This window comes from Dromiciops gliroides, chromosome 4, assembly GCF_019393635.1.
Source record: "Dromiciops gliroides isolate mDroGli1 chromosome 4, mDroGli1.pri, whole genome shotgun sequence".
Taxonomy (NCBI): domain Eukaryota; kingdom Metazoa; phylum Chordata; class Mammalia; order Microbiotheria; family Microbiotheriidae; genus Dromiciops; species Dromiciops gliroides.
This window is the reverse complement of record NC_057864.1, coordinates 193,195,295-193,335,325: the sequence shown is the minus strand read 5'-3', so window position 1 is coordinate 193,335,325 and position 140,031 is coordinate 193,195,295. Positions and strand designations below refer to the sequence as shown.

At 38.0% G+C, this 140,031-nt stretch overlaps 1 protein-coding gene across 8 annotated transcripts; it reads left to right on the top strand.

Annotated features, from left to right (window-relative positions):
* Positions 1-30,053: 30,053 nt before the first annotated feature.
* On the top strand, positions 30,054-138,749 carry CDC27 (cell division cycle 27). 8 transcript variants are annotated; one of them, XR_006356354.1, is made up of 19 exons: positions 30,054-30,292; positions 71,505-71,580; positions 76,686-76,833; positions 80,424-80,549; positions 95,173-95,270; positions 96,328-96,482; positions 96,865-97,076; positions 97,978-98,092; positions 103,796-103,911; positions 107,506-107,605; positions 108,589-108,796; positions 109,277-109,449; positions 111,370-111,522; positions 112,251-112,459; positions 113,876-113,993; positions 116,960-117,088; positions 122,048-122,122; positions 132,220-132,395; positions 135,779-138,749. XR_006356354.1 is itself a non-coding variant. In XM_044002671.1 (19 exons), the coding sequence occupies exons 1-19, from the start codon at positions 30,266-30,268 to the stop codon at positions 135,859-135,861; spliced, it is 2,475 nt and encodes an 824-aa protein (XP_043858606.1). In that variant the 5' UTR covers positions 30,055-30,265; the 3' UTR covers positions 135,862-138,749. The 8 variants fall into 8 exon arrangements, 6 of the variants coding, with proteins under 6 accessions (XP_043858606.1, XP_043858605.1, XP_043858608.1 ...); XR_006356353.1 differs by having other exon boundaries at positions 132,220-132,419; XM_044002671.1 differs by having other exon boundaries at positions 30,055-30,292; positions 109,280-109,449; positions 132,239-132,395.
* The last annotated feature ends 1,282 nt before the right edge of the window (positions 138,750-140,031 follow it).

The following is a 140,031-nucleotide window of genomic DNA, read 5'->3' as shown; positions in this document are numbered from 1 at the left end:
ACAGCAAGTTGCTTTGATAAAGGTTACATTTCTCAAATATATAGAGAACTGAGCTAACTTTATAAAAATGGGACCCATTCCCCAACTGATTGAATGGTCAAAGGATATTAACAGGCAGTTTTTAGAGGGAGAAATAAAAGGTACACTAGTCATATAAAAATGTTCTAAATCTCTAATAATTAGAGAAATGCAAATTAAACCAACTCTGAAGTACAACCCACATCTACCAAATAGGCTAAGATGACAGAAAAGGAAAATGACAATTGCTGGAGGGGATGTGGGAAAATAGGTACATTACTGAACTATTGGTGGAGTTGTGAACTAGTCCAACCATTCTGGAGAACAACTTGGAACTATGCCCAAAGGGCTATTAAATTGTGCATACCCTTTGACCAAGAAATACTGCTACTAGCTCTATACCCCAAGGAGATTAAAGGAAAAGGAAAAGGACAAATATGTACAAAATGATTATAGCAGCTCTTTTTGTGGTGACAAAGGTTTGGAAGCTGAAGTGATGCCCATCAATTAGGGAATGGATGAACACATTATGTTATATGAATGTGTTAGAATATTATTGTACTGTAAGAAATCATGAAGAGGGTGGTTTCAGAAAAACAAAGTAAATACTAAGTGAAATGAGTAGAAAATCTACAGAGTAACAACAATATTGTAAAGATAATAAACTGAAAGATTTAGTGATCTGATCAATACAGTTCCAAAGGATTCGCGATGTAAAATGATATCCACCTCCAGACTGAAAATTGATCATCTCAGAGTACAGACTGAAGCAATTTACTCCCTTTTAAAATGCTTTGATTTGGGGGGGGGGGGTAATGGCTAATTCAGAAATATGTTTTGCATAATTTTATATGCATAATGGGTAGCATATTTCTTGCCTTCTCAATGATTGCAGGAGGAAGTGGAGGGGAGGAAAAGAAGTTGGAACTGAAAATTTTAAAAATATGTTGTAAAAATCACTGCTATAGCTATTGTGTGTATTATCTTCTTGGCTCTGATTACTTCACCTTTCATCAGATCATTTAAGTCTTTCCATGCTTCTCTGTATTCACCATATTTATCATTTTTTATGACACAGTAATACTCTATTGCATTTCATGTACCATAATTTGGTTAACCATTCCCCAGTCAAAGGGCATTTACTCTTTTTTCCAGTTTTTTGCTACCACAAAAAATGATGCTATTTTGGTGTACATGGGAATTTTCTTCTTATCAATGATCTCCTCAGGATATATGCCTAGGTATATGCCTGGTAAGGGTTAAAGGTTTTATACATTTTTGTCACCTTTTTTGCATAATTCCAAATTGTTTTCCAAAATAGCTGTACTAATTCACAGCACCACCAAGAATGCACAGATGTGCTAATCTCCCACAACTTCTCCAACATTTCCTATTCCAATCTTTTGCCATCTTTGCTAATTTGAAGGATGTGGTGTGAGGTGACACCTCGGGGATGTTTTAATATTATTTTCTCTTATTATTAGTTATTTGGAACATTCTTTCATATACTTGTTAAAAGTTGGCAATACTGGGACAGCTAGGGGGTGCAGTGGATAAAGCACTAGCCCTGGATTCAGGAGGACCTGAGTTCAAATCCAGCTTCAGACACTTGATTCTTACTAGCTGTGTGATCCTGGGCAAGCCACTTAATCCTCATTACCTCACAAGAAGGAAGGAAGGAAATAGATAGATAGATAGATAGATAGATAGATAGATAGATAGATAGATAGATAGATAGATAGATAGATAGATAGATAAATTTGGGGGCAGCTAGGTGGCGCAGTGGATAAAGCACCAGCTCTGGATTCAGGAGGACCTGAGTTCAAATTCAGTCTCAGACATTTGACACTTACTAGCTGTGTGACCCTAGGCAAGTCACTTAACCCTCATTGCCCTGCAAAAAAAAAAAAACAAAACAAAACAAAAGAGTTGGCAATACTTCATTTGAGTCATCCTTTGAGCACTTTTCTATTGGGGAAGGGCTAATATATGTATGATACATTACATATATCTAGATATTGGGTACCCAAAACTTATCTGAGAAATTTGATATAAAATTACCTCATATTTATTATATTATAACTTTTAACAGCATTCCCTTCTTTTTTATTTTATTTATTTTTTGTGGGGGACAATGGGGGTTAAGTGACTTGCCCAAGATCACACAGCTAGTAAGTGTGAAGTATCTGAGGCCAGATTTGAACTCAGGTACTCCTGAATCCAGGGCCAGTGCTTTATCCACTGCACCACCTAGCTGCCCCCTGTGCCACCTAGTTGCCCCCTATAATTTTAAAAATAAATTTTATTAATGTTTTGTTTTTTCTTTATCTAATTTTCTCCCTACATTACTTCTTCCCCTCTTTTTTGCACATTTAACCACTTCCCTTCATAACCTGAATGCATTAATTTTTGTTTGTGCAGAAGCACAAACAAAATTTTGTGATCAAAATTGTTTGTGATCAAAATTTCCCCTTTTATTTTTTGTACTTGCCTCTATCCTTCAATATACCTCTCATATATTTCCTACTTATAACTATGAGAGATATATGATGTTTCTCTTCTAGTATTTTTTATGTTTTGATCTATAATATAAAGGTCATGTATATATTTTGTATTTATGGTGGAATATGGTATAAGACCTAGCTTCTTAAACTGTGAATTGTGACCCCATATGGGATTGAGTAAATGTGGAAGTCACAAAAAATTTGGCAAAAGTAAAGTTATGTATACCTATTTTATGTAGGTGCTCCTGACTCCAAGGCTGTTGCACTATCCACTGTGCCACCTAACTGCCCCTATCTACTCTATTTTTAAAAAATTAGAACCAGGTGGTTTTGGTTACTACTGATTTATAATATAGTTTGAAGTCTGGAAATGCTATTTCTTCTTCGCTATTCCTTCTTGATTCACCATTTTTATTATTTTCCTTGATAGTCTAAATTTTTTGCTTTTCCAAATGAATTTTATCATTTTATTGAGTGACAGAAAGCATTTCTTTGATAGCTTAATTGGTATAGCATTAAAACTGTAAATTTACTTTGTTAACATTGTCATTTTTGTTATATTAGCAGGGGCCAGCCATGAGTACTGAACATACATTCAGCTATTTAGGTTGTCATTCTTAAAAAGGAACATTTTTTCATTGAATCTATAAAAAGTCCTTTGTGCTTTGATAAAATAATCTCTACATGTTTTGTGCACTTTAGTTCTTTTGAATATTATTTCTTATTATCAACTCTTGGATTTCATCAATATTAATAATAAATACATTGAGTTTGTTTTATATAGAAATGCTGATTATTTGGGAGGTGGGTGTTCCTGAAATTTTTCTAAGTTATTTCTTTTTTAATTAATCTCTTTACTGATTTTCTAAGTAAACTATTGCCATCAGCAATAGGGACAGTTTTCTTTCATCTATATCTATATTAATGCTTTTAATTTCTTTCTCTTGAATTATTGCTACTACTAGCCTTTCTAGAATTATATCTAATAATAGCTCTAATTTCTTCAGCAATTTGTGTAATTCTACCTTTTGTTTATCTCTCTGACTTGTCCAAATCCGAAAGAAGGATATTAAAGTATCCAAATTGTATTGTGTTATTGTCCCTATCATCTACTAATTCAACTTTTTCCTTTATGAATTTAGATACTATGACATTTATAGCATAAAAGTATAATATTGATATTGGTTTATTGTCTATAGATCTTTTTGACATAATGCAATTTCCCTGTTTATCTCTATATTGTGAATTGTTATTTGTACTTTGTCAGATATGATTGCAGATCCCGATCGTGTAACTGAAATGTGGATTTTGTTTTATTGCTGGGGCGGGGGTGGAGGATGAGAAGAGAAGGTACCTAAGTGGCACAATGGATAGAACACTAGACCTGCAGTGAGGAAAACCTAAGCTCAAATCTGACCCCGGGCCAGATTACTATTAGCAGTATTAGCTGTGTAACCATGGGAAAGTCACTTAATTTATCTTTCCTTCAGTTTCCCCAGCTATAAAATGGGCAAAAATAACAGCACCCACCAGTCATTGAATTGTTCAAATGAAATATTTGTACAGCACTAAGCAGAGTGCCTGGTATGTATTGGGCATTTAATAAATGCTGTTTCCCTTCCTTACCCAATCTGTCATTCTTTTTGGTTTTATTGGATCTTTTCCATTCACATATAAAGTTATGAGTAAGGCTTAAATTTTTCTCCATTTGTCTCTAATATAGTTTTTTTCTGAATTATGATTTTGGGGGAGTATTCTGCCTTTTTAAAGACAGTACTAAAAAAGACAGTACTTTAAGAGAGTATATGTGTAATGAGTTACTGTTTCACCTTTTTAAGAATGTATATTAATAGATTCTTTATGAGTCTATGTGTTATGTTTTAAGCATTTGTTTTGTGATAGAATAAATAAATAGCTCTCTCATATCTGCTTTAACTACTTATATTTTTCCTAGAAAGAACTCCCTTTTAGAAGGAAACCATAGAAATGATCCATGTTTAAGAGACCTTTTCTCACCTCCCCCGGAACTCTGGGATTGGAGAAAGGAGCCAAAGTATGTAAAAAAAAAAAAAGTCTGATACCCTTTCTAAAGGATTAAGCTCTTCCAGAGCTGAAGTTTAAAGAGTGAGGGGATAAGAAGTCCCTTGTAAAAGGCAGACATCATGGACTGGAGATAGAAATTGAATTGAACTGGACTTTTGCTGAAAAGAAAAGATATATTTAAAAAATAAAATTAAAAAGAAAGAAAGAAAAGATAGGTTTATTTGATTAAATCTAAATGAACAGGAAAGCCCATCTTGGGAGGAAAACTGTTAAAAATAAAACAACTATTCTAAAGATGCTTGGAGATTCATTCATCCTGGTGAAGGAAAAATACTAGTGAATCATTTTATTAAAGCAAAATAATTTTTCATCATAAACTTTTTGAACTCAGGATTTTCATCTGGTTTTCTTTTATAAAGCTTCAAATTCTGAAATACTAAAAAAATTGATTATTGGAATTATTCAAATATGAATAATGCTATAACTTTGTTCCATTATTTAGAGAGAGGAATTTTTTTAAAGGCTCATGCAATTCTAACAGTCTTGTGAAAAAGGAATACAAAAGTTTCCAACGACTAGGGTTTGCTTCATTCTTTGTATTTGTATCCCCTGTGCCTAGCACAATACCTAGAATGTAGAGGGCTCTAAATCAGTGTTTCTGAGGATCCTACTAAATAAGAGGCAGGGTAACCTGTTCCCTCCGACACCTACTCCAGCAAACCCCTAAAGTTCACATTAGACAGAATAATGATCAAGATATCCACAACAACAAAATTACTCATTGCAGGTGACTTCTTCCAACACAGAACTGAACTGCACAAAAAAATTGACAAAAAAATCATGGTCAATAAGAAAGGTCAATAATAACAAACAATTTTGCAAACAAAGCAAGAGACAGCACAACCACAGATAGGATACATGGAGCCTACAAGGCTCTGTGTCCAGAGGCAACAAGAGTAGAAGGATCCCTGAGAAATCTCCAGAGTAGTCAGAAAACTCTAGGGTAGGGGCCTTAGAATACTTGGGGAGGAACAGAATGAGGTGACTGGTGTTTCTGCATTGTAGTGCCACAGCTCTCAGGCCATGACAGTTCAGGTGCTTGAAGAAAGAATTGAAAGAATAAGTAGCTTAGAAGAAAAGGGGTAAACTTTACCCAAGAAATGAAATCCATCCTAAAAATATGACCAAAGGGCTATGAGATTGTACATACCCTTTGACTCAGTAATACCACTACTAGGTCTGTATCCCAAAGAGATCAAAGAAGAGGGGAAAGGACCCACATGTACAAAAATATTTATAGCAGCTCTCTTTGTGGTGGCAAAGAATTGGAAATCAAGGGAATACACATCAACTGGGGAATAGCTAAACAAGTTGTGGTATATGAATGGAATGGAATACTATTGTGCTGAAAGAAATGATGAGCAGGAGGATTTCAGAGAAACCTGGAAAGACTTACATGAACTAATGCTGAGCAAGATGAGCAGAACCAGGAGAACATTGTACACAGAAAAAGCAACATTGTGTGATGATCAACTGTGATAGACTTGACTCTTCTCAGCAGGGCAATGATCCAAAACAATTTCAAAGAACTCATGATAGAAAATGTTCTCTACATCCAGAAAAAAAGAACTGTGGATTCTGAATGCAGATTGAACCATACTTTTTCTACTTCTTGGCTGGTTTTTTCTCTTTTATGAGGTCTTTCCTTTGTGTTCTGCTTCTTCTTTTGCAATATAACTAATGAAAAAATATGTTTAATGTGATTGTGTGTATATAACCTATATTAGATTGTTTTCCTTCTTGGGGGAGGGTGGAGGAAAGGGAGGTTGGGAGAAAAATATGGAACCAAAAGTCCTATGAAAAAAAAAATTGAAAACAATCTTTACATGTAACTGGAAAATAATAAAATATTTTTACGATTAAAAAAAAGAATCAGGGGCAGCTAGGTGGTGCAGTGGATAAAGCATCAGCCCTGGATTCAGGAGGACCTGAGTTCAAATCCAGCCTCAGATGCTTGACACTTACTTGCTGTGTGACCCTGGGCAAGGCACTTAACCCTCATTGCCCAGCAAAAAAAAAGAAAAAAAAGAAAAAAGAAAAGAAAAAAAAAGAATCCTCCTGAGAGGAACCCCAAAAGGAAAAGTTCCAGGAATGTCATCACCAAAATCCAAAGTTCCCCCATTAAAAACAAATAAGCAAACAAATGTTGCAAGCATCCAGAAAGAAACAGTTCAATTATCAAGGAGTCACAATTAGAATATCACACATGACCTGGCAACTTCTCCTAAAAATGAGAGGTCTCAAAATACAATATATCAAAAGGCCAAAGATAAGTTTGCAACTAAGGATGATTTACCCTGCACAGAATATAATTCTATGAGGAGTAGGGGTGGAAGGGAGAACTTTCAAGCATTTGTGATGAAAAGACCAGAGCTGAGTAAGAACTTTGAAATAAAAACCATAAGAATCCAAAGAAATGTAGAAAAGAAAATATATTAGAAAGAGCTGTATGATAATGTAGGACTCCCACTTTAATGGGAAAAAAGAATCAAATATCCCTTTAGAACCCTGACATCTTCCAAAGATACTGAAGGAGTTAAATAAGAAAAACAAGCCCTATCCAGTAGATTGGTATTGTTCTGAGAGCTTTAAGAGGAGGGGGAAAAAATGGGCAGGTAAAAATAATAGTACGAGGGGCATCTAGGTGGAGCAGTGGATAAAGCACCAGCCCTAGATTCAGGAGAACCTGAGTTCAAATCCAGCATCAGACACTTGACACTTACTAGCTATGTGACCCTGGGCAAGTCATTTAAATTCCATTGCTCCGCACAAAAATAAAATAAAATAAAATAATAGTACACTAGTGTTCTTGTTTGTCCTTTTTTTTTTTTTTTGAAGAGGACCAGTGACATCATGGGACAATGTCTTAACTCAAACATGAATTGGATTTAAATGAGGCAGAGTTGCACAAGACTGTCAGCCTCATTCTTCCTGAGTCTTCAAAAGTCCAATGGCAAGACAAAAGTCAAAACTATTGATGATGTCCCAGGATGCAGTGGATGACCTTGGCATCTTTGGCGTCTAAACAAACTCCACAAGCCCCTGCTTCAGCCACCTTCATGGCTATTGGAACAAACTGTTCTCAAACTTTCATTCTGCTAGGAGAAGTATTTACTTGTTTGGGGGGTAGACACCCCCCTAACTCACAGTGGGTTTCAGGCCCATCAGTTACCCTCAACCTGGTTTAGACTGTCTATGGAGTTAGTATATGGGGGTATGGCCACTGGGCATGCTACAGCTTCTTGGAGCCACTGGTGAGAGTTGAGTGAAAAGTGGACACTGTAGGTGGATGAGCAGCCCTGAAAAAAGCTCAGCAAGCCTTCACATCATAGGTGCTAATCCTCCCTGAACATTCCATAGTCATATTGTGGTTAGTACTGTGTGCTGTGTCCACAGTAGACTTAGATACATGAAAACAAAGGAGGAAGAATTTGCTGTTTCTCATAATTGGAATATGTGAGAAAAATATACAAACACAGAGAAAGGCTGAAAGGAGTGGGCTTACTCTTAACTTAAATGGACATAGAGTGGTTGAACATGTACATGCAATTTGGTATTTTTGTTATTGCTCAGTCATTTCAGTCACATCTGACTTCATGATCCTGCAATTTGGTATAAAAATGCATTAAACTTAACAGGGAAAAAAAGTGAGTATGGGGAGCAGAAAGAAGTGTGGTGAGTAAAATGACACTGAGACAAATTGAGGCATGATGTTGTTCAGGACAAGATTACAGTTGTAAAAAATTAATTGTTATTTGAGGTTTTTATGCCTTGGCGCACATTGGCCTAGGGCTCCGCAAACCGCACAGTGTTCCACCCACTGGTTGTAGCCATTGCCATGGCGCTGGCACCTCACATCATCACCACTTGCCGCCGCCTACATAGGCCTAGCATAATTATTAGATGTCTATGCACCACGAGATGTGGTATGGTAACCTTTCCATAACATTTTCAGGTGTCATCATGGACACATAATTAAATTTGGCCTTGATCCAGACATATAGTGGTAAAAAGTGTTAGTAATGTCATAACTGTCTCAATTTTGTATTGCATATGGATGAGTATCCTCCAAAGGGGGGACTCCAATATGCTGTATATATATATATATATAAAGTTTAAACTTGTTTTGTATATTTTGAAGAACTTTCATTGTTTAATTTGACCATTTTTGGACAATGCTATGCTAAAGATTAATAAAAATCCAGCAGTTCCAGAGACAACCAGAATCCAGACCAGAGTCCAGTTCCCCTGATGACATCTCAACACTCCTTTGAAGACAAGATTTTAAGGACTTTAAATAGACATTTTTGTTTTTCCTTCTATTACTATATACATAATCTGTAATATGTATTTTCCCTTTCCTATATTGTTATTAGTATATTGTTTGTTAGCATTTGTTATGATATTCTATTATTTTTAAAAATTTATTCATTGTTTATTGTTTATTGTTCCATCAAGGAAACACCCCATGTTTCTTGATGAAACAAAGGGGGGAATGTAAAGAATCAATTGTTATTTGAGGTTTTTATGCCTCGGCGTGCACTGGCCTGGGGCTCTGCAAACCGCATGGTGCTCCACGCGCTGGTTGTAGCCATTGCCATGGCACTGGAACCTCACGTCATCACTACTCGCTGACGCCTACATGGGCCTGGCAAAATTATAATGATTGGAAGCCTGGTGAGGACAGTCATGTGACTGTCAGAGCGGCCATCCAATTGGGTGGGGGCTGGGGGGTTTCTGGGATTGGGGGAGGAGAATTTGCCATTCTAGCTGGATGCTGGAAGGCGACAGGAGCTCTGCTATGTATTCTCTTTTCTTTTTTTTTTTTTTTGTGGGGCAATGGGGGTTAAGTGACTTGCCCAGGGTCACACAACTAGTAAGTGTCAAGTGTCTGAGGCCGGATTTTAACTCAGGTACTCCTGAATCCAGGGCCGGTGCTTTATCCATTGCGCCACCTAGCCGCCCCCTCTGCTATGCATTCTCAGCTGATTCCTGGGTGGTGGTATTTCTTCAGGTTGTATATTTTCCCTTTCCCCATTTTATTTCCTTTCCCTTGATCCTACTGATACTGTTTGTGTTGGTTTTTTTTAAGTTCGTTCTTGTTAAAATAAATCCTATTCTGTTTTGAGGGAGGCTGCCAGTCTCCTTCCTTGCCCCTATATTGCGGCGAGCCGCTTAGCTAACTCTCCCCAATTAAAAATTGGTCCCCACACAGTTTATGAACAGTGCTATATATAGCTGTTAATAAAGTGGGTCAGACTATCTCCCCCTTCAGTTGGGTCGCTGAACCAAGCACAATCAATCTATTAGGCTAGCTTTGGGGTTTTTGTTGTTCAGTAGTTCTCTGGTTGTGTCTGACTCTTCGTGACCCCCATTTGGGGTTTTCTTGGCAAAGATATTAGAGTAGTTTTTCCAGCTCATTTTACAGGTGAGGAACTGAGACAAACAGGGTTAAGTAACTTGCCCAGAGTCACACAGCCAGTGTCTGAGATCAGATTTTGAAGTAAGGAAGATGAGTCTTCCTGACTCTAGGCCCTGCACTCAATATTCATCATGCCACCTGGCTTCCCTGTTAGGGTAGTAATAACTGATAAATTGGGTCAATAGCTTCTCTCAATGACCAAAGAGCCTGAATAAGGACCAACAGGGCATTTTAAACCTAGATGTATCTTCCTTCTGATTGGCCTGACTGTGTATCATTTGGACCTCCCCTAGCAAAGGTACAGGAATGCTAAATGGTAGACATTTTAATGAGGGAGGGAGTTAAGAGTTATCTCAGCTCCTCCCCATTACTTCCTCATTGTAAAACAAGAGGGGCAGCTAGGTGGCACAGTGGATAGAGCAGCGGCCCTGGAATCAGGAGAACCTGAGTTCAAATTTGGCCTCAGACACTTGACACTAGCTGTGTGACCTTGGGCAAGTCACTTAACCCTCATTGCCCAACCAAAAAAAAAAGAAAGAAAGAAAGAAAAGAAAAATAAGAGTAATCTTTAGGTGATAGAACTACTCTGCAGAATATGGGTATAGTCTGAAGTGGCTTTGAATAAACTTGAATTTGGGTTGAATGGGTGGTAGGTGAGGTTACAGAGGTTACCAGGGTGGAGATACAAACTAAAATAATAGAACTGAGACTCAAGTGACAGGACTAGCATCTCTGGTGTGAAGGCTCACCAAGCCCTTTTTAGGGATGCTCATCCACCTTTGGTGTCTACCTCTCATCCAACTCTCAGCAGATAGGCTGAACCAGGATGAGTGTAACTGAAGGGCCTCAAACCTGTCAATGAGTTAGGGGGATGTCTACCCCAAGTATGTGAAGATAAAGACTTCCCCGGGCAGAATGAGTGAATGAGAACAATTTGTTCCAATAGCCATGAAGATGACTAAAGCAGGCATTGTGGAGTACTTAGAGCTTGGTCAGACACCAAAGATGCCCAAGTCATCCCCTGTATCCCAGGCGAATCCTGCCCCTTGACTTCAATGACTCCGAAAGAAAGAGTATGGCTGACTTTGTGAAACTCTGCCTCACTTAAATCTAATTCAAGTGCAAGTCCACACATCACTCCATGATATCATTGGCCCTCTTTGAAAACAAAGGACAAACAACAACAAAGTGTGGAGGTAGTTAGACACAAAGCTTGACCTTTAGGCAGGCTCCACCAGAATGTAAGTGAAGGATGAAGTTGCTAGGGTAAGGAGTTTAGATTCACACTGTGTGGGTTATATTAACCTATGCCAACTTGACTAAGTCTTAAAAATAGAATTAAAATAAATTTTCAATTTTACAGAAGGATAATGCCGGGGATGGAATAATCTCAAGAAAAAACAATCTTCCTAATTCTGAAGGGCAGATGAAAATGGAGGGGGAAAAAGAAAACTATAATCTAAAGTAATCCGAGATTACCTCTTAGACAATAGGAAAATGGCTAAAGAGATTGTGGTATATATGAATGTAATGGAATATTACTTTGTTCTAAGAATTGATAAAAAGATGATTTAAGAGAATCTTGGCAGAGCGAATGGAGCAGAACCAGGAGAGCATTTATACAAGGACAGTTAAATTGTAAAGAAAAACAACATCTGGAAGATTTAAGAAGTCTCATCAAAGTCAGCCACATCTCTATAAGACTGATGATGAAGTATACTACCTCCTGACAGAGAGATGATAAAGATAAGATGCAAAGACACACATTTTTAGATGCAGCCACTGTTTAAATTCATTTTGCTTTACTATACTTATTTGTAACAAGGGTTTTATTTCCTTTCTTTCTCTTGGTTAATGAAGAGGGGGCAGGTAAGAGAGGAGGGTGATTTAAAAAAAAAGAAGGCGATTTAAACACTTTTCTTAAAAATCACAGAAAAGAACATAAGGAAGTTCAGAAGGAAGTGTATGAAATCAGAACAGTTTTGAGATTGATGTTTTTATAGGAAGAAAAAAAAGGGCTTTTAAGAAATAAAGTATTTTTTAAGCAAAGGCAGCAAGGTGGCACAGTGGATAAAGCATTGGCCCTGGAGTCAAGAGGACTGAGTTCAAATATCACCTCAGACACTAGCTTATGACCCAGGGCAAGTCACCTAACCCCAGTTGCCTTAAACATCCCAGGCTATATCCAATCATCCTGATAAATATTCTTTCTTTCTTCCTTTCTTTCTTCCTTCCTTCCTTCCTTCCTTTCTTCCTTTCTTTCTTTCTTTCTTTCTTTCTTTCTTTTTTTGCAGGGCAATGAGGGTTAAGTGACTTGCCCAGGGTCACACAGCTAGTAAGTGTCAAGTATCTGAGGCTGGATTTGAACTCAGGTCCTCCTGAATCCAGGGCCAGTTCTCTATCCATTGTGCCACCTAGCTGCCCCCCATCATGATAAATATCTTGCCATTGGACCCAGATGGCTATGCAGGAGTAAGGTTGGTGACCTTAAACAGCCCTCCCTCACCTCACACACACACACATGTAAAGATCACCAAATACAAATACATTAAACTCAGAAGGGAAATAGGAGACAGTGAGAGATGGAGAGAGATGGGTTTAAGAGGGAGATAAAGGAATAGGCATAAGCAAAACAAACTACAATGATGGGAGACATATTTTGACTACAATGTTGGAAGGTGTAATGGGAGGAGATGCATAAAAGCAAAGGAAGAAAGAGCAAAAGTCTAGGAATAGCAATGGGGAAAGAGAAAGAGAAGAGGGGCAACTGGCTATTTTATGTTGTTCATCCTTAGTACTGGAAGAAGACCAATGACATTGTGATATCAGGGTCAATGTACAATGTGTTTCACTGTGGCTGTAGAGATCACTTTTTGGCAAAACTTCCTCTGGTTTACCACCTTCCTCTTAAAAAAAAAAAAAGGGAAATGAGAGGAAAGAAAGAAAAAAATATGAGAACAGAATGGAGGGAAATACACAATTAACAATCATAACTAGAATGTGAATTGGATTAACTGAAAAATGGGATAAAAAACACTTGGAAAATTAAAGATTCACATGGACTTAAAGTGAAGGGCTGAAGCAAAATCAATGCTTTGTTGACATTTTTTAAAAATAAAAATAAAAATGATTTCAAAGAAGGCTAAAGTAAAAATAGACTGATAAGATTAAACAGGGAAACAATTTGTGCTTAAATGTACCATTGGAATAAATCAATATTAATAATGAATACATATGATCAAATAGCACAGATTCTAAATAATTAAAGGAAAAGTTAATCTAATTGAATGGAAAAATTAGGTGGTAAAATTATAATAGTGGAAATATTTAATGTATCTCTTTTAGACCTAGACAGAACTAACCAAGAGAGAAAAAAAAAGCTAAGGATCTGAATAGAACTTTTAAAAATTAAAGATGATAGATCTCTGGTGATTTTTTAAATGTAATTTAATTTCATTTTAAAAGTAAAAAACATTTTTATTTATAGTTTTGGGTTCCAATTTCTATCCCTTCTTCCATCCCATTCCTCATCCCTCCCTGAGGTAGTAAGCAATCAGATATAGGTTATACATGTACAATTATGTAAAACATTACCATATTAGTTATTTTGTATATGAAAACTTGAATAAAAGGAAAAAAAGAAAGTGAAAAATAGCTCTTTTCACTATACATCAGTTCATACAAGTCTTTCCAGGACTTTCCGAAGTCATCCTGCTTGTCATTTCTTATAGTACAATAATATTCCATCACCATCACATACCACAGCTTGTTTAGACATTCCCCAATTGATGGGCATTCCTTTGATTTCCAATTCTTAGCTACCACAAAAAGAGCTGCTATAAATATTTTTGTGCGGGCAGCTAGGTGGCACAGTGGATAAAGCACCAGCCCTGGATTCAAGAGGACCTGAGTTCAAATCTGACCTCAGAAACTTGATACTTACTAGCTTGCTAAGGAGTTCCTGATTAAAACAGGCTCATTGGAGAGTTCCTGATTAAAGCAGGCTTGTGGAGGAGGACTTCAGGAAGAACCCAACCAAGCTGGAACTCTAGGCTAGGTAGGACTTCTTTTTCATAACCTTCTGAACTCTTTGTAAATATCTGTATGCTCTAATAAATGTTTAATGCCCAAAGATTGGTACTGAAGCTTTTTAATTTTTGGCGACCACAATTAAGACTTTAAACATCACAGTTTGGCAACCACGAAGGGATCTTAAGGACCCTCCCACCCTCCCTAGTTTGGCCATGAGCCACCTAATTTAGTGGACTTTCTCTTAAATACCCCCACTGACTTTCCCTCATTTGCCTAATCTCCCTTGCTTTAAGCCTCTAAAAGCCTTCCTTTAAACAGAAAAGCAGTCCAGTTTAAAGGGAAAGATGCTTGAATATTCTACTATCCCTTTAATTTTTCTCATTGGGATGTATTAGGACAGCATAACGTCCCGACTTAGAGGAATAGTTTACTCAATGGTCCTTCATAACATTATTAGTTTTTTCTTCATTCAGGCAGCAAAAAGTTTTTGGTATAATAGTCTAAGTGTGAATCTTTGGGAAAATGCGTTTAATATAAGTAGAAATTTTATGCCTGCAATTGAAATACCTTTTAATACCACATCCATAGTTCATACGACTAAGGATTTTATTTTTGTTATTATCATTGTTATAATATGGGGGAAATTGTCACATATGGAAAGAGACACCAAGATGGCTCCTTCTACTAGAGATGATCCAAGTTTAGAATCAGATCAGCAGAAACTGCTCCCCCTGCAGGAAGCTATAGAACATAGTAAAAAGGGAGTGCCAATTCAAGTCAGAAAACATAGCCCCTTTAGACCAAGTGACTTGAGCACATGGAAATCAATCATCCTTAGTTTTGAGAAAAATCCAAACACTGTAATTTCACAGTTAAGGACTATATTTAATGCATATCAACCCACTTGGGCTGATGTTACTTGCCTTATGGAAACTTTACTGTCCCCAACTGAGATTACAGATATTATCTCAGCAGGAAATGCCCTTGTTGCAAAGGGTCAGGCCGATATGGAATGGCCTCTAAGGGATCCAGAGTGGAATTATAATAACGACAGGGAATTCCAAAAATTAAAAGACGCTAGGGAAACACTTCTGAAAGGAATGGAATTATGTTCTAAAAAACCTGAAAACTGGACAAAATTTATGAGCACATTTCAGGAGGCTAATGAAAGACCAAGCAGATTTTACGATAGGCTTTGTGAGACTGCCAGGCAATATACCAGATTGAATCCAATTGATTTAAAAGATTCTTATATTATCCTCAACATGTTTATTTGTAATTCACTGCCAGAAGTACGCAAATATTTTCTGACTCAATGTCCAGACTGGAGGAGCTTCACAGCTGATAGAATTAAGGACCTTGCAAATTATGTCTTTGACTCACGTGAGGAAAGTCCAGATCGCCCTAAACAGAGCATTCTGGCACCAGCAATTCCTAGTCAGTCATGTGAACACTGGAATAAGGGTACTAAGCTGTGTTGTTACTGTCGTAAGGAAGGGCATACATTGAGGGAATGTAGGACTTGGAGAAGAAATTCTAATTACAGGCGAAATCAAAATAGAAATAGATCTTTTCAGAGGAATACAGAGGGAGAATATCAGAACACCAGTAATAGACCCTATCAGAGGAATACAGAAAGGCAGTACCAGAATAATGGTAACCAAGGTCCCCCTCAGAGGAGGACACAGGAATGACGGTGTGTTGGGGAGGAATGGAACATAGATAATGAAAGCAACATATTCCCAGATCCGGATTTTTTGAATGCACTTGTGCCAGTCCATTCACCTCCCCAGAGTAAAGAACCACACGTCACCCTAAAAGTGGGGGAGACTTCTTATGATTGTCTGCTAGACACAGGAGCTTCTAAATCAGTATTAGTAAGCAAACCAGACCCTGGGTGTAGACCTGTAGGATTTTTGAATGTAGTAGGAGTATCAGGAAAAACCCAGAGAGTGGCAAAATTGAACCCTCGCATGGTATCTATGGGGCCCTTAACAGTGGAACATTCATTCTTACTCATGCCTGATGCCCCTGTAAATTTATTAGGTCGTGATCTCCTTTGCAAGCTTAGAGCAACCATATCTTGTGCTCCATATGGGGCTGTCTCCCTACAGTTGCCGGAGGATACTGTTCATTTATTACCAATTTTACTTACAGAAGCTCAAGGAACAGTAGGGGAAGTATCCAAAATTCCCTCGGACATTCCTGAGTCTTTATGGGCCTCATCCCCTAATGAGGTGGGGCTCCTTAAGTCTGCCATGCCTGTTACCTTTAAAGTTAAGGGGGGACCACCCCCCTCCATTCCACAGTATCCATTTTCTAGGGAAGCAATAGAAGGGATCACCCCTATAATTGAGACTTTAAAAAGCCAGGGTATTATTATTCCGTGTCATCACTCTCCATGCAATACTCCCATTTTGCCAGTTAAAAAACCCAAGCCTGGGCCAGATGGTAAACCTGTTTATCGTTTTGTGCAAGATCTTAGAGCGATTAATAATTATGTTATTCCTAGACACTCTATAGTCCCGAATCCAGCTACGATAATTTCTTTCATTCCCTGTGAATCTACATGCTTCACAGTGGTAGACTTCTGCTCTGCCTTTTTCTCCATACCAGTACATGAGGACTTTCAATATTTATTTGCTTTTACCTGGAAAAATAGACAGTGGACCTGGACTACAGGTCCCACAGGGATTTGTAGACAGTCCCACATTATTTTCCCAAATTTTACAGCAGGATCTGGCCTCCATTACCTTTAAAGGCTCCACACTAGTACAATATGTTGATGACTTACTTTTGGCCTCTCCTAATGCTGAAATTTGTCAGGAAGATAGCCGTCACTTACTGCTGGAGCTGCACAAGAGAGGACATAAGGTTTCCAAGTCAAAGGTACAATGGTGCTTGCCCCAGGTAGAATACTTAGGATTTATTTTGGCTGCTGGAACTCGCTCTGTCTCTTCTAAGTGAGTCCAGGCCATTCAACAACTCTCTGCCCCCACTACTAAGAGGTAGTTAAGAGCCATTCTGGGAGCAACTGGGTACTGTAGACAATGGATACCCTCTTTTGGTGAAATTACTAAACCTCTCATAGCTCTAACAAAAAATTCTGTCCCAGACATTTTACAATTGGATCCCCAGCATCTCTCAGCCATAAAAGAATTTAAATGGGCCTTGTTATCAGCACCTGCCCTAGGACTACCAGATTATAGTAAGCCTTTCACTCTCTTTGTGCATGAACAAAGGGGTGTGGCTTCTGGAGTTCTGACTCAATCACTGGGACCTAACCAACGTCCCATAGCCTACTATTCAACCCAGCTGGACCCTGTAGTGGCTGGAGTACCACTTTGCCTTAGAGCAGTGGTGGCCACAGCCCTTTTAGTAGAAAAAGCCTCTGATTTGGTCCTAGGTAACCCTCTAACTGTGCAATGCCCTCACGAAGTGGAGGCTCTCTTACTACGTCACAGGACACAAGCCTTTTCAGATCAAAGGCTGGCTAAGTATGAAATAACCCTGCTGGGTAATGAGAATATCACTCTAAAATGATGCACAGTCCTTAACCCAGCTACACTGCTCCCTAACTTACCATTATCGGGGGAGCCATTGCATGACTGTGCTTCTTTAGTTGATATGGCTGAAAAACCCCGTGATGATCTTTTTGATACACCTTTAGAAAACCCTGATCTTGTCCTCTATACAGATGGTTACTCATTTATGAGAGAGGGGGCCCGTTTCATTGGAGCTGCTGTAGTTTCTGATTATGACACCCTCTGGGCAGCTTCTCTGCCTTCCCATTTTAGTGTGCAGGCTGCTGAACTTGTGGCTTTTACACAAGCCTGTAATATAGCCAAAGGGAAGAGTGCCACCATTTTTACTGACTCAAAATATGGCTTTGGTATATGCCACTTGATTGGCATGCTTTGGTTACAAAGAGGTTTTTTAACATCCTCGGGCAAGGTTATTGCCAGTGGGGACCTTATCAAGGACCTCTTGGATGCCCTGAAACTGCCCTCTGCTCTAGCCATTGTACATTGCCCTGCCCACACAAGGAATAATGACCCTGTTTCAAAGGGGAATGCACGAGCTGATTCTGTAGCCAAGCTTGCTGCATTAGAAGCTCCTGAACATGTATTTAACCTTTCACTTTCTGAGGATATTCCTTCCAACCTAACCTATGATGATTCTGAAGTAGAAAAGTGGAAAAAGAAATTTAAGGCAAAACAGATCAACAGCATCTGGGTATCTCCAGAAGGTAAGCCACTTCTTCCCCAGAAATTCTACCACCAGGTATGCCTCTCTGTTCACAGAAAAGGCCATTTTGATACACAAGGCACCGTAGACTCTATTAAGAAAACCTGGATAGCACCTGGTGTGACTAACATAGCATCTCGAATCTGCTCGAGCTGCTCCACATGTCAATCTTATAATCAGTATGCTTTTAAAGCCAAAACTTATGGAGGGCGTCCTCTAGCATATACACCCTTTGAGCACTTACAAATTGACTATATTACAATGCCAAAAGCAGGACATTATAAATTTTGCCTTGTTATAGTTGATCAGCTCACTCGGTGGGTGGAGGCATTTCCCAGCCCCCGAGCCACAGCTGCCTTTGTTGCCAAAACTCTTCTTAAAGAGATAGTGCCTTGTTTTGGTCCACTAGCCCGAATTGATTCTGACAAAGGCACACATTTTACTGATTTGATTTTATCCCAAATCTACTCTTTCTTGGGAGTAACTCCAAAATTCCACACGCCCTACCACCCACAAAGTTCAGGCCAAGTTGAACGCATGAATAGAGAGCTTAAGAGTATGATTGGCAAATTATGTACTGAAACCCATTTGAAATGGCCTGATGTTCTACCATTGGCATTATTCTATCTACGCAGTAGACCAAGAGGAGAACTTCATATATCTCCTTATGAAATGCTTTTTGGTCACCCTCCTATCCAAGCTAAAACTTTTCCCCCAGTTTATACATCACTGGTGGGAGGTGATACTTCTGTTGCCTCCTATATACAGGAATTACAGACTAGACTACGTGAACTCCATGAGGCAGGAGCTGTGGTCCAGGCTGGCCCTTTAGATTTTTCCTTGCATGATTTAAATCCAGGAGACAAAATATATGTAAAGAATTTTCAGAGAACCAGTGGAACACAGCCTACTTGGGAGGGACCTTTTCAGGTATTATTGACAACTCCTACTTCCACTAAAATTGGTGAAAAAGACTCTTGGATTCATTGTTCTCATGTAAAGCCTGCACCATTCATAGGTAAAGAGATTTCAGATAAAACTCAAGTAGACACTAAAGAGCAAAAGAAGATTATGTAATAATGCCTAATATTATCAATCATTTACATTCCTTTATCATTTACATGTCATTGTGACTATGTATACTGCGGTTTTGAATTATTATATATATATTACAAGTACATCATCAGTTATGCAGCATAACATGCATTTTTACCATCATACTGTATTTGGTGAAATTAATATGAGATTTATGAATTATGGAAACTTATCATCTCAGAGACTAACTACTCTTACAATGAGTTTGATATAGGTCCTGTAGAGAATATATGTACAACAGGAGGAGAGACAGGTACATGTAAGTCTATGGTTTGCTTATGATGGCAACTATATAGACCACAATTGCTGGACACAGTCCAGTTTCTTCTTCTCTCCCTTCTAAAAGTTTTGTTTTTCTTTCACTAAGTCTGATAGCATGGTCAGAATCCATCCACCTGTGGCCTAGCACAATTACCGGATGTATCAAAACCATGAGATGTGGTATGATAACCTTTCCATAACATTTTCAGGTATCATGAATACATTACTAAATTTGACTTTGATCCAGACACATGGTGGTAAGAAGTGTTATAGATTGCATAACTACCTCAACCCTCTATTATATAAAGGAGGGAATGTAATGGAATGTATTAAATTTGATCAGTGATAATGCTATGCTAAGGTTTAGTAAAAAAAATCCAGCAATTCAAACAGTTCAAGAAGAAGAATCCAGCTTTCCAGACCAGAATCCAGCTTCCTCCTGTTGACATCTTACCACTCCAAGAAGACAAGATAACTGAGAAAAGACTTCCAAAGACTTAATTATTTTTTACTGTTTCATCAAGGAACACCTGTTCCTAGAAGAAACAAAGGGGGGAATGTGATGAAATAATGGGATTTAGCAGATACTCAAAGACCCCCCTGGAGATTAATCAAGACTGATTGAATCAAGTGAGAGTAATTGACTGCTGATTAAGCCTACTTCAAGTTAATTGGATTGTAATCACACCTGGCTATCCCTCAAGAAGGTATTGTTCTCAGAAACTAGACTGTGAACTCAACTTGAGAACACCTTCAAAGACAATGGATTTGGATGACGCCAACCAATCACCTTGAAGCAATGTGTAAGGACTGCCTCTGTTCCATATCTATAAAAATGCTTCCACAAACAGCTTGCTAAGGAGTTCCTGATTAAAACAGGCTTGTGGAGGAGGACTTCAGGAAGAACCCAACCAAGCTGGAACTCTAGGCTAGGTAGGACTTCTTTTTCATAACCTTCTGAACTCTTTGTAAATATCTGTATGCTCTAATAAATGTTTAATGCCCAAAGACTGGTACTGAAGCCTTTTAATTTTTGGCAACCACAATTAAGACTTTAAACATCACAATGGGTAGCAGTCTATAAAGTTACTACTTGCTTTCCTTCTAATTTTGACTATATTGTTCTTGTTTGAATAAAACCTTTTTCATTTTGTATAATCAAAACTATCCATTATGCTTCCCATGATCCTTTCTATCTCTTCATGGTCATAATCTCTTTCCTAAACTAAGAAATGTTTCTTACTTCATTACAAGGAACAGTTGAAGAAATTGAAGCTCTTTAGCTTAGAAAAGAGAAAATTAAGGAGAGACATCATAGCTATTTTAAAATATTTAAAGAGTTTGTAATATGGAAAAGAAATTATTATTAAGTGGTAGTAGTGGCAATGGTGGTAGCAGTGGTAGTAGTTATTGTTGTAATAGTAGTTCATTGTTATCATTCATAATCTAAGAGGACCAAAATGACATTACAATGTCAGGGTCAAGGCACAGTGTGTCCAACTATGGTTGATCAAACCAATACAAGTTTAGAAGGCTCTACTACAAGGTCTGGCACAAATAGTCCATTTGATCATTTGGGAAGGAGATGTCTCTAAATTTGTACATCTCACGTTTCTTTTGAGTTACTGCAATTCTTCTTTGCTCATAAAGCACAGTGCCTTCTTTGATATGGCCACACCATTCTGCACTGTCCTGTGCCAGTGTCTCCCATATCTCATAATCAATACCAAAGTTCTTCAGAGAGATGTTGAGAATGTTCTTGTATCACTTCTTCTGGCCTCCATGTGAGCACTTGCCTTGTATGAGTCCTCTGTAAAATTGTCTTTTAGGCAAAGGTACATTCAGCATTCAACGATATGGTCAGCCCATTGGAGTTGCCTCTCTGAAATAGGGTTTGAATGCTTGGCAGTTCAACTCAAGAAAAGATGTCAGTGCTTGGTACCGTATCTTGCTAGGTGATCTTCAAAATCTTCCTAAGACAAATCAAATGGAAGTGCCTCAATTTTCTAAACTGTCCAGGTTGCACAGGATTACAACAATGAGTTCAACACAATGGCTCTTTATGATTTGACTTGAAAAGGCTATAAGCCAAGACTAAATATGCAACTTTTTGTTCTCAGGTGATTATGTGTACTCAATGTCACCTCTGAGGCTAGGATGCAACAGAGTATGGATTGATTCTCTACAATGCAGATATTCTTGTCCTCATTTTTCAGAAAACAGAAGCTTAGAAAAGAGAATTCATTTGTCTATGATCAAAAAACTAGGAAGCATTAGAGTCAGGATTGGAACATAGGTATTCTGATTTGGGGTTCAATAGTCTTTTGACAATGTTATGCTAATGTCTTCTGTATCACTTCAGAGGGCTGAACTGTTGGGGCGACTTACAACCTGGATCAGGGAGCCAGCTCACCCAAAGAATTGGAAGCTCATCACCAATCTTGTAAAATAAAGAGATTTATTAGAAGAGAGTAATATACAGCCAAGAGACAGAATCACTATGGAGATTGTCTCACTGAGTAAGAGAAGAGCTGATCTGTTTACAAACAAAAACTGTATGCAAAGCAATTGGAAGGGGCAAAACAACTGGAAGGAGATTTCTAGAGTTTGAATAATGGGCAATCAGCACCCATCCATATTAATATATCATCTTTGTTCCTTGCAGACCAGGGTCTTTATGCTCAGCCACATGGCATTCCTAAAGTGGGAAACAGAGCTGTTTTTGCTTTAGGGAAGTTTAAGGATTCCTTGGGAGTTTGGGGGGGGGCAGTCCTTCATCCCACAATAGAAGTAGTACCAGTATAAAGTATAAAACTAATTTCATCTTAATATAATAAAGATATTTCTAACAATTAGATCTGTCCAATAATGTGAGTAAAGAACTTCCTGTCACTAAAGGAAGCGAGCAGGGATGCTAATGATTCCTGAATTGGGTGGGAAATTGGACTGTACATGCCCTCTAGAGGACTTTCTAACTGAGTCTATGTTTCCATTAGAATGTTTAGCCACACCCCAAACAAGGTAAATAATCATAGGATCATATATTTACAAAGAACTGCAGGGTACTAAGGGGCCATCTTGTTCAACTTTCTCATTTTACAGATGAGAAAATGAGGTCCAGAAAGAAGAGTCTTGCCCAAGATCACAGAGGTAGTAAGTAGACTGGGGATGGGGTGAGATGGGAATTTGAATTGTCTTCTGATTCCAATCATCCTGGGTTTCTACTTAGCTAAACTACAAAGGAGCTATTGTGATGAAGTTTTTTTCATCCCTCTATTATATGCAGATCACTTTGAGAGAAAGACCTGGGGAGGGGCTAGATAGAGTTGATTAAGAGAGATGTTAAAGCACTGGTCCTGGATTCAGGAGGACCTGAGTTCAAATCCAGCCTTAGACACTTGACACTTACTAGCTGTGTGACTCTGGGCAAGTCACTTAGCTCTCATTGCTTTGGGGGGAAAAACAAACAAAAATGAGAGAGATGTTACACTTTTCCTTACTTCCACCTAACCATCAAACTGATGTTCTTCCTCTACTGCTCATGTTTATTCCTATTTGCCTTGGCTGTGGACTTGGAAAATGATGAGATTAGCAGTGGGAGAAGTTTATCAACTGTGAAAGGGGCTTTAAAAGAATCTGGATGAACAGGTTGGTTGGCCAGTTCCCTCCACATCTGAATTGGTCTCTTCAGACAAATCCCATTTTCTTCTTCATTGGAATCATTCCCTGTTATGTCTTCAGAATTTCATTCTTATGTGTCTCCCATATCTCCCTAGTTGACTTTTTTGGGGGAGGCAGGACAATGAGGGTTAAGTGACTTGCCCAGGGTCACACAGCTATTAAGTGTCAAGTGTCTGAGGCCCAATTTGAACTCAGGTCCTCCTGAATCCAGGGCCGATGCTTTATCCACTGCACTACCTAGCTGCAGCCCCCCGCCCCAGTTGACATTCAATGCATTTTACTCCATAGGATTCTGCCAATCTTTCTTTTGTACTGTTTGAAATTTACTCTCGCCACTCCCTCACCAAATCCAGAGTATGTCAGACTAAGCCCAGAGTTCATCTCCTTTTTTAAAATTACAAATTTTAGGAAGGAATTGTCACTTTCTATGAGAAAATGGGTAGTCGTCTCCTCTCAATGTGGATATAACAATCAATCATACTCCTCCTGTCCTGTTTGTAGGACAAAGGTCTCAGATCCCATCCTCCCCCTCAAGCTAATGAAATCACATGGTTTAAGGAGCCCTGGTCTCAATAAGGTTCGCTCCAGAGTTGTGTCCATATAAGGAAGTATAAGGTCCACTCCTGAGTTATGCCCATACAAGGAAGAGGGGTAGGAATACTGCATTCTGATTAGCTAGTTTTTCCACGTAGATTGTAACTCTTGAGTAATAGGACCAATGATGAAAAAGGGGAGGGTCCATTCATGTTAGGGACTAGGGTATAAAACAGGGCCTGTGAGCCCCCTTTCTTTGCACCCACTAGCTGTGTCTCCTCATGAGAAGGAAATAAAGAGCTTTTGTCACATTGCAACCGAGTTCCTGAGAATTATTGAGAAGAGGATTGATTTTCCTTCACACTTTCCCTCCAGGGTTTCTATAATTTCTACCCCAGCAACCACTATTAGTGAGACTCAGATCCAAAACAGAATTTTCGCTGGTTGTCTCCTTTACCTTTCAGAAGATGAATTTATCACTAAGGAAGGAGAAAGACAGATAGACATAGAGAGAGACAAAGAGACAAATAGAGACACATGGAGAGACAGAGAGACAAAGAAACTGAGAGAGAAAGACACAGAGACAGAGAGATAAGGGAGAGGGAGAGGCAGAAGGGAGAGAGGTAAGAAAAGAGAAGAGAAAGGAGAGAATGAGAAGAGAGAGGGGGAGGGAGGAAGAGAAAGGAGAGGAAGTTGGAGGGGGCAGAGGGAGGGGGTAGAGAGGAGGGATGGAGAGAGAGGAGAAGCAGGGAGGGAGGGAAGGGAGGGAGAGAGACAGAGACAGAGAGACACAGAGAGAGAGGGCAGCTAGGTGGCGTGGTGGATAAAGCACCAGCCCTGGATTCAGGAGGACCTGAGTTCAAATCTGATCTCAGACACTTGACACTTACTAGCTGTGTGACCCTGGGCAAGTCACTTAACCCTCATTGCCCCGCAAAAAAATACAAAAACAAAACCAAAAAAAACAGAGAGACAGAGACAGAGACCCAGTATAAATCTGGACAATTATAGTCTCTCATCATTACTATATCATGGCTCTGATTTATGATCTATTTTCCAAACTCCCCATCTAATTTTATCTTTCTGTCCAGGTGGTCTCTAGTATACTCCAATGACTAAATGTCTTCTGATTCTCCTTTCTCCCTCCTTTGACCTTCACCAAATACTCTCTATCATGTTTCCTTCTGGTTCCTGGATTTTCCCATATGAACCAACCTTCTTAATATACAGACACCTTTCACCTATTCGTGTGTGTGTGTGTGTGTGTGTGTGTGTGTGTGTGTGTGTGTTTTAATAAGGACAATCCAGAACCACAGTCCACTCACAGGTTGCATTCCATCAAGTCTCAGTGGCCTCTTAGCTTCCGTAAGAGCAAGTACCTGAGTTGAATATTTAAGAAAGCCAAGAATTCTAGGAGGAGAGATGAAAGAATGCAGGTAGGATACTGAAATCAAGGATCAGCAAGTAGACCTAATTATTTTGAGATCATAGTCGTTCATAATTAGCAGACATCCAACATCTACAGGAGAATATTGCTGTGAAAAAGGTACGCTTTTCTAGTAGTAAGCCACTTGAGATCTTTGAAAAGCCCTGTGCAATTTCCCAAATACAACACTAGCTAGCCTTATCCTATCAATTCTAGGTCCAATTCACTGTCTCTTTGTGGCATCTGTACACAATATATGTACAAGTGAATTAGATGAATACACTGACCATAATATCTGGCATCTACATAGCGCTCGCATTTGAGCCTCCCAATAAACCTATATAGGTAAGTGACAGAGGCATTATTATTCCTATTTTAAAGATGAAGAAACTAAGGCTTGTTGAGGCCAAGAGGTTTGCTCCCAATTTTACATATGACACACACCTCAAACTCAAACATGTGCACATAGACACACACAAACACACACTGTCATGCACAGCTAGTAAGTGTAAGAAGCAGATTGAACCTAGATTGTCCTGGCTTCAGATTGGGCACTATGTACTGTAACACACTGCTTTCTCAGCATTCCCAGCTAATTTCATGTCCTGATCAATCAGTGAGCCAATAAGCACTTACTAAATGCTTACTATGTGCCAGGCACTGTGCTAACCACTGGGGACACAAAGGCAAACAGTCCCTTCCCTTAAGCCACTCATGTTTTTTTTAATGAAAGACAACGTGTAAACATCTATGTGCATACAAGATATATAATATACAGGATGCTTAAAATTATCCTAAGATTCTCTGTCTCTCTGATCTATCTACCCACCTACATATCTATCTACCTGCCTGTTTATCTGTTTATCTCTCTTCTCTCACTGTCTCTCTTTCTCTGTTTATTGAGAGATGGAGAGAGTAGGCAGAAGGTAATCTGGGGGTGGGGGATGGGGAAGCACTAGCAGCAGTGGGATCAAGAAAGGCTTTCTACAAATGCCATGACATAGAGACAAGAGAGTATTGTGGGTGAGAAGCAGCAAGAATTCAATGAGGCCAGTAAGGTAAAATAAGAAGATCGGAAAGGTTGGAAGAAGCCAGATTACAAAATCAAGTCAATTAGCATTTATTAAGTCCCTACTATGTGTTAGGCACTGTGCTGAGATTAAAGGGTTTTAATTTGGAAGAGCTTTAAATGCTAGATCCAGGAGGTAATAGGAAACTACTGGAGCTCCCTAAGTCGAGGGATGATATGGTCAGATCTGTGCTTTAGAAAAATCACCTTGGCAACAGAGTAGAGGAGTCGGGAGAAATGTGAGGCAGGAAGAAGGTTATAGCAATGGTTCATAACACAGAGTAATATACATGTAATAATGTATTGTCCATCCAATTTGCTTTTTCACACAATTTATAGTTTATATGTATCTTATATTATACATATAACCAACGTATAGGTTTAATGGAAGAACCAAATAAGGTGCATCCCCAGAACACCACAAGATTTTTTATCACCCTTGGAGGTTGAAACCCAGAAGAATCAACACCAAATGATTTATGAGGTTAATCCTCTACAAAAGAGGTGATTTATAAAGGATATCTCCTATGTTGCCATCAAGGAGTCCAGGGTATTTTCCCAATCTCACTAAGGAGACTATATATAACTCTCATACAAATAGAAGATATACTTTATATAACTCATGTAAATATACTATATGTTATATGTAGGTAAAACTAGATATGATATACCTGTTACAGATATAATTCATATGTGTTGTATCTGTAACTACATATATAGGAAATATAATGGATGTCCATATAGTATTTGTAGGTTTGCAAAGTGTCTCATATCATTTATTTGTTCCTCACATATTTCCTGTGAGGTGAGTATTATAGGTATTTTGCAGATGAAGCAACTCAGGCTCAGGGAATTGACATGATTTGTCCATGGTCATACAATTAGTCAGTGTTGTCAAGCTGAAAATTAAAGAAAACAATCAATATAATGAAATTAAGATCTTTCATCAGGGCAGAGGAGTTGTAACTCATGATACCACTATAGCAAGTGTTAGAAGTACCCAAAGATGGGATACCAGAACAAAGAGAGAGAGACAGAGAAACAGAGAGAGACAGAGAGACAGAGACAGAGATTGCCTTTGGGAAGAATAAGTTTCTCACAGTTCCACCAGACATTCATTTGCATAACAAGATAAAGATCACTTACTAGCTGTGTGACCCTGGGCAAGTCACTTAACCCTCATTGCCCTGCAAAAAGAAGAAGAAAAAAAAGGGTGCAGCTAGGTGGCATAGTGGATAAAGCACAGGCCTTGGATTCAGGAGGACCTGAGTTCAAAATCCAGCCTCAGACACTTGACACTTAATAGCTGTGTGACCCTGGGCAAGTCACTTAACCCTCATCGCCCTGCCTAACAAAACAAAACCAAGCTAAATACCAGGAAGAATCCATAGGAAAATCTGGAAAAGGAATTTTGGGGTTTTTACAAAATAATCAGAAGCTGGAATTTAATGTTGGTTGAGTTAGACCCAGGCAATTGATTGGCCTGGGAATGAAACTAGATGGAATTCAGTCAGTTCTTAGTCAATTGTGTTTGTCAGTGTCCAAGTTGAGATTCAAACCCAGGTCTCTTTCCATTATATCATGCTACCTCTCACATAACTAAGGTAAAATGAGGCATGACTTACCTAATGTATTATGCCCAAAGTAAAGTTGTCATAAATAAGAAGGTGTTGGTCTGCTTAATCTATTGGTAAATCAATGAGCGTTTATTAGGCACTTATGTGGTGGGTACCATGCTAAGAACTGAGAAAAATGACCAAAAAAAGCAAAAATTAAGTCCATTCTAATGGAAGAAGTAATATGCATTTAAAAAATAATTTATGTAGCACTTTAAGGGTTCATATATATATATATATATATATATATATATTTTGGTGAGGCAATTGGGGTTAAGTGACTTGCCTAGGGTCACACAGCTAGTAAGTGTAAAGCGTTTGCTGAGGCCATATTTGAACTCAGGTCCTCCTGAATCCAGGGCCAGTGGTCTCTCCACTGTGCCACCTAGCTGCCCCTTCCAAAATACTTTTCAAATATTATCTCATTTTATCTCCACAATAACTCTTGGAGGTAGGGACTATTACTATCCCTATTTTGTAGTTGAGAAAACTGAGGCAAATAGGGGTTAAGCAACTTGCCCAAATCACACAGCTGTTAAGTGTCTGAGCTTGGATTTGGACTCAGGACTCTTCCTAACTCCTATGCCAGTGCTTGATGCACTATGCCACTTAGATGGCTAGTTACGGAGGGAAGGTGGCCTTAGAGTAGATGTATTTGAGCCCAGTCTTGAAGGAAACTAGGGGTTCTAAGAGACAGAGGTGAGGTGGGAGGTGCATTGTAGGTACAGAGAGCCAAAAAAAAAGTAAGAATGTATCAGTGTTTCCAGGAGAGAGGGTGTTCTGATTCTAAAGACTTTACTCAAGGATAGCTATCCCTAGAGCTGAGAAGGGCAATTTATCAGGTCACCATAGCTTGATGGAAATATCCCTTAAGGACACCCGACTCCTTTTGCTCTCATGCTCACCAAGCAGTGCTCTGATCTGTAATTTGGCCTCTGGAGTAAACGACTCGAGTTACCTTGCCAGACAGATCTCCCAGTGCAAATTAATAACTTGGCATTCTAGTGGATAAATCTGTCTCTTATAGGTTTGGTTAGTGTGAATCAATTCCTCAGGGCCTGAAAGCCCAGAATGAACTTATAAAAAAAAGAAAGGAAGTTTTCGTTGATTCCTGTAGTGTTGGGGGTCTCAAATGATCTACTTGTTTTTCTATGGTAATGTTGTATTCTTTCTCTTCTCCCTCAGTAAAATACAAGCTTCTTGAAGGCAGGGAAGATTTTTTTCCCCTTTTTTTCTGTTTCCCGCTACTCCTAGTACAATGCCCTCAACGTAGGTGACTAATAATCGCTTAAATTGAATTAAACCTCAATTTTGACTCAGTTTGTGCAGGCCCCCAAAGTCTAAGCTATATTTTCACATTGTAGGTGTTTAATTAATGCCTTGTTAAAGTAAATTAAATTTAAGGGGCCTGACTGTTTTTCGAAGCTCCCAAGGACTAAACCACATTTGCACGCCATAAGTACTTAATAAATGCTTACTAAACTTAAAGGCTTGACGCCCAAGGAATAAGCCATACTTGCAAATAGTAGGTGCTTAACAGGTTCATGGATTTAAAAGCGGGAGAGCCCTCAGAAGCCATCCAATGCAACCCCCTTAATTTTACAGACGACGACACTGAGGGCCAGAGTTTAAGCGATTTGATCAAGGTCGCACGGTTACAAGAGGCAGGGGTATTCGAACTCGCGTCCTCAGACTCCAACGCAGTCCCCACTAAAGCACAGGGTGAATTTTCATTCCTGTTATAACCGGAGGTTCCATATGCAAATACTTTGCTGAACCACTGAGGTCCAGATACCAATCCCGAAATAAAAGTGCCAAGCCGCTCAAAGTGAGTTTAAATTTATTAAATCCTGCAGGCGCCACGACAGCGCAGCGAAGCCCGCCGCCCCGCGACGTCACGGCTCGCCTGCTTGTAGCTGATTGGCCCAGGCGTGCGCGGGTAACCCAGTCCTGGAGGAACGTGAGCCTCTTCGGTCTAAACCAGACTCGGTTTTTCTTTGGCTAATCCTCTAGCATTTCCGGCAACGCTCTGCTACTCCGCCAGCCTTCGTGTTTTTCCGGCCGAGCTCGGGCATTTCCGGCCAGCACCAGCTTCGGCGGTTTCCGTGCTGCATTCGGGTGTACTCGGCAGCCGTTCGGCCTCCCCCATCCCCCGGTAACGGTCGCTGCTGAGTTTAAATGAGCCGGGGCTGGGCCGGGCCGGAGCCGCTACGGGGGGGCCTGAGGCGCGACGGAGAGCGGGCCTGAGCCTTGAGAATGACGGTGCTGCAGGAACCCGTCCAGGTAACCAGGACCTCGCCCCCCTCACCCCCAAGCGGCAGCGGCGGCGGGGAGACCATGCTCGGCCCCGGCCGGGCTGCGGCTCGGGCTCTGGCAGGGCCTGGCGCGGCCTAGGCCCTGGGACGTTGCTCCTCCTCCTCTTCTGCGGACCGGGCCGACCCGGCCCTCCCGCCGGCGGATCCCGGGCTCACGCTCCCGGGACCTCCCGGGCGGGGACGGGGTCCCCGGCGCACCCCCGCCCGCCCCTCCTGTCAGTCCCCGGGGGCCCCAAGGGGAGAGGTACGCCTCGTGTACGCCACCGAGGAGGGACAGAGGGAGCCGGGAGTCCCGCAGGCGGGACGGTCGGGTTGTGTCTGTAGTGGAGGGGGAGGAGGAGGAGGAGGATTGGCAGCGAACTGGTTTGGCGTCCCCCAGGAACCCGCGAATTTGGGGGTGACTTGCCTTTTTTTTTTTTTTTTGGCGCGGTTGCAGAATTGGGGCGGGGGGGGGGCAGGGAGTGTGATGGTGTTTTAAACGAGAACTTGGCCTTTGGGTGACTTGTGCTTTTCTCAGCCCCTGTTGCTTTCTGATTTCTGTGTGAATTCACCACTGGACATGTGGCTTAGCCAGGCCGGGTTCAGGTATAAGATACAGACACTTACCTAACAGCCACGGTAGGGTAGGGTAGGGTAGGGCAGGGCGGGGATGGTATCAATGCCAGGTTTTTCTATCACAGATAATGATGGGATCACGGGGTATTTTTTCCTCTTGCACATACATAAAGTGATTTTTTTTTTTAAATCGAATGGCTTTTCCATCTTTTTTTTTTTAAACCCCTCTTAAATCTTTACTGTCATTACCAAATCAGGTATGTTTTTGATTCACTGTTCTATTGGGATGGAGTAGAAGAAATCCTATTGGATTTTGAGAATGTGATGCAGTGCCAAATCATTTTTTGCTATGTTTTCTGAAGGAACTGAATCCTTTGTGCCTTGGTGATGCACCAGGTTAGGGGGGTGAGGGGTTCTACATTATATCAAATGAGTTGACTTCTATGTTTGGTTTCTCTGTAGGTTTAAAGCAAATGACGATGATGATGGCCAGGAAAGACTTGGTAGTATCTTTATGGCTCTGAGAAGTGCTCTATATTACCATTAATGTACCTGTTACTACCAACAAATAATAACAGTAAACATTTAAATAATGTCATCTCCATTTGTTAGTTCCAGAGTCATTAGTCTTTGAATTAGAGTTTGAATATGATGAGGGACTCTAATTTAGGATTGTACTCACATACAAGATATCCTAGTATACTAAGTGAAAATCCAAAGATATTTCCTCATTTGTCAACCAGCCTTTTTTCTCTAGTCAACAAACAAGCTTAAATTATCAGTCCTGCCCTTTTGGGGCCTATATAAAATTGATAGCTACCTATGCCCCTTTTCAGTTTAGTGAATATATGCTTGCTTCTGTTGCTTCATTTGCATTTCAAATTAATTTCATCCAAGAGATTTTATGCTGATACTGAGTTAAATTTTTTTCTAGCCTCAAAAGATTTTTTTTTTAAGAATCTATCTCCCAGGGTTATAAGGATCAAATAAGATATTTGTAAATGCTTAATGTAGCTCCTGGCATATATTGGTGATATGTAAATATTAGTTATTATTATTAGCTGTTATTTTTGAAGTCCAGCCATTACTTGATAATTACAACCTCTGTAAAGAGCATCAGATGTTTTAACAAAAAGGAGAGGAAATTTGTGGTCTAGAACCCCTGGATTATACATACCAATTTCTCTTTCTTTCCATCCAAACATTCTTATTAATGATCCACTTCAGCCCTTCTTAAGCCTTAGAATCCAGTAGTTTATTGAATTCATGTGGTTTAAAAAAACCCCAAACATAATCACTGTCCTTTGCTTCAGAAGTCTGTCCAGGTGAGGTGTATGTTTTTGGTTTTGTTTTTTTTTCCAGGGTTTAATCTGTAGGGTAGTATGAGTCCTCTATTAAGCTTTTTTTTTTTTTTTGGTGAGGCAATTGGGGTTAAGTGACTTGCCCAGGGTCACACAACTAGTAAGTGTTAAGTGTCTGAGGCCGGATTTGAACTCAGGTCCTCCTGAATCCAGGGCCGGTGGTCTATCCACTGCACCACCTAGCTGCCCCATCCTCTCTTAAGGTTTGATTAGGTGGCATGGTCAGGAGCATTGAATGGAGCAGACATCTTTGGCAATCCATAATGAGGATCAGTCAAAAGGTATGGTGCTAGAGCTTGGGACAAGGGTTAGGGCTCGGACAAGCGAAAGAAAGAGGAGTTTGTAGTAGCATAGCAGAAAGAGAAATACTTATATAAAGTATTGTCCATAAAGATAAAGGAAGGCATATATGAGAGTGCTGAGTAGGTACGCTAGAAATTTCTTATGTAATCTTAGCTGACTCTTTACTGCTATGCAGAAACCTTTTATTCTTTCCTGATTAACTTGCTGTCCTCCCTCCTCTGTTACTGACTTCTCTCCTTAAGCTAACTAAATTACCCCACCTTCTGCCCTCCTCAGCAGAGGATCTGACCTTATGTTACTGAAACAAATGAGCTCCCCTATTCTACCCGCTTCTATACATGAAATTCCCAGTGTCATCCCCAACTCTATCCTTCTTTGCTCCAGACTTGCAAGTACAAGTAGAGGGATTATCCTTGAGAAGGAAGAGGGCCCTCCCTCAAGCTTGTCCCCACAATCATCCCTTCTCTATAATTTTTAAGCTCTCCTTCCTTATTTTCTGGATCTATCCTCCCTACCTTCAAACATGCCCCATCATAAAAAAAAGACAAAAAACCCCTCAAACTCCCTCCCCAAAACTCTCACATGATACTATCATCCTTACATAACAATAAAACCCCCCAAATTACAAAACAAAACACCTTTCACTTGGTTTTATTATACTTTTAGGTTATTCATCCTCTACCTTTGCATCACTAAACACCTAGAAAAAATTGTCTCCACTCATTGCTTCTGCTTCACAACTCCTTGCGATCTGGTTTCCATTCCCACCACTCAACTGAAATTGCTTTCTTTTTTTTTTTTTTCCTGAAATTGCTTTCTACAAAATAATTTCTTAATTGCAAAATTTAATGGTCTTTTCTTGGTCCTCTCCATTCTTAACCTCTGTAACATTTGACAGCATTGATTATCCCTTCCTCCTTGATAATCTTTCTCCTTTCAAGGTTTGCATGACACTGTTCTTTACTGGTTTTCCCACCTGTCTGACACTTCTTTACTAATGACTGTCCTTACTCAAACCCCTAACCATGAGTAAGTATCCTCCTTGTCCTGGGTCCCTTTTTCTCTCTACAATGTCTCTCAGATCTGATTGCTTCCTGTGACTTTATCTCTTGCAGATGACTCTCAAACCTATGTATCCAGCTGTAGTCTTACACTCCTACCTTTGGATATATCTAACTGGATGCTACACAACTTAAACCCAAAGTGTCTCAAGTGGAACTCATTATCTCTTCATGAAAAATCATCCTTCCCTTTTCTATTGAGGGAACCATCATCTTTCCATTTACCCAGTTTCACAGTTCCAGTCGTCCTTGACTCTTCCCTCTCCTTTACCACCCACATCCAGTTGATTGTCAAGTTTTGTCCATTCTGTTTTCAGAACATTTCTTCCATCTATTCCCTTTTTTTTCCCCTGCTCATGTATCCTATTTCAAATCCTCATTGTCTCTTTCTTGGACACTGCAACAGCTTCTTTATTGGGTTTTCAACTCCCAGTATTTCCACTCTCCAATCCATCCTTCATACATTTTGCTGAAATAATATTCTTTTTTTTTTTTTTTTGTGGGGCAATGGGGGTTAAGTGACTTGCCCAGGGTCACACAGCCAGTAAGTGTCAAGTGTTTGAGGCCAGATTTGAACTCAGGAACTCCTGAATCCAGGGCCGGTGCTTTATCCACTGCGTCACCTAGCCGCTCCCCTGAAATAATATTCTTAAAACAGAAGTCTGACTATGTCTTTCCCCCTGCTTGAATGTCTTTGGTGGCTCCCCGTTGCCTCTAGAATAAAGTAATAACTCTTCTATTTTGGCATTTAAAGCTTTACTTTGACTCCAGCTTAACTTTTCCAGGCCTATTGCACATTACTCTCTTCACATACTCAATGTTCCAGCAAAACTGGCTTGCTTTGCGTTCCTGAATTTGGTGTTCTGTCCTTTGCCTTCAAGCACAGACTGTCTTCTCCCCATCCCCCCCATCCTTAAAATTCATTCCATCCTGACCTCCATCTCTTAGACTCCCTAGTTATCCTGAAGAGGCTCAGCTCTAGGGTCATCTCCCATGGGAACTCTTTTCTGATAACCCAGTCATTAATACTCTCTCCTTCCTCCTCAAAGTATCATCATTTTCATATAAATGTATGTGTATATATCATGTATCTGTTCACACGTTATATCCCCCAGTAGAATATAGACTCCTTTAGGTCAGGGACTTAAAATTAATTTTGTCTTTATCCCCATGGCCCTGTACATGGTAGGTGCTTAATAAATGTCTGTTGGTTTGGATTAGATAGCTCAGGAAGGTTAAGGCCTTGGGCTGACAACTGACCACATAAATAGTATGCTTGCCTTCTTCCCAGCATTGTGGTCAGTTCTCCAAGTAGAGTGCCCTCTGTTTTTGCATGTACCTTTGGCCCACTGCCTCTGAAAAGTGGTCTCTTTTTGTTGGGTGCTGTGATTTCATCAGGGTGGAAACCCTCCTCTCCTCAAAACCCTTAGTAATTGGCTGACCCTGAAAGTTTGTGACTTGCCCATGATCACCTAGCTTTTAATGTATCAGAAGGAACCCTTGAAACCTACTCAGCCTGATTCCTCGGCTGGCCCTCCCTCCACTATATACTACCTCTAATGTCTCTCTTCTCCAGTCAAAGCTTGTATTTCCCTTTCCTTGGGGGGGGGGGGAGAGTAAAACTCCTATATACATCCACCTGCTACATTGATATGGACTAGCAGAAAAGAAGAAGCCATTCTAAATGAGAACACTTATACTGTGTGGAAGGGCTTATACTAGACCATAGAGGCTACTGTGATCTTTCCCTCTTTCTGCCAATTTGAGGGACTAGAGAGAGAGAAAAAAATGGTGCTTGAAATTACAGTGGGGTGAAGGATGGGGCGAGTAACTAGTGGAAACTGGAGGCAGGAAAAAAAAGATAGGAAATGGTAGTAACTGAGAAAAGGAAGAGGACTCTGAAAGCAATTCTCTTCTCTTCATGAGAAAGATGGAACCTAGAGATTGTAGTGACCTTACTTCTAAGAAACCACATGGATTGTGAAGCTAGAGACTTTCTTGCTCATGGGGAAGGTTCAAGACAGTTTTATGGGAGCAGGCTCGGCAAGGAGTACCTGTAATTGAGAATGTGTCTATCTTTCTGTCTGAAGCTAAAGTGGTCTTTTAAGACTCTTATTTTCATTTAATAAAACTTCTTTTTATGTCATAAACTGGGTCTTTTGCAGGGGGAGTGTTGGTCTCAATATACCATGTATTTATTTTCTGGATAAGGACTATGAGAAAGGAGAAAATCTTCCAGAGTATGCTGGACCCTTCATGTCATGAAAATCTCTAACACAAGGGTTCCCAGAGGTTTAGGGGTATACAGTTCACTGTTTTCCCTCTGCCTCACCTTTGGAAAAGTGTAAAAAGGACAAGTTACTCAACTAGTAAACTCTTGGGTTGGATTGCTCTCTGGATTTATCCCATTGTCTACCTAGACCAGGGGTTATCACTTTTCAGAAGTAGGGTAGGTTGCAAAATAGACCTGTAAACTAGCTACTTTTGCACTCTCAGCAAGTGACACAAAATGTTATCAAATGCTGTGGTGGATTTCATCAGGAATGGAAGGGATGGGGAAATGGGTGGGCTGGCAGCCTGGGTAAGAAGTCACCTGGGCTGTGGCCACTCACCATTTGATAGATTGCCATTATAACTCATTGGTCTTTCTAACTAGATGTTGAATTCAGTTGTTTCTAGCTACTCTTGGCACCTTCTAAATTTCCAAACCCTAGGAAAAGGTAGGGTTGTTCTGCCTTAGTTAAAATGTTGATGCCATGTTGCTGAGCCCTGTGCTGGAAGCCTCAGGAGAAGGAAGAAGAGCTGATGGTTTTGGGTGGGTAAGGACAAGGGTTTCTATTTGTTCTCCAAATTAATAGACTCAGGTTCAAGGACTATCTTTGAAATAGATACTGACCTGTTACTGGGCTGGGAGGTTACCATTTCTCATCCCACAATCTAAGAGCAGTATAATGCTATGCTAAACTTTAGGGGAAATTCAGTTCTTTTTTCCATTTCCCCAAGCTTATGGGTGGGAAAAGAGGAAGAAAGTGGGTTGGTTTGGTAGACAGAGCTAAGAAGTGGAGGGAAGGAAGGTCAAATTGGTAAGTAAGATCAAAGAATTCTGGATTTCTAACAAGGAGGAAAAAAGCAGTGTCTAGACAAAGGGCCTGATTTTTCCTATCTAAGAGAAAGGTTGATCACAGTCCTCACTTAGAGAACAGAAATCTAGTTTCAATGTAACCAGTGAGGAAACTATTTAGTTCTCTTTAGAGGTTTTGTATCTTTTTTTCCCCCTATACTCAACTTCCCTGCAGTCAGTAGTACATTAGTTAGAAAGACCTAGGGTAACTTTGAGGATTTCACTGTGGAATGTGATTTTTAAAAAAGGAATATCATGGGGGTTGCTGGCAGGGGGGGGGGGGGGGGGCGGGAGGCTGCTTAACTTAAGAGACAGAAGGCCCGTGTTCAAGACTTGGCTCTGCCATTCTCTGGCTTTGACCATGGCCAGGTCACTTCTTTCCTATGGATCTCAGTTTCTTGGGAAATGTCGGGGGAGGGAATAGTATTGAATAGATCAGGGCTTCTTAAACTTTTTCCACTCATGACCCCTTTTCACCCAAGAAATTTTTATGCAACCCTAGGTATATAGGTATATAAAATAACCTTTTACTGTCGCCAAATTTTTTGTGACCCCCCTATATTCAGTTATGTGACCCACAGTTTAAGAAGCTTTGGATTAGCTGATCTTTAAGGGTCCTTCCCTCTTTTTCAGTCTATAAATTTCTGTAGTGAAAGCTGATGGTAATATCATACTCTTGGTAGCAGAAGATGACAGATTTCCCTGGGTTAATGGGAAGGGACCACCATATAGGCTGCAAGTAATTTTGGCACTTGGCATGCATAGCTGGAAGAAATTTCTCCTACCATTCCTCTCCACCCTCCAGAAAAATCTCACACACATATGTTCCACCTCTACCTAGTAAATCATTGTTGAAAAAATTGATACACATATCAAAACAGTGTGATTTGGCAGCTGATTGAATAAAAGAACAAGGATGAGTTGAACAATTACTTTGAGCTTCCTTGCCTGAGTTCTTTTGAAAAATGATAGTGCGGGGGCAGCTAGGTGGTGCAGTGGATAAAGTATTGGCCCTGGATTCAGGAGGACCTGAGTTCAAATCCAGCCTCAGCCACTTGACACTTACTTAGCTGTGTGACCCTGGGCAAGTCACTTAACCCTCATTGCCCCGCAAAAATACAAAACAACAAAAAAAAAAAAGAAGAAAAGAAAAATGATAGTGCTACTTACTGAGCATAGGGGAAGGTCAAGGAAGGTTAGTAGTTCTGTCTTTAGTGATGCCGTTGTTAAAATATAGTAGCCTGATACATATTAAATGTAGCACATAGGAAATAATCTGAAGAAGTAGATTTCTGGATTAAAAAAATGTTTAATTTAATCTAATAGAACAAATAATATTGCCTAGAGTCCTACACAAGCAAGAAGAGTAAGGAGAGAGCCCCAAGAAGCTATGATTAGTGTGAACTAGTCTACTAATGGAACCACTGAAGAAGACACTAGAATAACCAGTGTGATAAGAAGCAATCTAGCTGAAAAAGTCATCAGCAAGAATTTGAGTTAAGTATTGTACTAGCTAGGCACTTTAGGAGTATTCAAGGGAAAGGTAAGACATATTGTTAAATAGTAACATCACCCTCTTGCAGTTTATGATCTTATTGGGGTTCTTTGGTATAGGGAGCCCCCAGTGAGGAATTTCCCTTACCCAGTGCACCTTCTCTGCAATTTTATAACCTTAAATAATTGCCTACAACACTGAGAGAGGTTAAAGTGACTTGCCCAGGATCCAAAAGTCAGGATTTGTAAGAAATAGAAGTGAGACCAGCTCTCTATTACACTGCACTGCATCTTTATCCCTGTCATGATAGAATGTTAAGAATTGTATTGGGGGGCAGCTACGTGGTGCAGTGGATAAAGCACTGGCCCTGGATTCAGGAGAACCTGAGTTCCAATCTGGACTCAGACACTTGACACTTACTAGCTGTGTGACCCTGGGCAAGTCACTTAACCCTCATTGTCCTGGAAAAAAAAATATTGTATTTTTCCCCCCACTGAATCTCAAAGTTTGTTTTATGTGCCAGAGCTGAGAAAGGTCCCCCTAAGGAGCCTTGGGGTCAGGAAGGAGTCTGGGGAGAGGGAGTTAATAGCTGCCAAAGGGGAAGTGGTGGTTGGTGAAGGAACTCAGGTCAGGACATTCCCCAAGCTCTGTCCAGGCCAGATCCTAACTGGGGGACCCACTAATTTCCTGGCTTTCCTGGAGCCTCTGCTTCCTGGGACATGTCCCCTTTCTCCATGCTACTCAGGACTGACCCTCAAAGTGGGAGGGGCCTCTAATTCACATAAAGTGTATACCATAGAAATACAAGGTTAGGTAGGGGTAGAGGGGGGTGGGGGCGGAGTGGGAGGATCAAAGTCAGTGAGACCTAGCTTTGCCTAACCACACCCCATAATTCCCCCAGGCAATCCTAAATATGACACTTTGGAAGTCAGATATCAACACTCTAGTCAGTAGGCAACCAGGTGCTAGAACAAAGCTTCTTAAACTGGGCTTGGACCCCATATGGGGTTGCATAACTGAATATGGGGGGGCATGAAAAATTTGGCAACAGTAAAAGGTTATATATACCTATCTTATATATCTATATCTTCAGGGTCGTATAAAAATTTCTTGGGTGCAAAGGGGTCAAGAGTGGAAAAAAGTTTGAGAAGCCCTGGGCTAGAGAACACAGACCCCCCAGGACCTGAATGGGAAATAGAGTGAAATTGGGTTGGAGGTGAGTGAGATTAGGAGGCAGTAATTGGATCTGGAGAAAGTAAAAGGCTGGGAGCAGCATGAGGGGATCAGATAAGACTAATGGGGGAGTCATGTTCTTTCAATCCAGTATATGTACATCCATACATATGATGTGTTGGTATGTTAGTTTCAGGAAAGGGAGTTCATCACTTTCTGCTTGGGAAAAGTAGGGAAGGGGAAGGGGAGGGATACTATGGGCTTTGGTGGTAGAAAGGAGTCCTTTCTATCCTCTACCCAAGCTGAGCAGGGTCCAATACACAAATAAGGCATCCCTGATGTCAGAGAGTGATGAGGGGTAATATAATGTTTGGAGGATTCCTGTGGTTCCCATTGGTTGTCTTGGTCTCTGACCTAGAAGGTTGGTCATCCCTGGTAATCTGCAGGAACTCCCCTATCCCCACCAGAATTTGGGAGAAGGAAGCTGAAGGGAAAGGGCACTCTGAGCTGGTCCCATCAGTCCCAGAGACAGCCTCTCTCCCCACTGCATCCCTCTCTTTCCCTGGCCCTTTAGGCATGAGTCTAGGGCAGGGGCCCTGAGAAGAGCAGGTCTGCCTGGATAGACAGGGTAGGAGTCCAGTCACTTTGGCATTTCCAAGGCTGATACTTGAGGTTTCACCTTAAAATACTAGTTGTCTGATCACTGTATATCTGAGGAAGTCAAAGTCAATGGTGAAGAACTGGTTCTGGATGAAAGTCCAGAGTGCCCAAAAGAAGTGAGAGGCTAGAGCAGACTTATATTAATTAATCATTATAGAGTAAAATGTGGAATGGGAATCATGCTTCTTTAAGGCAGGCCATTTCTTGGGGCCTCAGTTTCCTCATCTGCAAAATAAAGAGGACAATCTAAATCATTAGTTTTCTTTTTTTTTTTGATCATGCACTATATCAGTAAAAACATTTTTTCAACATGCATCCTCAATGTATGTGCATACATATTTATGTACATATTGTTTATAAATTATATATATGTATTACTGTACTAATTATTTATATTGTAATATTTACACAAAAAATAGACATTTAATAAGGATGAAGTAAAGATAATTTAATATTTAATCCTTGAGTCAATAGGAAGTCTCTTGAGTTTATTGAGTTGGAGAGCGATTTGGCCAGATCTGTACTTTAGGAAAATCAGTTTAGCACCTACCTCCCTAAAGGATGGTAGGTGGGGGAGACTTGAGGCAGGGAGACTAATTAGGTTATTGTTATCATTCAGTCCTGAACTGGGATGTTAGTTGTGAGTAAAGAAAGAGAAGGGAGTGGATGTGACAAAATTTGGCCATTGATTTGATGTGTGGTATGAATGTTTCAAACCTGGTTGACTGGAACGATAGTGGTGCCCTCAACAGGTGTAGGGAAATTTGAAAGATGAGTGGGTTTGGGGCAAAAAAATAATGGAGTAGAGACCCCAACCTGGGGGACTTTAACTCTGTTCTCCCAGGAACAAAAAATGGGGCGAAGGCTCTTAGTCAGTAGCCACTGCCTCAGAATGTAGAACCTTCAAAGGGACACGTAGCACAGTTGTAGAATAATCTGGGCAGATGGGGTGTGGGTATGCTGTTGGTGGAGAAATTGTCCCTGCACAAGTACCTTTGTCAGTTTAGACAAGAACCATCCTCAAGGGCCCACACATGAAGGAGGAGTGTTGGCAGAACTCAGCAAAAGGGATTGTGTGGTTGTGTTGGAGTCAAGGATAGTGATTAGTTGCCCTCCAGTTGGTGGATCATATACTCATTGGGGTCATACCATAGCCCCCCGCTTTAAAAACCTTTGGTCTGAATGATCTCTAAGATAATTTTTAGTTATTCTTCTCTTTAATTGTTATATTCAGGAAAGGCTTGATGGGAGAATGGAAGGGAGCATGTATTTTTGTAGTGCCTATTTTGTGCCAGGCACTAAGCTAAGCACTTTACAAATGTTGTCTCATTTATGAGAAAAGGCAGAACTTGAATTCGGCCTTTAAAGATAGGTAAGATTTGGATAGGTTAAAAAAAATGAATAGCATATTTCTGGCACGTGTAATAGTAGTTTGACTAAGCCATAAAGATCAATGTGGGGGTAGAGAAGGGTAGAGTTAATTGCCTAGGGGGGCAGCTAGGTGGCACAGTGGATAAAGCACTAGCCTTGGATTCAGTAGGACCTGAGTCTTGACACTTACTAGCTGTGTGACCCTTGGCAAATCACTTAACCCTTATTGCCCTGCCCTCCTCCCCCCCCAAAAAAGTTAATTGCCTAGCATGTTCATCTTTAGAGGGGTATCTGATAGGGTAGAGCTAAGTTATGGAGTATCTTAAAATCGAGGTTTATGAGTTTTGACTTAATCTGGTAATAGACAATTATTGTAGGTTCTTGAGTATGAGAGTGAAGGCTGGGAAAGGAAAGTAGTGGTGTATATAGTGAATTGGAAGGTAATGACATAGTAGCTTACTATGATATAATCCAATAAGTCAACTGTGAGCCAATTGGAGTGCAGAAAGTTACACTATCAAAATCTACCACTGTCAGGTTTAATTAGAATTCTAGAGAATAAAGTCATAGAATATTATAGATAAAGAAATCAAGATGCCAAGAGATTAAATAACTTGCTCAACATCATACAAACGGTGGCAGACCTGGAGGTAGGAACTAGGTCTCATTTTCCGTCTAGGTTTTCTTCTACTATCATTCAGTCAACAAGCATATTTAATAAAGGTCTTTTATATGCTAAGAACTTGGTAAGTGCAGCCTTTGGAAACAAGGGAAAAAATGAAAGTCTCTTAAACTGTCATGGAATATATATTCTACTGGAGGACACATCTTGTACAAATTTAAGCCCATACGAAATAAATATGAAGTGATCTTATTGGGGTTAGGTAGGGGTAGAGGGGGGTGCTAATAGTTGAGGAGACAGGAGTTAGGAAAGCCTCCTGGAAGGTGGCTCTTGAGCTAACCTTCGTTTAAGTTTCTTAGAGGTGGGGATGAGAGGAGTACATTCCAGGCACTAGAATAGGGGAGGAGACAAGAGTGGCCTATACAAAGGCATGTAAAGAGGAGATGAAGGTCTTGTCTGAAGAATAGCAAGAAGGCCAATTTAGTTAGACTATAGAGTGTATGAAGGAGAATAATCTGTAAGTTGTAAAAGTAGGTTAGAGCTATGTTGTGAAAGGGCTTTAAATGCTCACCAAACAAATTTGTATTGGTCCTAAGGGAAATTGGGGGCCAAGATTAATTTAGCAGGGGCATAACTTGGTCAGATCTTTCCCATAGAAATAGCAATTTGGCATTAGTATGGAAGATGGCCTGGAAAGGAGAAAGACTTGAGGTAGAAAGATCAATTGAGTCTATTTCAGTAGTTTAGTAGGGCGTTTAAAATAGTGTTAGCTATGTGTGTGTGGAGAAAGTTATAGATATGAAAGGTGTTAGAGTTAGAATTGATAACACTTGAAAACTAATTGGACATATGAAGTGAAGGAAAGTAAGGAGTTTAGGATAATGTCTCTTTGAACCTGGGTAACAAACCAAAAGAACCCTCACTTGACCACCCATTCCTTCAAGCTTTTCCTATATCTTTCTCTTGATTTCCAAACTCCTGGAAAATGCTAACTACTCTTATTGCTTCCATTTCCTCTCCACTCACTTCTCACCTCTCTGCAATCTAGTTTCCAAACTCATTTCTCAACTGAAACCTCTTAACAACCTCTAAATCAGTCCTCATCCGTCGTCATCTTTCTGTAGCAGTTGAAACTACTGAATACCCTGTCTTCTTAGGATACTCTCTTCTCTCTGGATTTTCATGACATTGTTCTCTTGGTTTTCCTCCTACCTGGATGATGGTTCCTTTTCAGTCTACTCTGCTGGATCATCATTTATATCATGATCTCTTGAGTGTAAACAGCTCCCAAGGTTCAACCCTATGCCTTCTCTTCTTTCTCTACACTCTCTCATGTAGTGATCACATCAACTTTCATGAGTTTAATTATCATTGCTATGCAGATAACTTCTAGATGTCTACCTCCTGAGCTCTGGTCTAGCATCGCCAACTGCCTCTTTTCTCAAGCCAGTCTTTAAAACTTTGCTATTTTTATCAAGTGAGGGTTCTTTTGGTTTGTTTTTGTTTTTGGTTTGTTTTTATGAATAGGTGAGATAAGAGGCCTTTCCAATAAGATCAGGGGTAAAGCAAAGATATTGTTATCATCACTGCTACTTAACATACTTAACATGCTTCTAGACATACTAGCTGTGGCAATAAGACAAGACAGAAAAACTTAGGGAATAGGCATAAACAAAGAGAAAACAAAATTATCACTTTTTATAGATATAATGATGATGATATACTTTGGGAACCCAGAAGAATCCAGAATTAATTGAAAAAAAATTAATTGAAGGGGGCAGCTAGGTGGCGCAGTGGATAAAGCACTGGCCTTGGATTCAGGAGTATCTGAGTTCAAAAATCCGGCCTCAGACACTTGACACTTACTAGCTGTGTGACCCTGGGCAAGTCACTTAACCCCCATGTCTCCCCGCCACACCCCCCCCTCCCGCAAAATTAATTGAAATAATAACTTCAGCAAAGTTGCAGGATATAATCTAAATCCACATAACTCATCAGCATTCCCATAAATAATCAACAAAACCCAGTAAGAAGAGCTAGAAAGAGAATTTCCATTCAAAATAACTACAGAAACTATAAAATGCTTGGGAGTATATTTTCAAGATTCACCCACAGACTAACTATGACACTTCAGAAATAAATAATTGAAGAAACATTAATTACTTATGGATAGAGTTGCAAAAATACTACCTAAATTAATCTACTTGTTTATTGTTTTATATTTTATAGACCTAGGAAAAAATAATAAAAATTCACATGGAGGAACAAAAGGTCAGGAATCTCAAAGGTAGTGATGAAGAATGTGTGAAGGAATAGAGTTTAATCAGTACCGGACCTCAAAATGTACTGCAGACCATATTCCATTAAAGCAATTTGGGACTGGTTTGAAAAAAAAAGTTGGTCAGTAGAATAGATACTGAAGCAAACAACAACAATAATCTTTGATAAATCCAAAGATCCCAGTTACTGGGGTAAGGACTTAACTGTTTGACAAAAAAGAATGGGAAAACTACATAGCAATCTAGCAGAAATCATGTCTAGACCAACATTTCTATATACCAAGCATAATTCCAAATGGATATATGATCTATATAGGATCTACATAGAAATGCTCACATCATAAACAGATTTGAGGAACAAGGAAGAAATTATCCTTTGGATCTATGCATAAGGGAAGGAATTGTTTATGACTAAATAAATGTTAGAGAAGACCACACAAAATAAAATGGACAGTTTTGATTATATAAATTTAAAAGTTTTAGCACTTTTAAATAGGTCTTTAAAACTAATCTAATGTAAAAATTTGAAGACAACTAACTGGGGAAAAATCTTTGCAAAAATATTTTCTGATAAAAGTTTAATATCCAAGATACATAAGGAACTGATACACACACACACACACACACACACACAAGTCAAAGCCATTTCTCAATAAATGGTCAAAGGATATGAATACACAATTTTCAGAGGAAGAAATTCAGGCTATCAAAAATCATATAAAAAAAATAATGTTCCAAATCACAAATAACTGAAGAAGTGCAAATCAAAGCTGCATTGAAGTTCCACCTCACATCTATCTGACTGTACAAGATTTTAAGAAAATAACAAATGATATGGGGTTGTGGGAAAACAGGTACACAAATGCAATGTTGGTGAAGCTGTGAATTAGTTCATCCCTACCAGAAAGCAATTTGGAACTATCCTTGAATAATTACCAAATTGTGCATACCCTTTGACCCAGCTATGCCACTGCTATGTCTATAACCTAAAGAAATAAAAGAAGGGGGAAAAAAAAAAACAAAAAGAAAAAAAGGGGGGGGCTGCTAGGTGGCACAGTGGCACTGGCCCTGGATTCAGGAGGACCTGAGTTCAAATCCGGCCTCACTTGATACTTACTAGTTGTGTGACCTTGGGCAAGTCACAACCCCAATTGCCTCACCCCCCAAAAAAAATAAATAAAAAGAAAAGAAATAAAAGAAGGAAAAGGATCTATTGGTACAAAAAAATTTATGGTAGCTTTTTTATAGTTGCCAGAAATTGGAAACTTAAGAGATAGCTTTCTCTTGGGAAACCGCTAAACAAATGTGTACATATAATGGAATATTATTATGCCATAAGAAATGATGAAATGGATACTTTAACATTGTAGAAAAAAAATTTAGACCTAATTCCAAGTAGCATGATGATAAATGAGTCCAAAAGAATGAATATGGGGGCAGCTAGGTGGCCCAGTGGATAAAGCACCGGCCCTGGATTCAGGAGTACCTGAGTTCAAATCCGGCCTCAGACATTTGATTCTAGCTGTGTGACCCTGGGCAAGTCGCTTAACCCCCCATTGCCCCGCAAAGAAACAAACAAACAAAAAAGAATGAATATGAAATGTGCCACTCACCTCCTTTAAGAGAGGTGATGAAATTAAATTGCAGAAAGACATTTATTTTGGCAGGCTTTATAGATGTGTATTAAGTGATTTTTTTTTCGTGTTTGTTTATTTTTTTAAAATTTCTCAGTGGGGATGGATGCAGTGACAGAGGAACAGATTTTTAAAATAATTGAAAATTAAACAAATAGGGGGCAGCTAGGTAGCACAGGGGATGAAGCACTGGCCCTGGATTTAGGAGGACCTGAGTTCAAATCCAACCTTAGACACTTGACACTTGCTAGCTGTGTGACCCTGGGCAAGTCACTTAACCCTCATTGCCCCGAAGAAAGAAAGGAAGGAAGGAAGAATAAAACAAATAAATAGATGAGACAAAAAGAAAAGAATGGGGGAGGCCTGGATATCTTTGTAGGCAGTAGGGAGGGAGCCAATAAAAAAGCAAGAGATTGAAGATTAGAGAGGAGATGATTATGGAGGCAAAATTCCATAATAGAGGAGAGAGGAGGGAATAGGATCAGGGATACATGTTCAGGAATTCAGGAGACTTTGGAGAATAGACGGAACATTTCTTTATCAGAGACTGTAGTAAAGGAAGAGAAAACAGGGGATGATGTCAAGGAGTTTTGAGATGGAGAGAAGACAAAAAGAAGTCAAGTATAAGTCCAGGTCCTCTGCTAAGAGTCTGGGGGAAACAGGGAGGCAGGGGGAGAGTAGTACAAAAAGAGAGAAGAGAATATATGTAATAGCCATTGTGGAGAATGTGATAGAAGACTAACAAGGGAAAAGGAGGATTTTTGCCTTGTTGAAGATAGCAGCATAAATTTGTAGGAGACCCGTTTAGTTTGTTTGAGAGTAACTAGCACTATTTAACACATATCCCTCAGAGTAATCCATGCTTTGAGTTACATAAGACATAAATAGCAGTAGGACAAGCAGGTAAGAGATTCAAAATTAGAAGACAATTTAATGTCAAACTGGTTAACAATAGGGTCAAGATAAGGAAGGAATGGGGAAGAGCAAGGAGGGGAAGAAAAGAGAAAAATCAGATTGATTTGGTAGAGGAACTAACTTGATGACATCATGAGGGCAAAAAATAGATCTAGGAGAAGTGAAGGCATAGGGAGAGATGAAATGATAGGAGATTGTGGTTAGATAAAGTAATTTCAGAATTCTTAATGATAGGAATAGAAAACTTGTGAGATCAAGGGCATGACCATCATTTTGTGTGACTATGTTGGAGTGAAGGAATAGATCATGGGCAATGAGGAAATTGAGGAACTAGGAAGCCAAGATGCTTGAGGAAACATCAAACATGTATGTTGAAGTCCTCTAATATAAGGTTATGGTATGGTTTGAAGAAAAAGACTAGGGACTTGAATTCTAGGGACGGAATTCTTTGAGAAGAATAACTGTAGAGATTTCTCTGGGTTTTTGTAACACAACTATTATCCAGTTCACTTCCTACCTGTCCTGTCATTCTTTCTCTTTTGCTGGTTCATCATCCAAACTCCAAATGGGGTCATGAAGAGTTGGACATGATTGAAATGACTCAACAACAGCCATATCAGAGCCACTAATTATGAGTATTCCTCAAAGTTCTGTCCTAGACCCTCTTTTATAATCTTTTCCTTCTACATTCTCTCTTGGCAATCCCATTAGTTCTCATGGTTTTAATTATCATTCTATGTAGATGACTTCCAGATCTATATCAGAATGGATGGCGGCACCTTAAGCTCAACATGTTCAAAACCAAACCTATTATCTTTTCCCCCAAAACCAAATCTCCCCTTCCAACCCTGTTTATCTCTGTTGAAGGTACCACCATCCGTCCAGTCTCCTAGATTATTTTTTAAATAGTATTTTATTTTGTTTTTTTCCAATTACACATAAAAATAATTTTCAGCATTCATTTTTGTAAGATTTCGAGTTCCAAATTTTTCTCCTTCCCTTCCCCCTCCTGAAGCCAGCAAGCAATCTGATATAGGTTATATATTACAATCATGTTAAACATATTTCCACATTAAGTCATGTTGGAGAGAAGAATCAGAACAAAAGGAAAAAAACACAAGAAAGAAACAAAAGCAAAAATAAAAATAGCATGTTTCATTCTGCATTCAGACTCCATAGTTCTTTTTCTCGATGTGGAGAGCATTTTCCATCATCAGTCTTTTGGAACTGTCTTGGATCATTGTATTGCTGAGAAGAGCTAAGTCTATCACAGTTGATCATCACACAGTGTTGATACTATGTACAATGTTTGCTTGGTTCTGCTCACTTTAGTCAGTATCCATTCATGTAAGTCTTTTCAGGTTTTTCTGAAATCTGCTTGCTCATCATTTCTTCCAGCACAATAGTATTCCATTACGTTCATGTACCACAACTTACTTAGCCATTCCCCAATTTATGGGCATCCCTTCAATCTACAATTCTTTGCCACCACAAGAAGAACAGCTATAAATATTTTTGTACATGTGGGTCCTTTTCCCTTTTTTATGATCCCTTTGGGATACAGACCTAGTAGTGGTATTGCTGGGTCAAAGGGTATTCTTAGATCTTGGCATTATATTTCACTCCTTACTCTTCATCACACACATCCAATCCGTTGCAAAATCTTGCCATTTCTGCCTTTACAACATCTCTTATAACTTGACTCCTTTTCTCCATTCACATAGGGGCAACCCTGGAGTGGATAGAACACTGGCCCTGAAGTCTGGAGAACCTGAATTCAAATTTCACTTCAGACACTAGCTGTGTGACCCAGGGCAAGTCACTTAGCTCCAATTGCTTAAACATCCAGGGTCATCTCCAGTTGTCCTGATGTATATCTTGCCACTGGATCCAGATGGCTCTAGTACAAGTCATGATATCATTCCAGTGTCATGGTCCTCTTCAAGAATGAAGGACAAACAACAACAACCATTTACATAGCTACCAACCCTTCTCAGGCCTTCCTTATACCTCTCACTTAGATTATTGTCATAGCTTCCTAATTGATTTATCTGACTCAAATCTCTGCCCATTCTGGGCCTTCCTACAAACTGCCATCAAATTTTCTTGAAGCTCAGATCTGATTATGTGATTCTTACTCATTCAACTCCAGTGGCTTCCGATTGCCTCTAGGATAAAATAGCAACTTTTCTGTTTAGCTTTTTTTTTTTTTTTAGTGAGGCAATTGGGATTAAGTGACTTGCCCAGGGTCACACAGCTAGTAAGTGTTAAGTGTCTGAGGCCGGATTTGAACTCAGTACTCCTGACTCCAGGGCCGGTGCTCTATCCACTGTGCCACCTAGCTGCCCCCCTCTGTTTAGCTTTTTAAAACCATATAAAACTTGGCCCCAACCTATCTTTCCACCCTCATTGGACATTACTTTCCCTCCCACACTTTGCAATTCAATTAAGAAAAAAAACACAACAAAACAATTATTAAGCATCTACTGTGTGCCAGGCACTATGCTAAGTGCTAGGGAAACAAATAAGAAAAAGAAAGTCCTTGCCCCCAAGGAGTTTACAGTGCTATGGGAGAAAAAATACACAAAAGGAAGCTGAAGAAAGAGGCGGGGGAAAGACTACTAAGGGGTTCCGTGGAGTTGAAACCAAGCAGAGCTGCTGAGTTACCAATAATTCAACTATGGTGGCATTTTCTCTGTTCCTCACACATATCATTCCATCACCCATCTCCATGCCTTTGCAAAGACTGGTTGTCCCATAAGCCTGGAATGCACTCTTTTCTTATTTCTAACTCATGGAGAACCTCTTTTCTTTTAAGAAAACTTCATCTTCTATAGGAAGGCTTTCCTGAACCCCCAGCTTTTAGGGTCTTCCTTTCAAAACGAATTTGCATTTAATTGTTTTGTATATGTTTGCATTTATTCAATTAATATTTATGCTTTACACATTTTTATATGTACTTGTCTCCTCCATTATAGTATGTGCTTCTTGTAAGTCAGGGTTTTTTGTTCTTTGTCCTTTTTTCTGCAACCTGGTACAAGATAGACATTTAATAAATACTTGTTGGTTGATTTTAATGGTTCCCTTTATTCCTCTCTGCCTTAGTTTCTTTATCCATAAAATAAGGAGGGTCATATTTGATGAACTCTTAGATCAGTTTAAGGCCAGGAATCGTTTCTTCATCTTAATTTTCTCCTTAGTGATGAGCACAGTGTCTTTCAGTAGTAGACACTGAATACGTTTATGAACTGCAGTCCTAAATTCTGTGTCTATGAATAAGTACTGGATTATTTGCTCTCAAGTATTAGTACTAGAAGAATTTAAAAGGAAAGCTTATAGGGGGTTGAGGGTAGGAGTGGGGTAAAGGATAGCATCATGGATAAGATGATTGGTATATATAATCTAAATTAGATACAGTTGAGGAAAACTTAGTCTATTTCTGTTCAAGAATACCCTTTATTGTTGTTATGTCATTTCATACTGTTTGTAATACAAATAGTTGAGTTGTACACATTTGAATACCCCTACTGTAGTAATTTATTAATTTATAATAGTGTATTTTAACTTGTTTAACTGATACTTAATTTGACTGGTTTCATGGTTACATTTACTGATATTGAAGTGAATTGAAAACTTGTTTTACTTTAGTTTCTGAAACTAAATCTTTTTTAGAGACAAATAAAAATAACTTTTTTATCTTTATTTAAGAGTTCCACAAATGGGACTAAGAAATGCCCATGGATGTCATCAGGTGACACTCAGAGGTCTTGGTTACAGACAAGGAAGAGGAAAAACTGAAAGGGAAGAACTGAATTAATAATTTCTCCCATGGCATTTTTTTTTTTAAGTGAGGCAATTGGGGTTAAGTGACTTGCCCAGGGTCACACAGCTAGTAAGTGTTAAGTGTCTGAGGCTGGATTTGAACTCAGGTCCTCCTGACTCCAGGGCCAGTGCTCTATCCACTGCACCACCTAGCTGCCCCCCATAGCATTTTTATAATACCTTTCTCATGTGCTTATGTAATCTTCTGTTAGATTCTTATGGAATTTCTGCTTCCCTCCTTTTCATTTTCTGGAGTATGAATACTCTAGGTGTCATATTTTATCAAAACTTTGTTTTTCCCTCCCTATCTAGCACAGTGATCTATAAACAGAAAATGCTTAATATTGTTGTTTTAAAAATTAAATTGATATTATTTGAGCACCTAACTTGTATAAGAAGCTATACTAGGCACTATGGGGAAGACAAGAATGGATAAGAAACCATTTCTGGGTCCAAGGAGTGTATAAGTGAGGGAATTAAACATAGCCCAGATGTGGCAGAGAGCCAGTGGTGTACAGGGACTGGAAAGATTAACTTTAGGTGAGGTAATTGGGTACAACTTCAAGGTCCAGTACTCAAATGCTATCCCTTCTATGGTGGATGGGTATGGTTTCCACTGGTGGAGATAAGAAGGAGAGAGAATTCTCATCCAGAGGCATGACAACAGTAAAGGTATGGAAAGAACAGGGCTTGTATAGAGAATGGCAGATAAAACAGTTTGGCCTCAGGTGTAGGGTAAGTGCTTTGCAGTGGTGCGGGTGTTAAGGCAAAAAAGACAAGCTGGGACATGGCCCAGAACATGAAGATAAATAAGATAGATGCATACGTGTTAAGAGCCTCTGGAGCTGGGATGTTATAGCACAGGGATTGGGGAGCCATTGAAAGTCTTGTAGCAAGAGATTGAGTATAAGCATAGTCTTTATGTTTACTTCCTCCTGTGTGGCCTAATTCCAACTCTATATCTAGTAGATAGTGAATACATATTCACTGAATGATACATGAAATGGGTTTTAGGAAGATGAATCTATCAGTAGTATAGGTGGGTAGGCCTGGAATGTGGGAGACCAGAATGGCAGTGTCAGATATGTAAATATAGTGAGGAGAATGGCACAATGGAGCCAGAACTTACTTGTCCCACATATCAGTTGCCTAGCCCATTACTGGATCACTGTTTTCCCAAACATGACCTGTCATCATCTAGTTATTGCTTCCCCTTACCTATTTGTTTATCTTTGTCTCCTTTATCAATTGTATAATCTACTATTAACAAATTGAATGAGTGACAAAAGAGAATGGCAAACTCTATAAATTACCTTACTGGTAACAGCAGTAATAAAAATTTAGTTTGAAATTGACTGCACAGACCACTGGATTTTGCTGAATACTTGTAGTTCTCTTCCTTAATGTTTGAAGAGAACTTTTTGCCTCGTCTCCCAAAGTTAGCTGCCTGGAAAGTCACTTAATCTCTCTATGCCTCAGTTTCCCCCGCCTAATAAATGGGTATGTTTATCTTACAGGATTATTATAAGGAAAACAATTTGTAAACCTCACAGTGCTATATAAATGCAAATTATTTTATTTGTGGTAGTGGTAGTAGTAGTAGTAGTAGTAGTAGTAGTATTCTTGCTACCAAAGGAGCTAGGAATTATAGGTTATCATTTGGGTTATGTTTGGTTTAAACAGCATTAACAAAATTAAGTATTGTTGTCTTTCACAATAACATATTTGCTTTGATGGTTGTGAAATTAGAAGGAAATATCCTATCCAAGCACATTCTTAAGGGCAGTGGCTTAGCCACCATTATTTTACCCAGGATAGAGGAGACTCCAAAGTCTGCCAAGAGCTTCTTGTTAAGATAGCCATGTGAAAAATCACAGAGGAGCCTCATGGTCCCATTTTTATGCCAGAAATGATCTAAATAAGTACATCAGATTTAAGTGACAGAAATTCAGAAAGAAACATCAATAATACCACCTGCCAAAAAGTATTTAGTCACAGGAACCCTTGAAGTGATATCACCCCTTGGGCCAGCAGTTCTGCTTTTAGCCCAGTCCTTAGAGCTATCAGCTGAGTAAAGAATCGTGAAGAAGGGCCAGCCATCCTCATCAACTGACAACCAACTACCTGCTGTGCACAAAGAAGGCAAGCCAGCCTCGCTGAAACAGCAAAGCATCCTGTGGCAGAGACAGGAGGCAATATGTTCCAGACAAGTTAAACTACCACAATGTCCTCTGATGGAGACATCTCAAGACCCTGAACCCAAGAGACTCAGGAATAGTAATGCTTCCAGCCCAAAGCCCTCAGCTGTTATCCTGGGAAGCGATCCCTGGAGAGATGCTGTCTGGCCACTGCTTCTGTAGGTGCTACAGCCACAGCTACTGAAGACCCATGAAAGTTTTTGCCCCAAAGTCCCTGGCACTTGTCAAAGGTTTCAGCATCAAAAAAATATGTTTCTCTTATCAGTAGGAATGGCATTAAATGAGGCATTACCATCTGTTTTGCCACTGCACCCTAGGAACGTTGAGACCTTTCCATCTGACTTTCAGCCGAAACTTTCCATATGTGATGTTTCTTCCATTAGAATGTTAGATCTCTGAGAGCAAGAATTGTCTTTTCTATTTGTATTCTCAGTACTTTGCATATAGTAAGTGCTTAGTAAATATTTGGTTCGTTCATTTCTGCATGTCACAATGATCAAGGAAAAAAAAATCAAGCAGAAGAGACAAGTAGGACTTTGAGATCCAGTCTTAGGATCACTTAGATATACACATGCTCATGCTGCATGTCCATGTATCTTTCTAGGAATATTATAGCCAAAATCTAGACCTTCCAGGTCAAAGAAAAAATAGTGCAAGCAACCAGAAAGAGGAAGTTCAATACTGCCTTCCCTCTGAGATAACTTTCCATCTAGTATGGATATTTCTTACGTGTACCTAATCATTTAAATGTTGTCTCCTGCTGTTAGGTGGCCCGCTCTTTAAGGGTAGGAACTTTATGTCTTTTCTTTGAATCTTTTGTGCTTAGCTCAGTGCCTGGCGTGTTGCAACCCCTATATGTGTTTGTTGACTAACCAAGGAACCCCTATCACCTGTATCTACCACTGTAAGTGAGAAACGAGCTTGCAATATGCTGTTCCCACAAGGCAAAATATAAAGGTTTATTTAACGGGGGTCTGGTGCTTGCACAGAATACCTTTCACAACATCCCCATACTGGGAGGCACTAAGGAGCCTGCTTCTGGCAGAGTGATGACACAGAATGCATGTGTGGATCCTTTATAATTGGATTCAGTCTGCTAACCACATGGTAGGCTGCCTGTTTGATTGGTTTCAGTTGTGGAAATGGAATAACATACCTTGCAACATTTCATATAATATTAAAGAGAAAAAAAAGCAGATCTTTGATGAAATAGAGGACTTTCAAGCATTCCTTATGAGAAGACTAGAGCTGAATGGAAGGATTGAAATACAAGCACAAGAAGAAAGAAAAATTAGAAAGAAATACATTTGAGCAATCAATTGGAAGGGACTAAACAATGACAAAGTACTTGTGTTCTACTAGGAGAACAAGAGACCTTTCAGAATCCTAATGCCTTTTTAGTGTCACAGAAAGACTTAAAAATAAGGGAAAAAGAGGGACTGTGGTGGGCAAAACTGTGATGGATGAAATATGAAATAACTGACAAAACAAAATTCTAGCTTCTGAGTGCATTGATTTATTAAGCAATACATGCCAATTGCATAACAAATTAGGACCAGGCTATCTCAGCTTGGCACTGGACCCCAAATACAGGGGGAAACAGATTTTTATGCATTAAAATAAAACAACAGAATATAAACCAGGATACAAGCTTAGGTAATCTGATTTCTAATTGGAGGAAAGATTAGGGATTTTCTAAGTTAGGAAGGGGAGAGGGAACAGATACAATTCCCTGAAATCAAAAAAACATGTCTTCTTTCCCCAAGTGTCTGTATTCAGTCACAGGAACAAAGAGACAGTAATTGATTGACCAGTATGGGGTCAATTTTCAGATAAGACATATGGGTTGTTTAAGATTAAGATTGTAAAACCATTGGTTAATTTGATCAAAAAAAAAGGAAAGAAGAAAACCAAATTATTAGTATCAAAAATGAAGTGGGTGAACTCAACACCAATGAAGAGAAAATTAAGACAATGATTAGGAACTATTTTGCCTAATTATATGCCAATAAATTTGACAATCTAAATGAAATGGATGAATATCTACAAAAATATAAATTAGCCAGATTATCAGAAGAAGAAATAAAAAACTTAACGCAATTTTAGAAAAAGAAATTGAACAAGGAGAGAACTCCTTGTATCAATCTTTGGATCTCACTGTATTTCTGTTCATTATAACCTAGGTCCTTAGATAAGGGTTTCTAAGCAACACGCAGAGGTGGTCCATCTTTCCAGCCATGCAGGGGTAGGTTTAAACAACACCAATAAAGTTTTCTCACAAGACAGAAATTGGACCAGTCCCATAATTGAATAGAAAGGGAACTGAGATAGTTCTGGAATTGAGTCAGAAGATGGAGTCATTGTGGTTCTCTCAGTTCCCACAATTTCCTCAATTCTCTCAGGATTAGGGGTGATTTCGTTCTCTTTTAATAGTCTTGGATAAAAAAAATCCATTAAGGAAGAAATAAGGAAAAGTAGAACACTATCTCTCTCTTAACTGAGGTTTATGAGAATATATAAAAATGGACAAAGGCTAAGAAGAGTAGGTATCACATGAACCTTGCCTCTCATCTAAATTAGAGTAGGAAGAGATGTGATATTTAAACTCATTACATTTTTTACATTCTTAAAGGGAAAGAGAGTGACAACCTGGTTCTTCTGTCTGTCCAAACACTCCTCAGTCTACTTTGCTGATTCTTTATCCATGTCATGCCCATTAACTGTATGTGTCTCTCCAGGTTTCATCTTTGGTCCCTTTTGCTTTTCATCAGATACTTTCACTTTGTGATCTCATCAGATCCCGTGAATTTAATTATCATCTCTGTGCTAATAATTTTCAGATTTCTGTGTCTAGCTCTAGTCTTCTAAGCTATAGTCATACATCTTCAGTTGCCTCTTGGACATCTCAAAATGGAAATCCTGTGTGCATCTCAAACTCACCATATCCAAAACAAAACTAATTATTCCCATCTTTCCTTTTCCCTCCCCCTTTCAGAACTTTCCTGTTACTGTGAAGGGTACCTGCATTCTTAGTCACATAGGCTTGGTGTCATCAGTTTTTCACTCGCATTCATCCTGCATATCCACTTTGTTACCAAATCTTGTCCTTTCTACCTTCACAAACATCTCCTATATTTTCCCTTCTCTCATATAGCCATAACCCTAGTACAAGTATGACCATGTCAACACCCTGCTCAGTGAGCTTCAGTGATTCCTTATTTTTTGTTTTTTGTTTTTTTTAGTGATTCCTTATTAATTCCAGGATCAAATGTAAAGTCCGTTGACTCTTCATAACCTATCCCCTTCTTGTCTTAACAGCCTTCTTATACTTCATTCCCTCCATGCAATCCTATGATCCAGTGACACTGGTCTACTTAGAGTTCCTCAAGCATTATACTTTATCTCCCATCTCTGACACTTTTCACTGACTGTCCCCTGTGTCCCCTAGAATGAACCTACCTTATCTCCATCTCTTAATTTGCCCCAGCTTCCTCCAAGACTTAACTCAAATTCCAGCTTCTGTAGGAGATGTACCCTCCAAGCTGCTCATATCATCAAACCATGAGTTCTCTTTCTGGAGGTAGATATCATTTTTTTATCACGAGTCCTTTGGAATTGTCATGGATCATTGTGTGGATAAAAGTAGCAATATTGGTGTTACTATGAACAGTGTTCTCCTGGTTCTGCTCACTTCACTTTATATCAGTTCATATAAATCTTCTCAGGTTTTTCTGAAACTACCCCCTTTGTCATTTCTTATACCACGATAACTTTTCAACATGATTACATAACCACAACTAGTTCGAGCTGTTCCCTAATTCATGGGCATCTTCTCAATTTCCAATTTTTCTGCCACCACAAAAAGAGCTGCTATAGTTTTGTACATATTGGTCCTTTTCTCTTTTCTTTGATCTCTTTGAGATATAGGCCTCTGGCTATATTGCTGGGTGAAAGGATATGCACATTTTTATAGCCTTTTGACTATAGTTCCAAATTGTTTTCCATAATGGTTGGATCAGTTCACAAATTCACCAGTAGTACAACAGTGTGCTTAATTTTCTACATCCCCTCCATCATTTGTTATTTCCCTTTTCTGTCATATTAACCAGTCTGATACGTGTGAGTGGTATCTCAGACTTGTTTTAATTTTAATTTCTCTATTAGTGATTTAGAGTCTTTTTATATGACTATTGATAGCTTTGATTTCTTCTGAAAATTGCCTGTTCCATAAAGGATTCAGTCCTAAAGAAAAGGTGGATAATAAACAAATAGAAACAATACATAAGATCATCAAAGAAAATGACAACAATTAGACAACATACTGATATTTTGGGGAGGCAGCTAAAGCAATCCTTAGGGGAAATTTTATTTCTTTAAATAATTTCATCAATAAAAGAGGATCAAGAAACTGGGAATATAAAAGAAAAATATAGAAGAAACAAAAAAATTAAAAAACAAAAAGAGAAACTTAGAAAATCATATAGGAATTAAAATTGAAGGCATAAAACCTTTGGGATGATAACTAAAATCAGAAATTATTTCTTAAAAACCTGATAAAATAGGTAAATGGTTGGTTAATCTGATTTTTTTTTTAAAGAAAGGGAACCCAGATTACCAATATAAAAAATACAAAAGAATCACAAGAAATAAAAGGGAATTATTAGAAACTATTTTGGCCAACCATGTCAATAAAATTGATAACAAATGAAATGGTTGAACATTTGCAAAAATACCAAATGCCCAGTCTCAGAAAAAAGAAAGTACACAAGCCACAAATGAATTATAACAAAGGGGAAAAAAGAACAATCCCAGTACTAGATAGATTTACAAGAGAATTATAACAAATATTCAGAATGTTTAATTCAACATTATATAAATTGTTTTGCAAAAATAAAAAAAAGAAGGAATTCTACCAGACTCATTTTTTATGATATAAATATTGTCTTGATATCTAACCTTGGAGGAACAAAGCAGAGAAATAAATCTACAGAACATTATTGCTAATTAATATCAATTTAAAGATAATGAATAAAATATGAGTAATGTGATCACAGCAATATATTTAAAAGATTATATACTGTGATCAGCTTGGATTTCGCCCAGGAAAACTATAAACATAATAGATGGTGTTAATTACAAAAAATGAAATTCACATGATTATTTCAAAAGCTGTAGAAAAAAGCTTTTGACAGTCCAACACCCATTGCTTTACAAAGCATTTCTAAAAATAGGAACAAATAATACTTTCCTTAATATTCTAAGTAGTAGCTTTCTGAAACTGAGAGCCAGCATTAATTTTTTTTTTTTTAGTGAGGCAATTGGGGTTAAGTGACTTGCCCAGGGTCACACAGCTAGTAAGTGTGTGTTATGTGTCTGAGGCCGGATTTGAACTCAGGTACTCCTGACTCCAGGGCCGGTGCTCTATCCACTGCACCACCTAGCTGCCCCCAGCATTAATTTATAATGGAAAAATGTGAGAGGCCTTTCCAGTAAGATTAGGAGTAAAGCAAGGATGTCTACTATTATCACTACTACTTGATAAGCTTCTAGAAATGCTATCAATAAGATGAAAAGGTAATTTTGGAAATAAGCATAGGCAAAAAGGAAACAAAATTATTGCTTTTTGGACATAATGTGATGGTTTATTTTGTTGTGAACCCTAAAGGTTCAACTAAAAATTAATGGCTTATATAAAATAAATTCTCACAAATACTCAGCTTTTCTGTATATTGCCAACAATAGAATAAAAATGACAATGATATATTCAGTGCCATACCAATCAAACTAGTAAAAGATTACTTCATAGATCTAGAAAAAAAATTCATCTGGAAGAACAAAAGATAAAACATCTCAAGGTAATCATAAAAATAGGTAGGAAACATGGGGGTTTAGAAATATGAGATCTCAAACTATACAACAAAGCAGTAATCATTGAAACTATTTGTTTACTAGTTAAAAAAATAGAAAAGGTAATTAATAGGTTTGGTTATGAATACCAGACCCAGAAGTAAGTAAACATAATAGTTAAATAGCATATTGTTAAATAAACCCAAAGACCTCAGCTATTAGGTTAAGAATTCACCAAAAACTAGGAAAATTAGAAAGCAGTCTAGCAGATATTAGGTTTAGACTAGTAATTTATATCATGTATTATATAATAAGTTCCAACCTAGATTTAAAAGGTTACATAAATTAGAGAAGTAGGGTTGGAGGAAATATCTTTCACAATTATGGATAGGGGGAATTCTTAACTAAATAAGCTGTAGAAGTGAGCATAAAGATAAATTAAATAATTCTAATTGTATAAATTTTAAAAATCTTTGAACAAAGAAAATTTCAGTACTCAAATGATCAAATGTATCTGTGAGCTTATCAACTCCCATTCCTCTAGTAATACAGATTGCAGCCAATCTATGGCAACCTATCCTGTGCAGCTTTCATCCGTCTTCTTCCTCTTCCTCTTCTTCTTTTTTGGTGAGGCAGTTCTGGTTAAGTGACTTGCCCAGGGTCACACAGCTAGTAAGTGGAAAGTGTCTGAGATCAGATTTGAACTCAGGTCCTCCTGAATCCAAGGCCGGTGCTCTATCCACTGTGCCACCTAGCTGCCCCCATCAATGTTCTTCTAAAAGTTTACCACAGGAGTTCCAACCAACATCCTGGGAGTCTTCTCCTAACATCTTCAGAGCACCAGTGGAACTCTCTGGCCTGTTATCTATGCTATATGATTCACTTCACTTTCCTTCTGTTATACAATTCCTTGATGTACTTTATTTCAGTTCTTCTTTGGTGCTCTTCACTGATTGCTACTCACAATGACCATTCTTTCCATTTCTCTTTACTTGATATTTGTCTATATTTATCTGCAGAAGAGAACAGAAGGAGGTTCAGAGAAAAACATCGACAAATGGGATAGCTTTATAACTACTATTGTATATACTTAAAAAAAAGAATAGGCTATACTCAAATGGAGATTTTGCAGTTTCATCTATAATCCTCTTTTCTGTTCTTTGTGTCTGAAAATGCTTGTATTTGTTGGTGTTTGTTAAGTCAGAATAGCAAAAACTAAATATCCTAGTCAAAGTAACTGGCTGCATTTTACAGCTAATTTGTTAGTTTTCTAGCATTTAGTTTCCTGTTCATGAGGAATAGTTAAGGTAAATTTGAGACAGAAGTTCAAATATAGGGAGAATGTTCATCCTAAAGATAGGTATTTAACATATTTCATTTACCAGTCAATGCAATGAGTTGACAAGCCATTTGAGTGAATGTTCTTCTGTAGGGCCCCTACACACATGACTTTTTCCTTTATCTGCCCTTCCCTTTCCAATTAATTACCAGTCTTGTGGATTCTAATTTGAAGCCTGGGCTATTCTTCAAGTCTTTTCCCCACTCTCCTCCATCCTTCACATAATTGCCAAAATAATTTTCTTAAGCATAGATATGATCAAGAAAAGAAAACCTGTTTTTAAGAGTCTTTACAAGAAGAATGTCCTTTGTTACACCACATTTTACATTTTTTTTTTTAATTTGGAGATTATAGTCACTGGAAAAGCATACTGCCTTTCTCCATTAGAGATTCAACCATTCAAGTCCACAAACATTTGAATTGCTTATAGTGTACAAGGCATTATACTAGTTGCTAAGGATATAAGGGCAAGTCAAATCAAGTCAACATGGATGTATTATGTGGTTGCTGTGCACCAGGCACTGTGCTAAGTGCCAGGGATACAAAGAAAGGCAAAAGAATAGTTCCTGCCTTCAGGGAGCTCACAGTCTAATGGGAAAGACAACATATAAACAACTATGTATGTACAGGATAATTTGCAGGTAGTCACTGAGTGAAGGCACTAGTTAAGGGAAAGGGGGGTGTTGAGAAGGGCTTCTTACAGAAGGTGGGGTTTTAGCTGGGTCTTGAAGGAAGCCAGGAGGTAGCGAGGAAGGAAATAGCATTCCAGTCCCCAAGCACAGTGAGTGAAAATGCAAAGAATAGAGAGATGGAACGTCTTGTGTGAGGAACAGCAAAGCCAATTATTACTGAATCATAGAGGGGAGTAAAGTGTAAGCCTGGAAAGGTAGAAAGGAGGTTAGAAGGTCTTTAAAAGCCAAACAGGGGCAGCTAGGTGGCACAGTGGATAAAGCACAGGACCTGAGTTCAAGTCTGGCCTCAGACACTTGACACTTACTAGCTGTGTGACCCTGAGCAAGTCACTTAACCCTCATTGTCCTGCAAAAAAAAAAAGCCAAACAAAAGGATTTTATATTTGATTCAGGAGGCAGTACCCTTGTAGAAATATTTTAAGTGACTAGGGCGAATTTGGGGGGGACTAAACTGACCTGGGGTACTTAATCTGGGACTGTTGACTTACTGGCTGACTGCTATTAATTTAATGTGGGCCATTTATAAAGTTCTACCACACTGCTCCACTCCCAAAATTGATAAGCAAAGGATTAAGAAGCCTCTTAACTAAATAATCAAAGCAGGGTTTATTTATGAGATACAATTTTAAATTATGAATACAGGGAAATAAAATGTACAACCTGACTGCCTTCCTGCAGTTTCTTCCCACCTTTTGCATCTGGAACTTTTTTTTAATAAGATAAAGGCCTTTGCTGCCTCTTGCCTTAGGGTATGTTCCACTTTCACTACTCAGGTCCTTTCACTAACTCTGACCCCCTTTCACTTTGTGGATCCCCCTAGCTGTCTGACTTTCCTCTCTGTACTGCTGCTGCTGAACCCCTGTGTTTCTCTCTTACCGACCTCTCCTTCCATTCTCCTAGTGCTCTAGTGTTCTCTGTTTTGTTTGTCTTGTCCACCCCCCTTCTCCGTATTGGCCTCCGTCCCTTCTTGCTCTTAGCTTTTTCTCCTTCCCCTGTCTCTTAGTGCTCCAGCCTTTCTGCTCTCTTAATCTCGTCAGCCCTGCTTAATCTTGTCCTTCTGCCTCCCCCATCTTGTCCTTCGGCCCAAGTCTCTCTCTCTCTCTCTCTCTCTCTCTCTCTCTATATATATATATATATATATATATCTTCTCTCCACTCAAATCTCAGGGCTTTTTGCACCCCCACAGACCAAGCTAATCCACCAGCCAGGGCTGCAGCTGGTGGGGGTGGTGGTGCTCGAGTCTCCTGTGCATACCACACCCAGGGCTCCAGGGGCCTGTGCCTCATATTTCATATGCCAGGACCTCGGCATAGGCTATGCCAGAGCCTGGCCTGGACGAGCCAGGATCTCTCAGATAGATCCGCTCAGGGTGGAGGGACCTGGGGGCTTTTCCCCTTCAGCTGTCTGACCTGGCATCTCAGCCCACAGGGCTTTTTGGCTCAGCTGAAGCTGAGAGGGAGGGGCACCAGCCTCTCCAACAGAAAAGCCTTGAGGGCCTAAGGCTTTTTAATCTCAGCCCAAAGGTAGGGTCCCCAAATCAAAATAAATTTCCACACCCTCTAGAGTTTATTGAATAGTGGGGTGACATTGTCAGACCTGCCCTTTAGGAAGATTACTTTGACAGCTGAGTGGAGGATGGACTAGAATGGGAAGAAACTTGAGGGAGACTGACCAGCAAGCTGTTTCAGTAGTACAGGTGTGAGGTGATGAGGGTGGTGACAATGAAAAAGGAGTTGAAAGGGTTAAATATAGGATTGGGATGAGGAGTTGAGGATGACATCTGGATTACAAAACTGGATGACTGGGAGAGTATTGGTGCCCTTGACGGTAATAGGGAAATTCAGAAGAAGGGATGCTTTAGGGGGAAAGATGAGTTAAGTATTTTTTGGGGGGGGTGTTTGTTTCTGTGGGGCAATGAGGGTTAAGTGACTTGCCCAGGGTCACACTGCTAGTAAGTGTCAAGTGTCTGAGGTCCAATTTGAACTCAGGTCCTCCTGAATCCAGGGCCGGTGCTTTATCCACTGCTACTGCCCCGTGAGTTAAGTTTTGATATTTATTAAATACCCACTATATGCTAAGCATTGTACTAAGTGTTGGGGATACAAAGAAAGGCAAAAGACAGTCCCTGTTCTCACAGTGTAATGGGGGAGACAACACAAACAACCACATACAAACAAGATTACTGACTAAATTGGAGTTAATCAATAGAGGGAGGTCACTAGTAGTGTTAAGGGAGATGGGGAAAGGCTTCTTGAAGAAAGTAGGAATTAAACTAGAACTTGAAATCCAGGCAAGTCAGGAGACAGAGTTGGGGAGGGAAAGAATTTCAGGCATGGGAAAGTGCACACTGTAGGGAGATGGAGGACCTTGTTTGAGGAAAGATGTTAGGACTGGATAGGTAAATCTGATAATAATGAAAAGGGAGATTGAAGAAAAAGGAGAGTGGGGATGATAGAGGGGACAATCTTCTTTACTTGTGCATATAGAGGGATTAACCTGGTCTAGGAGAAGAACCACCTTTTCAATGTGGGACAGGGCTTAAAGAGTTAGTAGGGTAAAGTAGAGATAGAGTGGTAGATGGCATCTAAGTGATGTGAAATGAGAAGAGAATAAGAGGGAACTCTTAGCTGTGAAATATGAGGCAAGGATTTCAGCTAAAAAGGGAGGGAGAGCCGTAGGAGGGTTAAAAGAGGGATGAAAAGGTTTGGAAAAGTCTCCATGATAAGTGGGATATGAATCAATTAGTGTAGAAGGCATTGTTGCTGTGTGGGTGGAATTGAGATTATATGCCATACTTTTTTTTATGGACCCACTCAACATAGTGCCTTGATTTTTCTCCAGCTTCATACAGCAATCCACAGATAGGAATAAAGGCAGTTCCTGCCCAGCAAGGAGCTTACTTTCTAATAGCCTAGTGTAGATAAGGAGTATATAGCAGTTCTGTTGTACCTTACCTACATCATAACCTTATGTTCACCTTGGACCAGTCTGTCACCTAATAAGAGTCAATCCTTATACCACCTATAGTAAAAGAATAACTATCTTGAGTTCTCCTCCACTAATTCTTAATTTACCATTGTTCAAGGGAACATAGCTTCCAGTTATCTATAGACTTTGTTTCATAAAAGACTGTACCAAAAAGCCAAGTGTCTTCCAATTTTCCTCCTGGTTTTTTTATTCTTGCTATTAAATCTCTTTCTCTGAGACTTATGCTGTGACACCAAGGAAAGGAAATGGTTGTTTTATAATGTCTATATTAATGTTCCCTTTTGTTATCATTAATAACTGATAGTATCAGGGGCAGCTAGGTGGCTCAGTGGATAGAGCACCGGCCCTGGAGTCAGGAGTACCTGAGTTCAAATCCGGCCTCAGACACTTAACACTTACTAGCTGTGTGACCCTGGGCAAGTCACTTAACCTCAATTGCCTCACTTAAAAAAAAAAATAAATAACTGATAGTATCTCTACTTGAAAACTTTGTATCACAAGCAATACCTAATTAAGTACGGGCTGTAAGTTGTTAGTTGAAACTCAGGTAACTCATGAAAACAATGTGTTGTAAATTATTGGTTAGGTTCCTAGACCCGCTCACAAAAGCCCATCTAATATAGAAGTCATATCTAACCTGAAAGGCAGGCAGCTTAATATAGTGGAAAAAAGGACTTGAAGAGAAGATAGAAATGCTAGTTTGTTTCACTCTTGCCAATAAGTAGTTGGAAGACCTTGGGTAAGACATTTAGCATTGTGCCCCTTGGTTTGGGATTGGTGAAATGAGGGGGTTGGGTTAAATGATCAAAGGCTATTCCCAGTTTTAATGTTTTATGAATAATACAATTTCAACTTCCCTTAACCACCATTTATAACTGGCAAAATTTGTTCTGAGTAACATAAAAGTCTAAAACATTTCCTGGTTCCCTCACACTATAGTTCTTGCTCCTCTGAGATAAGAGATTGGGATGGGGACCTGCATGCCAAGATAGTTGCTTCTGGGTATCTTTTTTTTTTTGGTGAGGCAGTTGGGGTTAAGTGACTTGCCCAGGGTCACACAGCTAGTAAGTGTCAAGTGTCTGAGGCCGGATTTGAACTCAGGTCCTCCTGAATCCAGGGCCGGTGCTCTATCCACCTAGCTGCCCCTACTTCTGGGTGTCTTAATCCTCTAGTTGCATAAGAGGTATACTAGGGAATAAGTTTCTGAGTATTCATACTTAGGGAACAAAAGACAATTGTTGGGGAGGGGTGGGACAACAAGGGAGAATAGGAACTTGGAGTTTGAATTCATATACCCCCATTACCTGTACAGGTCATTTATATGTTGGTGTTTGGAAGGTGGAAACTGCTTATATGCAAAGTTTCTCTTGAAACCTATAAGCATACTCTGAGAGCCATTTTAAGTCAGTAGCCTTCTTCACTCTAACCCTATAGGTACTTAGAGGCCTAGTTTTGTCTTTTATTACCTCATTCTCTGGTTACCTACTCCCAGAAAGAAGTAGGTTTAAGAATTTTGCATGGACATGACGTGGGGCTTAGGACAAGAGATACATATCAGGGAGTCAAGGAACTATTAAAGTTTAAACTGTCCAACTAGATATCAGGACTGACACACCTAAGAAGTTAAGAGAGATAAAATTCTATAGTAGGAAAGTCAGTTAGGCGTGGCTACTACCTGAGCTGGGAGACAGAGATAACTCCTGAGATCGGGACTATCATTCCAAAAGAAAAATCCCCCTGACTCTCAGGACTCTTTCCAAACCCCATCCATCCTCTTCTGTTCTAGGAGAAAGATATCTCTAAGCCATATCCTCTTTCCCTCTCAGTCATTTTCTCTAGCGCCCAAATAAAAGACCATTTTATTCTAATTGGACTGTGTGTGAGAGTTGTAATTCTTTACGGAGAAATACTATTCCTAAGGATCCCCACCACCTATTTACCCTGTGACAGACATTAGGTTTAAGCTCCGGGCTTTCAGGGTGCAAAAATGTCTAATGATAACACTTGAGTACTGCTTTGAAAATTTGCCTTCTAAGGCAAAATGCAGGGCTATGTTTCTCTTTTCATGGTGGAATAAGACAGTTGTTTAAAGAAATTAATCTCTCCCTAGAACTTTCTCCTCACTAAAAAGGTAAGCTTTTTATGGATAAAAAGAAGTTTCAGAAATATTAGTTTTATGATTGACTAAAGTTTGGATGTTTGCAAACTGGTAACCAGGGATGCTGAGGAGGAGAAAAACAGAATGAAATGGAGATTATTTAGAAAATCTTTGAATTAGAATGATTCAATGTGCATTTATTTATCCCCTACTGTATGTATCTCCTACTGTAGGGAAGCAATTGCAGAAAGTACAAAGATAAATTGGACAGGATCCCTACTTTTCCTTGTCAGGAAAAATAGATGGATTCTGTTCAGTTTGACAGACAAGTGCTTACTATGTAAAAGTCACATGTTGAGTGCAACATGAATTTTATTAGGTACTTACAGTGTTTAAGGCCTATTGTACTGAGAAAATATAGATGAAAAACAACACAGTTTCTTTCCTCAAGAAATTTATAACCTAGTGTTGGGCATACAAGATATACACTCTGGAGTCAGGAAGACCTGAGTTCAAATCCAGCCTCAGACACTTAACACTTATTAGCTGTGTGACCCTAGGCAAGTCACTTAACCCCAATTGCCCCACCAAAAAAAGAAAAAAAAAAAGAAGAGAAGCATAGCATTGGAAGTGGAGGTGGACATCTGAGAGACTTAATGGAAAGGGCACCCCCAAACTGATCTTTGAAGAAAGGGAAGAATTTCAGCTGGTAGATGTGGGAAAAGTTAAGTGGTTTAGGCACTGGAAACAACATTACAGATTCAGTTATAAATGATCAAATTTGGTTGAAAGGTAGGATGTGTAAAGGGGAGTGTTGTGGGGTTAGAAAGGTTTGTTGGAACCAGATTGTGGAAAACTTAAATGTCAGGCTAAGGAATTAGATTTTATTCTATAAGTAGTTGGGAGCTACTGAAAGGGTTTTGAGCAGAGATGGACATCAGACCTGTGCATTTTAAAAATTGTTTTAGCAGTTGTGTAAGGAATGGATTGGACTGGAGATAGGAATACCAGTTGTGAGGCTCTTGTAATGGTACAAGGGAGATATGATTAGGAAACTGGAGAAGATGAATGAGTGCAAGAGACTGCAAAGGTAGAATCAAGAAGATGTGGTAACTCATGGTAATTAATTGGATATGGGGGTGTAAAGGAGAGGAAGGAGCCATAGATGAATAAGAATTCAAGCCTGGATGATAGGAGGAAAGTTGGGAGGAATAGCAGGTTTATGAAGTGAAATGTTTTTCCATGTTAATTTTCAGACACCAGCAGAACAACAGTCCTAATTACTTATTGGACAATCCCACCAAGATGTCCTATAGGTATTTCAAACATGACGCCCAAAACATAACCTATCTCTTTTCTATTCCCAATTCTCCCCTCGTCTAAACTTTTCTATTTCTATGACAGTTACCACCATGCTTTCAGATACCGAAGTTTGCAATATTAGTGTCATCTTTAATACTTCATTCACCCTGACTTAATGCATCTTATAGTTTCTATCTTTGTAACATCTGGTTTATCCATCAACTATTTTCTGCTTGTATAGCCACCACTTTAATTCAGGTTTTCTTATCTCTTTCCTGCATTGTTGAAATAGCCTCTTGGTCTCCCTAGCTCAGGTCTCTCCCTACTCCAGTCCATCACCTACACAACTGCCTGTGTCATTTTCTTAAAGCTTAGTTCTGACCTCTTCACTAAGTAAACTCCAGTGACTCCCCTTTACCTCTAGGATCAGGTATAAACTCTTTTCATTGTCATTTAAAGTTCTTCATAAGTGGGCCTCATCCAACCTTTCCAGGTGCTACACATACTACAATACATTCATACTGGCGCTCTTGCTTTTCCTGACACACGACACTATCCTTTATCTCTCTGCTTTTTACACTGGTCATCCACCATACCTGAAATGTTATCTTACCATACCTTACTTTCCTCTCTTGCAATCCCTGATTTCCTTCAAAATTTCTGCTAAAGTGCCATCTTCTGCATGGGGCCTTTCCTGGTACCTTCCAGCTGTTAGGGCCTTCCTTTCCAAGATTACCTTGTATATATTTTATTTATATATGTGTGTGTGTATATATATATATATATATGCATGCATATATACACACACACACACACACATACATACATGCCCATTGTCTCTCAAGTTGTTGAAATGTGAATCCTTTGAGGGCAGGTACTGTTTGACTTTTGTCTTTGTATCCCCAGGGCTTACCCTAGTTCCCGGCACATAGGTGGTTAATACATGTTCTTTCATTGACTAGTTTTCTAGGAACCAATTAGTACAGTAGGCAATGAGATGGAGAAGAATTTGGGAAGGGAATAAGCAGTTATGTAATGCCTACTATGTGCTGGGGGCTATGCAAAGTGCTTTTTACAAATATCTTATTTGATCCTCACAACAACATTGTGAAGCACGTGCTTATTGTCCCCATTTTTACAGTTTCTTTGCAACTGAGGCAGACAGACCTTAAGAAGGTCACATAGCTAGTATATGTCTAAGGCTATATTTGAACTCAGGCTTTCCTGACTTCAAGCACAGTGCTCTATCCATTGTACCACCAACTGTTTCTGTTTAGTGTTTGAAAAAGCAATGGACTTGGAACCAAGAAACTTGGATTCTAATCCCTACTCTGCTATTTATAATGTGTGACCTTGGGCAAACTTTTTCAGCTTTCAATTCAATAAATGACTAACCATGATTCTAGGGCATCCACCTCCTGATAGAAAGGGGATGGATTCAAGATGCAGAATGAGAAACATTTTTGGACATAGCCAATGTGGGAATTTGTTTTGCTATACTAGGCATATTTGTTACAAGGATTTTGTTTTTGTTTTCAGTGGGTGAGATGAGAGGAACAGAAATTAATTGGTTTTTAGTGAAAAAAGATACTCACATCCAAATGTAATAGAAATAATAACTGAAACCTTGAAATTGATTGAGCTCAACAAGAAGAAAAGTCTAGAAATGGCTAAGGACAAGTCCTTAAGAGATACCCAGTTGGGGGCAAGAGAAGGAAGAAGAACCATTGAAGGGAAATAAAAAGAAGTAGTTTAGAAAAGAACTAGAAGAGAGCAGTGTTTTGGAATCCAAGAGAAAAAAGAATATCAAGAAGGGAAAGGGAGGAATCCATAGTCTCATGCCACAGGAGAAGGTCAGGAATATTGAAATCTGAGAAAAAAGTCCTAATTACAAGTATAAAGTATTATTTTAGAATTTGTGTTTATATCAGCATTGATACACCTTTCATTGAAGTAGCTCATAACTATCAACTTAGTAGATAATCTTCAAGATTCATGTATCTAAAAAGCTTATCACCCTTTCATTAACTTAGGAATGAACATTTCTGAACTTAGCTAGACTGATCTTCTGATAACAGATAATATGGTCTATCATTGAACCTATTCTTAAATCTTTTCTAGCATATGATTCTATCAATCTATAAACATAAAGTATGTACTATGTGCCTGGCACTGTGCTAAGTGCTGGTAGTACAAAAAAAGAGGCAAAAGACAGTTCCTGCTCTCAAGTAGCTTGACAGCATACAAACAAATATATCCAAAGCAAACTATATACAGATGAATAGGGAATAATTAATAAAGGAAAGGCACTGGAATCAAGAAGAGTTAGGGTCCACTTCCTATAGAAGATGGGCTTTTAGTTGGGACTAAAGGAAGCCAGGAAGGTAAGTAGTAGGAGCAGAGAAAGGGGAGCATTCCAGGCATGGGGGACAGTCAAAGAAAATGCTTGGAGCTGAGAGATGGAGTGTTTTGTTCATGGAACAGCCAGGAGATCAGGAGAGTAATATACAAGAAGACTGGAGAGGTATGAGAGGAGTTAAGTTATGGAGGACTTTGAATGCCAAAAAGCATTTTTTATTTGCTCTTGGAGGTGATGGGGTGCCACTGGAGTTTTATTGAGTAGAGGAATCACATTGTTAAACCAGAACTTTAGGAAAATCACTTTAGTGGCTGAATGGAGAGTGGATTGGAGTGGCCAGAGACTTGAGGCAGGGAGACCCACCAGCAGCCTAGTGTAGTAGGCCAGGTGTGAGGTGATGAGGACTTGTGCTAGATTCGATGGCAGTGAAAGAGGAGAGAAGGGGAAGTATTGGAGAGATGTTGCAAAGGTGAAATCAACAGGTTGGCTATAGTGGGTGAGAGATAGTTATGAATCCAGGATGTCTTGTATGTTGTGAGCCTGAGGGACTGGGAATATGATGTTTCCCTCTGCAGTAATAAAGAGGGCAGGAAGTGGGGCAGTTTTAGAGGGAAAGATAATGAGTTCTGTTTTTGACATTAAATTTAAGGTATCACTGTAGGGGGGCAGCTAGGTGGCACATTGGATAAAGCATTGGCCATGGATTCAGGAGGACCTGAGTTCAAATCTGACCTCAGACACTTGACACTTACTAAGCTGCGTGACCCTGGGAAAGTCATTTAACCTTCATTGCCCCGCCAAAAAAAAAAAAGTTCTCGATGTCTGAAAGGCAGTTGGAGAGGTGAGACTGGAAGTCAGCAGAGAGAGTGGGGCAGGAAAGACAGTAAAATCCATGGGAATGGATGAGATTGCCAAGTGAAGGTAGTATAAAATAAACCGGTCAACCTGCCAGATGACAAAGGGAAATGTGAAAATCTGTTCCCTGAGACGAGCTGAAATGAGTGAATAGTATATGTACCTTTAAATTAACTGCTCAATATATAAATTTTACTCATTTCCTCACAAATTAGCTTAAATATTTTAAATGATCTGATTTAATGAGTTTATGGATAGCCACTAAGAAGGGAAAAGAACCAGAGGGAACTAAAGACAAATAGCTATAACTCTCAGCTTTCCTTATGTAGTTTTGTTTTTGTTTTTTGTGAGGCAATTGGGGCCACCTAGCCGCCCCTCCTTATGTAGTATTATGTGTTGATCAACTGTGATAGACTAGATTCTTCTTACCAATACAACGGTACAAGAAAATTCCAAAGGACTCATGGTGGAAAAGGCTCTCCAAATCCAGGGGGGGGAAAAGGAACTGTGGAATATGGACTATACTATTTCTTTTGTTTTTGGTGCTGTTGTTTTTCTTTTTTGAGGTTTTTCCTTTTTACTCTGATTCTTCTCTTATAACATGACTAATGCAGAAATATGTTTAATGTTTTATATATATGTATGTATGTGTATATAGATATAACCTATATCAGATTACCTACTGTCTAGGGGAGGGGGGAGAAAAATTTGAAATTGGAAGTCTTATATAAACAAATGTTGAAAACTATCTCTACATGTAACTGGAAAATAATAAAATGCTTTTATTTTTAAAAAAATAGTGAATGTAGTAGAGCCTTCTGTTTAGTGTTATTATCTTGTTGAGTTTAATCATAGGCATTTGATTTGTTGTCTTAGTAGTGGTTGGTTTGGAGAAAGTCAGGAGGTAGAGTAACAATGAAATTGGAACCTTTGCACTAGTCTTAATTGTTTTACTAGGTCACCAAATATTGCCATTACTTGAATTGTGGGTGCTAATTTGACATTTTCAATTCAACCTTTGACTACTGTGTTAGGTGTAGGCATTGTGGAAATAAATAAACTCTTTGAAATGTACGTGAACCATACAAGATCTCAGAGGCCTTTTTTTTTTCTCTCTCTCTCTCTGCAGGCTGCTATATGGCAAGCACTAAACCACTATGCTTTCCGAGATGCAGTTTTCCTTGCAGAAAGACTGTATGCCGAAGGTATGTGATCCATTTGTTTTGAATTTGCTGTTTAATATTTGCAGTTTGAGGCTTTCTTCTGGTCTTTACTAATGGGAACCAAAAGAAATGTTTGTGGCAGAAGTCTTAAAGAATAATTTGTACACAAGGATTTTGATACTTTTCTTTGTTTTGTAGTTAGTTTTAGTTTTAGAGAACCAACTATAAGTGTATATGGATTTTATTAGATGGCCACTTAACACTATCAAATTTTATGATGGCAGGAATTGTCTTCTTTTGAGAGAAATGCTAAGGGACTTAAGATTCCTCTTCACTTTAATTGGCCCCTCTGTCATATGCCAGAGGAGATTCACGTCCACTGAGATCTTGAGTCTTAGGGACTTGACTAGAGGGTTTATGCTTCTCAGGATTAAGGCATTGGAAGCTTAATCCTTGAACAGGGTATCTTCTACTAGGGGTGATAAACTGATCTCTGCATCCCCCCAAGAAATTCATTATTAATAATTATTTTCTTGCATATCTACTGTTTCAGAGGGCAGGCCAGAATGCCCTGCCACCTCTCCTTACCAACTATATTCCCAGCTTCCCACTGTATAGAATGATGACCGGTGAACACTGAACACCATCATTCTCTTTTTTTTTTTTTTTTTTTTTAGTGAGGCAATTGGGGTTAAGTGACTTGCCCAGAGTCACACAGCTAGTAAGTGTTAAGTGTCTGAGGCCGGATCTGAACTCAGGTACTCCTGACTCCAGGGCCGGTGCTCTTTCCATTGCGCCATCTAGCCGCCCCGAACACCATCTTTCTCATACTGACCTGGTTATTTTCTCTATCCTATGACTGACAGACTTGTCCTTCATACTGCCTTTAGCCTTGTGATTCACAATCACTGTCTACTGAGGGAAAAATCATTTTCTCCTGTTAGGTCTTATCCATATCCACCACAGCACCATGCCTCTACAGCCATTTCTTCCTCGGTTCTCTCATTTCATTGTGCCTAAACTGTATTATTAACTCTCCTTTAACCCTACATCCCAGGAGGTAGCTTGGTGACTCAGTGGATAGAGCACCAGTCCTGGAATCAGGTAGACCTGAATTCAAACCCAGCCTCAGACACTTACCAGCTGTGTGGCCCTAGGCAAGTCACTTAACCTCTATTTGCCTTAATCCACTGGAGAAGGAAATAGTAAACCGCTCTAGTATCCTTTCCAAGAAAACTCATTGGAAAGCATGGTCCACTGGGTCATAGAGTCAGACATGACTGAACAACTGAACACCAACACTAGATCCCAACCCTTCTTTGTTTCTATTTCTGTGGTGCTGAACAGTTAAGGAATTCATGCTTCTGTGCCAATTATGTCCACCCCAGATTCATCCAACTTACTGTTGCTGTATGGCAATCCTTTTCCTCAGTTGAGAGTCTGTTGCTCTGGCCTCAGTAGCTCATTCAAATTTCCTCTTCTTTCCTCAAGTACCCATATAGTTTCTTGCCCTCCTCTTTAGGAGCAGATGACATTAACTCTTATTTCAAAGAAAAAAAGTCTAGGCTCTTTGTCCTATCCCCCTATTCTGTACTTGCAAACTCTTCTATCTTCATACTCCTTTTGTCAGAGACTTCTGTCTCAGAGGAAGAAGTTACCTTTCTCTTTGTGCCTAAAGACTTTTCCATAAGCATACCACTTCATCTGCTATCCTGTGCATTGACCATCCTCTGTGCCTGTAACATATTCCTTCCTCACTTCTCTGTTCTGGAATTTTTGGTTTCCTTAAAGATTCAGACCAGGAATCACATAAAACTTTCCTTGGCTTCCCTAGTTGCATATCTCCCTTTTCCCAAACTATCTTGCCTTCATTTTATAAGTATTCCGTATATATTCATCTGTGTACCTTTTGTCTAATTTAAAATATAAGCTTCTTGAAAGCAGTAACTGTCACTTTTGTCTTTGTATCTTCAGTGTCTGTCTCATGGTAAGAGCTTGAAAAATGCTTCTCTCTCAGTTCCCTTCCTACTTGAGTGCTCCTTTTGGTCTTTTTGGCCAATTAATTTTTTTTTTTTTTTTTTTTTTTTTTTTAGTGAGGCAATTGGGGTTAAGTGACTTGCCCAGGGTCACACAGCTAGTAAGTATAAGTGTCTGAGGCCGGATTTGAACTCAGGTACTCCTGATTCCAGGGCCGGTGCTCTATCCACTGTGCCACCTAGCTGCCCCCAATTAATTATTTTTATTAGTTTGTTTTCTCTCCTGCCCCATCCGCAAGAAGAAGTGTTACTCAAGGTTCTTTTTGTGGATTTTCTTTTCATTCCATGCACTCTTTCTCTTCTTTTCCAGCTTTATTTCACATGACATTCATAGACTGTTGTGGTATATATCTAAACCTACTTTGTTAAAATGCTTTTCAGTTTTTTCAACCAATCTTGGTAAATAGGAAGCCCTCCCCCTAGTAATTTTGTAGGTTACTTTGTCTGATTGCTTCTGGATCATGCTTGTCTAGTCAATTCTACTAATTTACTTTTCTATTTTAATGTAATAAATAATTTTAACGAATACTGTTCATAATAACATTTCCAGAACTCCATTTCTATTTGACAAAAATTTCTGAGAAAACTGGAAGGCAATTTGGTAGAAACTAGAGTTAGTGAAACACCTGGTAGCTCAGTGGATAGAGCACTGGGCCTGGAGTGAGGAAGACATGAATTTTCAGATCTAGCCTCAGATACTTCCTAGTAGTGTGACCCTGGGCAAGTCACTTAACGTCTGATTGACAAAAAGATCTACTGGTGAAAGAAATGGCAAACCACTCCAGTATCTTTGCGAAGAAATCCCATGGACAGTTGGTCCACAGGGTCACAAAGAGTCGGATACTACTGATGAATTGAACATCAAAGAGTTAAACAATCTTTTATACCAAAATAATAATTTCTAAATGACCAAAATGGTTTCTAAATGGATATATGACCTAAAAATAAAAAGTTACATTATTTTAAAAGTTAGAGGAGGGGCAGCTAGGTGGTGCAGTGGATAAAGCACTGGCCCTGGTTTCAGGAAGACCTGAGTTCAAATTAGGCCTCAGACACTTGCCTCTTACTAGCTGTGTGACCCTGGGCAAGTCACTTAACCCTCATTGCCCCACCAAAAAAAAAAAAAGAGAGACAATTTAAGAATTATCTTTTATAACCATGGCTAGTAGGAAAGATCTTAACAAAACAAGATATAGAGGTGATCATAAGGTATAAAATATACCATTTCAAAAATATACAATTTCGGGGCAGCTAGATGGCGCAGTGGATAGAGCACCGGCCCTGGAGTCAGGAGTACCTGAGTTCAAATCCGGCCTCAGACACTTTACACTTACTAGCTGTGTGACCCTGGGCAAGTCACTTAACCCCCATTGCCTCACTAAAACAAAACAAAACAAAAAAACAAATAAAAATTATACAATTTCAAATATATAAAACATACAAAGTTAAATAAAATTATGCTCCTCATCTTTTTATTTATCTTGAGATCCCAGACCTTTTGTTCTCTAAATAAATCTTGTTATTTTGTCTATTGTAAAAAGTATTGGTTGGGGCAGCTAGATGGTACAGTGGATAGAGCACCAGCCCTGAAGTCAGGAGGACATTTACTAGCTGTGTGACCCTGGGCAAGTCACTTAACCCCAATTGCCTCACCCCCCCCCAAAAAAAGTATTGGTAACTTGGTATGGCATTAATTCTATAAATTAATTTAGGTGGTTTAAATTTTCTTATTATATTGATATGAATCAACAATGAGCAATGAATATTCTTCTAGTTATTCAAGTCTTCCATTTTTTTAAGGTATTATTTTTAATTATTTTAAATTTACTGATGCCATTTTACATCACAACTATTTAAAGATATGCTTCTCAGCACCCAGAGCTTTTCCTTATGACAAAAAAAGTTAACCAAAACCACAGTACCTGGCCCATAGTAGGTGCTTAATAAATGCTTATTGACTGACTAGTGTCTGAAATTATATGCCACATTGCATGGTTATAGTCTCCCACATCTATAAGAATAGAAGGGAGGTATATTTATTCTTATTTTCATATAGTCATTGATAATGACTTCTTTTCAAAACTGTCCATATCCATTTAGCTATTGGGGAATGCTTTTTAAAAAAAATGATCATTTTGGGGGAGGCTAGGTGGCTCAGTGGATAAAGCACCGGCCCTGGATTCAGGAGTTCCTGAGTTCAAATCCGGCCTCAGACACTTGACACTTACTGGCTGTGTGACCCTGGGCAAATCACTTAACCCCATTGCCCTGTAAAAAAAAAAAAAAAAGATCATTTCTTTCTCTTGTTTGGTTAAGAATTTTCCCATGTCCCCTAGTTGTGAAAGGCATTTCTTATTTTTCTCCAATTTGTATATAATGTTACCTTTTATAACCAGGTAGCCTATTTACCTGGAAATTACTAAAATGTATGGTATGAGATGCTAGGCTAAACTTTTTTTTTGTGAGGCAATTGGGGTTAAGTGACTTGCCCAGGGTCACACAGCTAGTAAGTGTTAAGTGTCTGAGGCCGGATCTGAACTCAGGTCCTCCTGAATCCAGGGCTGGTGCTCTATCCACTGCGCCACCTAGCTGCCCCGTAGGCTAAACTTTTGTTGTAGTCAAATTGGTTTTTAGTTTTTCCATTACTTCTGTGTGTGTGTGTGTGTGTGTGTTATTTTCCCAGATGGTATTGAGTTTAACTAGTACTACATTACTGAGTTGAGTTGTTTCTGATTGTTACCTATTTGTCATTTCCACTGATCCATTTTTCTATTTTTTATTATTATCAGGTAATTTTGATAATTACTGCCTCATGATATAGTTTGAAAACTGGAAGGGCCATTTCCCCATGATTCCTACTTTTTTCATTCTTTCTCTTGAGATTTTTGCTCTTATGCCATTAAAGATTTTTGAGTAGAAGTATGATACAGTCAGATCTGTGTTTTTGTTCTATCCTTCAGAAAATTAATTATATAATTACTCTGTTGTTAAAATATAGGTTGACAAAAGTTTTATCCTCATTGAAATTTCTGAACTGTTTTTGTATTAATTGCTTAATTTTATTTTAAAGACAAAATGATAACCATTTTTTGAATTTTTTTTTCCCTTCAGTACACTCAGAAGAAGCATTGTTTTTACTGGCAACCTGTTATTATCGCTCAGGAAAGGCATATAAAGCATATAGACTCTTGAAGGGACACAGTTGTACTACACCACAGTGTAAATATCTACTTGCAAAATGTTGCGTTGACCTCAGCAAGTAAGTTGGTTAGCTAACTTTCCTTTTTTAATGCTGTATATTTAGACAAAACATTGTTACTTGTCGGATCCTATTATTATAAATTCAATATTACTGTCCTAATTCTTTAGTATTAAAACTTTGTTGTATTAGAATAATTATTAAAATAATTGGAGGGGCAGCTAGGTGGTACAGTGGATAGAGCACTGGTCTTGGATTCAGGAGGACCTGAGTTCAAATCCGGCCTCACACACTTAACATTTACTAGCCGTGTGACTCTGGGCAAGTCACTTAACCCCCACTGCCCTGCCGAAGGAAGGAAGGAAGGAAGGAAGGAAGGAAGGAAGGAAGGAAGGAAGGAAGGAAGGAAGGAAGGAAGGAAGGAAGGAAGGAAGGAAGGAAAAGATAATTGGAGAATTTTTATTCTTATGAAAAGGTAATATCACGACAGTAATAGTTGGAATTTAACCTATGGTTAAATTCTCCCTGACTCTTGAGATGAGATGCCACAAGTGGCATTACCTTTGCTTTCAGATATGAACTTGATAGAATAAATCTGGAAAAAAGCATCTGTCTGCACATTCAGGGTAGGTGCCTTTTGGGGGCTAATAAATATATGCTTTCCCAGCCACATTCCCTGTGATTAGGGGTGGGTAGTTAGGAGACAATTTCCTGCTATCAGGCAAAGTTGGTGGTATGGTAATTCTTAATGTTCTTTCTGTACACTTTATTCATTTATTTATTTGTTTGTTTGTTTTCTTTCTGTGCATTTTGAACTCATTTATCCAAGTGTAGCACTTTTGACTTGTGACCATCTTCATTCTGTGTGTGGAAACAGCCAAGAGTGTATAACACTCAGTGATGGTTTATTAATAGACCTCCTACTTAATACATACTGATAAGAGCTCAAGCATTTTTTTAAAGAATTCAGTTGTTATATTTTGTTTTTTATATCATCTTCATTTCCAGTTATCCCTCTTCCTTCCTTCTACCCAGCCTAATTTGTAATGAAAATTTAAAAAGAACAGGAAAAAAACAGTTTAGCAAAACTAGCCAGCACATTAGCAGAATCTAACAGCCCATGGAATGTTTCATATCCATAGTTCCCCCACTTCTGCAAGAAGGTACCTTATTTATCTTTTCTCCAGTGCAAAGCATGGTCATTATTATTATACATCATACATTTTCTCTTTTTGTAATTTCCATTTAAATTGTTGTAGTAATTTTGTATTATGGTTTTTTGGTTGTGCTTACTTCACTCTATATCAATCATATAAGTCTTCTCATGCTTCACTGAATTTTTCATATCTTTTCTTACATTCCACCCAAAAGTATATCAGCATTCTTTTAATACTTCAAAAAAGCATCAAGAAATTAAATCCTAAAAGCCTGTCTATACATTTATTTTGCTTATTGATCCTATAAGCAAAAGTCCCAAGTTAGACATTATTAATTTATATTAAAATCAATTCAAACACACAAGAAATTAATCTTATGTAAAATAACATTAGATTGCCCTCTTTTATGTTAGGATAGTTATAGTTTTAGATGTTTTTATATTGTTTATATATTTATAGTTATGATCGGTTAAGTGAGTTAGTCAAGAATAGATGTTAGTAATTAGAAATATTTTTCATAATGGAAATTTATTTTTAAGAGTAAACTTAGGGCAGCTAGGTGGTGCAGTGGATAGAGCACCAGCCCTGGAGTCAGGAGAACCTGAGTTCAAATCCAGCCTCAGACACTTAACACACTAACTAGCTTTGTGACTCTGGGCAAGTCACTTAACCCCAATTGCCTCACTTAAAAAAAAAAAAGTAAACTTAAAAGATAATACTTTACGAACCCTAATTTCCCATTGTAAACAAACCTATATTGGAATCAAGATCCTATTTTCTCATTCACCGCTACTTTTAAGAGATTGCTAGGTAGAACAGGAGACCTTGGTTTTTAATTTTGGTTCTGGAACTAATTCATTATATGACTTTGAATAAGTCACTTTATCTATCTGGGCTCAGTTTCTTCATTTATAAGTAAAAAGGTTGGACTTGACAGTCTATACCTTGCTAAGTTTATGATTTCCATCATTTTAGAAAAGGATAGCTGGAAGATATAGGGATGAACCCTATTTTCAAAGAAACATTAATAAGCAAATGGCTGACTACTACTTGCTTAAAATCAAGAAATTAGATTTAGTTTTGTTTAGTGTATGTTCCTATTTCATGAAATCACAGAACAACTAAGTACCTCATTATTCTTTAATATATTACAAATTATTTTCCCAATTAAAATTTATAATTGTAACTTTTTGTACTTGCTACCTAGAAGAAACCCACAGATCCATAAAATTCAAAGTAGTAACCTTACAATCAACCAAATCCTGCCTCTTTCTAGCTGTGTAACAAGCTGGGACAGGTCTCTTTATCTCCTCCAGGAGTCTAACATTCTATTAATCTGACTTGTTCTTTATTCAAAAGCAAAATTGAAATTTAATAATCTGCTCTCCTAACCCTAAAACTGATAAATATCTGCCTATATGAAGTCCCCATCTACACAAAAATGTTTATATCAACATTTTTTGCAATAGCAAAGAAGTGAAAACAAAGTAAATACCCTATGATTAGGGAATGGCTACACAGAATGTGGTACCTGAATATAATGGAATGTTACAGTGCTCTAAGAAATGATAAATAGATGGAAAGACTTACTTGAAATAATACAGAGTCAAGTAAGCAGAGTCAAGAAAAAAACGTGCACAGTGACTACAATAATGTCAGTGAACAACCACTACAAAACAAAAGTGAATGTTGTTAAACTATAAAGAACAAGCATGGTCCCAATGAAGAAATATGAGAATATATCTTTACCCCACACCTTTGCAAAAATTAGAGGTTCACAGTTGTGAAATACTGTATATATTTTCAAACTTTTTCAGTGTACTGATTGGTTTTCCTGACTTTTCCCCTTTTTTTTCTTTAAAAAATATTCTTTATTATATGGGATGGCTCTATGGGGGCGGGGGGAGTCATGCTGGGAGAAACTTTGGTGATATAAAAACAAAAGGTATCAAAAAATTTTTATTAAAAAAACCTGGGGCAGTTAGGTGGCGCAGTGGATAAAACAAAGGCCCTGGATTCAGGAGGACCTGAGTTCAAACCCAGCCTCAGACACTTAACACTTACTAGCTGTGTGACCCTGGGCAAGTCACTTAACCCCAATTGTCCCACACCAAAACAAAAACAAAAAACAAAAAACAAAACCTGGGAGGAAGGGAGGGAGAGCATATGGAACTTATATATATATTTTTAAAAAGAATGTTAAAATTAAATGTCATTGAGGGAAAAAATAAGAATAGTAAGGGGAAAAAAGGAACAGATCATCCAAAACAAAACAAAAAACAAACCTGCCTACCTTTTCTTCCCTAAACCCCAGGAAGAATTATATCCCTCAGGTTACCCTAAACATACTTAAGTATAGAGTCAAATGAGTATTGATTGTATGTTTCTAACAGAACATTGCCTGTTTCTATCTCTAGTAGAGGTTGGTAATAGAAGATATTGCTACATAAAGTAATTTATTATTTTGTACCTAAATTTCTGTTTTATTTTAAGGCTTGCTGAGGGGGAACAGATCTTATCTGGTGGAGTTTTAAATAAGCAGAAAAGCCATGATGATATTGTTACAGAGTTTGGTGATTCAGCTTGCTTCACACTTTCATTGTTGGGACATGTATATTGGTAAGTGAAAATTATTTCAACTGTTAGAAATCTTTGTTTATAATAAAAATGACAGTTCTACCCAAGTTAACTTACTTATTCTGTGCCTTGCCAATCAAACTAATTGTTTGCAACCCAGGTCAAAAGGTCTTACTGATTTGATTTATTTTTATCAAATAATTTTCACCCATCTGTTGGTATAATTCATCTGGTTCCCAGGCTTTTTGAGCATATAAATGAAGTAGAGATATTGGATTCTATGTCTCAGTCTCTAGTTGTCAATTTTTACAATTTCCAGAGTATAAATTATGCCTTTCCCTCACTTTGAAGGGAAGAATGCCAAAATGTAGGTCATTGAAAGGGAAGAAAAAGGTAAGAAAGAGAGTAAAAAACTGAACCTTTTTTCTAAGATTTAAAATATTTCCCCACTCCATGGAAAGTAGTTTTGATTCAGACTTCACTAGAATTCTAGAGAAGTCATCTTCTTTCTCCTTCCTTTCCTTCCTTCCTCCCCCCTTTCTTTTGTCAATGAGAAGTTAAATAATTTGCTTAGGATTTCAGAGCCAATATGCATCCGAGGTATGATTTCAAACCCAGTTCTTCTTGACAGAAACAGTCTAGCTATCTACTATACCATACTGCTTCTCTCTTATTTTTTAAAAGGAAAATTGATCCCAGTTTGTATAGATTTTTTTCTTTTTATCCCCAACATATTTTTTATTTTATTAACGTTTTTTTTTTTAACAATTTTTGAGTTTCAGATTTTCTCCCTCCCTTCCCCTCTCCTTGAGAAGGCAAACAATTTTATATAGATTATACATGTGAAGTCATGCAAAACATATTTACATATTAACCAGGTTGTAAGAGAAAACACAGGACCCCCCCAAAAAAAAAAAAAAAAAGCCCAACAAACAAGACAAATAAAGATTTTTAAAAAGTATGCTTCGATCTGCATTCAGACTCTATCACTTCTTTGGAGGTAGATAGCATTTTTCATAAGTCCTTTGGAATTGTCTTGGATTGTTGTATTGATCAGAATAACTAAGTCATTCACAGGTGATCATTGTACAATATTGTTGTTATTGTGTACATTGTTTTCCTGATTCTTCTCACTTCTCTTTGCATCCGTTCATGTAAGTCTTCACAAGTTTTTCTGATGCCATCCTACTCATCATTCCTTTTTTTTTCTTTTAAAAATGAGCATCTCCATGATTTCTAGTTCTTTGTAACCACAAAAATATATAAATATATTATAGTTATATAATATATATATAATTATATAACATAATATATAAATATTTTTGTACATAGGTCCTTTTCCTTTTTTTTTTTTTTTAATTTTCTTGGGATACAGACCTAGTAATGGTATTGCTGTATCAAAGGGTATATACACAGTTTATATATAATATAGCACTTTGGGTATAGTTCCAAATTATCTTATAGTGTATATATAGTATATTATATTCCAAATTATATTATAGTATATAAAAATATATTTAATATAGCCCTTTGAGTATAGTTCCAAATTACTCTCCAGAATGGTTGGATCAGTTCACAACTCCATCAACAATGCATTAGTATCCCAATTTTCCCACATCCCCTCCAGCATTTTCCTTTTCTGTGATATTAGCCAATCTGATAGTTGTGAGGTGGTACCTCAGAGTTGCTTTAATTTGCATTTCTCATTAATAGTGATTTAGAGCATTTTTTTCATATGACCATAGATAGCTTTTATCTGAAAACTGCCTTTTTGTATTCTTTGACCATTTATCAGTTGGGCAATGTCTCAGATTCTTATAAATTTGTTTCTGTTTTATCCATATTTGAGAAATGAGATCTCTTTAAGAAACACTTCCTATAAAATTTTTTTTACCCACTTTCTGCTTTCCTTCTAATCTTCATTGCATTTGTTTTATTTGTGCAAAATCTATTTAATTTTATATAATAAAAATTATCCATTTTATTCAATTCTAATTTTTAAGAAATACCTTTTTCCATTTGGCCAGTTCTGCTTTTTAAGGTGTTTTTTTCTTCAGTGAATTTTTGTGCCTCTTTTATCATTAAAGCAATTTTGTTTGTTAAGGTGTTATTCTTCAGTAATTTTTGTGTCTCTTTTGCCAATCTGTTAATTCTCCTTTCATAATTTTCTTGCATCACTCTTGTTTCATTTCCCAATTTTTCTTCTATCACTTTTTCTTTAACTCTTTTTAGGAATTTTCATTTGGCTTGGGTCCAATTGCATTTTTCTTTGAGGTGGTCCTGGGAGAGGTATGGTTACTGCTCTTCTGGTTTGCACTCTGATCTTTACGTAGGAAGGTCCCTTGGTACCCTGTAGCCACAAGTGCTAGTACTCCTTTTGCCTTGGAACTGCAACCAGGCTGCTTGCTTCCTTGTGACTGACCCCCTTCCCAGCTTGCAATTCCAAGGTAACTCAAAATTATGAATGGGCAATAGAGCTCCCAATAAGTGCCAGCTGTGGTTCTTCTGTAATCTCTTTCTGACCAGTTGTCTGACCCCCTTACTATCTCTAAACTAAGAGCACCCAAAACCCCTGTGACTGCTATTGTTGCCAGTGTGTGTGGGCTGCAGACAGGCTTCTACTCTACTGTCACAGACTCCTTCCAACCTCCTAAGTTTTCTTTGGCTGAAAAAATATCTCACCCTGAACTTTTGTTGGCTCTACTGCTCCAAAATTGATTTGAGGTGTTATTTTAAAGGTGTTGTGAGGGGAATGTTGAGTTCAGTTGGGTTGCCCGTAATCTAACCATCTTGGTGCCACACTCTGGTATAGAATATTTTAAAAACAAAAAAGTATAGCGGTTTTTAGAAAAATTATTATAACAAATTGGACTGGGCTAATGGACTCTTGACTTACTTATTTTAGATGCTGTTCTTTGGAGAAATTGACAAAATCAAGGCAGTCACATACTTTCTTAAAAGGTTGAGATTGGAAGGAGGGTGGGATTTGACTAACTCATCACCACAGTTCTTCAAAGTAAAAAGGGAACCACATTACAGATTCTAAATCAGTTCCAAAGGGCAAGTAGATTTGGATACTCTAAGTCTTTGAGGGTATGAGTGATATCTAGGAGTATGTAATTATTGGAAGGTGGTAGAATTTCATTTGGAAAGGAATCATTATGGAAATATTGATTCTTAAATACATTTTTAATCTCTTTTAAAATATTTTGTTGGGGGCAGCTAGGTGGTGCAGTGGATAGAGCACTGGCCCTGGATTCAGGAGGACCTGAGTTCAAATCCAGCCTCAGACACTTAACAATTACTAGCTGTGTGACCCTGGGCAAGTCACTTAACCCCAGTTGCCTCACCAAAAAAAAAAAAAACAAAAAAAACTTTTGTTGGTCCAATTGGTTCATAAAAATAAGAGATCTAGAGTGGATGGGAGGGTGCTTAGCTTAGTTTTGTGTATTATAATAAGATTATTACAATAAAATTCACTGCCTTAAATATTCTAGTATATGTCCGTGAAAGATTCTTAAGGATTTTGTATGACTTTGTCCCTTTAATGACTTTAGAGTCCATTCCAAAGTTTCTCCAGTCTTTGCCTTGTATAAGGCAGGCCTTTTTTTTTTTTTAATCAGTCTGAAGAAACTAACATCCTTTTGGATCTTATAAATTAATTTGGTATAAATATAGCTACCATTTGGGAGGCTTTTCTTCTTCCCCAGGTAATAATCACCAAAATTATGCTACCATTGACCTCTATCTCTTCCTTATCTCTTTCCTTCTCACATATTACCATGAATGAATTAGTGAATGAATGAAAACAGATTTTAAATTATTTCACTCTGTGTTGAGTACTATCCTAACCAGTGGGGATACAAATACAAAATCAAAGCTAATCCCTGTCTCAGAGAGCTTATGTTCTAATAAGGGTAGACTAGACAGACAGACAGACAGATGTGGTAGTCATTTAACGTCATTGTGGTCATGAAAGTTGTTGAATGGAGCCTTAGGAGTTAGAATGATATATTCCATCCAGGAACAAGGGTAGAATTGATTTGATCATAGTTCCAAAAAAAAAAAAAGGTGGGGGGAGTGCTGGGATTGGATGGAAGGGAGAAAAGAGTAAGCACTCAAAATTCTAGACATTCTGGAAAGATGGCCATCTGGCTTTCACAAGCCACTGCAGGAAAAGATCTCCACCACTTGTTTTCCATCAGTAACTTCCTCTCATTTACCTAGGCTCAAATCTTGATGTCATCCTCAACTCCTCCCTTATGTATCCAGTCTTTTGACAAGGCTTGTCAATTCTACCCTAGCAACCTCTCTTATATTATGTCTTCTACTCTCCAGCAACACAGCAACACAGCCTAGTTCAGGCCCTCATCAATTCTAGAGTATAATAGTAATAATAATAATAATAGCTAACATTTAGATAGTGCTTATTGTGTGACTAGGGTAAGCACTTTACAATTTATTAACTCATTGGATCCTCACAGCAACCTTGGGAAGTAGGTACTAGTATTTCCATTTTACATATAAGGAAACTGAGGCAAACAGTTTTAAGTAACTTGCCCAGAGTTACATAGCTAGTAAGTATCTGAGACCAGATTTGAACACAGGTCTTCCTGACTGCAGTCCCAGCATGCTATCTACTGTGCTACCTAGCTGCCCTAGGTAGTAGCTGGATATTATAGTAATCTAATTTGGTCCCCTTGCCTTGTGTATTTGCCTTTAGTTACTGCCTCTATTAAGCTGCCAAAATTATTTTCTCAGAATGTATCATATCAGACCAGGTGTTCTCTCACACACACACATGCATGCACACATGCATACACACACATCTGCATACACTAAACTCCAATGGGTCCTATTATCTCTAGGATTAAATACAAAATCCTTTGTTGGCATTTAAAGCTTCTTACAACTTCTTCTCCTACCTTGCCCGTGTTCTTGATCTTTACTCTGCTCCACATGCTCGACAGTCTGCCTATATTGGTCTGCTTGTTCCTCAAACACAATGCTGTGTCTCCCATCTTTGCCTTTGCATTGACTATCCTTTATGTTTAGCATGCTCTCCCTCCTCACCTGTACCTCAGCATCCTTCAAGACTCAGCTCAGATCCCCTCACATCCTCTAAGAAGCCTTTCCCTGTCCTCCTGGGTTCTTGTGCCTTTACTTTTCAGATTACCTTATTATTTTCATATTTCTACCATTTAGAATCTGAGCTCCCTGAAGAGAAGAAACTAATTTTCCTTTTCTTTATATTCCTAGTTTTTAGCATAGTGCTGGACACATAGTAAGGTCTTACTACATGTTTGTTGACTAACTAGCTGGTGGATTTATGGGTGTCTTCAAATAACTGGCAGATACAATGGCAGTTATTGTGGGCAGATATTATGGCAGAGATCTGAAATTCATACACTTTAAACCCTAGAGATTTGCTTTTTCAGGGATGAAAAATCCATGGCATTTCATCAGTTGTGATTATCAATAGAGGATATGGGCATGTTAGGCTCCAAATAATTATGTTATTTCTGGGAGCTGAGATTCCTGTCCTCTTCTAGAGGGGAAATAAGGCCTAATGAAGAATTGAAGAATAACTGGTAGTAGTGGGTATTGAGGAGATACAATAACAAAGGGAAAAAACAACACACTTAAATTGGCAGAGGTCAGGGGGCAGCTAGGTGGCACAGTGGATAAAGCACTGGCCCTGGATTCCCGAGTACCTGAGTTCAAATCCAACCTCAGACACTTGACACTTACTAGCTGTGTGACCCTGGGCAAGTCACTTAACCCCCATTGCCCCACCAAAAAAAAAAAATTGGCAGAGGTCTATGATACCATATTATCTCACTTGCCCCCTCTTCTTATATCTAAAGGAAAAATAGACAGCCCTTTAATGCTTTGAGGGTTCAGGGTAGCAATAATCTGGGAGCATGCTAGATGGGGTTGTACAGTTAAGCAGCCCTGATACAAGTGGACAGAGAACAAAATAGCTTTCTTCTCTCTCATTACTTATTTTAATAGAAATGGTGGGGGGCAGCTAGGTGATACAGTGGATAGAGCACCAGACCTGGAGTCAGGAGTACCTGAGTTCAAATCCGGCCTCAGACACTTAACACTTACTAGCTGTGTGACCCTGGGCAAGTCACTTAACCCCAATTGCCTCACCAATAAATAAATAAATAGAACTGGTGGATGGAAGTAGAACTGAATTCCAAAAGATAGGACAATCCTACCCATTAATGTTTATCTTAGATGTTATATATCTATTTATATACCAACTACAGTTCTATACATGGGGGCAATATGTATTTCGTTTCCAGTATAATTTCTGATGATGCCCAGAATTTGGTTGATTCTTTTTGGGGGGGAGTGTTGAGTAGGGGTGGAGAGGAGGAGGTAGAATGGAGAGTTGCCAGAACACATTAATGTTGGGGAAAAGTTGGAATAAATCTTTTTTTTCCAGCAATTTCTTTTTTTTTTTAATTATAAAAGTATTTTATTATTTTCCAGTTACGTGTAGAGATAGTTTTCAACATTTTTTTATAAGATTTCTAGTTTCAAATTTTTTTCCCTCCCTCCCCCACTCCCCAAGACAGCAAGTAATCTGATATAGGTTATATATGTACAATAACATTAAACATATTTCTGCATTAGTCATGTTATAAGAGAAGAATCAGCAAAAAGGAAAAACCTCGAAAAAGAAAAACAACAGCACCAAAAACAAAACAAATAGTATGGTTCAATCTGCATCCACATTCCACAGTTCTTTTTTTTCTGGATTTGGAGAACATTTTCCATCATGAGTCCTTTGGAACTATCTTGGACCATTGTATTGCTGAGAAGAACCAAGTCTATCACAGTTGATCAACACATAATGTTGATGATACTTTGTACAATGTTCTGGTTCTGCTCATTTCACTCATCATCAGTTCATGCAAATCCTTCCAAGTTTCTCTGAAAATTGCCTGCTCATTGTTTCTTAGAGCACAATAGAATTCCATTACATTCATATACTACAACTTGTTCAGCCATTCCCCAATGGATGGCCAGCCTCTCAATTTCCAATTCCTTGCCACCACAAAAAGAGCAGCTATAAATATTTTTGTACATATGGATCCCTTTCTTTTTTTCATGATCTCTTTGGGAAAAAAGACCCAATAGTGGTATTGCTGGGTCAAAGGGTATGCACAGCTTTATAGCCCTTTGGGCATAATTCCAAATTGCTCTCCGAAATGGTCGGATCAATTCACAGCTCCACCAACAATGCATTAGTGTTCCAATTTTTCCACAGCTTCTATTGGTATAAATCTTAAAAATTCCTTTCTGAACCATCACCTTCAGGTCACTTCCACTTCCTGATTTCATGGTCCTTTTCAAGAATGAAGAACAAGCAATGAACAAACGAACATCCGCCCTCACCAGAAGCTTAGAAATACTGTCACTTTAGAATGAGGTCTTGAGAATGAATGAAAAAGCACTTATTGAGCATTTACTATGTTCAAAGCACTGTGCTAAGTGCTAGGGATATAAACAGAATAAATAAGACAGTCCTTGCTGTCAAGAAGCTCCCATATAGACAGTACATATAGGAGTGTTGAGTTGTAGGGCAGATGGAAAGAACCAGTGGTCCTTAGGATGCTGGATCTTTAGTTTCAGTTCTATTAATAAAACTATATGCCTCGCTTTAAACCATTAGACAGTGGCAAGGAATTTGCTGGTGAGAACTTTTTTTTTCTATGTATTCAGTAGCTATGGCTGCTGAAGAGGCAGTTTGCTTCCCCTAGACAACAGCTTCATGAACAGGCTGGAAGCTGGGGCTCTTCTCAGGGTCTTGGGCATAGGGTCCTGCACTGCCCTCACAGGGGTCTGAGGGAAGGCTTTATTGGCAGTTTGTACTACCTTTAATCAAGTTCCTTTCACCCTATTCTCCCCCTTTTGCCAGTGTACAGTGGTAGAAAAAAACGCTGAACTTGGAATCAGGAGAGACCTGAGTTTAAATTCTGGCTGTGTGACCTTAGGCAAGGAAAGAGAGGCTCTTAATATTGTACCGCCCACCTACAGGGTTTATAGGAAGGAAGTCCTTTGTGAATCTTAAGGCCCATTATAAATTGAGTGGTTGTAATAGATTGGATGCATTAATAATGTCACCCATTTATAATATCCATTTAGAGTACAGAAATATCTTTTCCTATTATGAATCAATCCTTGTACAAATTATTGTATAAATTTTTTGTATCCCCAGCTCTTTGCATGGTATCTGGTATATAGTAGGCTCTTAATAAAAGCTTGTTGATTGATTGAGCTAAGTAATTTACTGCTATACAGCTTGACTTGGCTTAAGAACTCTGGTTATTTCGTGGTACCAATGTAGTTATCTCCCATGCCATCTGATTCTTAATACTAGAACTTCAGGAATCTCCTAGGTGGATTCCATTTACAACCTCTCAGTTTCGTTTTTAATTTGCTTTTTTCCAAATCTGGGAAACCAAACCTCAAGTCCTCTTTTTTTTAATGGAATCTGCTCAACAACTCTTTTTAATACCTATTTACAAAGGCTCCTCAGCAATTATTTTCTTATGCTTTTGTCGTGACAAACCTATTGACTTTCTTATTAGTATGTAAGCTCCTTGAGGGTAGAGACTATTTCAGTTTTGTCTCTTGATGCCTGTTTGTTGCTCAGTATTGTTTCCCATCTAAGATCCAAACATCACTTTTCCTCCTATACTTGTTGGACCTCCCTGCTTCCTTTTCTTGTTGTTCAGTCTTATCTAACTCTTTGTGACCCCATAGACCATAGCACATCCAGGCCCTTCTCTTCTCCACTATCTCTCAAAGTCTATCCAGGTTCATGTTTGTTGTTTCCATGATACTATCCATCTATCTCATCCTCTGCCATCCCCTTTTCTTTTTCCCTTCAGTCTTTCCCAACATCATGGCCTTTTCTAACAAGTCCTGTCTTAACATGGCTAAAGTATTTCAGCTTCATCTTCAGTATTTGGCCTTCCAGTGAATAGCCTGATTCATTTCTTTAAGTATTCACTGATTTGACCTTCTTGCTGTTAAAAAAGTCTTCTCCAGCACCACAATTCAAAAACCTTTTCTGATAGTTCAACTCTCACAGCCATGTGAGGTTTTTCTACTGGAAAAACCATAGCTTTGACTATACAGACCTTTGTCAGCAAGGTGATGTCTATGCTTTTTAGTATGCTGTCCAGATTTGCCATAACTTTCCTTCCAAGGAGCAAGTGTCTTTTAATTTCATGGTTGCAGTCGCTGTCTGCAGTGATCTTTGAGCCCAAGAATATAAAATCTTACATTGTTTCCAGTTCTTCTCCTTCTCTTTGCCAGGAAGCATGGGACCAGTTGCAATGTTCTTTGTTTGTTTATTTGTTTGTTTTATGTTAAGCTTCAAGCCAGCTTTAACACTCTTTTTTCATTCTCATTAAGAGGCTTCTTAATTCCTCTTCACTTTCTGCCATCAGAGTAGTATTGTCTGCATATCTGAGATTGTTAATATTTCTCCCAGCAGCCTTAATTCCAGCTTTTAATTCATACAGCCTGGCATTTCACATGATATGCTCTGCATTTAAGTTAAATAAATAAGGTGACAATATACAACCTTGTCATACTTCTTTTCCAATCTTAAACCAATCAGTTGTTCTATATTCAGTTCCAACTTGCTTCTTGGCCTGCATACAGGTTCCTCAGGAGACAAGTAAGATGATCTGGTGCTCCCATCTCTTTGAAGACTTGCCACATTTTGTTGTGATCCACACAGTGGATCAGTGTGTAGTCAATGAAGCAGAAGTGGATGTTTCTCTGAATAAAAAATCTCTCTTGCTTTTTCCAGTCCAGCAGTTTGGTCTCTAATTTCTCTGCTACATTGAAAACCAACCTGTTCTTCTGGTAATTCTTGGTTCATATATTGTTGAAGCCTAGCTTGCAGAATCTTAAGTATGGTATGTGAGATGAGTGCAATTGCTGATTAATTTGAACGTTCCTAGCCATCATCCTTCTTTAGGATTGGAAAGTAAATTGTTGAGTTTTCCAAATTTGCTGGCATATTGAGTGCAGGACTTTAACAGCATCATCTTTTAGGGTTTTAAATAGCTCAGCTGGAATTCTGTCCCCTCTAATAGCCTTATTGTTAGCAGCGCTTCCTAAGGCCCACTTGACTTAATTCCCCAAGATGTCTGGCTATAGATTGATAACCTCACTATCATGGTTATGGAGCTGTTAGGATCTTTCTTGTATAGTTCTTTTGTGTATTTTTACATGAAACTTCCCCTTGATATCTCTCATTTCTTGAAGGGATCTGTTGTCTTTCCCAATCTCTTGTTTCCTTCTATTTCTTTGCACTGCTCATTTTAAGAAAACCCTTTTATGTCTCCTTGATATTCTCTGGAATTTAGCATTCAATTGGCTATGTCTTTCCCTTTCTCTTTTACCTTTTACCTTCCTTCTTTCCTCAGCTCTTTGTTAAGCATCATCAGATAACCATTTTGGTTTTTTGTTTTCTTTTGTTGTTGATGCCTGCTGTACAATGTTGGAAGCCTCTGGCCTTAGTTTTTCAGGCACTCTTAAATCTACCAGATCTAATCCCTTACATTTATTCATCACCTCCATTTCATATTCATAAAGGATATTATTTAACTCATACATGGTTTTCCCTTTCTTCAGTTTGTCTGAATTTTGCACTGGGACAGCTAGGTGGCACAGTCAAGAGGACCTGAATTCAAATCTCACCTCAGACATTTACTGTGTGATATTGGCCAAGTCACTTGACCCCAATTGCTTTAAACATCTAGGGCCATTTCCAGTTGTCCTGATGTATATATTGTTAAGGGCCAAAATTCTAGCTAAACTGTCTAAAATATCTAATGAGTGGTCGCCAATAAATTATAAGTTTTAGCAAGAGTTAGACTTTTAAGCATTAATTAAGGAGAATAAGAATTTGGTAAAGAGAGAGAAAGGCCTAGATTCCTATCTATTAAAGGGAGAGCACATTTCTAGCTCCGCTCTCCACCAGAGTCCAAAGGAAAGAGAGTGAGACCGAGCGCCAGTCTCTTCCTTCCTCCTCCCACTAGCCCGCATCACTTCCTGATGCCAAAGAAAAGACTCCTGGTCTTGCCCTCAAAGACCTTCACTTCATGGGCGGAACTCTTCTACAGTAAGTCTCCAGCAGGTGGCGTCATTCCAATCGTTACAATATCTTGCCACTGGACCCAAATGGCTCTGGAAGAGAGAGTAAGGTTGGTGACCTTACATTGTCTTCCCTCACTTCAGTCCAATTCAGTGCATGTCATGACATCACCTTCCAGTGTCATGGACCTCTTCAAGAACAAAGGACAAACAATGAATTTTGCACTAAGACGATCATGATCTGATCCTTTCAGCTCCAGGTCTTGTTTTAACTTACTGTATAGAGCTTCTCCACCTTTGTCTATAAAGTACTTAGTCTGATTTCTAGATTGACCTTCTTGTCATGTCCCTGTGTACATGTTGCTTTTGGGGTTGTTGAAAAAGAGTTATGACCAGCAAGTTATTTTGACAAAACTTTTTTGGTCTCTGCCCTGCTTCATTTTGTACTCCAAGGCCAAAATTGCCCATTGTTCCACTTATCTTTTGATATCCTACTTTAGTATTGCAGTCCCCTGTGATGAATGTGACATCTTCTTTTGGTATTATTTCAAGTCTTCATAAAACTGATCACCTTTGGCCTCTTCACCATCAGTGATTGGAGCAAACACTTGTATTTGTGATGTTGGATGGTTTGCCTTGAAATCAAACAGATTACCATTCAGTCACTTTTCAGGTTATACCCCAGCACTGCTTTTCTCACCCTTATATTGACTATGAGGGTTATTCATGTAGTGATTGTCTGAATTAAATTCACCCATTTTAAAATTTAAAACTTTAAAATTTTAAATTTTAAATTTGATCCTTGCTTCCCATTAGGAACTATCTGATCACATTCTTAGTGTAAAGAATATTGGATTAGGAGTCAGAAGAGGCCTGAACCACTTAACCTCATAGGAAAAGAAGGAAGAAAAGAAATAAGTATTTATTAAACACCTCTTATGTGCTAAGCACTATACGAATATGATCTCATTTGAGCCTCACGACCACCCTGGGAGGAAGGTGCTACGATTATCCCCATTTTACAGTAAAGGAAATTGAAGCAGGCACATGTTAGGTGACTTGCCCAGGGTCACACAGCTAGCAAGTGTCTTAGGCTAGGTTTGAAGTCAGGTCTTCCTGACTCCAGGGCCAGCACTCTATCTACTGTGCCACTTAACTTCTTGTTAGATTACTGTTAGGGGCAGCTAGGGGGCGCAATGGATACACTTACTAGCTGTGTGACCCTGGGCAAGTCACTTAATCCCCAATGCCCCGAAAAAAAAAAAAGATTACTGTAAGCATTACTAGCTGTGTGACCCTGGGCAAGTCACTTAACCCTCATTGCCCCTCAAAAAAAGGATTGTAAACATCAAATTATATTCTGTAAAGCTCTTTGTAAACCTTAAAATGCCAGCTTTAATTATTACATTATCTATGAATCACCTCTTGATTTATAAGTATTTAAAATCCCATCTTTATAGTCAAATCATCACACTTAAACTTTTTTGGGTCTATAGTGGAAAGGTGGGACAATTATTGTATACCTATGGCAGTTAAAACTTATATGTCATCAGCTTATTGTTGTTCGCTCATTTCAGTCATGTCTGACTCTTCATGACCCTATTTGGGGTTTTCTTGATAAAGATACTGGAGAAGTTTTCCATTTCCTTCTCCAAGTCATTTTACAGATGAGGAAACTAAGGCAAACAGGATTAAGTCACTTGTCCAGGGTCGCACAGCTATTAAGTATCTGAGGCCACATTTGAACTTCAAAGATGAGTCTCTCTGACTCCAGGCCTGGTGCTCTACCACTGCACCACTTAGCTGCCCCTCAGCTTATTGTAGTTTGAGTTATTTTCCTTCCTACCAGATTCTTGTCTTATACTTGGCCTATCTTCAACCCATTCATAACAAAATATCATTCTTAACTCAGTGTCCTTAAATGTGTTTCTCTGGCCTCGGTTTCCCCATCTATAAATTAGGAGGTAGGACTAATTGGCCTCTATATCTGTATCTCTAGATCTATGTTGGTCTCTATTTCTTGTGATCCTGTGATTCTGTGATAATTCTGTATTGTTGGGATTTAAATAATCTTTGTTATATTGCTTTTAGAAGCTTTAAAAAAAATCTAGGTGGGTTATGTCCCATAGTTCCCTTTTTTATTAGTGTGTTTATGAACTGATATTAGGCCAAATTACAAAGCATGGATTTCCCTCCCACAGAAAATTTAACTTTTCCCCAATTGGTTATACATTTTTTTTATTCACTTATATTACATTTTATTATAGATTCTATTATCTACCAGGTTCAAAAAATGGTTTTTGAGCTATAGAATTCTTCTTGCAAAGAGATGTTACATTGACAATTAATTCAATTATTAATGCAATTTAACAAACATTTATGAAGTGCATAACAAAAGTAACCTTGACACCAAGCATTTACTTTGTGCTTGGCACTATCCTCTGGCACAGTGGCCATTTATGATGTTATACATTTCAGCTAACAGCTTTACAATTTTTCCTTTGAAACTTTTGGTTGGATGCCATCTGATTTTTCATAAAACCTTTGAGTTTTATAAGACTTGTTCCCGTGTTAGTTTTCCTTGACATCTCTTCTCTCCCTCTAAAGCAGGGCTTCTTAAACTTTTCCTGCCCAAGAAATTTTTACCATATATAGGTATATAAAATAGGTATACATAACCTTTTACTATTGCCAAATTTTTCAAGACCCCCAAATCCAGTTACATGAACCTATGTGGGGTCATGACTCACAGTTTAAGAAGCTTTATTTTAAAGTATGACTTGTCCTAGTGTTCTTCTGTAGAAGTAAACTTTTTAATGATTTTGACACCTAGCTTATTTTAAATCCCTATCTTAACAATAATAATAACTCATGTTTATGTAGTCCCTTAAGGTTTGTAAAATGCTCTACATATGTTATCTCGGATATCAGTATGACCTAGACCTTCTGAAATTTAGACCTTTTAGGCCTTTTAACAACTACTTTATAAAGACAGCAAAATTGCTTTCCCCCTTTCCTTAAGCAAAAAGCTATCTTGAGCATCATCTTCAATTGTGACAAAAGAGCTTTTATAGTCAGAGTAAAGTCAGGTGATGCATATATTCCTTTCAAATATGCTTTAATTCAGGCACTTTAAGGATAGCCACTAGTCTTTCCCAGAAGTTAAAAATAAAGTTTGGGTACCTTAATGAATTATTTCTCTTCAGGGCTTGAATTTGTTAGGTGTCTGATAGGAAAGAAAAGCTAGCATTTTGTATATCAGGGAGGTGGTGGATAGCTCATTTAATTTTATTCAAGTTTCTCCTAATTTAGGTGTATGTGTGCTTCCACCTGACAGCTGGTTTGAACTGACCTATTGGAGTCATAGTTGAAGGGTGATAAGTAGGGGGAATTGACACTTCAGGGAAGCATTGAGGAAGAGGACCCTTTGTGCTTACATAAGGTGTATCTTTTTCTATTCCGTAATTATCTTTATTCTAAATGTTTTGGGTTCTCTTTTCTTGTTTAAACTATTTGTTTTTCTCTACAGCAAGACAGATCGGCTTGCCAAAGGATCAGAATGTTACCAAAAGAGCCTTAGTTTAAATCCTTTCCTCTGGTCCCCTTTTGAGTCATTATGTGAAATAGGTAGGTTTGTAGAGGTGGGTTTTTTGTTTTTCCCCTGTGCTTTTTATTTTATTTTTTAAGAGGAAAAATATTTATCTACCGGAAAAGTTTTTCTTTCCAAAGTCCTACTGAGAAAAGATTGAAAGCATGATCATCAATTGGGGTTAAATGCTTGTTGAGACTTGATTTAGGGATATACCCCTGTTTATATTTCTAAACATCTATGGTGAATTTGTTAGAAATACTAAGTTGTTAATCTTTACTATTTAGAACTTTTTAATGTTAACTATACTATTTCTAGCATTGGCATTGGGAATACAGCATTGATAAGGTGTGTACTTATTAACTTTTAATAAAAGATATTTGCTGAATGTCAAAGACTGAAACTATTATGTAGATAAGACACAAACCAGTCTTTAAGAGGAAAGGTATGTAAATATTTTAGGATGACTGGAAAACCAGTGGCAAGCACATACTGTAGATCAGTGGTGTCAAACTCAAATAGAAACAGGGGCCACTGAACCATACATAACATTCCCTATGGACCTCATTTGCTATGGGGGTGGGTGGGAATAAACATATATGCATATACACACATGTATGTTTTATTTTATTCTTTTTTTTCTTAAATATTTCCCAATTACATTTTAATCTGATTTGGGCCACACTTGAGAATGTGGGCCACTTTCAGCCACATGTTTGACATGTGCTATAGATATACTTTTATTATAGCATCATAACCACCTCTTTCCATGGGATTTTAGGAATGATGAAATTGCTTGCTGTGAATTAGGTAACCACTATTCCTCTTGTGTATATCCTGTTCTCTCTGAAAACCAATAAATGCAAATTAGTGTCATTGTAGTCTGGTTTCAGCTTTATTTTAGCAAGACAGATTTGTACAATTGAAAGATAGAGGGAGGGACTGGATTAAGATGGAAAGTTACAAAATCATTTGCAATGGTCAGTGAATTTTAAGTTTGTGTACTTCTTAGGTGTTCATTCAAGTTATTTGTTTTGTTTTAAAATTTTTAACCTTTATAATCTTGCTGTGGGGGCGGTCTTTTTGTTTTCACAGGTGAAAAGCCAGATCCTGACCAAACATTTAAATTAACATCATTACAGAACTTTAGCAGCTGTCTGCCCAACACTTGCACAACTGTAGTATCTAATCACAATTTATATCACAGACAGCCTGAGACAGTTCTAATGGAAACTCCCCAAGATACAATTGTAAGTCTTTTGAACACTACTATTTTCAAATTTTAATGTTAGAAAATTAGAATCATTAATACAAACTAAGTAATACATTTTAGTTAATATGATGACAGGAGAGACAGCCTGGTATTTTGTGCAGAGTGCCAGACCAAGAGTCAGGAAGGCCTGGCTTCAAGTCTGACCTCCAGTATTTGCTATCTGTGTGATCCTGGACAAGTCACAGAACCTCTCTCAGCCTTGGTTTCCTCTTCTGTAAAATGAAAATGATATTTCTAGAATTTCACAGGTTTATTCTCAAATGAAATAATATATATAATGTGCTCTGCAAACTTGTTTGCAAAACATATAAAGCACCACATGTGTCTGTTGTTATTATCATAGAAATTTTCTGTTTCAGGAATTAAACAGACTGAATTTAGAATCCTCCAATTCAAAGTACTCCTTGAACACAGATTCCTCAGTGTCTTATATTGATTCAGCTGTAATTTCACCAGACACTGTCCCCCTTGGAACAGGAACTACCTTACTGTCTAAACAGGCTCAAAATAAACCAAAAACTGGGCGGAGTTTATTAGGAGGACCAGCTGCTCTTAGCCCTTTAACTCCAAGGTAAGGTAAACAGTGCTTACTTTGTGCTGTCCTATAGCAGTTAACTTAAGGGCTACTAAAAATGGAAGCAAATGTTGAATCAACTACTGACTTTTTCTGTTTTCAGAAAATGAAGTAATTTAAATACAGTAAATACAGTTTTTCTAATTGGATTATTAAATTTTAGATAAAATACTCTTTATGGTATCTTTAGACTTTGCATTCAGATTTACTGTTTCTCTAGTATATGCCTATAAAATGCATACTTAGTATATAGTAGTGAGCCTTTTGAAATGTTGGACCTTTAAAATGGCTAACTAGGGAAAATAAAATCATAATTCTCCAATTATATTTTGCCAAAATGTGCTGGAAAAAGTAGAAAAGAATTTAAGAATCCCTTGAAACCCATGGGATTGTGTTGTTTCTGTGTGTGTTTTTATATTAGTAATTTGTGGTACACTATTGAAATGTAAATCATCATTGCCTTCTCCCCAGAGGGACAAGGAGTATGTTGGTAAAAGGTTACACATGGAAGGGACCTCTGCATACTTAGCTTCATTTGCCATGAGAGCTCTCCTGGTTAGATTTGTCACAACTGGCTCTTTCGAATAGACTGAAGTTCAGTTAATCCCATGGCTTCAGAATTGTTTCCATCAGTGAAGTGTTTTATGAAAGGAACTTTTGAAGTCTCTTTAAACATCTACTTCTGTCAACAGTTGCTACACAATTTAATTTTCATGTTACATTTTTAATCTTGGATAGAATTCAATTCAAAGTCACCAATTACTGCCAAACTGCCCCTTAAATCCTCACTGTCCCTCAGACTGACCATTCTCTTCCTTTTACACCTTCTAATTTAAGTATACTACTACTTTATGTATGACTTGATGACTTTGACACCTTGATTTCAACCTTTTCTCAGTTTTGGGATACTGCCACTAGAAACTCCAAGTCCTGGAGATGGATCATATCTACAAAACTACACTAACTCGTCGTCTGTAATTGATGTGCCATCTACAGGAGCCCCCTCAAAGAAGGTACTTTGCCTTTGAAATGCTGTTTTGATCTTGTTTAAAAAGAATTAGTTGCAGATTCTAGTCAGCCTACAAAATTAATATTTCAGAGAGAGTCTTAAGAAGTGTGGAAATTAACTTCAGTTTTTGCATTGTGGCAAAGGGAATATATCAAGGCTTGATGATGACCTTCCCTTGAGGGTTATACAACTAAAAACTGCCTTGAGTGAGGTATTGGTGACCTGGGATCTTGAAATCAGGATTTCCCCTAAAAAATTGGATTAATGTACACATAAAGCTAAATAAATTGTTAGTATCTAAAACAAAAACTCCACAGTCACACAGCTCATAATTTTAATTCATTAACTGATATACCCAGATTTTTCCCCCTTTGTTTATTAGATCTGTGATACTCTTAATACCACTCTTAGCAAAATTAGTATATTTTTAAATAGCTTAGTTTACAGGGGCAAAATATTCTCCAAGAGTTTGGCCTGCTCTTCATATTTTCATCAGTTTTACAGCAATAATACAATTCTCCTGTAGCCTAAAAAAGTTAAGTGCAAATGTTAAATACCACATTTTACATTTTTATTAAAAGTTAATAAAATTTTAGGTATCAAAGTTAATTTCTAATTTTTTTGGACTTGTAATTTAGACATAATTATATTTGATTTTGTTTATATTTTTAAATTAATAGAGAGTTTTAGATGGAAAGGTTTTTTCCTTGAGCCAGGTTGGATGTTTCATTCTTTCTCCAGGAAAAAAAAAACAATTTTAAATACTTCTCATAATAATGAATCCAAAAGAAATCCTATGAAACTCACATAAGTAGTGAGTATTCACATTAAGTACATACTTTGGACACTTGTAGTTATATAACTCATTTTTCAGGTAGAATATATAAAAACTTGTTACCCTTACCAAACCCAATAATCAGGCCAATATATCAAGGAGGTCAGTCAACTTTTAGTATGATTTAGTGTAAATAGAATTAGACTAGTAGTTAGAAAAGCTGTGTGATCTTATCTAATCAACTAACCCATAAACATTTAGTAATCACTTGCTTTGTGCCAGGCAGAGTGCTAATGTTGGAAACACAAAGACAAAGCAAAAACTGTCCCTATCCTAAGGATTCTAAAGGGGCTGATAAATATAAATAGGTACATTCAAGGCACTTAAAAAGTAAAAACAAAGTAACATTAGTGGACAAGATAGGAGTTTGGGGAACCAAGAAAGGCCTCATGTAAAATGTGGCGTTTATGCTGAGTCCTAAAGGAAACCAGGGATGCTAGGAGACACAGATAAGGGGAGAGTAAGTCACATTTGGGGAAGAGTCTGTGCAAAGGCACAAGGATAAGCAATAAAGTGTCCTCTGTAAGGAACAACAAGGAGGCCAGTATGGCTGGACCATAGGAGAATGTGTAGGAGAATAAAGTGTAAGAAGGTTGAAAAGGTTGTGAGGAGCTTTAAATTCCAGGTGATCAATATTTGATCCTAGAAGTAGGTTTTGTAGAACTTTTGGAGTTTATTGAGTGGGATGGTCGTGAAGGGAGGTTGGGCGGGTAGGTGCACTTTAGGCAACTTGCTTTGGAGAGAGGATTCTGGGAAGATGGCAGAATAGGAAAATCACTTTGGCAGCTATGTGAAGAGATAGATTGGAGAGAGGAGAGATCTGAGCCAGGAGATCAATTTGAAAACTGTTGTACTAATCTAGATGAGAAGTGAGGAAGGACTGAACTAGGGTGACAGCTAGGTAAGTAGATAGAAGGTGCATATATGAGAGATATTGTAAAGGTAGAAATGGCAAGATTTGGCTATTAGATATGTGTGTGTGAAAGTGATTAATCCAGGTCAATAATGTGGTTGCAAACCTGAGTAACTAGAAGAATGGTGCTACCCTCAAAAATGAAAAAGAAATTTGAAAGAACGATGGGTTTGGGGAGGAAAAATAATGAGTTCTCTTTTGAACATCTTGAGTTTGAGGTGCCTATGGGGCAGCCAATTCAAAACAGAAACAAGATAAATACTTTTTGGTTGATTTAAACTCTCTGGGCCTTAGTTTTTCTCATCTGTAAAATGAGGAGTTTGAATTTGATCTCAAAGTCTTTCCAATTCTAAAATGATAAGATTTATAGTCTAAAGTATCTCTATGAGTGCTTAAACTTCTGAACAGTTTCTAGGAAAAGGTCACCAGAGCCATTCATGCAATGTCAAGGGCCATGCTCTAGACTAAATTAAAAAAATATGCATTATAAATATAAGAATACATACTTATACATGAATGTTTTTTTCCCTTTTGAAGGAAAAATTTGAAATATATAAATGGATTAGCTCAGAATTAATTTGTTCATTAATTAAAACCAATTTCTAAGTCCCTGAGTTTATCAATGGGTTGTCTTCCCAAAGTTCCTTCTTTAGGTTAGTTTAAAATTTAGTATGCATTTTCCATAGGAAACTATATTTTACTTGATTAGTTTCCCTGGGTTAAGTCCCTCCAAAGCCTGTTTAACCCATAAAAAAGCTCGATTTTAGTAATAACAATCTGAGTTTGGAGTCTGAAGCCTTGAAGTTCATGCCCAGGAAGGAAAGATAATAATAAAAGGTCCTTCCTTCTCCCTTTCTAAGCACATGGATAGTGCTAGGCAAAAAATATTAAATGATTAGATTTAGCTTTGTTATCTTCCCACTTCCTTTTCTCTACCTATCTCTCACAGGTACCCAGTGTTCTCGTGTTGCCTTTAGTCCCCCACTTTGTCAGTCTACTCCCCTATGTCTCAACTCGCCATTTCTTTAATTTTCCAAACCAAAATATCCTTCCCAATATACCACACTTACTTGTTGTCTCCCTCAATAGAATGTAAGCTCCTTGCGGGCAGGGACTGTCTTTTTTTGTTTTTGTATCTACAACATTTAGCAAGTGCTTGGGCCCTTTCACCCAGTCTCCAGTTAGAGAAAAGCTTTTTAAATATTTCTTATTGAATTGTGAATGACTGTCTTTTTTCCTTTCTGTAGTTGTTTATATTTTTAGCCCAAGTGAATCTCTAATCTTTAACCCAAATGAATCTCTAATTCAGTTAGTGTGAAATTAAAATTTCAATCAATGTTAGCCTAATTTTAAATGGTGGGTATGAGGAGTTCCTGCACCCTTCACTATCCAGGTAAGCTATCCCTGCCTCGGTTTTTACTCCTAGACTTAACTCCCCAAAACTTCCTATTTTTCACTTTTTCTTCACTCCTCCATTTATGAACTCACAGATTTTCAAAAAGCTCCAAGAAGCTGACATGGCTATGATGGGATGTCTAGTATTAGGAAGTAGTCTAGATAATGATGACTGTTCTTTAGGAATGTGGAGGAATTGCCTGTAATTGCATTGTTTATTGTATTTGAATGGTTATGCTAATTTTTAATATCCATAAAGTTGTGATGTTTTAGGAACTATGAGAATATCAATGAAATATAAAGTGTGGTCTCTTCCCAAGGAAGTTATATTATAATTTAGGAAATATGATTAGTCTTCGTGGAGATATAAGGCTTGACCTGGTCTGTTCTTGAATGATTGCTAAGATTTGGAAAGACAGAAGGTGGGAAAAGGGATGAATGGAAATAGTTAATAATTTTGTGGATGTGTATAAATGTGAATATTTAATTCAAAGTAATTAATTGTACTTATTTTGGGTATTTTTAAATTAATAGACATTTTAGGTAAATCACCTTTTTTATGCCTTGAATAGAGTTAATATTAGGTAGTAGTATGACAGGTTTGAATAAGCAGGGTGACACCAGATCATGGATAGCCTTAAAAGCAGTGGATATAGGTGTATGAGTTTTTTTGTTTTTGTTCTTTTTATCATAGAGAAATGATGAAATTATTCTTTTAGGAAGAGTAATAACAATGGTATGGAGGTAAAAGAGATCATCAGTGTTTTAGAAGCTAGTGAAGAGATTGTTGGAGTAATCCAAGTATGAGGTGAGATAGCACATCATGGGAAATTTCAGGAAAAGAAGCAACAGATTTGTCACAAAAGATAAGTGTCCTGGCAGGTAGGCCATGGGTGGCAGCAGATCAAAAGAACTGGGTTACAATTAGGGTTTGGGAAGTAAAATATATAGGAACTGCAAGGGTCAAGAAAACAATAGGTCAAAGGCCAGATAAATAGAAATTAAGGGAACACAGATCATTGAAGGGTCAAGCAAAGTGGGAAGTCCAAACTCAATATAGAAAATCATCAAATAGGAAATCTATAGGAGTTGAAGGAGGTAGAGAAATAAATATTATCAAATACCAGGTAATATTGTCAACAGCTTAAAGACCACAGACATTAAGGAAGCAAAGGGGAAAAGCAAACAAGTGAACAAACACATATAACATAAGCACCTTGGTTGCTATTATTTCTCTTCTTATCTTGATGAGTTGATCCTGAGCAAGTCTAAGTAGAGGCCCTCAGATGAAAACAGCTTAAAATAGCCAACCTGGTAGTGAGTATGGGGACACTTCTGGTAGATGAAAGAAAGTCAATTTTGACTCTAGGGTTTGAGCATAAATGACAAAGGAATGATGGTGGACCTGGTTCTGAATATGGTGAGATTGTGGTGATATGATATCCAGTGTTTAATAGGAGGGTGGAAATAAGGGAAAGGATTCAAGTCTAGTAGTAACCATTTAGACTTATAAGCAAATATGAAAACAAATGTTCTATTAAGAAAAAGATTAGTCATAGGGCTGGAGAATAGGTAATGTCCTCAGGGAGATGAAACAGAAGAATAAAGATAATGCTCTTATTATTAAAGTCAAGGATGGAAAAATGTTTCCAGAAGGCTGGTGGAGGGTCTGGGGGCAGAGGGGTGGAGTCAGCAGTGTTAAATTTTGACCTACAGAGGTCAAGCAGAATGGAAATATAGAAAAGACAACTGGATTTAACCAGAAGGTGATCTTAAGAACCTATAAGGTAATGGGGGGCCAATCAATATCAAATTATGGAAGGTTGGGTTGAGGAGTGGGAAATGGACTGGGAAGGGTGGGGAGAAGGGAGAGGGAATAGAAACTGTAAATATAATACATTTGTCTAAGAAATTGGGCAGTGACAGGAAGTCTAGAAATAGAACATATGTAGAGGGAACAGCAAGGTCAAGTGAAGGTTTTTTCCAATTTAGGAGAGTCAGTGGAAGGAGAGAGATTGGAGATGCTGGAGAGCAATGGATAAGTTCAGGAGCAACGCTACTCAGAAATTGGGAAGTATTGGGATAGAGATCTCTCCTTCATAAATTTCTGTAGTACTTATTATCTATTCTACTTATCTGGCCCTTAGCTGATACTTCTTTGTATTATTCCTTATCTTGTTATGTGAATAGTCCCCTTGTCCAGATTGTAAGTCCCCTGAGGGCAGGGATTGGGTCTGATGACTTTTTGTATCCCTAGTTTAGGAACACTGTACCCTGCCCATAAGTAATTAATACCTATAGATTTCATTGGGGAGTTTTCCTTCTATGTTTGATATTAGAAGTGGTATAGAAATGCAAATATGTTAAGAGAGGAGGGTGAAGATACTATCTATGCCTGAGCTTAGGTGACAATGGAAATAATGATTTAATGCTCTAAGCTACATCAGTGGTCATATATACTATGAGACCTTTGTACTTGTATCTGGAAAAATATATGACTAAGTTTGTGATTCACAGTGCAATTATTGCCACAATAGCAAACATAAAAATTTTGTGTTATGCAGTCTGTTGGCAGAATCAGCCAAGCTGGAACAAAGTCTGTCTTCTCACAGAGTGGAAATAGTCGAGAGGTAACTCCAATCCTTGTTGCACAAACACAAAGTTCTGGCCCACAGACAAGGTATTTATTGGTATTTTTCTCCTACATTTCTATAGTTTTCTTTGCAGTTCTCACCCTGAGGCACCATGGTTTTTCATAGTTTCTTGATCTAGGGCAGGTTTTGATGACTCCAATGTTTGAGAATCCCCATATGACTTTTTAAAACATAGAATTCCCCAGCTTTGAATTTTTATACATCTTTATATAATTTAAATTAAATCTGAAGCAAAACTATGCTGTTCTTGCTTCAGTAAAATGATTAAGCTTGCATAACTAGTGTATTTTAAACCTTTTTTTTATTATTATTGAATGCCTGTTGCAGTTAAAAATAAAAAGCTACCAGCTAATGAAAACATCTTTAGGCTAATTAATCATCATGTAAATTTATATTCAAAGTAAACATTTCAAATTGCCCAGATAAAATATTTTCTGTTTATACATGTGTTTTACTTAAAGGATCAATTTTTGGCAGTCTCTACTCTTCCCTGTGTTTGATTTCTGGAAACTGTGCCAGTATGTAGGTCTTTGGAATAAGGATCTAGTTTTCTTAAAAGAACTTATATTTGAATGGTGGTTACATTCCTGTTTTGGCAAGAAATAAATCATTGATGTGAATAATAGAATGTCATAACAAAGATACAAGAACAGTTGAACACCATGCCTATTACTGATGTTTATATTGTATATTAAAATTTATATGGTTTATCCCATTCAGTCCTCATAACTGCACTTTGAGGTAGGCAATGCACATGATATTATACCCATTTTACAGATGAGGAAACAGAGGCTCAAATAAGTTAATAGCTTAGTCACTAGCTGTTGTGTTAGATTTGAACTCAAACCTCTCTTAACTCTGTACATTGATTATAAGGAATGTATAAAAATACAATCATAGTTTTATCAAAAATTCTATCTAAAACTATTATGATTGCTATATTAAATGTTGATTAAGGGGGCAGCTAGGTGGTGCAGTGGATAAAGCACCAGCCTTGGATTCAGGAGGACCTGAATTCAAATCCAGCCTCAGACACTTGACACTTACTAGCTGTATGACCCTGGGCAAATCACTTAATCCTCTTTGCCCCACCCAAAAAAATGTTAAAGACTTAATTAACAATAACCCTGTTTGCCTTCTTAGAATTGGGGGGGAAAATTAAATATGATTCATATAGCCCATTTCTCCTTAAAAGAAAAAAGTTTCCCAAGGCAATTTGAGATGCTTACTTTTTCCTCCAAACATAAATTGTCCTGTAGCAAGGTTCAGGATTTTCCTCAAAGTGCTTTATTCCTTCTACTTGATAGTCTATATTGACAGCTACATTCATTAGAAAGCCATAAAAACAGGATATTAACAAAGAAAGCTGAAATTTTGAAGCACATCTCCCAAAATCAGTTGATAAAGTTAGATTTGGGGAGCATCTTGATTTTTTTTGTACCTCCTCAGTTGTGGAATAAAAAACATCTAGAATTGGTGTATGCATCCAAGACAGCAAATTTTGAGATGCAGGGAAAGATGGATTACCTTTGTTGTTGTTTAGGATGGTGTTCCTCCTGAGTTACCTTGGCTAAGAGTTTGGGTGTTAATTTGGACTTGACTTTGATTTCCATAATATGTCACTTTTTAGCACTGCTCACAGGATTTTGGTTACACAGACTCCCATTTACACAGTTTATTCATATGGATGCACTTGATAAAACATTCTCAATGTTTCAGCTTACTCACTACATACCTTTACATTTATAGGATAAATATCTGGCATTTTGCTGATATTTTTTTTTCCTGTGGAATCCAGGGACTTTGTAACCACCGATGTCTTGGGCAAAATCAAGAAGAGGACATTTTTCTTTGGCACCCTCCTTGTCTTAGCACCCCTCCTTGGATCCTCATCCTTAGAACAATGCTCTTAAGTGGTTCAGAGTTGGCCGTTTGTACATCCCTTTCCACAAATAGCTTCTTCGTGACCTGTCTTCCTGGATTGCTTCCTTTTTTAAAAAACTCCTTTCCTCCTACCCCTTCCCTAAAAAGACCTAGTCTTCCAAAATTTCCTCTCACCATCAGAGGCTTTCAGGAAGAATGTTTTCTGATTACACAATCATTCATAATTGAGGATGACTGACATTAGTCAGTTTAACCTTGCCAAGGTTTTTAAAGAAAAGTTTGTCAGCCCAAACAACTAGCTAATCAGATGATGGCATAGGAAAAAATATTTTTGAGCAGGGTTACTTTTCTGGTACCCATGATCTGTTCTAGGCTTCTGCTATATTCTCTGACATTCCTATTTCCTAAGGACAAGATAATGGGGTAGGGAGGAAAATTATCTCTTTCTTGTTGGTCCCTATTTTTCCAAAAAGGGTAGAGATAACTCTTTTACCTTTCTTTCTACATTTTCCCCACCTTCTGGTATCTGTTCTTAGCCCCATGGCACTTACCAGTGTCCTTTTTATGAGAGATTTATGGCCACAACCACTTCGCTCCATAGGCTTAATGTTGCCATCACATTGTCCATAGTGCCTGACACTATCTTCCAGTGGCCCTGAAATGAACGCCTCTCCCCCCCTTTCCAAAATCCATTTCTTTCTTCAGGTTCCATGAATCCTTCCCTCATGCTTTTAGTTAGAAGTGATTCCTCGTTTTCTCTCATATCACTCTTACCTTTCCTGTGTACTTCTCTAACTTAGACATTTAACTATTTGTGTATATGTCTTGTCCTCCCATCCCAACCCTCCATCCCCACCACACACATACACATAATATACCAGATTGTAAGCTCTTTGGAGAGCAGGAATTGTGTCCTTTTTCATATCTGTATCCCTAGCACATAGAGAGCCTAAGGAAGGGTACTCAAGGCATAAATGTTTGCTATATTCAGTGGTATTTTTTACAAAGACATTGATTCCCTATGTGATTTGGAGTTTAATATACAGTGAAAATATGCCAGAATGGCTAATAATAATATTAAGTGACATATATCTAGCACTTTATAGTTTTCAAAGCTCTTCCAAATATATATTATTTCATTTGATCCTCACAGCAACCATGTAAGGCATCTCCATTTTACAGATGAGGAAACTGGGGCTCAGAGCAGTTAAGTGACTTACTCAAGCTTAACTGGCTTGTGAGTTTAGCATGGTCTTCTGACTCCTAGTCTAGTAAGCTGTAAAGTTCTATTTACTCACACACAAAAAGCCTTGTGATGATGCATTCGTGTGGGTTGAAGAATTCTTTCGAGGAGGTGATATCCATGTTTAACATTAGTATTTATATTAGCAACAAGTTTAGAATGTGTTCTTGGCCCAGCTATTTTTCTACTGCCTTAGACACACTATACTGAACATAGATATTAAGATAAAATGGATTCTGAATGAGTTTGTTGCCCTAGAGTCGTAGTGCATATTGTGAGGTTTAGATTAGCAATTTCAGATAAGGGGTTGCTGTGCCTCAACAGTGTTACTGTAACATAAAGTTTAAAGTGGTGAAGGAAGCCAAAGTCATCACCTCTTGAGTTCAGAACTGATTTTCTTGATATTTCTTGATTTGAAACAACGATTAGCACATTGATTTTAAGATGTATTTTTTAAAGTATATCGTTTCTTTAATAAACTTTTTTTTAATAGTACAACACCTCAGGTATTGAGCCCCACTATTGCTGCTCCACCCAATGCACTGCCTCGAAGGAGCTCACGACTTTTTACTAGTGACAGCTCTACAACCAAGGTAACTGATCTAATACTTAACTACGCTGCAAAATTTTTGGTCATTGAGTCTTCCAACTCCACTAGGTAGTTACTTCCTTAAGTGACCATTTTGGAAGTTAAATTCATTCTGGAAACTTATAGGCATTCAAAACTCCCTCTCACTCTTTCTCTGGGCTTTTGTTGTTGTTGCTTGTTTGTTTGTTTTTTGAGACAGGGTTTCCCTGTCTTGCTCACGCTGGAATTGAAGCTGCCACTCACAGACCCAAAGCCAATACGGACATGAAAGCTTTAACCTTTTTAACCTCCTTAAACAGCCAGATGACACCCCCATCCCTAGAGGCTGGCCATAGTGCAGACTTCATACAGACACCTTATTGGTTTTAGCCAACACCTCAGCTTCCAAACTCAAGAGTTCCACTAGCCTCTACCAGTACCAGTGGCATGCCCTGCCATGTCTGGTCTTAAAAACTATCATTAACAAGCCTTGTGAATCCCTTATAAGTTGTCCTTTGACACCTGAAGGGGAAATGTTGTATGGTTCTTATTGAAGGTCAGTTACTATTGGCAGTTAGTTCATTTGCCTTCAACTGTGGTATTTCATATGCTTTTTTCTTCTTTTGAACAATAAATTCAAGCATATGATGTACTTGCCATTAGCAACTATACTTCTGCTGACTGATTATAACGACTTTGATTAGTCAGTCTGTTTCTTGTTGCATTCAAAATTAATGACTAAAGAATATATTCTTTGTGAAAAAGCCTATTTCCTGAGGGAAATTTTATGTAAAAATCCATGTATCACAAAAAACAGTGACAGTCTTTGAAAGAATGGCAGACGATATATAGTTTGTTCAGATGTGCACATCTGTTTGTATTCCAGTTATCCAGTAAATAGAGTGTCCAAAAAGTCTTTATGCAGTTTTAAGATTTAATAGCTGATGGTTAAAACCACACTATGGACCACTGTAATAAAAGGTGGGTTTTTTTTTTCTCTTATTGCAGGAGAATAGTAAAAAGTTAAAAATGAAGTTTCCACCTAAAATTCCAAACAGGAAAACAAAAAGCAAGACTAATAAAGGAGGAATAACTCAACCAAACATAAATGATAGCCTGGAAATTACAAAATTGGACTCTTCGATCATTTCAGAAGGAAAAATATCCACAGTAACACCACAGATCCAAGCTTTCACTATTCAGAAGGCAGCAGCAGGTCTGTTTTAAGTCTTTAATAATGTCTCTATATTTGCTTCAAATAGATTCACATGTCACTTTAAATTATTTACACTACTTTCATTCAAATGCCCTATTGTCTTCCATAACTATCCTTTCCTTAGAAGTCGTTTTTCAATCATTCAGTCATGTCCAGCTCTTTGTGACCCATAGACCATGGCTCACCAGTACTGTCCAGGGGGTTTTCTTGTCAAAGATGCTGGAATGGTTTGCCATTTCCTTCTCCAGTGGATTAAGGCAAACCGGTTAAGTGACTTGCCCATGGTCACATAGCTAGTAAGTGTCTGAGGCTGGATTTGAACTGAGGTCTTCCTGATTCCAGACCTAGCACTCTTATCCACTGAGCCACCTGGCTGCTTCTTCCTTAGAACACCCAGAGGCTTTTCAGTACATAGTAGCTGTATTCATGTATTGTTCTACACTGCTCTTTTACTTTATTTACTGTATTGTTTTCTCCTAGAAGGTTTGATGAGCCTTCTTCGTGATATGGGGAAAGGTTACTTAGCTTTGTGTTCCTATAACTGCAAAGAAGCGATAAACATACTGAGCCACCTCCCTTCTCATCACTATAATACTGGTTGGGTACTGTGCCAGATTGGAAGAGCATACTTTGAACTGTCAGAATATATGCAGGTAAGTATAGAAACATATATGCACACACACTCATACAGACACACAGAGACTTCTTCCGTAGGCTCGTGAAAATTTTCAGCTTCATCCCTGGATATGGCTGAAATATTTAGAATATAATGGCAGTGTAATGGTATGATGATTTTTCTCATTCTTTCTAACTTAAGAGAAACTATTCTTCCTTATTTTGAAAGGTAGATAAGTTTATATCTTTTGGTATATGCAAAGGTATGGAAAATTAGATATTTCCAGGACATTCTATTATAACTAATATTTATATAGTACTTTAAGGTTTATAAAGTACTCTTTTTTATAGCCAAGTGAGGTAGAAAGCATAAGTACTGATATCCTTAGATCCAGAGAAGTTAAATGACTTATGTAGTATTGCATTGGTCTGAATTTGTACCCCCTGTAAAAGCATGATGGATCATCAGATATACTGCTGAAATCATGAGGATAAAGTGCTTTATACTCAATTATTAGAATGAATTTCTGGTGTAAAAGAATAAGTTTTACACATTAGATACTTAGTTTGAAAAAATAATCATCAAAATCTTTACTGCTATACTTTTAACTCCTCTCTCCCCCCGCCCCCTTCCGCCTTTTTACTGGTCTTGATAGGGGAAGAAAAAGCATCATTTACTCAAAGTGAATGATACACCAAAAATATAATTTCTCTTCCTCTCATCCTTCTCCCAAAAAGATTTCATATAGTAATAATACTAATTGATTTAGTTTTTTTGTATTTTTGTGTGAAGCAATTGGCGTTAAGTGACTTGCCCAGGGTCACACACCTAGTAAATGTTAAGTGTCTGAGACCAGATTTGAACATGGGTCCTCCTGAATCCAGGGCTGGTGCTCTATCCACTGTGCCACCTAGCTGCCCCTGATTTAGTTTTAAACATAAAACAATTACAACTAACAGTCAAATTGTCAAATTTGCTATGTTTATTATTGGATGTTCATATAATTTTTGTTTAGAGATAAAAGCAATATTACTATATAAATATGCTTAGAGAACATAGTGTACCATAGCAAAGCATAGAAACCATGCTTTGAATCTTGTCCTCATATACAGGATCATAGCATTTAGAACTAGAAGAATCTTTTAGAGAGTATTTAGGATCAACCAACTAAAACAAAGCTATATATATGTATGTGTTGTTTAGTTGTTTTCAATTGTGTCCAATCCTTCATGGCCCCATTTGGGTTTTCTTGACAAAGATACTGGAGTGGTCTGTCATTTCCTTCTCTGGCTCATTTTACGGATGAGGAAACTAAGGCAAATAGGGTTAAGTGACTTACCCAGGGTCACCCAGCTAGAAACTGCCTGAGGCCAGATTTGAACTTGGGAAGATGAGTCTTCCTTACTCTAGGCCTGGCATGCTATCCACTGTGCCACCCAGCTGCCCTTTTGCAGACCTGAAAGGGAGATTGAGCAATGTCAGGCTGGTCAAGCTTTATGACTTAGAAATATTATTTCAGCAATTGCACAAAGTATAGCCCAGGATGCTGGGATCCTAGGGGAAGGCTGACTACAGTAGGAATTGAGGGATTTTTAAATGTAACTTGAAACCTTAGACTTCAGGGAAAGAATGTCAAATTTCTGGATCTCGTAAGAGTGGAGTAGATGGTCTTCAAACTGATGGCGAACTCTGGCTTTCAGGTCCTTCCTATATGTCATTCAGTGCTTACTGACTGTCTCTTCTGTGCATTGTGCTGTGCCAAACACTCTGAGGGGACACAAGGATGAGTTAAGATGTTTTTCTTTCCATCAGACCTCATCATCTAGCCTGGGAAATAGGCAGTACATATACAAAGCTTGTACATGACGGTGCCTCCAGAGCCGTGCAGGCAAAGTGCTCTCTGTGCACCAAGGTCTTCTCTTTTGTTCTTTCTGACTAGTTTCCATTCCTATTTCAGGCAGAACGAATATTTTCAGAAGTGAGACGGATTGAAAATTACCGAGTAGAAGGCCTGGAGATCTATTCAACAACACTTTGGCATCTTCAAAAAGATGTTGCTCTTTCGGTTCTTTCAAAGGACTTAACTGACATGGATAAAAATTCACCAGAGGCATGTTGATGTTAACACTTTTATATGTAGACTTAAATCTTGATGATCCCTATAGAGACCAGGGGACAGTAGGGTGGCAGTAACCATTTCCTGTTGGTCCCAGCCACATACAAACTCAAATCCTAGCTCTGCTAAATCTATGAGCATGACTGTGGGCACATTATTTAATCTCCTTGGGCCTCAGTCTGCTCTTTGTAAATTGGAAGGGGTAGTTGCCTAAGCTTCCTTCCAGCTCTTAATCCTAGTTATTTCCATGCACCCATGCCAGGACCAAATGTACTAAATAAATGGTGACTAGCACAGTGTCTTTTACATAGTGGGTGCTATTATATTGAATGTAAATTGTTGAGATGACACTCAGTAAATCACAAGGCTTGGTAATCATTATTATTAATCAAGAGAGTTGACTGGAATATTCCTGCTGTTAATGAGGTGTTTTGTCAAACAGAACATGTTTGGTTGAAATGCAATTCACTCATTCACTCGTGAACACTTATTAAACCTTTGTAAACAGTTCTTTCTTTTCTTCTTTCCTTTTTATATTTCAGAAGTATCTGCAAAGTATAGTGACAGTACACTCATATATTGATGCACTAGGATAAAGAATACCATTTAGACTGACTAATTGAATTAGCTCTAAGGTGTAAAAAAAGTTTAGGATTTTTTTGAGTTTAGGTATTATTGTTATATAAACAAATGTCTTAGATATATTTTATTATGTTTTTTAGGCCTGGTGTGCTGCAGGAAACTGTTTCAGCTTACAAAGGGAGCATGATATTGCAATTAAATTCTTCCAGAGAGCTATCCAAGTTGATCCAAATTATGCTTATGCCTATACATTGCTGGGGCATGAATTTGTGTTAACTGAAGAACTAGATAAAGCATTAGCTTGTTTTAGAAATGCAATCAGAGTCAATCCTAGACATTACAATGCATGGTAAGTAAATACTAAAACATCTTAATGACAATGTTGATATTTTAGAAAGTTTTCTGTTGTATTATCTCTGGAAGCTGCTGTAATCTAGTAAACTGGTTACTACCTAGCAAATATATTACACGTAACAACACTTTGTGGTGGTTAAATGTTTAGCTAATTTTTTTTTTATGTGAAACATACATAAAACCAACCCTTAGTTAAGTTTAGTTAAAATTTTCATTTTAACCTGTTCCCATACAAAGTGCCCTAATGAGGACTACTAATAATTAATAACAATGTGTTAGTATTTTTTATCAAAGCATTAAGATGACCGATAAGTGGAAGGTAAAAAGGAAAAAGGAGCAAATAGCCTAGGTAATTCACCAGCTGAATGGCAGCTCAGCTATATTGAAAACCATTCCTGATGTGGTTCCAGCCAAATGACTTTTAATTTTTACATGGATACTTCTAGAGTATCCGTGTTTTTCCTTTCTTTGATATTCCTTGAGGAAGCAATTTTTAAAGTCTTTTTTTTTTTTTAATGGGGCAGTGAGGGTTAAGTGACTTGCCCAGGGTCACACAGCCAGTAAGTGCCAAGTATTTGAGGGTGGATTTGAACTCAGGTCCTCCTGAGTCCAGGGCCGGTACTGTATCCACTGTGCCACCTAGCTGCCCTCTTCCGGTCTTATTTTTACAGAAGTAAGAAAGAAGAGGTTTTTGTTTTTCTCTCCTTCCTTCAGCACTGTATTTGTCAGCCAACTACTTACTGTTTTGTCTGATTGAGTTAAAGGATTAAGTGATATGGGGAGGTATTGATGTAATCCAATTAAGTAAAATTTTGTTATTAAGAGATTACAATTTGAAAATATTGAAAATGCCCTGTAATATATTCAGCTTTAAATCCATTTTTTCCTGTTGATTTTTATAGTTGCACTAATTAAATTTTATTTTTCTGTCTGGCACTTAAATACATAATGTAGCCGATCTTAGTTGGTTTTGTGTTGCTTTTAAATACAAATACTGTTTACCTGATATAATCATTTAACTACATTACACTGGAAGGCAAAAACATCTTCAGATGTGGCCAATAATACTTCTACCTCATGTGAGTAGATTTCCAACACATGAAATGTGTAAGCTACTGTACTGCTTCCTTATTAAAGTATTTTCTAAAGTTCTACATTTTTTATTTTTCATAAAATTTTGAAGCAAGTACCTAGCTTCATGGATTCTATTAATAAGGTTTCTAAAAGTAGTTAGCTACCCACCTTACTAATTTGCTTCTCACCTCACTATGAGATCACCAGTATTTTGTTACTAATTTCTTTTTATTGAAGTCTAAGGATATTAATTTTTTGGTTACTTCTTCAGCAAGATTAGCATCCAAAAATTTTCCTGGCAGTTGAACTGAAATAACACTTCCTTTTTGCTTTGCAGGTATGGATTGGGAATGATTTATTACAAACAAGAAAAATTCAGTCTTGCAGAAATGCATTTCCAGAAAGCACTTGATATCAACCCTCAAAGTTCAGTTCTACTTTGTCATATTGGAGTTGTAAGTAACTTTCTTTTTTCAGTAAACATGTGCCAGTCACTGAGGATACAATTAAGAAAAGACAGTCCCTGCTGCAAGACAATGCAAAAGGCGGGCGGGGGGGGGGGGGCACCCACAGTGTTCCATAAAGTCAAAACAAACCAAGCTGCTGGTGGAAAATGGAGAGTTATCTGGAAAGTTTATATCTGAGCCCTCTCTAAAGGAAGGCTTTGGGAGGAATTTAATGCTCCACCTTTTAGCCCTCCAGTCAGAGAAAGAGGCAGCTGAAGGTGTTTTGAAAACTGAGTCATCAGGAGCAGCTAGGTGGCGCAGTGGATAAAGCACCAGCCCTGGATTCAGGAGGACCTGAGTTCAAATTCGGCCCCAGACACTTGACACTAGCTGTGTGACCCTGGGCAAGTCACTTAACTCTTATTGCCCCACCCCGCCCCCCCAAAAAAACACAAACAAGCCAAAAAAACCCTGAGTCATCAGGTTTATCCTAATAGGCATGATGGGTTTTCTTGGTATATATTATCTGAGTTTTTAAAATGCAGTTTCTTGGGGAAGCTAGGTGGCGCAGTGGATGAAGCACTGGCCTTGGATTCAGGAGGACCTGAGTTCAGGTCCAGCCTCAGACACTTGACACTTGGCTAGCTGTGTGACCCTGGGCAAGTCACTTGGCCCTCATTGCCCTGCCCCCCCCCCCAAAAAAAATGCAGTTTCTTTCCTCTCTTCCTCCCCCCCCAAAAAAGGAAATTCATTTAAACAAATTCAACTGGTGCAGCTAGGTGGTGCAGTGGATAGAGCACCGGCCCTGGATTCAGGAGGACCTGAGTTCAAATCCAACCTCAGACACTTAACACTTATTAGCAGTGTGACCCTGGGCAAGTCACTTAACCCCTGTTGCCCCACAAAAAAAAAACCACCAACAAATAAACAAATTCAGCTAAACAAATAGTTAATGGCTGCTCTGTGCAAGTTCCAAGGGTGATACTCACATTTCATAGGCAATATTATGTAATGGAAAGAGCTTGGATTTGGAATCAGGAAACCTAAGTTCAAGTCCCAGCTCTGTTATAGTATTACCTGTACCACCATGGCCAAGTCACCTAGTCTGTTTATTTTTTTTAATCTTCAGATGTGGCCAATAATACTTCTACCTCATGTGAGATTAAAATTGGATATTAGATCATAAATCTCCCCTACTTAACCTTTCCCTTAATTTATCTCCCAGACTAGTAAATGGAAGAAGCTTCTGGTTTTCTAGTTAGAGCTTTTATTGTATGGTAGTCACAAGGTGATGTTGATTAGAAGGATAGGAAAGTAGAAAAACAATACAAATCGTCTTAAGTCTAGGCTTAGTCTATATTCCGTATAAAACTCACCAAAACCCAAGGCCACCTTTGGGGAGAGAGACCGAGTCAAGCGCGTGTTGTTAACCCAGAGCTGGGCTGAGTCAAACTCCAGTCAGCGTCTGTCTGTGCAACGCAGCCAGGAGACCAGCGGAGCAGGAAAAAAGCCCCACTTCCGTTTTCTCCTTGCCTTTTAAGCTCGCACCCCGGAAGTCGAGTGCTCAGCAGGCAATCTGATATGCGTCTCAGGCGGACTGGTGTGCGTAGCTCATGCTGTTGGTCTCTTCCCCAAAAGGGTGGTCCTAAAAAAACCTGGCGTCTCTCCATTATCTAACCGACTGTTAAAACTTTTTACCACATTCCCCCCTTTTGTTCCTCAAGAAACAAAATATTTCCTTGACGGAACAGTAAAAAGAATATAATAACTATTGCTAACTAATAATATGTGAACAACAATATAGAAAAGGAAGAGAGGAAAGTTTTGTCCAGAGGGGCGGAACCGACGCTTTGACATTTGTCTTGCAAAGGGAGAGCCTCTGCAGAGAGTACATGTTACAGATAGTGTATATTATAACAGAAAGGAGATGGTAAAAACTAACAAAACATATAAAGTCTCGGAGTTCTCTTGTCTTCTTGAAGTGGTAAGATGTCATCAGGAGGAAACTGGATTCTGGACTCTGGTCTGGATTCTGGTGTGGAAAAACTGGATTCTGGACTCTGGTCTGGAAAGCTGGATTCTCTTCTTTAACTGTTTGAATTGCTGTATTTTTACTAAACCTTAGCATAGCATTGTCAATGATCAAATTAATAAATTCCATTACATTCACAGAATTGTGAAGAAAATGTTTTTGTAAATAAAAAAATCCTATATAAATGTGAGCCATTATTGATTTTTTTTTTGTGTGTGTGTGTGTGGTTTTTTTTTTTTTTTTTTTTTTTTTTGCGGGGCAATGGGGCTTAAGTGACTTGCCCAAGGTCACACGGCTAGTAAGTGTCAAGTGTCTGAGGCCGGATTTGAACTCAGGAACTCCTGAATCCAGGGCCGGTGCTTTATCCACTGCGCCACCTAGCCGCCCCTATTGATTTTTTTTTTTTAATCATCTTGATGATAATGCTATTTAAATACTCATGGTCACCGAAATAAAACATTTATCTTCCTTGGCATTTCCCCAAAACATTTGTCCATGGCTCATTTTGGACCAGAACCCATATTTGCTGGTAGGGACTCTAGGGAATATGGTAAAGGCAACTCTAGACATTTTAGAGCAAAAATGTGCTTATTTTTATTTTGGAAAAATTGTTGCATACCAAGTAATGTTTTATATATACATAATTTCATAGTCATTATTTTAGAAGAGAAAAGTACTCATTAGTATTATTCACTCATCTCTCCCTGAAATTTGGGGGTTTGAATTGTGATGGGAAAACAAGAGTATCATTTTTTTGCATAGACTAAGATAATAGATACCCAGCAGGCACAAACATGGTCTTTGATGGTAGTATGATTTGAATACTTAGAAATTCTGTGAGTGGCCAGTTGAGTAGTCTTGGTTTGGCGCTACATTATACTGTGGCTCCTTTTGGAAATTCAAAAGAAAACATGAAATTATATTATCTTAATATTTCTTGTAGGTTCAGCATGCACTAAAAAAATCTGAAAAGGCTTTGGATACCTTAAACAAAGCCATCATTATTGATCCCAAGAACCCTCTATGCAAATTCCACAGAGCCTCGGTTTTATTTGCAAATGAAAAATATAAGGTAAGTTAGGCAACAGTATAAAAAGTTGTATAAAAGTTAGTATAAATGTAAGTTGATTGATTGGTTAGTTGGTGTATGGGGTCCTCCTTTGGATAATATTGTTTTCTATCCTAGACTTTCTATAATTTGAGTCTAGTTGTTTTTTTATGCTCTCAGAGTTAGACTTTGACTTCTTTCTGATCTGTAGAATCACGTTTTTTTCCCAGTATTTAACATTGGACATTTTGCTACATAAATGATATTTTTATAATTTTTTTTTTTCATTTTTAATGTTTCACTTTTTGGACCACTGACAGATGTTTATAAATTGATAGATCAGATTATTTTGCTCTTAGGATACTAACCTTCAGGGCAGCTAGGTGGCACAGTGGATAAAGCACTGACTTTGGATTCAGGAGGACCTGAGTTCAAATCCAGCCTCAGACACTAGACACTTGACTAGACACTAGCTGTGTGACCCTGGGCAAGTCACTTAACCCCCATTGCCCTGCAAAAATGAAAAAACAAAACACATACTAACCTTCTTAAATCAAGTGAGGTAGATGTGAACTGGGCATGTAAACATTCAAATAAATGCATCAGTAACAATGGGGTATTCCTTTTCTATTGGGAAGAGGCGGTAAAGTCTAGGGTAAAACTTTGATGGAAGAACTTATAATGAGGGGAGAAACATAGCTGAAGAGGGAGGGAAGAAGGGGAGAAAAAATTGAGAAGAGACATAAAATAACACAATTATCTTTTTCTTGATTAAGTCTGTCATTAGCAGTCAGAAGTTGAGATAGCTTAATCAAAGGAATTCAGATTAGTTTCTTACTGAAAACAGTCAGTGCATAGGAAGAGAAGGAGCCAGAGACCTCCATTTTAATTGAATCTCTCTTCCTAGAAGTTTGTTTCTTTCTTGTTCTTATTTGTCCCATTCTTTTTTTAATCTTGTCCCACAACATTAAACATTACTGAAAAGAATTTCCTACATAAAGACATTTGAATATCATACCTCAAGAACCCACGATTTCATCTCTTAGCATACCTTTCACTGATGTAGATAACAATTCCTCTACTCCTTAGTGGAGTACTTCATGAGTTTCTCTGATCAAAAACAATCACCTTTTTTTTTTTTTTTTTTTGCGGGGCAATGGGGGTCAAGTGACTTGCCCAGGGTCACACAGCCAGTAAGTGTTAAGTGTCTGAGGCTGGATTTGAACTCAGGTACTCCTGAATCCAGGGCTGGTGCTTTATCCACTGCACCACTTAGCTACCCAACAATCACCTTTTGTTGGCTAATTCTGGTGATAAGCCCTACTTACATTTAGAAGCTGGTCAGTTTGTAACTGAAACTGCGATCAAGCTTAGTAGGAACTGTTGGAGTTTGTGCTCAGCTAGCATAGCCTTTTAGAATGCTAGGTTGCTTCTTTGCTATGACAAGGCCTGAATGAAGACTTTAATTAAAGGAGGCTAAATCTCAGAGCTAGGAATTAAATATAGATAGACCAGTTTCTTATTTTTGTTCTAACTTGTTTAGCTATTATGCTTCTCCTCTCCTTCTAGTCCTCTTTTGATACTATCTTTGAACAATAGTGGAGACTTGCCACTCTGCTTAATTATGATCCTTTCTCAGAAACCTCAGTATTACTTTTCTACTTCAATTTTTTTTCTCTTGTACTTTCCTCTTTGAGATTTTTTTGACACTGTAATCTACCGTATTTTTTGGTCTCATCATCTTATTTCTGTTACCATTATTCAGTTTATGCTTCAGTAAGGATTTCTGTTTCCTCAAGAAAATGTCTTCTTTCTTTTTGCAATTATTCCAGTAGAAGGATTTGATTTAATTTGTTGTGCATGAGAAACCTCATAAGAGATGTTACACCAGGTATGGATTAAATCAGCCCTTTAAGAAACTTTTGATCATGTATTGTGTACAGACAGTGGCCATGTGGCCATTTAGAGGCAATAACCTCTAGCTTGCCTGCATCACTTGGGATTTAGCTGTATGTCATGAAGATTTATTTTGCCTGGCAGTATGCTCCAGTATCAACCTGAGGCTAAGAAAACAGATTAGCCCCATGATCAGAAACTGTCAAGTGAACCAGAGTTGGAGGACCCAGGATTAGTATACTTCAACCTGATCTTTCAGATAAAAGTTGTTGGTCCCTATAATATCCTAACCAAAGTTTAGCCACTTCATTTCACTCAAATTGTAAGCTCTCTCATGAGGGACTCTACTTTTCCACTCAGTAATTCTGTCCTTTTGCTATCCACTAGGGGGAGGAATTGCATGAGTTTTCATTTTGTTTTTTGATGTTTTTGCAAGATGGTTCTTAAAACATTTTCCGTTATAAGCCAAACCTACTGGTAATACTCTTAAATTGAAAGCTAAAGGAGGTGAAACTTTCTTAGAACAGTAGAACCAGAATTTCACAAGAACTTAAATGTTGTTTTCTAGAAACAATACAATATAATGGAAAAAAGACCTGGATTTGGAATCAAGAAATTCCTAGCGCACCCACCCCCCCCAATAAGCTCTATGATTATGGTCAAGTCAGATATCTTCTCTGAACCTCAGTTTCCTCATTTATAATTATTGTGATGATTCATGGTGTTGATAAATAATGCCTCCAAACCTCAAGTGCTTAAGTAAAATATCCTTAATATATATTGTAATATCTAATAGCACAGCCTGATAGTTGTGTATATTGAAAAATAGAATATTTCCCTAAACCTAGGACATTTAACCAATAATAGTAGTTCTCCTTTATCCACAGATCATTGAAGTGATGGTATCCTTATTTTGTAGGTGGATATATTTGAGAGCAAATGACTTATTTCAAGTCATTCAGTTCCAAAACATTAGTTGCAGAACTTGAAATCTGTAAAAATTCATTCTAATCAAACACCTCTATTTCTCAAAAAGTATGCTTTTATTTCAAATTCGTATACTGACAAGAACAAAATCTGAGACTATGTCACAGGAGATTTATGTAAAAGAAGCTGTGGCATTCCTGTAATTTAATAACTACATTGGATGGCTTGGGCTTGCTATTGGATATTCTTCCATGCCATGTGTGCTTCTAGAGTTTGAACAAATCTTTAAATCTAACGCAGAAGAATGAAAATCCTCATTATATCTGAAGTGTTGTGTTTGGATTGATTGAGGTCTCTTGTTGAAGATTCCTTTAAACTATGGAGGGATCAAATGCCTTATGATAATTTCAGTAGTCCTTTATCCAATGAATCCTTTATCCAGTGACTATATTATTATCAAGAGACTTTTATTTAGCACATCCTCCTTTTAATTTTCATCCTCTATAACTCCAAAATGTCATATTCCACAATATTCTGCTTCCTCTTTGCAGTAGAAAGGAAGAAAGACAGCCTTTCCTGAACAACTCTGTAAATCAATGTCTTCCATCCTTTTTGCACAGGCGTGTGGAGCTCACATTTCCTTTTGGTGTCATTCCCTCAAGACCAACTAGTAATTAAAAAGAGGGAAAGGATTAGAAAGACAATGACCTGCTATTCTTCTTGTAGCATTAAAAAAAAAGTAACTTAAAACAATAAACTGTTCGTTCATTTCAGCAGATGCTTATCAAGTGTCTGTCTCACTTGATATAGTGCATAGAGTTAGCCTTGGAGGTTCTTTGGTCTCTGACACTTACTGTGTCACCCTGGGCAAGTCTGAATGTAAGTTCCAGAGTTGGTATCAGCCTACTTGGGCAGAGGGAGTTACCTCACCCTGGAGTTCCCTACTCCAATGAAATCCTAGACCAGTCCCCATCCTTGTCTCTAAGAACACTACAGAAAAAGGAGTGTACAGAAAATAACGTATCCCCTTCCTCTCTCAGAGGGGATACGTTATTTTCTAAGCTTTAAAAAAAGTGGGAAAAAACTAAAATTTTATTCAGAATGCATATTAAAAAATAATATCACTTTTTCCTTGTATTCCTTCCTTCCTTCCTTCCTTCCTTCAACAGGTATTTGAGTGCATGGTTTTTATAAAGTACTTTACCAGACTTAAACTGCTTCCTTCCAGAGCCAAGCTTGCCCATTCACTGACCTCTTTACTACCCACTTGACACCTTCACTGTCCTTGGCATTGCCTTTCACTGGTATTTTCTCATCTATAAATACAAACACAGTTTCATCTTTCAATTTTTTGTTCACTCCTTCACTCTAAAACTCTTTATATATAAGATTTGTTTTGTTTTGTTTTCTTGTTTTTCCTTTCCAAGTAGTTTAATATTAATGTATATTTATATATCGGAAAGAATGGTAATATATTCAAAACAGCCTCCAAGATATTTTAGGAATGGGATTTTTAAAAGAAAACCTACAGGGAAATTATTGCTTTCCTTTTTCTTTTAAAGATGGAATACCAGAGGCAGCTACGTGGTGCAGTGGATAAAGCACTGGCTCTGGAGTCAGGAGGACCTGAGTTCAAATCTGGCCTCAGACACTTGACACTTACTAGCTGTGTGACCCTGGGCAATTCACTTAACCCCAATTGCCTCACAAAACAAACAAACAAAACAAAACAAAACAAAACAAAACAAAACAAAACAAAGCAAAACAAAAAAAGATGGAATACCTGGCTAATTTAAGTTTGGGGTAGGGAAATATTCAAAGTACTTGACTTTGTTACAAAGGAGGAATATTCATAGAATTTTAGATTAGAACATGACTGTTAGTAGTTTCAGTAGGATCTTAACCTAAAATGATGAACCAAAGAGTTTTTCCTCTTTTGTTAATAATGTTCTTCAGTTGAATACCTTCCTTTTCTTTGTTGGCTTCATTGGTGTGTGCATTTTGTTCTCATAGCTGCCAACTAGAACTAAAGAGTACTGAAGTACACCTGGAGAGAGTTTAAGATGGTTTTAGAAATCTATAAAACAGGAATTTTCTTGTTCAGAACTTGTAGCAGTTTATCTTTTGTTCAGCAACTTAATTGTGTTTTCTCTCTTTCAGTCTGCTTTACAGGAACTTGAAGAATTGAAACAGATTGTTCCCAAAGAGTCCCTCGTTTACTTCTTAATAGGAAAGGTAAAAGCTGGAACTGTAATCCTGAAATAAGACTTTCATATACAAAACTAACTTTCATAAAGAACAAGCCTAAATTGCCATGTATTAGGTGCTCTGAGGAAATGCAAATTAAGTAGACAGCACTTACCCTTAAGGAACTTTTAGGAGGAGATAGAACAGATAGGGGTGGGAGTGGGGGGAATCTAAAGAAAATACATAACCAAAATACATAAATAAGTACCTAACTCATTATATTTGGAGATTTGAATCCTGAGAGCAGGTTAATCTGGGGGAAATTGTAGAAGAAAACTGAACAATTTTAAGAGCGAAGCCATACTTTAGCTGAGAGAGATGAAGAAAATTTCATCAGTTAGTGCAGCATTTTTAAATGTTAGAAATGCATGTAGGGGGCAACTAGGTGGCACAGTGGATAGAGCACCGGCCCTGGATTCAGGAGGACCTGAATTCAAATCCAGCCTCAGACACTTAACACTTACTAGCTGTGTGACCCTGGGCAAGTCACTTAACCCCAATTGCCTCATCAAAAGAAAAAGAAATGCATGTAGATTGGTAAAAAGACTTACTTGGGGGGCAGCTAGGTGGCGCAGTGGATAGAGCACAGGCCTTGAAGTCAGGAGTACCTGAGTTCAAATCCGGCCTCAGACACTTAACACTTACTAGCTGTGTGACCCTGGGCAAGTCACTTAACCCCAATTGCCTCACTAAAAAAACAAACAAACAAACAAAAAAAGACTTACTTGGTCCTGTGGTTTGAGATTTACTGAACTTTTCTGTGTTTTCCTTTATTTCATGTAACATCATTTATTTCATTTGCCAGAAATGTACCACATTAGGGATTTTGGAAAGAGAAGTGCAATATGGAATCATAGAAAAGGGAAGCTTATGGGTATAATAGGGTGTACTTAACCTCAAAAATTTGACTACACATTTAATAAGTATGAGTGTGACATTTGATTGCAATCTTAAAAGACTCATCAATTAAGGGGCAGCTAGGTGGTGCAGTGGATAAAGCACTGGCCTTGGATTCAGGAGGACCTGAGTTCAAATCCAGCCTCAGATACTTGACACTAGCTGTGTGACCCTGGGCAAGTCACTTAACCCTCATTGCCCCACAAAACAAAACAAAAGACTCATCGATTAAAACCTTCAGTTATATCGCCATCATTGTCATTATCTCAAACTTGTATTTCATCTTAAGGTGTGGGGCAAGCACTTTTCTCATAACAACTTCCAATCAAAAAGCATTATATACAAAGACAGAAGTGAAATAGTCTCTGCCCTCAATTAACTACATTCTACTCAGGGGAGAACAACTTGTACATACATATACGTGTATATCCAAAGAGATACAAGGTAATTTAGGATAAGGAAGATATTGTTAGATGGAGGATCAGGCAAGGCTTCATGTACAAGCTGGCAGCTGAGCTGAACCTCCAGAGAAGCTGGAGGTTCTAAAGAGATCAAGGCCAGAGGTGTGAAGACAGGAATGTATGGCCTCAGTATATAGACCAGTGAATCATATTCAAAGGGATGACACTAGAATGCATAGAAGCTGATGGAGTCTCCAAGTGTGAAATTGTAGAGTAGAGAGAGAAGAATCCAAGACAGTGTCTTGGCAGTACAAGTATTTAAGGTCCACGATAGGAGGCTCCAGCATAATTTGAGAAGAGTGGTCAAACAGGTAGGAAAAGAACTAAGAGAGCAAAGTCACCTTCAGCAGTATTCAACCTGTTCAACAATGTCAAATGCTGCAAAGATATCATAGTAGGTGTTCAGCTCTTAAAACATTACTATCGGGCAGCTAGGTGGCACGGTGGATAAAGCACTGGCCCTGGATTCAGGAGTACCTGAGTTCAAATCCGGCTTCAGACATTTGACACTTACTAGCTGTGTGACCCTGGGCAAGTCACTTAACCCCCATTGCCCTGCAAACAAACAAACAAACAAACAAAAAACATTACTATCCCCAATTTACAGGTGGGGAAAGTAAAATTTAATAAAGTTCAGTGATATACCCAAGGTTATGCTTAGCAAGCGTATCCAGCATTCAAACCAACATCTCCTGACTCCAAGGCCAGTATACTTTTAACTCTAAAATAATTTGTGGCAAAGGGACACTGTAAAGGTTTGCAAGGCCAGTCTTAATAAGGGGTCCTGACTCTGCCTGTATACCTTTAAATCAGAGTTGGAAGAGAAGATGGCTGTTGAAGCACAGTGGCAAAGTTCAAAGAATTACATTAACAGAACTATAGAACACAATTCAATACCATTTATCGACTGGTACAATCAGTTGGAAGGTTAATATTTAAGCCTCATCAGAACACAAGGCTGTTTTTCAAGACTAAAAAATTGGATAGTTTTCATTTCACCTTGGTACTACATTATCAGAATACTCCTAGTACTTGTTGAATGGTTACATGATTAGAATTGGATCAGTCCTCTTCTTTCCAATATCTGTCCTTTTTAGTGTAGAAACTTTTCTTGCCAGTAACCTGCATTTGTAACTGCCACATCAGATTGTTCCTCTCGAAGGTCCCGGAGCCTTCAGACTGTCTTAGCTCACAAAGTTTCTGTCAATCTTAAGATAATTGGACTATCTTAGTGTAGTAGAAGAAGAGAGGGGTCTTTCATTGCGGGGAGGGGTTACTGCAGAATTTAGAATGCAATTCTCCCATCATAGTTGGGAAGTTCCACGTCTATCTTCTATAAAATCCTATGCCTGTCCAGCCTGGATAATAAGATTAAAGAATTAGATCTCAGAAAGGCCTTAAAGATTATCTAGTCCTATCCTCTTGTTTTACAGCTTCAGGAACTAAGGCTCAAAGAGGTTGTGACTTGTCCACTAACTAACAGTAACAAAGCCTGGATTAAAGATGTCCAGGTGTCATTGGACATATTTGTATTCCCCTTGAACTTTGTACTTCTGAATCTGACCTCTGAGATGATTGAACCCAGCCTGCATATATCAGGCACTCAATAAAATTTTAAGATAATAGAATGTTTTTATCTTTTGGTACCTTGGAGAGAGTTTTCTTGATACCTTTTCAGTTGGCCTTCTTAAAGACGGTTAGCTTTCCTGACAATGAACCATAAGGAACTTAATTAGCCACAAGGAAATTCAGAATAGGCTTACAATTTTGAACTTTAAAGCTGTGAAGGACCTCAGAGGTCATCTAAATTTTAGCCCTTATTTTATATAGATGAGGAAAGTGAGACCCAAAGAAAGAGTAAGAGCCTTACCCAAGGTCATTCACAAATTAAGGTTAGGTTCCAAGGAAATCTATTCTTTAAAAGTCCCTGTCCTCAAGGAGCCTAAAATTCTGTTGGGTAGATAGTACATACACATATAAATATTTACAAAACACAGTAAGTATAAGGTAATTTTTGAAGAGAGGTTCCAGCAGCATGGTGGGAATCAGGAATGGAAATTCAATAAATATTTATTAAGCACCTACTATTTACCAGCCACTGTGCTAAGTGCTTGGGATACAAATAAGAAAAAAAGACAGTTTCAGTTTTTTGATTTGTTGCTTTCCTGATTTTTTTCTAGTTGGATATTTTTTCATTGATCCGTTTTTTCTCTTCTGTTGATGAAAGTGTTTAGTGACATATAATTTTCCTCTAAGAACTACTTTGACTTTTATCTCAGCACATTCTTATAGTTGACATTTTCTTGGATGAAATTATCTATTATTTCTATGATTTATTTTTGACCTAACAATTCTTTATGATTGAGTTACTTCGTCTCCATTTAATTTAGATCCTTTCTTCACATGCCCTTTATTGTTTATACTTTTTTTCTAATGTATCCAAAATTCTAATCAGGTAATTGACTCATCTGTCTTTATCTTAGATTTGCATAGGTCTACCAAGGTCATGTCGAGGTCCCTATTATAGTTTTGCTGTCTATTTGTTCCTGTAATTATTTACCTTTACTCATTTGAGAGGCAGAATGGCTTAGTGGATAGAGAGCTGACCTCAGAGCCGGGAAGACCTAAAGGGTCAGGTCTCCCCTCTGACACATACAAGATAAACTAAACTTATCCTTTCTTCATCAACTTTCTGCCAAGTTATTTTCACTCCGGTGAGATTTTTTTTTCCTATTGCTCAAGGTACCTGGGCCCTTGGTTATTTACAAACCCACTTCAATAGTATGATTGTTAATTACTTATATGAAGGATCAATGATTGTATTAGCAAAAGTACTTCTTCCATTAAAATGACTTTATGAGATGGTCTTCAGCAGTTACTGTGGCCATCATTCTGTGATGATGAATGCCTCCAATCTTAGACATAGTCATTAGGTTCAGATTCAGACCTTTGCTCACCTGTGTACCAACAGCATGGCTCCCAAGAATTCATTGTGATGAGGCAATTTATTAAATATACTAGTTAGTGTTACCTAAATTTTATATCGACAGTGCATTTATTAAAGGCTTGTGATTCAGATTGCTGGCCTCTTTAGCATATGAGATCTCTAGATAAATTTACCGTGATCAAAAAGAAATGTCTCAAGTATGTTCCTAACATCCATTCAGCTATCTTGAAAGAGTAAGTTAATCATTTAAAACAGGACAGGTTAAACTCCATATCACACAGTACTGTAAAATAGTATAATTAATGTTGTCTTATGCAGTATGAAAGTACTTCCTTTCTACTATACAGTGTAATTTATTGCCTCACAAATAGAACATTAATGTTTATTTTCTCAACAAGATTCATGTTTCATTGGTGTGAGTCCTCTCTCCAACTTCTTGTCATCTTGTGTAATCCAGATTCACCCATTCCAATGGAGGTCTTCCTTTGCTTTTTTGAATATCTTTGAGGGTACCAGTGTAGCATTCTCTTTATATATAGTTCTTTTTCTAATTACGCACAGACACACACACACACTCTCTCTCTCACACATACACACAGTCTCACTGTTGTCTTTTTTATCGGTTCTCATTGAGTCATTAGTAATATGCTTCTTGTAGGTTGCTTCCATTGCCCTTTGGGTGTATGATTTGCAGGCATAAAATATATTGCTGCTAAAAAAATATGGGCTTTTACAAAGAATGTAGATAAAGTACATGACCATTGATTAAGGAATGACAAAACAAGTTGTGGTACATGAATGTAACAGAATATTACAGGGGCAGCTAGGTGGTACAGTGGATAGAGCACCGGCTCTGGAGTCAGGAGGACCTGAGTTCAAATCCGGCCTCAGACACTTGACACTTACTAGTTGTGTGGCCCTGGGTAAGTCACTTATTTAACCCCAATTGCCTCACCAAAAAAAAAAAATCAATCAGACAACAGAATATTACTATACCATAAGAAACAGTGAACATGAAGAATTTAAAAAAGCATAAGAAGACGTATCTGAACTCATGCAGGGTTCAGAAATAATAAGCAGAACCAGGAACATTATATACAAAATGACTACAAAAATGTAAATGGAAAGAGTTAGGGTGGGGAAAAAAAGCTGAGAGTTGCAAGATCATAATGACCATGCTTGGTCCCAGAGAAGAGATGAGAAATCTGCTTCCCTTCCCCTGCAAAGAAGGGGAACTATCGATGTAGAATATTTGATATCCCCTGACTTAGTTCATGTGTTAGTTACTTTTGTTAAACTGTTTTTCCTCTTTTATTTTTATTCTTTGTAACAAGAAAAAAGCAGGGAAGTATATATTTATAAATGAAAATTATGTAAATGTAGTAAACAATTTTTTCAAAGATTTTTTTGAGTGTCAGCAAACAAAGTGGGATCATTGAAAGCAGTATGCAGTCTGATTTGATTTGGTTTCCTATTCAGTTCTAGGCCCAAATCATTCTTTATCTGCAGCTCCTATACTAGGTTATTGGATTCTAGCTTTAGAGCTGGAAGAGATCCCCTTACGAGAGGAAGACAGTACACAAAAGGAAGCCGTAAGGGGTAGAAGGGTGTTTCTAGCTGAGAGACAAGTAGAGCTGCTGATGGTAAATAAAATTACCTGGAAAAGTTTGAATCCTCTATAAAGGCAGGCCTTAGGAGGAGTTCATCACTCAGTTCTTCAGACATAAAGGAAAGGCAACTGAAGATGCTAAATTAATCTTCAAAATGATGAGGATTCCAGGTATTGAGCTTATCTTGGGGGGAGGCAAAATATTCCTGGAGTCAAAACCAAGCAGGGCAGCTGATGGTAAATGATTAATTAATGATCATTGATTAAAGTCATATCCCTAGTCACATTTCTCATAGAAGCCTATATTCTTTTAACAGGCACAAGAGGTATTGTTAATATAAATTGTATTGATACCTTTTGGTTTCGGATCACAATCATTTCTTGACATACCCTCCTCCTTCTACCCCACCTTGAAACAGAATTCTCTTTGTAACAACTGAAAACAATTAAGTAAAATCACCCAGTTTGTTAGCTATAGCTGATAGTGTCTGTAACATTCTACTCTGGTTGTCCCCTGCTTCTCTGCTGAGAAGACATACTCTGGGACCATACTGTGAATCAGAATCAGCTTCCTTGTAATGCTATTTTTCATTTACATTGTAATATGTGGGTAAAAGAGAGAAAAAGAGAGATTTTTGTTCTGCTTATTTCACTCTGCACCATCAAATTAATCTTCTTGGAAGATTTCTCTGAATTCCTTGTTCATAATTTCTTACTGTACTATACATTATATATTTGTTGCATTTATGTATTACAGTATAATCAGTCATTCCTCATTCAGTAGGCACCCAAATAGTAGGTTACCACAGAAGTGCCTGCTACCAATGTCTCAATATATATTGGGGATATAGAATTTGACAAGAAACTAAAGATCATGGGACACAAGTTGTTTTCCTCGCTGTTGACCATCAAAGGCAAGGATTGCAAGAAAGGTTATTTTGAAAAATGAACAGCTGGCTAATTAGGCAGTATTGATGAATGGGATTCGGATTTCTAGACCACAGCTTAAAATATAGGACAAGAAGAAATTGCTGGCCAGAGATAGAGTGCACCTTACAAATATGAATAAGAGTAAGTTAGATAGCCTAGAGAGTAGCTATAAAAAAAGAAGAGTAAGAAGAGTAATAGTTAAAGATACCCAGAAGATCATGGGAGACATGCCTTTGCTACATACAAATACCAAAAGTTTAAGCAAGAAGAGCTAGAATTCATAATTTGAAGAGTGTTTAACCTCATAGTATTACTGAGACATGGTGGGATGAAGCCTATTACTGAATCTTGGCTCCACATAGGAGCCAAGAAGTAGGATATGTATTAAGGAGGATGGGCTAACACTATATTAAGCAGGTATGCTCATATGAGGAAATCTGAGAACCAGAGGGAGAAAGGATGATGGAGAGTAAAGATCAATGGAGGGAGAAATTGAAGACATTTTGTCATTGGAGTATACTGCAGAGGGAGAGAAAGAGGAAATAAGTGAAGATCTGGGGAAACATCACAAGCCTAGTACAGAGACATGGTATAATAGTAATGAGGGACTTCAATTATCCAATTATCTCCTAAATTCTGGAGACAGACAACAGTGAAACAGTTCCTGGTCTCAAGGAGCTTACATTCTGACTGAAGAAGCAACTTGTAGGAATGCACACATGCACATGCACATGCACATGGTGAATCCAAGATAGTTTGGGGAGGGAGAGCATAGCAGCTGGGAGCATCAATAAAGGCTTCATATAGAAGGAGGATCTTGAGTTAAGCCTTCAATGAAGCCAGGGAGGCATCAGTAAGGAGAAAGCATTTTAGTATCAAACTACCAGTGCAAAGAAATAGAGGAAACAGAGCATCCTCTGGAGAAACAGCAAGCAGATTACACTGGCTGGATTGTAGAGTATCTGGAAGGATGTAATGTATGTGAAGAGCTTATTAAATGCTGGGAAGAGGAGTTTATAGCTGACTCTAGAGGTAATAGGGAGCCACTGATTTTTTTTTTTTCAGTAAGGAGTGACATGGTAGACCTGTGCCTTATAGGAAGATTACTTTAGCAGCTGTATGGAAGACTTGGAGAGAGACAGAGAGACTCGAGGCTGGGAGACCAGTTAAGATTCAAAGCAGTCTAATCAAGAAGAAATTGGGACATATGTAAGAATGTTGTGAAGTTAGAAACAACAAAGAGCCATTAGATTTGGAATATTGTCTCATCTATCTTATTGTTATAAGGTCAAATTTTCTTCCTTGTAATAAAAGCAACTCTTTGATTGTTACCCATACTTTGAGCATTTTTTATAGCCATCTGAAGCCATGGGTTTTACTGGTGGGTCCTTTCTTGGATTTTGGCTTTTATAGATTTCTAGAAGTCTCTTACTGTTTTTCCTACTTGTAACTGCTAGGCATTATGGTCACTTAGTAGAATTCATATATTCTACATATTTACCTCTTCTGTGAAGACCAAACTGAGCTGCCACCTCCTCTGTGAAAATTTCCTTGATTTCTGTCCCAGCCTCTCATTTGAAAATTATTTCACTTGCTTCAGATTTATTTAGCTCATACTTTGTATTTTCTATGCTATTTGTGTACATAATGTGTCTGTTCATCTTCCCTTTCCTATTTGGTCATAAGCTCCATAAGGGTAAGAACCTTTTTTTTTTCTTTTTTCTTTTCTTTTTAAATCTTTTGAGTGAGATTTTCTCCACCCATTAGATATAAGTGATTTAACTGTGGTAATAATCAGCATATAGACTACAAATTGTGATTTAACATGTTTAGGTATTCTTTATAGAACAAATAAGGCAAATATTAGTAGTGCTTATAAAGTGTTATGTTGTAAACTGGTCTAGAAAATAGCCAACTAATGGAATTATCTGCTATCACAAATCAGCATCCCTATTAGCTTGTTTTTACATGAGTTTGTCTTTTCTTTGGACTCTATGTCAGATATGCACCACTTTGGTTGTATTTTGATGGTCTAAAAATAGTAGTGTATAAATACTTTTTAGCCCTGGGTAGGTATAAAAATCCAGGGGACCTGTGACTCAGGGTCTTTGGGTCCTAGACCTGAGACTGGCTTTATTGTGAGATAGGCCCTTTCCAGAAACCTATTTTTTACAGCTTTGGTTTTCTTTCGTCTAATCCTGTGATTTAGAAATTTTCGCAACAATCTTAATCTTTAGAACCTAACACAGTTTTATTTGTGATAAGCACTCAAGAATTGTATATTAGATTATATCCACAAGAAAGTCTCCTTGTTGAGTTTTTTGTTATGTTTTATAATTTCTTAATTAGAACTTTAAAGTTAGGGATGACATTCCCTCAAAGGGCATTAAAGAGTTATGGATAAAACAGGAGACATCAAAATATCCCTCTATCCATTATGGTCATTTTTAAAAAGAAGAATAATTGCAGTAGATTAGCATTCTTCAGCCAGCAACATAAGCAGCAAATTCATAGTTAAGGTAACACTTGTGAAAAGCCTTCTGCTTCCACTGTTTTGTACATAATATTTGGAATCTCCCAACTAGAGAATACTGGAAGATATGTGGTACATTTACCAAGACCCAAAGTATTCTAAGGTAGATCAAGCATATTGATAATTCCTGATTAAAGTATAGCAACTAAAATTCACAAAGTCAAGACTGCATTATGGGAACAGAGGGTGTAGAAATTGAAAGTGCAATCAAATGTTTGGAAAATAAAAGTCATTTGAGAGTAATTTGTCCTCTCTTTTTGCATGGTGGTTTTTGCTTCAACAAAAGAGAATAGCATTTGAAAATATTAAAAATCAGTGAAGGGGGTAGGTAGTTGGCACAGTGGATAAAGCACCAGCCCTGGATTCAGGAAGACCTGGGTTCAAATCCAGCCTCAGACACTTGACACTTACTAGCTGTGTGACCCTGGGCAAGTCGCTTAACCCTCATTGCCCCACAAAAGATAGATAGATAGATAGATAGATAGATAGATAGATAGATAGATAGATAGATAGATAGATAGATAGATAGATAGATAGATAGATAGATAGATCAGTCAAAGAAAAAAGCATGAATTTATGTATAATGTATATATAAAAATACATTCAAATTGATCAAGTGATAACTTAGAACATATAATAGGAACTCACTTTAAATTTTAAATGTTCTGTCCTTTACAATTGAAATCAGCAACATAATGAAAAATGTAGTGTCAATATTTATTTTTAGGTTTACAAGAAGCTAGGTCAGACTCATCTGGCCCTGATGAATTTCTCCTGGGCAATGGATTTAGACCCTAAAGGAGCTAACAACCAGATTAAAGAAGCAATTGACAAGCGTTACCTTCCAGATGATGAGGAACCTATAACTCAAGAAGAACAGATCAGTGAGTGTTATCCATATGAATCAGGTTTGTATTTCTAACTAAACCAAAAAAATGTGGTGTATCACATGGGAATCAGCATTGGGGTAACTAACCTAAAAGTGAACAGACTATTATAACAATAAAAACATGGAGATATGTATGTATGTATACATACATACATGCACATACACATATAAATAAATTAAAACATCTAAATAGAAACAAAAGAAACATGGCTACATCAGGTTATCATCCATACAGCTGACTTGGCACTTTGGATGAATCATATTAAATTAAGGAAGAATTTAAACACTGTCCTTACTCTAGAAAATGCAATTCCAGCAACCCATTTCCACAAAGATTTATTAAGCAACTACTGTGTGCCAGGAAGTGTGATAGATTCTGGGGCTACAAAGACAAAAATGAAATTTCTCACTAGAATCATATGTTCAACCAGGGGGTTTTCACTTTTCTGGGAGATGCTTGCACGGAAGATGTTTTAGCGAGGTATAGTAGAAAGAGTGTCAGACAAGCAGTCACAAAACCTGGATTCCAGCCTTTGCTCCCTTGTTAACTTGCTTTGTGACTTTAATTCATTAGGGTTTCGCTTTGGTTTCCTTTTGGAAAATGAGACCAATGTTAAGAAGGTAAATTGAGATAATAGATGTAACAGCACTTTAAAATATATATACTTTTTAATCAAATTCATGAGAATTATTTGTGTATTTTAAGTTATAAAAGGAGCATGTTTCTGAGGAAATAATTATTGAAATGCCTATGTGACTAATACTATATAAACTTAAGAATAAAAGGAAATGAGGATAGCTAGGTGGTGCAGTGGATAGAGCACTGGCTCTGGATTCAGGAGGACCTGAGTTCAAATCTGATCTCAGACACTTGGTGCTTTCTAGCTGTGTGACCCTGGGCAAGTCACTTAACCCCCACTGCCCTGCCAAAAAATAAATAAAATAAAAGGAAAGAAGGAAGGAGTAAGTTCACCAATATCTCCTATTTTCCTCATTTTACAATTGAGCAAGCTGAAGCTGGCAGAAGTTAAATGACTTGCCCAGAGTAACACAGCTAATTAGGGTCTGAATCTGGATTTGAACTCAGGTCTTCTTGACTCCAAACCTAGCACTCTATCCACTGTGATACCTAGCTGCCTTTAGATTTAGAACAGTTTTTGTTGTTAAGCTGTTTTTTAGGTATGTCCAACTTCATGACAAAGATATTGGCATGGTTTCCCATTTCCTCCTCCAGTTCATTTTACAGATGAGGAAACTGAAGCAAACAGGATTCAGTAACAGTACATATTTGAGTCTGGAATTGAACTCAGGTCTTCCTGACTAGGTGCAGCATTCTGTCCACTGAGCCACCTAGCTGCCCCTTTAGAACATTAATTTAATCTAAAAATGCCCTTAAATCAATTGTTTCTTTCAAAGATCAATATGAAGTCATCTATTAATTACCATCCCAACTTTTTGATACCATCAAATAATGGTGGGTGTTATATGCTGCTCTGAAGTACCACTATATAAGTTGATGGACTTTAATAAATAGCCTATAGCAGCCAAGTATATAAAATGCAGTCCCCCCCCAGTTAGAGTGAGCAAGCACTGACTGGAATTTCTGGGGGCGGTTTTGTTTGTTTTTAGCTTTTAGGGTAGCCACTGATAATAGTTGACAAAAAGTAGCATTTACAAAATTGTGTTTGTTTGTTTGTTTTTTGCGGGTGATGAGAGTTAAGTGACTTACCCAGGGTCACACAGCTAGTAAGTGTCAAGTGCCTTGGGTCAAATTTGAACTCAGGTCCTCCTGAATCCAGGGCCAGTGCTCTATCCACTGGCAAAATTGTCTTTTAATTGGAATTTTAAAGTAATAATTACATCAAGCCTAAGAAACCAACATTCTAGAAATCATTCCTATTGAAGTGTATTTCAATAACATTATCTATACCACTCTTTTGGCATTATCTTGGTATTTATCTTTTTAGATACATATATGCTGTTTTCCCAAATCATAAGCAGTTTGAGAACAAGAATAATTTCATGTACCTTTTATATGCTCAGTTAGCTGTATTAAGACCCACATAGCATGAAATAGTAAAAGTACTGGATTTGGCAGTCAGAAAATCTGTGCTTGCTAGTGATATCACATCGGGTAAACCATACTGCAAGCTGTGATGTTTAAAAAGTTCGAGAGATAGTTTCTGGGTAATTCATCATTTTAGTAATAATACTAGCGTCTTACCAATAAAATGGGTCAGTGATACTCTCGAATGCTAAAGACAGGTCATGGTGGCAGGCTCAGTTGATATGCCCTTGGAAGAGTGGGTATGCCTGAGAGTGGCAATCAACTCTGATTTGGTTAACCATTAATGAAAAGAATGAATTTTATAATGAGGAGCATAGGGAAGTTGCTTTGATTGTGTCATTTACTTGTAAATTGCCCATCCTTGAGTAATCTAATCCAATAATTTATCCCCACCCAAACCTGTGTAGAGCACTTTGGGCTTTCCCACCAGGGTGGGATCTGAACAAGATTGAGGAGAAAGTTAATTCCATTTCATTATCAGCAGTGTCCTTCAGAGACTGAAAAGTCTTCTGAAAAAAATCCTGGTTCTAATTCAATAATTGATTATTAATATGAAAGAAACAATAATTTCACTGCTTATCTCCCAGATTGGTTATGAGGCACAAATGAGATATAAAATATGTAAAATGTTTTATTAAATTTAAAGCATAAAAATTTCTTATCATTTTACTAGAGTTGTATGAAAATGGCATTGTATAAAAAATTCTTGTTGAAAGATGTTTTTAAAAAACGATATAGCAATGTTTACTATAAATGCAATATATCCCTTTCTTAAATTTCCCTTCTGCTATGGCAAAACTCTGCTTTCAGCAAGTAACCCCAGAAATCCCAGATCCCTCTCCCAGAGAGAATTTGCCTGAAGGTGGTTTACTTGTCCAGAGGCATTGGAAGAGAAGACTAAACCTGGAATTCACGTCCCCTTGCTATTTGTTTGTTTTAATAGACATTCAAGTAAAGGGCTTTGGATTTCATGTCTGACAGAGAAAAGGTGTTTTTACATATTTTTCTTTACTTCCCTGAATCCACCACCCTTTCTTATCCTCACAGTAAACCCCAAGGTCAGCTCTCTTTGACATGCTATTGTTGAGTTCCCTGAAGGGATAACTCAGTAATTCTGTGCAAAAGAGAATCAGAATTGTTTCTGCAAGGAAGGCAGGTCATGTGCATTTAAATATTTGCGCTTAGGGTTTCCTTCTTTCATTTTGTCTCCATCTAATTCTGCTCACCTGACTTGTTTTCATACTAACAGGACACATTTGTTAGATAGCTGACTACTAACCACATGATATTTTTTGTTGTTGTTCTTAAAGTGGGAACAGATGAATCCCAAGAGAGCAGCATGACAGACGCAGATGACACACAACTCCACGCAGCAGAAAGTGATGAATTTTAAATTCTGGAAGCCAGACATTTGCACCTGGATGTGTGACTAGTGCTGTTATTTTTTCTTGTCCCTCCATGTCCTGAGTCTTCACATCTCGAGCCAGCATCGTCATTATCCATCACTTACACCAGGAATGTGCCATTTTCATCGGACCCAGACTGTACACAGAATGAATGAATGGCAGTGCAATATTCATCTGCTACCAAGACTGGCTCTTTCACCTATATGAACATGACCGTTTGTGGGGGAAAGACTTTTTTTTCTTTTGTCTTTTTTGTTTGTTTGTTTTTTTAAGCCTCCCTTTGTTGGAAAGCTATCATGGAAGGAAGAGTTGTGTTTTGCCCTAAGGGAACTTTTAGCCAAGGGAAATAGTGATGAACCAGAACTTTTTGGTCTTTCTCCAGAAACTTGTCTTAATTTAGTTGTGTTCTTGGTAAGTGGAGTGACTGACCTTCATTTCCAGGTTCTTCAAGGATGGTGTTGGCAAGTGCCAGATGGAACAATAAAAGACATTGCCTATTACAGAGTAACTTGAATGCCAAGGAATGTAAATTACCTTAAAATTACAGTGTCTCCTGTAAACAAATATAATGGGCATAATCCAGACACTTGTGTGTGTAAGAATAAAATGTCCCTCCATACAGTGTAAACTTGCTCTTGGTAAGAGGAGAGTGTCCCAGAACAGCAGCTTTTACAAAATGTTTTTATACCTAACCAAGAGTTTTCAATTTATTACCTAGCTTCAAAGTGTCAATCACTGTTGTTTTGGTATTACAGACTAAAAAGTTGGTTGTTACCTCTTCTCTTAAGCCCTGTGGGATCACCTTTAACATTTAAAGATAGGGTAGTTACCTATTAAAAGATCAAACCAAGTCCCCTAACAGGAAATAAAATTCACAATAATAAACAGTATACAAACACTAAATCAATCTAGAATCTAAGGGATCATGACAGTGGAAGCCTTAATATAATTAGAACCTTTACCATAAACTTGAATCTATATTGTTCAAGACAGTATCCTTTCAACTTTTATAAGTGTTGTTTAAGCAGGATGCAAGAATGTGCAATTAATTTGGGGTTGTGGTAGTATCCATTTTTAAGGTTCTCTGCTTCTAATTCATTTTCGATGGCATAGGTCACCAAAATCTTGGTTTGGAGTAGGTTAGGTTTAGGCCAATAGAAATTTTTTAGTTGAAACATAAGCCAGATTGTATGAAGGTGGCAGAAGTTCTCTCCTGTGTCAAAGTAATGTACAGCAATTTAGGTTGATGGTGTCCTTGGGGAATGGGCATAAGTTTCATATTACAGGATTTTAAAGAGCCAATTATGCACAATAAATTGGGAATGATTGAAATTTCACAACAACCTATTTAAGTAGTCTTTAAACATATGTTCCTCCTTTATTTTAATGTATGTAATTTTTAGGGAACCTTTAGTTATTAACATTTTTTTATTTAGTGCCATTGTCAGTGCATATCAAATGACAATTTCTTAACGACAGGAGTAGATACAGTTTGGGGTCATTTTGATGAAGGAAAAACTTATCAACCATTGACTTGTACTTGCTAATAACCAAGCTGTGAAAATTAGGTGGATTATAGGAGATACGAAAAATTTTTAATCTATGGATTTATTAATGTTAGAATATGAGTAGATTTGACATTCACTATTTGTCTTCTCTTTTAAACATGCACTAAATCCTGTTGCCAATTAATGCAAGTCAGAGTACTAGATGAAGGTATTTGGTGCCAGAGAGGTATTTCATCAAATTTTTCTACTTGATCCACATATAAGCTCCTCGAGAAAATTGATGAGGAAACCCAGATTGAATGAAAGGAGCACCACTGAAATTTCCCAAGGGCTGCTGCTTCGATTTCTAGCAGAATATTGCATTTTGTTTATCCACTTGTAGTTTTGTAGCATTTAAATTTAGTTTAGGTTTTTCCCCCCAATTGCCCAGCCTTAAACCAGCTGTCTCATCTAGCATTTCATAGAAAGTTTTCAACAGGGGTATTGCTGCAAAACCCCACACTGTACTGTTTGGAGAAAGTGAAGTTAGCAACATTATTTTCTAAACTACAATTGGATACCTTTCTGTACTGGAAGTTTACATCCACTACACCAAAGGTAGAAATCTTTCTGGTGCTAGTCCATTGGAGATGAATGGAAAATGGTCATTGTCAAGGGCATACCATGACTGGAAGGAAATCCATCAATTTTGTTGGGATCAATCTTAATTTCTTTCTTCCTTAGGCCAGTTTTCAAAGCCATTTCATTCTATGGAGCTTTTCCCCACCCAGCAACAGTTTCTAATTCTTTCCCCTACCCCACAGTTCCCTTCTTCCTTCAAATAATAGGTAGAAAAGGGAGTTATGAAAAAAACCCAAAGAAGCTCATTTTTATTGAACTAAAAGTTGTTTCAAACAGCTATAGTTCATTTAGAAGAAATTTTTTAAACAAAATTACCAAGTACACCTTGACAGTTTGCTTTTTTTTCTGTTATATATATATTTTTTAATTTTGTTCAGAAGTTACAAGTTGTTGCATTGGAATTCAGTTTTGAAAAATTGCCTTGGAAAGGGTTCTTAACTCTGGAATTTTAGAAGGATAGGAATTCTTCTTCTAAAGTGGATGGTGGTACTCAATAATAAAAGATGGTCCCTGCTTTCTCCATACTTCATTACTTAAGAAATTTTATTTTTTCCAAGAGCTAAAAGTAACCTTTGAACCATGCTGCTGTTGTACCTTAAACAAAAAAACTCAGTGATGACCAATATTTAGTCTATTAAAAACACTTTGAAGAAAATAGTTTGGAGGTCTCTGATCCGGAACATAGTATGGGTATTCACTGAGGAATAAGGTGACTCATTTTCTTAATACAAAACATGACAACAAGGTGGGGGGGTGGGGGGGGATGGGAGGGAGGGATGCAAGTGTGGGTGTGATGTGTACTATTTGCATTGAAACAATGTAATTTTGTGTCTTTTCCTTTTTTTGCTTTTCTTGACTTATTTCAAAAATTGTACAGTCTTTGGGGGGGAAAGTCTTTTCTGTTAATATATTTGCAATTCATTAAAGGATGTGAAAAATCCAAATAAATTACTTTTAAAAACAGTTTATAATCAAGTTGTTAAAGCTGCAAAAACACTGTGCTGTTTGTATTTTAGAATAAGGCACAGTGAAAAACAATGGTGAAATTGGACTGTTTCATTTCCTACAAAATGCCAGACCTAACTGGGGCAGCTAGGTGGCACAGTGGATAGAGCACTAGCCCTGAAGTTGGGAGGACCTGAGTTCAAATGTGACTAACTAAAATGGCCTGAAAGGTACTGTAAAATGCATCTTGGAGACTTGGGCCAGAGGAACAGGTTAGAGTTCCTAGAGAGGAAATCATTCTGTGCCCAAGGAAGCAAAGGAAAAAGTAGACTTAGAGAAGGTTTTGGCAGGAAGGAACACTGGTAAAGGAGGGAATTCCAAATCTTGTAGGAAGTCAGTCACAAGGGACATGGGCATATATTTCTAAAGAGAAAAGAAGGTCAGGGAGAGAGTAAAGGAAGAAAGTATAATTTTAGACACTATGCTCAGCCCACTACCACCCCCAAGTCTCTTAATTCTTTGATGTTGCCAAAAATTCCTTTGATAGCAAATAAAATCTTTTAAATCTATAATAAAAATTGAAAGAAGATTTTGAAACTTCCAAGAAGTGGAGTAATAGTAATAGAACATTCTTAGGGGGGGATAACCAATGCAAAGGCATGAAGAAGATGAGATGTCGTTTATGGAAAACAGCAAGTAGGCCAGTTTGAATGGAACGTAGGGTTGGGGAGGGAGGTTATATAAACTAAATCTGGAAAAGCTAGATTGTGAAGGACTTTAAATAGCAGAGGGGCTTCTATCTTATCCTAGAGACAGTAGAGGACCACTGATGCTTTTTGAGCATCAACAATCAAATCTGCAGTTTAGGAAGGTTACTTTGGTAACTTTATGGAAAATGAATTGGATAGGGGAGAGACCAGAAAGAGGGAGATCCGTTTAAGGGCTCCTAGAGTTAGGAGAGTTTGGGTGGTGGTTGTGTGAGTGGAAAGGAGGTGATAGCAAAAAATGTGGTAGAATGATCAACAAAATTTGGCAACTAATTGGACATGAGCATGAGGGATAGAGAAAAGTTGAGGATGACCA

What these genes read in the sequence shown, in the direction of transcription:
- CDC27 (XM_044002668.1), top strand. Translation starts at nt 30,266, where the DNA reads ATGACGGTGCTGCAGGAACCCGTCCAG. An exon ending in TGCTGCAGGAACCCGTCCAG is followed by an intron (nt 30,293 to 71,504) that starts GTAACCAGGACC and finishes CTCTCTCTGCAG; the next exon opens with GCTGCTATATGGCAAGCACT. An exon ending in CAGGAGCCCCCTCAAAGAAG is followed by an intron (nt 98,093 to 103,795) that starts GTACTTTGCCTT and finishes TGTGTTATGCAG; the next exon opens with TCTGTTGGCAGAATCAGCCA.